Here is a 144179-nt window from a genome sequence, read left to right as displayed (position 1 = left end):
GTCTTTCATCTTTAAATTGGAGAAAGATTTTTGAAAAGTAGATACCAGAATGAGGCATCTTTATAAACATGCCGGCTAGCTGTCAGGCAGACATGTATGGGATGTATGTATGGGATTCAGGAGCTGAGGAGTTGACTCCCATAAAACTGTGCTCATGTGACCCTTAGAATGTTTTCCCACACTTGTAGACATGCTCCAGTTTGGGGTCTTTGGCTCTTTTTTTTTCCTGTTTGTTTGTTTTGTCCTATTCTGGTCTTCATTGTTATTGTTATTGTCTGTATGTTTCTTAATGAGAGAGAGAGGAGATTTGAGTGGGTGAGGAGGATCTGGGAGGAGTTGGGGAAGAAAAAAAACAGGATCAGAACATATTGCTTGAAAAAAATCTATTATCAATTTAAAAAGAAGGGGGGGACTTCCATACAAGTATAAGCACGCTGTATTTTTTTAAAATATACTAAAACATCTAAGACGTGAGTCTTCTAGGTAACTGGGATTGCAGGTTTGTACCACCGATCCTTGCTTATTTTTGTTGTTTGCTTGTTTTGTTTTGTGTATACAGGGTCTTGTTAGGCAGCCTGAGCTTGCCTGTAACTCACCATCTCTTGCCTTAACCTCCGAGGTGTGGGAGTGTAACATTGTCTCACCCAGTTGTCTAACTCTTGCAGACTGTCCTGACTCTCCTCCTTCATCTAGACGCACCAGGAAAGACAATTGGTGGATTAATAGAATGACTTAAACATTTTTGTTTTCAAGAAATAGGAATTAAAGTGGTAACATGCACATGGATATAGAAAGATCATTTCATATGAATGTGTATGTACATATTTACATAAGAAGCTCCTGGTCCTTCTTACCCTAGCTGTTACTGCTCCTGTGTCTTATTCCATTAAGTGAGTAGGTCAACTGGTTCCTAGTTGCAGTGATCGCCAAACTTGTGTACTCTGGGGATCCTGAAACATTCCAAGGATCGTGTGAGTACAGTTTTAAGAGAATGGGTTTCTCAGTTCCCAAACCCCATACACATCAGCCTGCCTGTCAAGGAGCCAGTATGTATACCAAGTATCCACATCTGACATCCACTTTCTGAAAGCCCATTTCTTACCTTGTAGTAGAAGGCAAACCTCTACCCAATCAAATTTCTCACCTTATTCTTGATATAAGTCATGTAACACATAAACTTTATGAATGAATTAATTTTATCAATTTATATCACATCATATATAGTAATTATAATCCAAACCATAATTTCATAGTTGATATAATTATGAGTGGATTCTGTTGCTTTGTTAACCCCAAAATAAAACTACATCATAATTTATAATTGTAAAAATTTAATCTGCACACACACACACTCTCTCTCTCTCTCTGCAAAATAGGAGACCTCAAACCCAAACAGGTTAGAACCTGACTCACATTACCACATTGTTATAAACCAAGGGAACAGTTTGACCTTTTTCATGATTGGCTCTTGCACATTAAAACTCTTCAAGGCAAGCCAACTTGGTGGTTTATAAAGGTAAAGGGGAAATCCCATGTTAGGATGAGGTGTTTAAAACGGGCATGTTAGTTAGGTGAGCCGAAGGGGGCTTCTGACTGCTGGACCTTGGTAGTCAGCCTCAGGAAGGGGAAGTAGACAAATAGGGGAACAAACCTTAGTGGACAGCTTTATAAATATAATCTAATAGTTTTTAGCAAGGCAGAGGGGATGGGAGAGAAAGACAAGGAAAGCCAGAGAGCCATATGTTTGAGTGGGCTGGTATCCCTTCAGATAGAGATTATATTGGGGGAAAGCAGGATGACTTGAGTTTTTGGGTATGTGGCTATGAGCTGTATGGATGAACGGCCTTGGGATGTATCTTAACTGTGGCTTCCTTTTTTCCTTTCTTTGTATTTAGCCCCTCCCTCTCTCAGTGCTAAAAGAACCCAGTGTCTCAAGTGTGATAGACACCACAGAGCTGGGTCCTCTCCCAATGTTTACTTTTTACTTTTTCTTTCTTATTCAGTACTGGAAGTTGAACTAAGTGTCTTGTACTCGCTAGGTTAATGTCTACCACTGAGCTATGTCTCCAGCCCTCTTTTTCACTTTTTATTTTGTTATAGGAACTCATGAAGTTGCTCAGGCTGGTCTTGAACTTATTCCAAAGCCAAGGAAAGCCTTGGGCTTAGAATCCTTCTGTCTGAACCGCCCATGTATCTAGGATTATAGGCCTGTGCCACCAGGCCTAGATTTTTTTTTCTCTTTCTTAACAACTGAAATTAACATTTTCAGAGAATCTAGTGGTAAAAACCAGTAGTTTCTAAAACATGCTCTTAAATTGTGACAGGTCCCCAGATCTTAGCATAACTGGTGCCATGTTAGAGGCACCAAGGCACCATTCTGGCCTAAGAACCCAGTATGTAGACTTTAATACCTGCCTAAAGAAGAGCAAAGACCTAGTCCACCAAAGCCCACAGTTCTAGGACTGTCCCTAGATACTCTAACCTTGCCTTTTGACTTCTATCGTTCTGCTTCTGGCTGATCTTGCTAACTGACGTGCAGCAACACAGGATGGGTGTTTTTGTGCTTAAAAGCTCACCCCGAGGAAGGTTTGGGACTGCACTTGTGTCCCACTGCAGTCACAGGCCAGCTAATAAAGACTCTCTATTGGCTTGAACCCATGTCCAAGCGGTCTTCTCTGATGGTTGGATATACCTCACAACAATATTAGTGCCTTTCTTTGGTCTGTCCTAGCATTGCTGGTGATTTTATAGAGGGAATGATGCCTGGATAGGGCTCTGGTTAGTTTGCACTATGTAGTGGCGAACCACAGTTCCTCCACTGTGTCAGCATTTAATAAAAAGTTAGCCATCATGATACAAACACTGTCCAGTTTTATGTGTTGATTATGTACTTAGCATTGAGGGGAAATGATGATGCCCAGATTTTTGTTGGACTTGATATTAACACTGAAACATCTGTTCAGTCTTTTCTGCTCTGTCATTCATATGCAATAATGGTTGGTACTATTTAAATTTTTACTTGTACATGTATGTGTGTGTGTATGTGTGTATATATGTGCATGTGTGTATGTGTGTATGTGTATGTGCGTGTGTGTATGTGTGTATATGTGTATGTGTGTATATATGCATGTGTGTATATGTGTGTGTGTGTGTGTGTGTGTGTGTGTGTGTGTGTGTGTGTGTGTGTATGTATGTGTGTGTACATATCCTGCAGCTCACACATGAAGGTCAGATGAGAACTTTCAGGATTTGGTCCTCTCCTTCCACTATGTGGGTCCTTGGATCTAATTCAGGTTGTCCAGCTTAGGGGCAAGTATCTTTACCTGCTAAGCCATCTTGCCAACCCTGGTATCTATTTAAGGGTCCTTTCTTCAATTTCTAAAAACCCTGGAATGGTGTGCTATCTTGATCTTGAGAACCTCCTTCCTTAACTTGTTTGAGCACTGCTTAACTAGCATATGAGCTACTTTATTAGGATGAACTTGCCAAAATGTGCACTGTGCCAGGAACATGGCAGGAAGTACAGAAAGAAACTGAAAGCATTTGCCTTCACACCCAGCACAGATAGTGCTAACCTTTGACCGGTTGGGTTGGCTCAGAAAGGACTTTCTCTCCCAGTGCCTGGTGGAACTTTCTTACCCTCCTGCCCTCCAGAGCCCTCTGGGGCACACTCCCCCGACTCAGCACAGCCCCTGCTTCCAATCCCTGCAAGCTCATGTCTGGGAACAAGAACCACAAGATTTTTGGAGAGCAGGGAACAACGGGCAGGAAGAAGCGGAGTGAACTGTTCTAGGAAGCTGGAGGGAGCAGGAAGGAGAAAAGAGAGGGTCACCCTCAGCCAAGTGTTCCTCCTTGTCACCTTCTCTGTGAAAAGAGGGGACCTGGAAGAGTGGGGGTGCTAGAAAAGGAGGGGAGGGGCTTCCGTTCCCCTGCTTCCACCCCATCTTCCAGGCATGACAGCACTGTCCCAGCCCAGCTCCATGTCAGCACCAGCCTCTTCTAGGAGTGGAGAAGCCAAGAAAGCTTGCTTTCTCTGCCTTGCTGGTGAGACAAACCTGAAGTCGGGATGATGGGAAGAAGGAGGAAATGGAGAAAAGGGGGAAGGGGAAGGAAGGAGAGGAGAGAAGTGAACGGGGGGGGGGGGGCAACAAAGGAAAAGAAGGAAGAGGGAGAGGAAAGTGGAAACAGGAGGGAGGGAGGGAGGGAGGGAGGGAGGAGTAAACTGATGGAGAAGAGAGGGAAAGATGACTTCTGGTCCCCCGTGGGAGTGGAGCCTCTCTCCTCCAAACTCCGTGGAAATGCTTGGGTAACTCCACTCACATACTTGGCAGCCTGAGTCCTCCGGAGCAGGGGCCATACAGTACTGTTTAACATGCATCTTCGTGGCTGTCAGGATGACAGAAAGAAGGCCCTTCAAGCCCAAGTGACAGACACCGGATCATAGCCCTGGCCGGATGACAGCCGCAAGCTGTGTCAGAGATTACAGTTTAGCTTATAGGACAGTGCTGGCGACATAACAGGGAAGCCAGGCAGGGAGGTGGCTCCTGTGACCAGGAAACACACGCTGAGGACTGCTATTCCTTTCCCTCTCTCAGTGCTTATCATGCATAATCCTGCCCTAGTATCGCCAGATCTCTGGTTGGTTTATAATTTAAGAAAACCCAGAAACCCCTTTTTAAAGGTCTTGCAACTTCAAGTTTTTGTTTTTTGTTTTTTGTTTTTTTTTTTTATGAAAGTAAACTACGAATTTGAATTGCTTCAGAAACCGTAAAAACAAAGAGAAGCCCACACAGAAGCTTGTGGGTGATGGGCGAGCAGCAGAGGGTCCCAGAACTCTGGTAGATTGTGCCAGCATAGGCCCAAGGGGCACAAGTCAATCCGTGTGGATTGGATCCTGCCTGCCACTCTGAGGCTATAAAGGGGCAAAACTTGACTGGGAATGAAAGAGGAACAGAGAATTTTAGTGAGGACGCGACAGGCACCTTGGGCGCCTTTAAATGCAGGCGTTGGGGGGGACTGTTGCAGAGGATCTCTTTCCCCACAGCAAGGTACAGACTGGCAGGCTGGAGCCCACAGAGGGAGAATGGGACGCTGGGGGGAATGAAGGAGGCCAAGAAGACGTCATCAAATGTGTCTATGTCCTTACACTGGGCAGAGGACAAAGGGTAAGAACGCGTGGTCTTGGACATGTGGCACAAACTTGGGCTGGGGAAACAGGGATGGGTCCTGCGGTGTTTGCATGAAAATGGTCCCCATAGTCTCAGAGAGTGGTGCAATTAGGAGGTAGGTGTGGCCGTGTTGGAGAAAGTGTGTCACTGGGGGTGGGCTTTGAGGTTTCAAGCCAAGCCCAGTGTCTCTTCCGCTGCCTGCCGATCTGGATGTAGAACAAACTCTCAGCTACCTCTCCAGCATCATGTCTGCCTACATGCCGCCATACTTCCCACCATGATGCTAGTGGACTAAACCTCTGAAACTGTAAGCTGGCCCCAATTAAATGCCTTCCTTTATAAGAGTTGCCGTGGTCATGATGTCTCTTCACAGCAATAGAAAGCCTAAGACAAGGAAATGGTGCTGAACTCCAAACCAGGCAACTCTGAAAAAGGAAGGATGCTGGGGCCAGCAAGGGATAATGAGGACCAAGGGTGCAGAAAGTCAGAAAGAGAGAGGTAAAGAAAGGAACTTCTTCCCAGGGCACCTACTACAGCACACAAGGAAGGAGAGACATACTCCTTCCTTTTGAAAGGAAATCATCTATTTTCTACATGTCAACATTAATACTGTTTTTAAACTCTTAGATCAAAATGAAATACTTGAGTGAGTCAGATGTAATCCACAGGTCCATCTTTCAGTTAATTTTTTTTTATTCATTGGACATTCCTACTTAACTATGACAGAAAGACCTGATCACCGTTTTCTAATATTTTTGGGGAGTGTAGGAAGAGGCAATCAAGCCATTACTTATGAAATCATCTAATGAAATAGTTAAAATGTACAAATACAGATATCTAGGGTTTCTTGGTACCTGCCATTTATGACATTATTTGGAGGAAACACATCACAAGCTTCAATAACAACATTCAACTCCTCATTGATTGACGCACACTATCTTACCTGCTGTTTTGATAAAAGAGACTTTTCTTTGAGATATAATGAGATTTGGAGGCTTCCCAAAGACTTAGCTAGCTGACTCTCCTGATACAACCTAGATATCTAATCTCCTTTATAACTAAGATTCTTCAGCCAAGATTAGTAGCACTGTCTGTAGCCCATGTGACACTAACCCCTGAGATCATACATCACTTGAAACACAATAAAAATACCTTTCAAAGATGAATAGGCTCTTGATGAATATGTAAGCAGGGCTATTTTAGCCAAGCATAAATCTCGCTTTAAATGTGATGGTGTCTAATTTATGCATCAACTTGATTAGGCTATAGCATCAAACATTGGTTTAGATGTGGCTATGAAGGTGTTTTGATGTGGCTAACACATTCACCCAGCTTTAAGTAAAGAAGATTACCTTTCATAATGTGTGTGGGTCGCATCCAATCATTGAAGGTCTTCAGCGTGAGAAATGAGGAAAGAATTTTGCCTCAAGACTGTTAGAATTCTGCCTGAATTTCTGGTCTGCACATTTGTCTTATTTAAAAAAAAAAAAAAAAAGATAAAATGGTTAAGGAGATGAGTCAAGAGTAAGAGTACTTGCTGTGGAAGCATGAGGACCTGAATTCAAATCCTGTGTGCAGCTCTATCCCTGGTGCTGTGGGATGGAGTAGACAAGATTGGTGGGGCTTGCTGGCCACCAGCCTATCCAGGTTCAGTGAGAGACTTTCTCCAAAGAACAAGGCAGAGATGACAGAGCAGTATACCAATGTCCTCTGGTCTTGGGTACAGCGCACCCACATGGGTGCAAACAACATACACATACAACACAAACACAAACAGGATACATACATGTCTGGAGAGTACTCTTCCAGTCAGCAGGCCTTTCCCACCTAGTTCAGAGCATGGGAACATGATTAAGCCAATACTTCACATGATAGCTAATTTCATATGGCAAGGTCTAAGTCTACTATGGGTTGGATCTCACGGAACTAGGATTTGACAATGGCTAGGGACCACAGTCCTCTGAGCAAAATAGACACCATCTTCATCAGAATAGCTGAGGCTACCCCATGAGAGGCCATCAAGAGTGGGCCTGTTGACTGTTGATGCTCTCTCAGAGGACAAGTATGGGGAGCATCGCTGGATCCTCACCTAGGATTCCTCCCAACCATTAGTATCCAATTCTGCCCTAATTGCATGTGGCTTCCTGGAGATGTCTGGAGGTGCTAGCTTACATAGACTAGGGAAGGTTAACTGACAGGCTCAGTCTGTGTAGCTGTAAGAAGCCATTACCCATGCTGGTGAAGACTTTCTACCCACTCTCCCACCCTAACCTCTCACCTATAGAAAGCCCAATACTGGACTGGTTCCCCAGGGTGAACTTTGGTGGAATCATAATTTAGATTGTCACTGGGACCTTATGAAGAGGCATAGACATTGTATCCCCCACAGAGAAATTCTTGTAGTAATAACCTGTAGCTGGAGAGTTCCTAGTCCTGCCTGGCCCAGGTCAGGACAAATCTCTCTCACCCGCCAGTCCCACAGCTGCTCAGACCCAATCCAGTAAACACACAGAGACTTTTATTGCTTACAAACTGTATGGCCATGGCAGGCGTCTTGCTATTTAGTTCTTATATCTTAAATTAACCCATTTCTATAAATCTATACCTTGCCACATGGCTCGTGGCTTACATGTTGGTACTCATGGCAGTGGCTGGCAGCATCTCCTGCCCCAGCCTTCCTGTTCCCAGGATTCTCTTCTCTGCTTGTCCTGCCTATACTTCCTACCTGGCTACTGGCTAATAAGTATTTTATTTATACAGAGTGATATCCACAACAATAACCCTTTCTGTACTTCATGAAACAAACTTGGAAGCAGGCATTATGTTTATTATCATATCCATTTTTATAAAAACACATTTATAGTTCATCTATCATGTTTGTACAGCATGACGAAATTTTACAATCCAGACACATTTGTGTAATCAGCACCTGAGTCAAGAAACATGATAAACACCCTAAAAAATTATCCCCAAGTATTATGCTGTGGTAGTATACATAAATATGCATGTACATTTATGTGTATATAAGTGCAGACATGTGCTGCTTAGCAAGAAGAATGCCTAAGAACCATGTTATTATCATGACTTCATCATTGTGTGAACATCATAGATATATGTGAGCTATGATATTACTAGACAGCAACATCTTAAATATTTGCAGTTATACATGCAGTCCCTCTTGATAGAGATATCATAATGTGGCACATAATTGTATGTGTATGCTGTACAGATACATGCATGAGATATAAATATTTCCAGCATCCCAGAAGATTCTCCTAAATCTAGCTAATCCAGTGTACTGAGATTGAGTGTGCTCAGGGCAATGTGACTATAGATTTGCTACCTTTGGGGGAAGGTAACTATAATCCTGACGATTCAGCAGCAAAGGAATTGTACAACATGTGCCCTAGAATCCACAACCTTTCCCTCAACCTTTATCTTTGTAAGATTCACTATGTTGTTAACATCAAATTGCAGTTCATGAATATGAGACTTAGAGATCTTACACATAGCATTTAAATCAGTCACGTGCCAAACCCATGTCTTTTCTAGCTATACAAATTCTGAAGTGGATGTGAAAATGTTTAGGTCATACAATGGTGAAGATTAATGTTTTATCTACATGTACTAGGAAAAATAACTAGCATATTAAAAGTCCACAATAGAAGTTCCTTTATAATAACATAGTTTTATATAAAAGTAAACACACCTACCATATGATCCAGCAATGTGCTTCTAGGTAAATACTCACCACATAGCAATCATAAGCACCAGTTTTAGTAACAATTATTAAATTGTGAACATCTTAAATTTTGATCAGCCATATAATGCGTAAATAAGTTGTATAATATTAATAGAATGGACTTCTACATGCTAATAAAAAATTGCAGATTACTGCTGCCATTATCAACAGTGTGGATAAATGTCTCAGGCATTTGTGACAAGTAAATATGGTAAATACAAAGGAATACATGATACATGGTTCCATTTTTAGTAATTTTAAGAAGAGGCAAAACTAAAATGTTGGTGATAGGTATCACCATGGTGGTGGCTTGGGGGAGTGATATTTACTGGTAAAGAGCATGAGGAAACATTCTGTGGCCAGGGAAAAAGAAATTCTCCACATGAGGTTTTGCTATGTTGCCCAGGCTGACCTCAAACTCCTGGTTCTACCTCCTAAGAGCTGGGATCACATGCATGCTCCACCACACCCGGCTCAACAACATTGTTTTATGTCTTGCTATGCAGAGTGTGTGGGTGGTTGTATGCAAATGTGTGTGTGTGCACATGTTGGTGGGAGAATCTATGGAGTCTGAAACATATATTTGAGAAAAATCAATATTTAAAATAAATGTATTTCCATTCTTTTAAAATGAACCACTTTAATAAAAATCCTAAATTAAGAGTAACTATTATAGGGCTTGGGGTACAGCCTAGTGGCAGAGATCTTATAAAACATATATAAGGTCCCAGCTTCAACCCTTAGCATCCCACAAAAATATCTCATTCTAGGTTCCATGGATTGCAAAGGCCAGGGAAATGGAGCTGCCTCCCAAGAAGTATAAGATTATGATGAGCATAGCAAAAGAAAAAAATGCCTTTTAGACATATGAAAAACAGCCTAGTCAGGATCCCCACTACACCCAAAGCTGCACCTGATAACCAGAGTCCAGTGGCATCACTCAATCAAGATAACAGACACACAACTAGAACTCCACAATGCCCACTGGACAGTATGTAAGCAGAGACCAAGAGCAATGCCCTGCTTTGCACATCTGGAGAGATGCCACCTTGATCTGCCCTGCATCTTGAGACTCTCCCCCCAGATCCTGACCTTTGAGCTGGAGACAACTTTGAAAAGGAGCCGACCTTCAGCTGAGGTATGCTGCAAAGGTGAGCAGCCTCGGGGAGATAGGCTTAGAACTGTTGTTGAGAATTTAGAGTGTGAGTCTTGTATGAAGACCCTCGGTATAATAAAATATAATTTCTGTAATACCAACTACATGTACCTACTTTCTTACTCATGACAAAGATAGATGGTGATATGCTTTTGCAGTCTCTAACAACAGCTGTGCTCAGCATAAGGCAGGGGAAGAGAAGACAAACCATTCTTTCTCTAGGCATGGTCTGGGGCCAGGGGAAAGAGGAGGTAGGCTAGTCTATCTATAGGCATGATCTGGGGCCAAGCATCATGATATCATCCCTAAGTTTATTGCACCTGCCACATCTTGTGGCTCACTCCAGAATCTGCATTTTAACAAGACTCTTGGGTGGTCCCTGCACTCTGAATGAAAGACAGAGCTCTTATACAGATAGCAGTGAGACTGGAGATGGATTGTTTTCCTAGGATCCTGTAGAATCATAAGGGAAGAGAGAGCTCAGACCCCCTCAGGGAAGAACATGGGAGTCCTGGGAGAGCTCGACTGCTTCCAAGGTATCTGGCAGTGTGGCTCTCTGAGTTTTTCCTCTCGGATGGGCTCTGACCACACCAGTAAAAGAAGTGTGCCAAGGTCTTTTCACACCCTCTCTGGAACGAGGCTGCAGGGACTGAAGGGGAAAAGGAGCACCTGTATATTCCATGCTAAAAAATTCTTTAAAGAAATCTTTGTTCTTTTGGCATTTGTGATTCTATAAGTAATAAGGAAGAAACATCTCAAATTTTAAAAAATACAGAGGTGAGCCACTAATCTCTGTTCCAAGGAGACAATAATAAAGTTTATAATCCTCCTGTCTCAGCTGGAGGTGGGAAAACTACTGTATCCACCCCTTTTCTAATAGCTGCACCTCCCCTGGGGCACAAACCTGGCAGTGTCGTCCACTGTAGGCAGAGGGTGGAAGTCCATGTGACTGATGTGTGAATATTTGGTATTTAACTTGATAAGCAATTAAAAAAGAGAAGAGCCCATTAACAGTTCTTCTCTCTTTACGTCTTTCAAAATCTGTCTTATTATACTGGGAATCAACCTAGAGTCTAGCTCAAAATTTAAGAATCAAATCATATTGGATTTTGGCCAAACCTATAAAACAGGGTAGGAAGTTGTTTGAGGGAAGGGTGTCTTTTTCTAATCTTTTCTTTTCTTTTCCCATGAGTGAATGAGTCTTCATAAAAATTAAAAACTAAATAAATAGTTAATTAAAAAAAAAAAAAAACAGCCAGGCAGTGAGTGGCACCGGTCTTTAATTTAGCAGTCAGGCAAATCTCTCAGTTGGAGGCCAGCCTGATCTACATAGTGAGTTCCAGGACAGCTGGGGCTACACAGAACACTCCTGTCTTGAAAAACCAACACCAAAACAAAACCAAACTACACTCCAAGCATCCAGCCCCACTTAGAAATAACTGCCAGCTTTAGACCTCCATGCCCAGACCACCTGTCTATCTCTCCTAACACTGCCCCTTTCAGATTTGGGTTGGGGGAGCCCTAAAGACACACTAACACTGAGGGGAGAATATAAACCATCTTGGACCATCTGGGCTTTCGCCGTGTTCAAGATGTAGGAATCTGGATTAATGTTCCTCAGTGTCAACTTCTGAATTGTACTGATTAGGCCAACTTGGAATTTCCATTCCATTTGGATATCCTGACATCAGAGAAACCTGGAGTAACAGATCTGTGTAGTTATCAAGCCCCTGGCTTATGAGCTCATTGTGTCCCCACCCTTTCCACATGCTTCTGCTACCACCACCATCACCACCCCAGGTCCGTCAACACGTGCAGCCATTTCATAATGCCTCTGTGTTCAAGTGTCTGGTTCTAGAACGGATGTTAATATTCTTGCCATAACCTAACAATTCAAGGGAATTTGGGCTTTCTGGGACATTTTCCTTAATGTCATCCAAATACAAGATGTGACTGCCCTTTGTATTTAACAAGCTCTTGCTTGAATATTGTAACTCAAATTTTTTGGACCATTGTCCATTTAAATATGGAAAATGCCCCCCCACACACACTGAATATTACCATATTTTATTTCCCAGTAGGAGAAAGAACTAAAATATAAACTATGGCCCCTTAAACAATTGGGGAGATTTTTGGTTTTATTTGGGTGGGTGGGTGGGTGGGTGGTTGGGTTTTTTGAGACTGTTTGGCCCTTTAGTCCAGGCTGACCTAGGACTTCCTATCTAGCCTAGGCTTGCCTAGAACTTGCAATCCTCTTGTTACAGCCTTCAGGCTGCTGCAATGATAGGTGTATACCACTTTGCCCAGATTAATGCTATGCATTTTATGCATAATTCGTTAGCAATGGCTGAATTATTTATGTTTCAAAGTTTAGCTTGATCAAACTACAGATTATAAATGTCATCACTGCAGATGTGTAACACTACTTGCAAATATTCTAATTATACAATCTATAAACTTTGACTGATAAAGCTAAATGTATGGTTATTAAATAATCAGAATTGCAGCAACTGAAAATCATGGACCATTCATAGACACTGATGATGTACTGTTCACAAGAATTCCTTCAAAAATACATGTGGTAATTCAACCATCACCATGTACTATGTAACGCCAGCTCTACAGCATACAAGTAGAATGTTAAGAATCAACCTCAGGGCTGGAGAGATGGCTCAGAAGTTAAGGGCACTGACTGTACTTTCAGAGGTCCTGAGTTCAATTCCCAGCAACCACATGGTGGCTAGTAACCATCTGTAATGAGATCTGATGCCCTCTTCTGGCCTGCAGACAGACATGCAGACAGAACACTGTGTATATAATAAATAAATAAATCTTTTAAAAAAAAAAATCAACCTCATATGTCAGATGAACTAGGTTTTTCATCGACTGTAATTGTCTGTTGAATTTAGTTTATAAGTGAAGCCTGGCAACCCTCAGCTTTCTGGTAGGTTAGTAGGCAAGCCCTTCTTAGCCCCGTGTAAATGGAGATCGATGAAGAAATAGCTGACGTCAGTGAATAAGAGTGTTTGCAACGCAGGGATGAAGAACTGCATTCAAATATCCAGCACTAAATGTAAAAAGCTTGGGTGGCCTCACCCATCTGTAGCCCCGGCGCTATGGGGGCAGAGACAGGTGGATCGATGAGACTTTCTGGCTGCCAGTCTAGCAACAACAATAACAAATGGTGCAGGCTCAGTGAGAGACCCTGCATCCAAGGAAAGACATGAAGAGCAGTAAAGCAGGATACCAATGTTCTCTTCTGACTCCTTCAAGCACATGCACTGTAGTGCATGTGTGGCACACAAACACACACACACACACACACACACACACACACACACACACACTATATGCACACACACCCTACCATTCACATACACACTCAAAAATAATAACAAACACTGTGAGGGTTAAAATTAGGTTTTAAATTTTAATTAGTGTGCTTAAGAGATCTATAAAACAAAAATGTCTCTGGCCTTTAAGCCCCACTTGCTCAAGGACAGATAACTTCCTGGAATGCTGGGGCTTATTGTTCATGTAAGATAACAAGCCACATGGTTTCACTTTGGAAACAAGGTTGGTTGCCCCAACTGCACAGGATGTGCTGGATCTCATGTAGGTGGGAGTTATATAGGCAGAAAGTACATCAGGATGTATGCTTGCCCCCAATATGATGAGGACAGGAAGGACGTAGCCTTGTGGGTTTTGCCTTTATAAGCCTCTGACTAATGTAATTCATGGTCATTCTCTGGAAATCCCAGGTATGGACCTGGCCAGTGGTCATGATCCCAGACAGTATTTAATACAGCTTGCTTCAAATTTGGCTCAACGATTATGGTAAATGATCTTATTCTCACTCTCATTATCAACACCTTACTTCCTAAATCAGTTCTGAAATCCCAAAGAGAAAATAGCCATAGACCTCATTTTTAAAACAGGTCTAGATCAGTCAGACAAATTGCTATATTGGGCCATGTGTACCCTTCCTCCCCCTTTATTGTTCTCTCTGCCCCTCCCCCCCCCCCCAGCTCACTCTCCATTCCCATTCTGAATTCTACTTTCTGGTCCTGTCATTACCAGCCTCTCAAAATTTACCTTTATACAAATCTGCCTTCCTCGCTATTATTCTCTAAGTACATGGGAACGTTCTACCCAATAGCAAACCTCCCCAGGCAGGCCTGTGCCATGGTAGACCCCTCTGGATATAACTGCTGTCCTCTCTCTTGTAACACACTTTCTGTAAGGAGCCCTGTTACACACTACCTGAGACTAGATCACACTAGCTTCATCCATAATTTTCCACTTTCAGTACAGCCTTGCAAAGGTTCATTTGGTCTCCAAATATAAAACATAATCCAAAAGTCCAGATATGAAACTGTTTGTTGTTTCATAAAATATAGGAATTGGCTGGGCGGTGGTGGCGCACGCCTTTAATCCCAGCACTCGGGAGGCAGAGCCAGGCGGATCTCTGTGAGTTCGAGGCCAGCCTGGGCTACCAAGTGAGTTCCAGGAAAGGCACAAAGCTACACAGAGAAACCCTGTCTCGGGGAAAAAAAAAAAAAAAAAAAAAAAAAAAAGGAAAAAAAAAAATAGGAATTGTATATTACTCCTCTGTAAATAAGTACTCATTTGTCATCCAAACATTATATAATAAAAGCTGCCAAAATACTTATTTTTTAAAATCCTGTAACTCATTCCCCAATCAGATAAATATAGTTACTAACCCATATACTCCTTTATTATTTTAAGTTGTAAGTAATCAGTGTACTGATTTAGTGTTAATAGCAGCAACAAAGCTCTATTAAATTCATTCACCCATCCATCCATTCATCCATCCATCCATCCCACCCACTCTCCCATGCATCCACCTTTCTTTCCATCCACCTACCCATTCACCAGCCTATCCATCCACCCATCCATCCACCCATCCACCCATCCATCCACCCATCCACCCATCCATCCACCCATCCACCCGTCCATCCACCCATCCACCCATCCACCCATCCACCCATCCACCCATCCACCCACCCATCCACCCATCCACCCAGTCATCCACTCATCCACCCAGTCATCCATCCACCCATTCATCCATCCAACAGTTAGTTATTAAGCACCTATTAATGTGTTGTTACTATTGTAGCCATGCAGATTTGTGGTTGAGCCCAGATCTAAAGCACCTTTCCTTTATTGTGAGTGCTTTCTGAATGTTCTCTTCTCCTCTTATAGCCAATTATTAGTAAGCTCCTTTCTCTGATTAGAACATCAACAAACAAATATTGGATACACGTGCAGACTGTTTATTATTCTAATCAAATGGTGCATTTCACAAAGTTAATTTGATACCTATTTAAGATGGCACATAATTGACGCTGAATTGCCTAGCAATTAGATAAAGTTGTACCAATAAATCTGTAATCAGCCCCCACATTGTTTTCTGTGTTGTTGAGTTTTTTCAAGTTCTATCATTTCCTGCTGGTATGCTATTTTTCTCCTTTGCTTCTTATACTTCAGTTTCTTCAGAACACAAGTAAAATAAATTATGAGCCTAGATTGAGTTTTTGATGGCTTGAGTCCCATATTCCTCAGGGCCTAGATCTTTCTGGGCCTTTCCTAGTGGACCAACCCATCTTCCCTGATCATCATCTTTTCCTGGAGGCTGAACATTGAGAGACAACACAAGTCAGGAGAACCTGGCTTTGAAAAGACTATGGGTTCGGCCGGGCGGTGGTGGTGCACGCCTTTAATCCCAGCACTCAGGAGGCAGAGCCAGGCAGATCTCTGTGAGTTCAAAGCCAGCCTGGTCTACAGAGCAAGATCCAGGAAAGGCGCAAAGCTACACAGGGAAACCCTGTCTTGAAAAACCAAACCAAAACAAAACCAAAACAAACAAACAAAAACAAAAACAAACAAACAAACAAATAAAAACTATGGGTTCATCATATGCTGGAGAGTCAATGGACAGTGAACACCATAGGTGATGGCAATGTAGAGCTGAGAGTGAGCTCTGGGCTTCCTGCATTTGCAATTTGAGAGTCTTAGAGAAAAAAAAACAAATTGAGCATATATACACATGTGTACATCATATACATGTATGATAAAGAAAGAGGGAGGTTTCCCAGTCACATATAGGGAAACCAACAACTTTTAAAATATTCTAATTCCTGAACTGTGTTAGTTATTTGTGGCACTCTGAACCCGCGAGGAACACGTCCCGAACACGACAAATCCACAGAAGAGCTGTTTATTAATATAGGATAGGAAGAGACGTGACAGGCCTGTGTGAAACACACACATCAGTGAGGAGAGGAGAGGAGAGGAGAGGAGAGGAAAGAGAGGAGAGAGAAGAGAGACCTGTGCAAAATGGCACCGGCTTTTTAAAGAGTGAGTCGCGCATGCGTACAGGACTGCATGTGGCTACTCCACACATGCGTGTAGATTGCATGGCCGCGCAGGTTTTATGCAACCATGTAAAGCCACGGAGTCCTAGCCATGCAAGATGTTCTGACCTGGAAATGGCTATTTTGAACCGGAAATAACTAGGCGGTCCTCTGGGAAAGCCCAACCGTGTGGACATGTTGTGATTTTCTATCCAACTGCAGTAAATAAAATCACAAATTCACAAGGACAAAGAGAGTAGGAAAAGAGACAATAGCAGAGAAGCAGTGTGACTCAGCCTGTAGAGACTGGCAAGCAGATAGCAGAGAGGTAACAGCTGAGAAAGCTTGCCCTGCACTGTGCCTAAGAACACCAGCAGGAGTTCAGCCATCCTGATTACAGGGGCTGGGAGAGGCTCCGCAGAACATGGCTGTCCCTTTACCAGAACAAGACTATGTGATGGAAATAAGGGAGTGGTTTAGTCATCTGTCCACTGAGCTGATGACAACGTTAGACAAGGGCTTCTCTGCACTAGACACACACCACCAAGGTCTCTGAATCCCTGGAGAGGAAGTAGGTCCTCACCAGAGATTCCCAAGCATGTCAGACAATTGTGAAGGGCAGAGCTGAACACAGGAAAAGGAAGTCTGCTGACTGACTGGAGCAGGCTCCCAGTCACTTCTGTAAGTGCTTCCAGAATCTCAGAACACGAGTTAATAATGGCTGGATTCTTCCCAGGAGAAATTGAATGGCCGCAGAGTAGCATGGGCAGTGGGGGGTAGGGGTGGGGGTGCGGGGAGGTGTATAACTATAATTTTGATATTTGGGATTTCCACAATGAAAACTTACCTACGATCTGATTACCCTATGTTAAAACTCCAGGGGTTGGAGAGGTGGCTGGGTTGGTCAAGTGCTTGCCACGCAAGCGTGAGGACCGGGGTTCAAATCCCCAGCACCCATATAAAAAGTAGCGAGGGGTAGCAGTGCATGTCCTCGATGCCAGCAACTAAGGAAACCAAGACAGGTGAATCGGCAGAGCTTGCTGGCAAGCCAGGCTGGCCTAATCACTGAAGCTCCAGGGTCAACAAGAGACTCTGTCTCAAAAAAAACAAGGTGGACGGCAAGTGAGTACAACACCTGATATTGACTTCTGGCTTCCATAATCACTCACACTCGTGTGTACATGCACATCCATGTGAACGCACATAAACATATAAACATGTATGCAGATCCCCTTTCTCTCTCTCTCTTTCTCTCTCTCTCTCTTCTTTTCCCTCTCCTCCATTTTTAGGCAAAAGAGCCAGATCACCCTAAATGTTGTCGGCAGGAATTTTTTGACAAGGAAGAAAATCAGACTTAGAAATAAATAAAGCTGCCATTGCAGAAGGTGGAATGAAGGAGAAGCTGGGCTTGGTGGGGCATGCCTGTAATACTGGCACTTAGAAGGCTACAACAGAAGGGTCATTACAAGTGTGAGACCAGACTGGGGTATAGAGCGAAGCCTGTCTCAAACAAACAGCAAACAAATGAGGAACAGAAGAAAGAGGAGAAAAGGACAAAGCCAGGAGTTGATGCCATGATTTCCTTACCAAACCATCCCTAAGCCCCGCCTCCCTTCCCACATTCCATTCCGCGTGCCTCATAGCTACTCCATAGCCATTTATGAATTAGCCTCAGAAACCGCTAGACATTCTAGCCCTTTCTTTTGAAATAGTTTAAGCCTGCTGTCTTAGTCAGGGTTTCTATTGCTGCAACGAATCACCATGACTACAAAGCAAGTAGAGGACGAAAGGGTTTATTTGGCTTACCCTTCCATATTGCTATTCATCATCAAAGGAAGTCAGGACAGGAACTCAAACAGGGCAGGAACCTGGAGGCAGGAGCTGATGATGCGGAGACCATGGAGGAGTGCTGCTTACCGGCTTGCTCCCCATGGATTGCTCAGCCTGCTTTCTTCTAGAACCTAAGCCCACCGACCCATAGACGGCCCTATCCACAATGGCCTGGACCCTCCCTGCCCCATCAATCACTAATGAAGAAAACGCCTTACAGCCAGAGACATTTTCTTAATTGAGGTCCCTTCCTTCCAGATGACTCTAGTTTTATGTCAAGTTGACATAAAAGTAGCCAGGACACCTGCCCAGACTGAAAAAGAAGCTATGTTAGAACAGCTCCGAGAAGTAATTTTGTTGTTGTTGTTGTTTGGTTTGGTTTTTGTTTGTTTGGTTTGGTTTTTGTTTGTTTGTTTGTTTGTTTGTTTGTTTTTTCAAGACAGGGTTTCTCTGTGTAGCTTTGTGCCTTTCCTGGAACTCACTCTGTAGCCCAGGCTGGCCTCGAACTCACAGAGATCCGCCTGGCTCTGCCTCCCGAGTGCTGGGATTAAAGGAGTGCGCCACCAACGCCCGGCCTAAGAAGTAATTTTTTACTATTGAGCAAACCCTCAGACCCAAATGTGGGCTTCCCCACCCAGGAATGTACTATTGCCCACAAAATCGCTCCTAACCTGTAGGCTGAGCAGCCATGAGGAACCAGTGCAGTGAAAGGACACTTCAAGGGATCCAGGAAATTGTGTGGATGCTGCGTTTTCTATGTACTGAAGACATACATGCCTTTTATGCATAACACTCTTCTATCTTTAAAACAGAAATTCTGTCTTTGTGACTAATAAGTTGTAAACTCATTTGAAATCTCTGCTGAAGCTAGGTGTTGAAATTTTATATTCTATATATTTATAGTATTTATAGTGTCTTAATCATAGATACAGAAAATATAGCAGACATTTGGGAGCAATTTTTTTTTTTTTTTTTTTTTTTTTTGCTTAACAGGCATGACCATATCCTCTAAATTAGAAATTACTGTCATAAATCAGACGCTATAAGGAAAGGCTTGTTGGAATGCAGTCTCTCTGCCTGCCAAATCTACAGGCTTTTAAAGTGTCTTGACACTCAGACCCTGTGCAGAAACTCTAGCCCTCTGGTAACTCTAGCCACACTCTGTACTATGCCTACCCCGCCGCCACTCTGCACTACACGCCTCACCACATCTACGGTCATAACTATTAGAACGGGGGTAGCCAGCTGGCCCAATCAGTCTCTGGCTGGCCCTGACCCACGAGGTGGCTTGGCACAAAAAGGCATGGACAAATGGGCCTGTTGGGCTTCCGTTCAGCATCTGTTTTGGTTTGTTATTAATTAACAGATGATAACAGCGTACATTTATAGGGTACACTGTGATATTTTAATACGTGCTCTGTGTAATTACCAAATCAAGATGATGAGTACTTTAACCACTTTTCATTTCTTGGTGGGTGAGAACATTTAAAGAAAAAGAAATCCTCTCTTCTCATTGTTCTCTAGTACTTGAAATGATACAGTTCCAAGTAGTCACCCACCTTGTAGCAGAAACACTAGAAATGGCATTTACCATCTAATGGCAACATTGTATCTGTTGGCCAGCCCTTCTCTCAGGCATTTGAACTCAGCTGTAGAGATGTACATTTTATGAGACAGCCGTCCACAAGGACACCCGGAAATCAAGATAAAGTAGAAGCTGGGTTAAAGAAAAGATGAGACAGCAGAAAGCTGAGACAGCCTGGATCTATGAAAATGGCAGGGTGGTGTCAACATGGCGGCCCCAGTGAGTGAACGGAGACTTGGACCCCCATGGAAGTGCTTGGGTCACATCTAGACCGACAGGTCAAATCTCCGGGGTTTTCGGGTGCTGAAAAGCTATAAGTCATTCAGCTCCCCCTGGAAGGGAGTCCTCATCTCCAGCTGCTCCACCATGGCTCTCTTAGGGATTTCATGAAGTCTACTGTATTCCCAAATGTCCCGTGTCCACCCTAAGACTTAGCCATTTTCCATAGCTAAGTGGATTTCTATTTCATCTAAATAAAAGTATCAAAACCAAACCAAACCAACCAACCAACCAACCAACCAACCAACAAACAAACAAACAAAACCCACGTAATTCAAAGGGGAGGTATAAGAAAAATACTTTTTAAAGGGAATTTTATTGAGGCTGCCAGAGATGAGGACTCTATGAGGTTTTCACACTGAGTCTTCTTCCAGAAAAGCAGATTTCTTTCTGATTTCTCACCATCAAAGCCTCCTGAGAAGATGGTTTTCTTTGAAGAATGATTTATTACCTTTTTTTTTCTCTTTTAAGGAAAAGGAAACCCCAAGATTTTTTGCCTATGTATAAATTAAAGAGGGAACATTTCTTTTAGCTTTTTCCAGACACAGAGGACAATGATGGACACAATAACTCAGGCCACACAGGGAAGCCGGCTTGTTCCTGTGCCATCATCCACTCTGATAATTTGTCTGTCAGCTCTGGGACTTTCATTACGGAACAGTCTGAAGTCATGTGCGTAGCCCAGACATCAGGGAAACCTGAATGTTAGCGGTTCAATTAAATCCCTCGAATCGACTGTTTTTTTAGCTTATTTTAAAATTATGACTCCAGAGCACCAAGGGGTTGGTTGGATCTTCTATGATGGGAACAAAAAGACTGAAATGCCACTGTGGCTGCCGGCTCCGCCCACCTCAGCTTCCCAACACAGCGGTGGTGCAGTTTACCGCCAGCTCTGGGTCTGGAGCCATGTGTACTATCAACTATCAGAAGCAGTTCTATCAAAGCAGTGCATAGCCCAGAAACTTTTATTTATTAATTTTTTTTAAGTAGCAAAGGTTAAATCCACCATGCAGCAGAGTAAAGTGTCGCTTATAGATTCCTCATTCCCGCCACACTGCAGGTCAGACGCACACGCCAGGAACCCGCCATAGTAGCTCAAACCGGCAGGCTGTTGCTACCTTGAGAAAGACAACTAGGAAGCTGTTTTTAGCTCCGTTTTAGAATCTTTTTTCTCAGGTTTTAGGTGGAAATTCTTGCCAACACGTTGGACGCCATTTGTAGTTAGAGTTTTCCAGCCTGGCCCAGTCAGGACAAATCTCTCTTACCCGCCAGTCCCATAATCGCTCAGACCCAACCAAGAAAGCACACAGAAACTTATATTGCTTATAAACTGTATGGCCGTGGCAGGCTGCTTGTTATCTACTTCTTCTATCTTAAATTAACCCATTTCTGTTAGTCTATACTTTGCCACATGGCTTGTGGCTTACCAATGTCTTTACATGTTGCTTCTCATGGCGGCGGCTGGTGGTGTCTTCCTCCAACCTTCTACTTCCCAGCATTCTCTTCTCTCTTGTCCCGCCTATACTTCCTGCCTGGCCACTGGCCAATCAGAACTTTATTGACACAGAGCGATATCCACAGCAGCATGTGCCGAAGTCACACGTGTCCTTTGTCACCATTTGCTTAACAGACAGCTAAGATTAGATTGCCATATAATTTTAATACATGAGGAGAGGCTGTCCTAGAACTTGAGAAAGTTACTGGATAATTAGTAGTGCTTATCAAGTTGTTTCCTACAGTTCTTTATGATCCATTGGTAAGACCTAAACCTAGAACTGTTATATCCTAAGAATTTACAATAATATTCCAGGCTTCCTTTGCAGTGAAAATCTTGAGACTGACCCTTTTTCCAAGTTCCTTGATTCCTGTGCCTTTCTGTAGAATGACACCACCACACCTAAAATCTTTTGGCATTGGTTAGTTTTGCCAACTTAACAGAAACTAGAGTCACCTGAGAAGAGGGGCCTCCATCTGATGAATTACACCATCAGATTGACCAAGTGCACGGTAGGCTTATCTATGGGGCATTTTCTTGATCAGCAATTGACGTAGGAAGGCCTAGTCCACTGTGGGTGGTGCCACCCTGGGCAGGTGCACCCTGGGCAGGTGCTCCTGGGTTATATAGCAAAGCAAGTTGAGCACATCACTAAGACAATGAACTGGAACCCAGTTTGTGGCCAAGAGATTTGACTAAAAATAAGTGCAATAAACAATTAATGAACGATCCAAATAAGATCCATATATAAAGTTGTTACAAAAGAAATGACCACTTGGACTCTAAAGGGAAATATAGAAAACTGCATTGTGGGTATCCGTGTGGATAAGAATACTAGTCAGCCAACTTTCTTAAAACAGCAGCCATGACAAGTCTGAGTTACAATCCTGACACAGCAGGAAACCACTTTAGAGTTTCATTTTTCTTATAAACATGCTTAGAAGCCATCTCTCCTTTGCCTTCTGCTAATCACTCCTCCCATTGGATTTCTAAGTTATTCTTCTTTGCTGGTCCACCTCCTTCTTCTTCACCCATCATGAACTTAACCACCTGGACCAGGGCACCTCCTGTCACCACTGTGTCACAAAAACATCTCATTCGCCATGAGAAACCTGTGTTCCAACCTGTGTACTCATTCGAGACAGAGTCGCCTCACGTTCCCCAGGCTGACCTCGAGTTTCTGATCCTCTTAGCTCAACTCTTGAGTTGTTGACCTTTGCAGGCGCGTGCCACCACGACTGGTTTCTGGTTGATTCCTGTCTCTCCGGCTTCTGAGCTCCCAAGGAGACTGTCTGTTCTGAACCATCTCCTCCTAACATGTCCTTCCTGGCCAACCTCATGGCTTCCCTTTCATATGATCCTGCCTTGCTAGTCCACGCCCCGGCCTATGCTATAGCCATCAGCCTTCTACATCCCATCTTCCTCCCGCTAAAGAACCAGTTCCTACCACTTCTCAATGTACACACCGCCTCCTCTGTGATGTGCACTCTGGACACTGTGGCCTTCACTGGTTTTACCCTGCTTGGTGGTCTCCATCATCTTCAGCTGAGTCTTCTTCCAGAAAAGCAGATTTCTTTCTGATGCAATCACAGATGGCCTCCTATTGTTTGAATCTAACCACAAGGTTAAAAAGGTTAGGGTTTTTGTTTTTTTTTTTTTTGCCATATCCCCTAACTCAGAGCTAAGTTTACATCTACATCAATCAATAATTCTTATTTGATTAATTTCGTGGTTTTGAAGATTTATTTTTTCTAAATTAAGATACAAAAACTTCAATTGCAAGAGGCACATTCATACTTAAATGACAAAACACAGCCATCAGGCAATTTAAAGGCAGTAACATGTTTTTATTACGTAAACATAACATTCCTCATGGCAACTGATCTTCAGTTTGCTTCTTGCTTTCACAGAATGTCAAGTGCCTGTAGAAATTATCTAAGAATGATTTAAGAAAACAAAAACTCCCCTCACACCTCCAAAAATGTTTCGATGCCTACATTTCCCAACCACATTCTTAAGAAAAAATAATAGGTTTTGTTTACTTTACAGAGTAATGTTTTCTTTCAAGGTATAAAAACAGGACTTCTCAATGAGTCCCCTCTGTTTCCAAAGTTCTACAAAAATACGTAAGGAAGCTTATGTTTGTCTTTTGACTTGATTATTCCAGTTTACCAGAGATACAGAGATATGCAAACCGCGTCAATCTTGCAGCAACACAATGTCAACATCGTCGTGAACACCCTGCAGCAGCAGTTCCCCTGTGTATGTGACAATCTTCCTTCGTTTGGCAGCTTTCAGCGTTCCCACCAAGGCTTCAAAGAGGTTGGCACACCTGTCATCCTGGAAGAGGACCCCAAACTTCACGCTCAACTTCCCATCAGCATCTAATTGCAGAAACACAACGTGAGTAAATGCGGCTCGCCTCCGTGGACGGCAACCTTGGAACATCTTGGGGAAACCTCTCACCAGAGGGTAACAGCGATTAAAACATTAGACCACACCTCTTCCTACACTCAAGGAGCAGAATAAACATGGTACGCTTTGCAGACAGAGACCAAAAGGGACAGAAAGCAGCGTTTATGAAGGTGAATGTGGTCAGTCATGGAAATGCATGCACACCTTTAATCTCAGCACTCAGGAGGCAGAAGCAGGCAGAAGCAAGCAGAAGTCTGTGAGTTCAAAACCAAGCTGGTCTACACAGCAAGTTTCAAGCCAGCCAGGGCTACATTGTGAGACCCTGTCTCAAAGTTAAGAAAAAAAAAAATAAAGATATAAAAAAAATTAATGTGCTATATGGTAGGAAGGCTGTAGCTAAATTTTTCTCAGTTTTGATATCAAAATTGTTATTTGGGACTAGAGAGATGGCTCAGCAGTGAACAACACTGGCTGTTCTTCCCGAGGGCCCAGGGTTCATTTCCCAGCACCCACATGGCAACTGCTAACTATTTGTAACTCCAGTTCCAGGGGATGCAATGCCCTCTCCTGACCTCCATGGGCACCAGGCTCACATGTGGTACACAAACATATTCGAGGGCAAAACACCCACAAAAATTTACAAATTTTATTTAAAAATGAAATTTTAAAAAATAAATCCTTTTAAAAACAAATAAAAATAAAATTATGTTAGCTGCCAGATTGTAAGTGGAAGGGAAAGAGCATGTTCAGTGGTCATGATACACAGAAGAATATGCCCTGTTTTAATGTGTTCTGTGGCTGAGCATCCACTGCTTGCCTGCTCTTCTATTAATTCACTTCATGTTTGGCTCTAGTCCTAATGAACTGTCTGCTTTTGGCCAAGGTGCCATGAGAGATCTGGCTTTTGTAACTGTACTCATACTGAGTTATCAGCCCAGCATCCCAGACCCTCTTCTCTACCTTTATTTAAGAACAGAGTCAACTGTAGCCTTCCCTGAGACCTCCTTCACAATTCTCAATTGCATTGGTTATCTCTTCTTACCAAGCTGTCAAAGCACACACCATGAACTTTAGTAACAATAGCCAATGTCTATCGCTATGTTCCTGGAACTGTTAAATGAACTTTATAGTCATTAAAATGCACTCAATCCTCATTTCCTATAAGAAAAGACACCATTGGCTTCAAGAAGCACCATTGTTTTATATCTAGTTAAACTGCCAGGTTACATAAAGCAAAGCAATATTAAGATACATTCTAAGCCAGGCAGTGGTAGTGTACACCTTTAATCCCAGCACTCAAGAGACAGAGGCAGGTGAATCTCTGTAAGTTGGAGGACAGCCAAGGCTGTTACACAGAGAAACCCTGTCTCAAAAAAAAAACCAAAACAACAACAGAAAGATATATTCTATTTTAGAGACTTTAAAATACAAAGTGTCTGAATTATTGAAACATTATTATTCAACAAATAAGGAAATGAAGACACAGAAATATGTGACAGAGTGCACAAGATCACCCAGCAAGTATGAGAGGAACAGCAGTCAGTCCTAGAGTCTGGCAGGAGTTCATATTCTGGTTTGACATTCTTTTAAAAAACTTTTAGACAAGGTCTCAATGGTCCAGGATGGCCTTGACCTACCAAGAGCTGGGATCACAGGCAAGTATCATCACAGTTAGCTAAGCCCATACTGTTAACCTCTTCCAAGTGTACTTCCAGTCCGCTCATCTCCAGATGCTCAAAGACCTTCAGGACTCAAATAGAATTCGTTTTCAATTCTATATCCTCTATACTTGTGCCCCAAGAAGGTAATCACGAATCCTTGTTGGATGAAAGACTTTCGATCCCCAAGTAATCATATTCTCCACTTCATCTTTTCTAACTGGATGAAAAAGGATACTTTAAAGATTCGGACTTTCAAAGAGACAGATAAGATTTCCTTCATCAATTTCTAGTAGGAGCTCATACATCATATGCAGATTAGTCAAAATCACTCCAGGCTCAACTGAAAAAAGCCATAACATGTCAGAAGATGACATAGTACCATACAGTCATTTTTTGCCAACAATAAAGTCAAGGTGTTCTGGTAAGGCTGTGAATTTTAAAGTACTTTCATGCATATTCATGTTATGATAATTAGCTTGTCTTCTAATTTGTAAAGCTGCTCATTTTGAAATGGAACTTCAGATCTCGCCCCAGAAGAACACAGACATTCTTTTCAGGAGTGCAAAGGTTGGAATTTTAAAGCTAGCTGAACCTTACCAGTGAACACCAGGTTGACATGAACAGGAACAGTCTACAAATTCCTGGAAATATGATCTTAACGATCCAAACATACTAATTCCAAGTATTGTAATCCTACTGGAGCTGGAGCGACCCAGGAGACATGGGAAAGGAACACAAGGAGGGTGGGATTGGTGGAAATCAGACCTCCCCAGACTTGCATCAAGTGGGTGTAGTGAAGGGGTAAGAGCAACGTGGAGTTAGGAAAGACTTGTTTGACTGGAGACCTAAGGTGAATAAGCTACACTCTCCAGTGTCTTCTCAGTGTTCTACACAAACATAATTCATTCCCATTCCAAGTTCACCTCGTGTGTCCCCTCCTCAACTAACCTGCCTACACGTCTACATGTCCAAGTCCCACCTATTCAAGGCTTGACTAAGTAAGTGTTCTCACTCTACAGTTACTAATGATCTATTGCACTGGAACCACACTGAAGTGAATGTCAGCACTTCACAGTCTAGAGAGCCTTTTTTCCCTGATAATTGTCTCATCAGTTTTTAGCTATTTTCCTTTTCCTTTTTCTTTTTTGGTTTTTGAGATGGGGTTTTTCTGTGTAGTTTTGGCTCCTTTCCTAGAACTCACCCTGGAGCCCAAGCTGGCCTCGAACTCACCGAGATCTGCCTGCCTCTGCCTCCCTCATGCAAGGCGTGCGCTGCCGCTGCCATGCCTCCACCGCCCAGGAGCTATTTTTATCAATTAAGGGATAAGATGCTTGAAAAAATGAAACATGCCTATGTCACTTGCACTTATACCGGGCTTGGTACATCCGGGAGAGCAATATCAGCCAGTGACAAGATGATGAATCACATGTGGCTGTAACCTCCACAATACTTCCATACATCTCTACTTGACATTTCAGTTACAGTGTCAAAATAAAATGACTAGAGTAGACTCAAGGAGGAGGAAGCTGTGTGGTTGATATATTGTGCACCCCAAAAACGTATCTGGTCAAAGAACAGAACAGCCACTATATTAAACATAGGTTTAGACAGTGGTAGCACACACCTTTAATCCTAGCATTCCGGAGGCAGACATCTGTATGGATCTCTGTTAGTTCAAAGCCACACTGGAAACAGCCAGGCATGGTGACACACACCTTTAATCCCAGGAAGTGATGGCAGGAAGCAGAAAGGTATATAAGGCATGAGGACCAGGAACTAGAGCCTTTTTTAAGTTTTTAGCTTTCAGCAGCAGCTCAGCTGAGATCCATTCAGATGAAGACACAGAGGCTTCAGTTTGAGGAAACAGGATGGGCTGAGGAGTTGGCAAGGTGAGGTTAGCTGTGGCTTGTGCTGCTTTTCTGATCTTTCAACGTTCACCCCAATACCTGGCTCTGGGTTTGTTTGTTTTGGGTTTGTTTTTTTGTTGTTGTTGTTGTTGTTTTGTTTTGTTTTCAAGACAGGGTTTCTCTGTGTAGCTTTGCGCCTTTCCTGGAACTCACTTGGTAGGTCAGGCTGGCCTCAAACTCACAGAGATCCATCTTGCTCTGCCTCCCGAGTGCTGGGATTAGAGGCGAGTGCCATCACCGCCCAGCTTCTTTATTATTATTATTATTATTATTATTTGTTTATTTGTTTATTTGTTTATTTATTTATTTGAGCTGAGGATCGAACCTAGGGACTTGCGCTTGGCTCTATCACTGAGCTAAATCCCCAACATGACTGGGTTTGTTTTTATTAATAAGACCTTTTAAGATTTGAGCAACAAAGCTAGGACTGGCTCAGTAGTGGAGCACCTGCTCAGCATGTCTGAGAGCATGAATTCTATATGGAGGAAGCAGGGAGAATAACGCCACCCAAAGATAACCCGTGGTCTACTCTGTAGAACCTGTGAATTCCTTCCCTTACAAGGCAGAAGGAATTTTTCAAATGTGGTTAAATAAGGGCTCTAAAAGGGGGCATTGTTCTGGATTATCTGGATCCAATTCATGGAATCCTAAGAGTTCTTAAGAATGGAAGAGGGGGGGCAGAGTCATGAGGCATGAGGGCACCCAACTCCCCACACTGTTGCTGGTTTTGAGGACAGAGAAAGGGAGCCATGAGCCAAGGGATGCAGGCAGTTCCAGAAGCTAGTGAAAGTAAAGAACTGCATGCAATCTCCTCAGAACCCCCCAGAAAGGACTGAAGTCAGCCAGCACCTGGATCTGAGCCTGGAAAGACGCTCGTCAGATGCCTGAACTACACAAAACAGGAAGTGCGTCCTGCTGTTAAACATCTTGCTTTCCCATTGCTAAGTCTGTGGTAACTGGCTACAGCAGGAATAGAAAACAAGGGCAGGGGGCTGAGGAGAGAGCTGTGTGAGCACGGGGGCTTGAATTCAATGACCTGGACCCACAAGAAATGGGGGATGCACCCTGAGGAGGTAAAGACAGAGGGGTTCTGGGGCTCACTGGCCAGCCAGCTTAGTCTATTTGGTGAGCCCCTAGTCCCAATGAGAGACGTCATCTCAAAAAAACAACTTAAGAGGAGTCCCAAGGAATGACACCTGAGATTAACCTTTGACCTCTACGTGCCTGTGCACAGTCACGCACACACACACAGAAGAGGAAGAAAACTAATATACGAGACGGTAGGAATTAACAGCTTAATGGAATCCGTTTAAAGTGCGTCTATCCTAATATAATGTCCTATATTAAAGGAATTGTAGCTCATAAGCAAACGGTTCTAAGAAGAAAGCAAGCTATTATGGTATAGCTTTTCTTTTCCTTCCTTCCTTCCTTCCTTCCTTCCTTCCTTCCTTCCTTCCTTCCTTCCTTCCTTTCTTTTAGAGACAGGGTTTCCGTGTACCGGCCAAGGTGGCCTTCAACTTGTGATGATCCCGCCTCCGCCTCCCCAGTGCTGAAATTACAAGAGTGCAATGTTTGTTTATGAGATGCTCTGGAACATCAGTTTTCATTTATAGAATAATTCTACAACTTTGAATTCCACTATTTTAGTTGATGCAGAATACGTTCATTATTCCATATGCTCTCCAATCCTTGTACATCTCAGATGGAGCAAATGTACCTCATGCTACGAGTACAACCACTTCAGTACAGCTTAGGAGAAAGACACTAGTACACCAATTTTACGTGGTTGCTATCCTCACTATAGCTGCTTGGCTACTGTGGGCAAAGATACAAAAAAAGGATCTAAAAGTTGGTTTATTTTACTACTATGTTTGGAATTGTACAAATCCCAAGAACTCAGAGAAAATAAAGATAATTGTGATGGCTATTCTTGGATGTCAACTTGACGACACCTAGAATTAACTCAAATAAAACGTAAGCAGCTGGGTGCACCTGTGAGCGGCTTTCTTCTTATTTAAATCATTTGAAGTGGGAAGACCCACTTTTTTTTTTCTTTCTTTTCTTTTTTTTTCCAGAGCAGAAGACCAAACCCAGGGCCTTGCGTACTCTACCACCAAGCTAAATCCCCAGCCCCAGGGAAGACCCACTTTGAACCCAGCTCTTTTGAGGATGGGAAGATCCACCTTTAATCTAGCCCACACCTTCTGGTGGCAGCCAACACTAATATAAAGGGCATGGAAGAAGGAAGCTTGCTCTCTTTGCCTGTTTTCACTCACTGGCGAGTCCACTCCTTCACTGATATTAGAGCCCACTATTTTGGGATTCTGGCGTATTCTGAAGACCGCCTAAGACATCCATCCTCATGGACTGAACAACTACTGGATTCTTGGATCTTCCATTAGTAGACAGACATTGTTGGACTAGCTGGACCACAACCTGAAGGCATTCTAATAAAACCTTTTTCTATACATATATAGATCAGCTCTATAAGTTCTGTTCCTCTAGAGGGGCCTGACTAATACAACAATTTAGTGTAATTTCAGTCTAAATCTCTGATCACTTATAAATTTATAAAATAAAATAGAGCAGAAAACAAGAATTTTAACAGCAAAAAAAACCAAAACAAAACAAAACAAAAAAACTAAAAAACAAAAAAACAACCTAACTCGAACGCTAGACTTTAATACAAACAAAAGAAGTTTCAAGGTGATTTTTCAATTCAAAAAATAATAAAACATCTCCACTATTCTCTGCCTCAGAAACCCAGCACCCCAACAAACACCCCTTGAAGACTAAGAGCATTAGCACCTCAGGCTGTGGGCAGAGTGTGTCACTGTGTCCTAAGTCCTGCTCAGCTTTGCCAGAATGCCTTGAGATAGACTGAAGAAATACTCCCGAATTAGGATACTTACTTTTAGAGCCCAGACGCTGAATTTCCTCCACTAGGAGGTTAACCTCATGATCCACATTCATGGCTGGCTGAAAGAGAAAGGAAGTTTACGTTACAGCCATTTCTTTCTTTTTTTTTTAAATCCCCTGAGACAGGGTTTCTCTGTGGAGCTTTGGAGCCTGTCCTGGAGCTCACTCTGTAGACCAGGCTAGCCTCGAACTCACAGAGATCCCCCTGGCTCTGCCTGGAGAGTGCTGGGATTAAAGGCGTGCGCCACCACTGCCGGGCCGTTACAGCCATTTCTATACTCCATCAGGCACTCAGCAATCCAAGGGCCCTTTCTCTTTTTCATGCAGCAGTGGTCAATATTATTGACCACGCCCCTTTTCTACTTGTATGAGGTGTAACGCACTAAAATAGCTCTGCTTTCCCTCTACCTGTAAAACTTGCCTCTCCGTTGCCCCACTCCTGGGACTGTGGGCTACTAGGGAGAAGATGGCCTCTCCTCACCACAGTATTACTCCTTGCACATCTTGTCACGGAGTGCTGCTAAGCACCCAGACTGCAAGAGGTCACAGTATCCACGCTCAAGGCAGAGAAAGGCCCCCAATGAATAGCAATGTGGCACGCACTCTCTGGGTGCTGGGTGAAAGGCATTATTGGCAGGCCCCTCCTTGGAGAGGACGGGGGAAGGTGGACCAAGTGGACACATGGGAAGGAGCACGCTATACAAAGGTAATTGGAAATGGAAAATTATGGAGACAAGGAGAAAACACAAGACACAGCTGAGGCAGGCCCTGAATTAGGGGATGTTGTGTGGAGACCCACAGAGGTTTCCTAGAGAGATCTGAGATTGCTTTACCCAGCAGGGCTGCATAGGGGAATGATTGGACCACGGGTGGGGGGACCAGGTGTTTGGAAGGGTCTGTACTTGGCTGTATGGTATGATTTGATCTAGCGAGGGGGAAGTATTTTTGCCCCCGCCCCTTGGCATTGTTACAAAAAACCCTTTTGAGCCTGGTGGTGGTGGCGAATTCCTTTAATCCCAGCATTCGGGAGGCAGAACCAGCCGGATCTCTGTGAGTTTAAGGCCTTCCTGATCTACAGAGTGAGATCCAGGAAAGGCACAAAGGCACAGAGAAACCCTGTCTCGAAAAACCAAAAAAGAAAAAAAAAAAAAAAAAGAAAGAAAAAAAGAAAAAAAAAAAAAGGAAAAAAATCCCTTTTGAAGAGACAGAAGGGGCAGGTGGATTTTGATCCAAGTCCTCCCTAAACTTTCCTGTGTTTCTGTCTGTCTCCTCTCTCTTTCTATTTAAAAGTTTCTTATTCTTCCCATCTCTTCATAAGAACCCTTTGGAAAGTGGGAGCTGGCCTCCCACAATGGAGATGCCAAGATAAACTACATGCTCCCTGCTCTTCAGGAGTCTGGGGTCTAGAGGTGATACAGACCCATCCCAAGGCCACATGGATACCTTCAGGTCAGTGCAGTGATAACTTCCGGTTCACATACAGGAACATCACACCTTTCTCTGGATTCTGCCCGTGAAAACTGCCTGCATTGCACCACGCGTAGTGAAGCACATTCATTTCCCATTGCGAAGAGTCCATGTTAATGAGAGCTGAGCCTGCTAAGTCCTGCTAAGTCCTGCTGTGCTTGCTAAGTCTTCCACAGACTGGATTCTGGCCTCTGTTCCAGCCTCCTCCGCTGTCCACTCGAGCGCTGAGCTGCAGCTCCGGGAGTCTTTCCATTCCTCAAATACCCCTGTCAAGGCTGCCAACCTCCTCTGTCTTCTTACTTCTTCAGGCTATTCCCTTTCCTAGGCTCATGAATCAGTCCCAGCTTGAACGGAACATCCACCAGAAAGCATTCCCTCAGCTGAGGACAGCGCCCCTACTGGGTGTTCCGCAGCGCTGCATGCCTCTTTTCTTTCACTTGGTTGGAAAGACTGGCTTCTGAGCTTTCCTCCGCTAGAAGGTAAATTCCTCTCCACAGAGATCTGACTTAAAAATTCCTTGTTACCATGCCTGGCACCAAGAGGAGAGGTTAAACAAACCCTGTTTCATGAAACTAACAAGAACAAGCAAAGGGATGCCGGGATAGAACTCCACCTACGGAGACCAGCATGAGCAACTGGGCAGGAGGGGTGTCGATTCAATCTGCTTTCACAAGAGAAGTTCTCCAGGCTGAGTAAGGAGCTAAAGGGTGGAGCTGTGTGTGTTACTGTTTTCATTAAAGTGAAGGCTTCAAAGAAACAACTTCATCCAGATGGATTATTACTAATCCCTGGGAGCTTCTAAAATAAGAGTGTCATCTACAACTGGATACCACCACCTGCTTAAATGACACTGGTTGGGGACACCAGATTTCCAACCAGCTAACAATCACACATGCCACGACCATCTGCTGTTATTTGCATGAACACTGGAATTGAAGGGGCTGATCGCAGTAAAATGCAAACTCTTCAATTAAATGCAACTCTCTAAAACTTACTATCAATAATTATACTGTCCATACCTGGCGGTGGTGGCGGCGCACGCCTTTCATCCCAGCACTCAGGAGGCAGAGGCAGGTGGATCTTGGTGAGTTCGAGGCCAGCCTGGTCTACAAAGTGAGTGCCAGGACAGCCAGGGCTACACAGAGAGACCCTGTCTCAAAAGACCCCCATACAAAAATAAAAAAAATATCTTATATTGTGCAACTGTATTGGGGGCTTTTGTGTTGGTGAAAACATAATTATGTAATTCAAGGCACAATTTAAAAATGATACTAAGAAGCTAAAAAAAAAAAAAACCCAAAGGACATAGCATAATGGTGGCAGTGAACCTCTGTCAGTGGTGGTCAGTGGATGTTTTGTGGGGCCAGTACTGTTTCCCCACTCTGGCACAAGCGGTCCAAGTTTTGTTTGGGGACAATACTTCCCCCATTACTCTCTAGTCATGTATGTGGACACAGCTTTATCCTCGGCTCCACAAGGGACCCAGAGTCAGTGGGATTGGTTAGAGGCATCAGGTCTCTCATCTGAGTTAATTCATATAATTCTTTTATTTTAAGCTTAAAAAAACATTTATTTGTTTGGGGGAGCACACGTATGTGGAGGTCTGAGGACAAATACTCTCACTCAAAACAGTCAAGTCCAACCTCAAGATCTTGCCAGACTATTAGTAAATAATTTCCACTGGCTCTAAGATGTGGGTTTACAACCCTGGTGTAAATGGTTACCCTATGGGAAGACCCAGCTAGGAAATCCAGCAGAAGGAAAATCTAGGCGTAAAAATGACTCAGCCTGTCCCTGAGATCATGGATGTTTTGGTTATATGAACCAATGGCATTTACCCTGTTTATAAACGTGTGACAGTCTGTATGAATGTCTATTACTTGCATGCTAAAGAACATCAGAACATCGATCCAAAATGTTAGCTGAACTGTTATTTAAGAACACACACACACACACACACACACACACACACACACACACACGTAACATCCTTGTAATGTACTTACATACTCACTCTTGTTTGGTATTGTTCTACTGGTTAGGATGAACAGATGCAACAGAAAAGCAGATTTGGAGGCTGGGGGAACGGCTCAGTTCATAAAATACTTACTTTGCAAGCATGAGGTTCCTGGGTTTGAGCCCCAGAACCTCCATAAAAACGTTGGGCATGGTAGCACCTATGACTGTAATCCCAGAGCTGGGGAGACAGGGACAGGATCTAGGTGGGGCAACCCTGCTCCGTGGCCAACCAGTCTAGCTTAAGGGTGGGCTCCAGGCCAATGAGAGATCCTGTGTCAAAGGAGTTAGGTGGCTGGCATTCTTGAGGATGACACCTGAGGTTGTCCTCAGGCCTCCACATGCAAACACGTGTACACACACACACACACACACACACACACACACACACACACACGTGCATCTGTACACACACATTCAAGATGCACCTGCATGCAGAAGCATGCCCACACATGTAGGCAGGGGTGGGGGTGGGGGGATGACACAAGACAAGATTTGGGAGCCATATAAAAATCCTCTACAAAACTGCCCTGTTTCAGGAAGTAAGGATTTGTGAGAATGAAAAGCGAGAGAGAGAGAGAGAGAGAGAGAGGGAGAGAGAGAGAGAGAGAGAGAGGGAGGGAACTTGGACTGAAGGGAGAACGATTAGAGACTTCTGAGTCTGCTGTCTGTACATTTCCCTCTTCGGCACCATTCTGTCCCACTCTACTTCTGACACCAGGCAGATTTATATCTCATCTAACAACGAGAAACAAAGAGGAAGGCCCTCGGTCATGTGCCGCCTCCATTAAAATGGGCGCTCATCCAGTTTTAAAGCAGGCAGGCAGAGGGCATTTCTTTATAATTAATTACACACCAGGCTCCTTATCTGAGTTCATTCATGTCATTCTCTTATTTAAAAAAAAACAAAACAATAGCTTCATGTCATTCTCTTATTTTTTTAAAAACAATAGCTTCATGCCATTCTCTTATTTTTAAAAAAAATAGCTTTTTTGCATTTATTTATTTTGGAGGGTGTGACTGTGGTGATGAGACACAACTTGTGAGTTTCCCAAGTGGATCCCAGGGATCAAAATCTGGTCCTCAGGCCTGGCAGCAAGTGTCTGTATGCACTGATCCATTCATTCGGCTACCCTAATTCATGAAATTCTAAGAACCCTACAGAGCACTTATTACTTATGCCGTTTTATTGAGTATGTATGAGACAAGCTCACAATGGTTAATGCCACCAAGCGCGGTTCCTAACACATCCGTTTACCACGTCTTCTTCTGCTGCTATTATGCAAATGAATCTAATGTAATAGTGTATTCTTATGTAATATCATACGCTGAGTACTTATTAAGGCAGATCGTTTACAAAGCAAGACAAGGCTCCTATGCATAGGGAAATAATAGGTTTACTACTGTTAACACGCACACAACTTGCCATGTTTTAGTCATTTATTACGGGAGGGGACAAAGAAGAAAACCCTCACATTACACAATCTTCGGGAGTCCCACGGCAGTCTAAAAGCGGGACAGAAACCTTCGACTGGAGCGAGCCAGATCAAGAACAATGAGAGGTCACAAGCAGAGCAAGCCTAGGAAAAAGCGCCTGTCTGTGAGAGGCCAGAAGAATGGCAGCGGCAGATGTTAGCCGGGCCGCCTAACTGTCACAGACTCTAATTAGGCTGTCTGAGTGGGGCTCACAAAGAGTAAGGCTGTGGCAAACGCTGGGAAGCTCCATCAATCCACATTTGGAAAGGTAGGTCGGGAGCGTCCTCTAGTTATGTTTTAAAACTCCAAAGGTCAAGGAAATAAAGCCTACTGGAGTCGCCTCCCCCGGGAACCCGCAGCCAACTTCACAGTCTCTGGGCGCTCTTGCAGACTCACTTCTAGCGCTAACAGCTGGCGCGGGTCAAAGGCTGACCCGGTGCCTTTTCTCCTCAATCGCTAGATCGAGCACACTCCATATTTGGTCATCCCTCCTACAAGTTTGAGGTCTTGCCAAATAAGGGTCCCCAAATCCTGGGGCCTACGGGTACCCACTCGCTCACCCCTTAACTGGTGGCACAGGGCTGCGGAGCCCAGGACCCCAGGAAGGGCTTTGTCTCCGCCACTCACTCGCCCTTGGTTCCCCACGGCCAGAGCACCCGAGGGCACTGCCCGGGGACCTCCTCGAGTCCCGCATCCCCTCACTCACCCGCCCTCCGCACTGCAGAGGGCACTGTCCTGATGCGACTTCACTCCTCCGGGATCCTCCCCCCGACCCTCTTCCTGCCCAGCCCTTCCTCACCCAGCTCTGCAGAACCGCACCACACACCGACGCCAAGTGCAAAACCCACACACACATTGCACCGCTGCAAACCTCAGTTGGAGCTGCAGCTCCTTTCCCGGTCCGCCCCGCCCGGCAAAACGTCACGTGAGCCCAGTGCGGAAGTGTGCCGGCCAAGTGGGGTGCCCGCGAATGGGGTACGGGGAGGGGTGGGGGGCGCATGCCCACGGCCCCTCCAGCCACACCTCAGCACCTCGGGGTCACCGCCCTGCACCCGGGGCTCGACCCCCGGAAACCTCGGGTCCAGCTTTTCCTCCCCGGACTCGCTCACCTCTCCGATTGCTCCCTTCTTTCACGGAAGAGCTGATACCGCGTGGGTCTGGACTGGGTTCTCTGCTTCCGCGCCCCGGGGAGGAACAGGCTGAAGAAGGAAGTGGCCCCGGCGAAGAGAAAGGCTGTGGTGGAAGAGGGAGGGGAGAAGGAGAGGCGTGGGGGGCAAGTGAGACTAAGTGCTGTCTGGAAAGGGGCCGCCCACTCGCCCGGGACACGCCTAGGAGGAGGCAACCAGAGCAGACGCCGGAGCTGGAGGCAGGCTTCTAGGAATGCGGACCCAAAGTGCCATCACCTCTCTCCATCCCACTCAGTCAGGACGGGCATCAGACACTGGGCATTGATTTCCTGCCGGGGTATCTTAGCCCACAAGAGAGAAAGCGCCCCACCGTGCTGAATGCTGAGGTCTCCTACGGAAAAACCGTGACTCACATGGGTTTTGTATGCCAGGAAACAAAACAAAACAAAAAGACAATACTGTCTGAATTGGACAAACCTGGTTCTTGATCTTGGGTCAGAGCAGATTTGTTTCTCTCCATTGTTTCCTGCATTTAACTTCATATTTCAAAGTATTCAAACCCTCTTTATTTCCATCGTATGTGTGTAATATATTTGCCCTACCCAGAGTTTTCAAAAATAAAGAAAGTCAACCCAAATTACTTTTACAGTAGTTTCAATTGTAACTACGAGGGAAAGTTCTCTCCCCAACCCTAATTAATTGTCCAGGTCAACAGCGTTTTTTAGTTGCCTACGCCTTTGATCCCAGCACTCCACAGAGGCAGGCTGATCTCTGCGGCCAGCCTGATGGACACAGTGAGTTTCAGGACAGCCAGAGCTATGTAGAGAGAATCTGTGTCAAAAAGCCAAGTCTTCGCCAACCCACACACGGGCTCTTGAAGAACAAGGATCTACCAGGTCTCATCAAGCAGTAAGATTAGCAGTTATCCTCTGGTGAAAGGTTACTCTTTAGGAGCAACCACACTCTCCCTTGGAAATTTAAAGTGGTAACCCTGGAGAATGAGCCATCTGGGCTGAGGCCATCAAGTCCAGGCAGAGGCCCAAAATGGATTTTCATTAAGCAAGAAACTTGATCATGCTGGCGTGTGTGTGTGTGTGTGTGTGTGTGTGTGTGTGTGTGTGTGTGTGTGTGTTTAGAAGGTGGATGGAGGGGTGGAGGGGTTGGGGAAGTGCCAAGTCTGTGAGAAGCTGAGACTTTGATAGTAGGAAAGTCCCAAAGACATGCTTGCTTTCAGGCTGTGTGGGAGTTGTGAGCTGTGGCCTAGTTGTTCTACAAGGTCACGGTCTGTCAGGTGAGTGTGGACCTGAATGGGTCGCTGTTCTTTGTAACTGTCCAGCAAGCCTGCGAATTCTTCCGTTTTTTCATGTCAGACGAAGATTAAGGTAACGCCAAGATTCCTTGGCCTGTTTTTGGCCTCTCAGACAGAAGCTGAAAATTTTGTCATTTCTGTCTTTCAAAGTATACATATTGCAAAAGCAAAATTGTTAAAGAAAAATGCCATTTTTATCAATTCCTCAAGCAAGGCTACACTGCAAGGCCGCCTACACTGTAGAACCACTTCTGTCCTGATGAAGCAATTTCCCCAAACTCTGTGAGCAAGGGGAAAAAGTAAAATAGCTTATTTTAACTAAGTTAGTAAAAATTGTTCCTTTAATACGTAATTTACTCTCAGCCTGGCCTGGTGGTGTGCATGTGAGCCCAGACTTGGGCAGGTAAAGTCAGGAGGATCAGGAATCCAAGGTCAACCTCAAACACAAAACAATGGAAGACCAGTCAGGGCTATGTGATACCTTACTCAAAATAATAATGATAATAATAATGATGATAATAATAATAATAATAATAATAATAATTTACTCTTCTAAAACTATGCCATTTGTACATACGCTCCAGTGAGTCTATAGAAGTAAACTTCATATAAACCTACTGAGTATAGAAATTGTAATTCAAAACAGGATTTTGTGGTTTTTGTTTTGTTTTAGATAAGATCTCACCATGTAGGCCCGGCTGGCCTGGCACTTGCCATGTTGACCAGGCTAGCCTTGAACTCATAGATCCATCTGCTTCTGCCTTCAGAGTGCTGGGGTTAAAGAGGTATGCCACTATCCCCAGCTTAAGAGAGGAGTCTGATGAAAGAAATCATGAAAAAGTTTTTTTACATTCAAATCATATACTTTCAGATTTCATTCAAACTTTTATTGTTTTCTTGTAGAAATAGTGTCATGTACAATGTAAACAATAGGGAACTACAACCTGAAAGACAAATAATGAAGCTTTAGCAAATAGTTCAGCAGTGTTTATTAATTATCAAGGACAGCTGGCAATAGTGTGCCAATCTGGAAAGTTACAAAGTGATATGATGTTGACTTAAAAAAATAAAAGCAATTGTACAGTAATAATGTTCATATAAAATACTAAGATAGCTTTATCTGTTTACTTAATTGCAGAGTACAGACAAACACTATCCAATATTGAAATAGAATTGTGATCTATATATTAACATTTTTATTATATTTATATCTATAAATTTATATTTTTCTATAGCCAAATTGAAAAACAAACATGTAAACTTAACTTTAATAATTGGCTTATTTAACTCAGTTTTATGCAAACTACTGTCCATTTGGCCTGTAATGGATAGTTTCATAGATTTTTTTTTCAGTGTGTAAAATAATGAGTTTAATTTTGCCACTTTCATACATGTGTATTTGTAGTGGATAGCCATCCCAGCATTGGCCTGGAAGTTCCAACCCCCATTGAGGCTTCAGTAATGATCACGCCCACAAGGCGGGGCAGAGGAGGGAGCAGAAGACCGAGGATCAAGAGGTCGCTCTCTTGGTTCCGGGACGCTGGACGCGGGAGGTAGACTGAGCAGAGTTCTCCAGAGAACACCGCCGGACTGAGTTATACCTTTGCCAGACCCTGCAACCTACCCCTTCATTTGTAAGTTAGCCCACAAAATAAACCTCCCTTTTAACTACGTGGAGTGGCCTTAATAATTTCACCAATATGTATTATTGTACTTCGCTCATAATTACTACTACCCTCTTCTTCTATTGGTCCCTTTACACTTCCCAAATAGGTCTTCTGCTTGCACATGCACACACACTTATAGACTCCACATGTGAACGAAAACTGTGGCATCTGTCTTTCTGTCGCCCATTATCCTCCCTAATTCTTTTTCATCTGCCTTTGGACTGCTACTTCTTCTAGCATAGGCCTCTTCTCCTTTCTTGTTGCCCTGGCTAGCTTTACATCAACTTGGTACAAGCTAGAGTCATCTGAGAGGAGGGAACCTAAATTAAGAAAAACATTTCCATTAGAGCTGCCTGGAGGCACGTCTGCAGGGCATTTTCTTAACTAGCAATTGCTTGGGGGAGGGCCCAGCTCATGGTGGGTAGGTGGTCCTGGGTTCTACAAGAAAGCAGGCTGAGCAAGCCTTGAGGAGCAAGTCAGTAAGCAGCTCCCCTCCATTGCCTCTGCATCAGTCCTGTACCCAGGCTCCCGCCCTGCTTGAATTCCTCCTATCTTGATTTCCTGTGAAGGAGAACTGTGATGTGGAAGTGTAAGCAGAATAAATCCTTTTCTCTCCAACTTGCTTTTTGGTTATCATGTTTCACTGCAGTAGTACAAACCCGGAGCTAAGACACATGCCATGTATGTTTTTTGTCTAGATTTTTGCATATGAGAAAAGGTGTGATCATTTTCTTTCAGAGCCTGCCTTATTTTGCTAAACACAATGGTCTCCAGCCCAGGCTATGTCTCTGCAGATAATGTGATTGCATTCTTCATTACAGACCCTAGTCTGTTCCATATTTCCTTTATCCATTCATCTGTTGAGGATCGTCTAAACTGACTCTAAAGCTTGGCTGTTGTCAATGGGTGCAGTAAATGTGAATGGGCGAGTGTCTCTGTGGAATGATGACTTCGATTCCTTTAGGTAGATCCTCAGGAGTGGTGTTGCTGGCTCATACTGTAGTTCTGTTTTTAAGCTTTTTGAATAGCCACCACACTATACTTACACAACAGCTGCGTTAGTTCACATTCTCACCAGGAGTGTGTGAGCCTTCCTCCCTCCCTGAGTCCTCCCCAGTCTTTGCAGTCAGAGGTTTCCTCCCAGATAACCTCTTGAACTGAGAAAAAAAAGCTCCATGTAGTTTTGGTTTGCATTTCCCTGTAGAGAAAGACTTGGAGTCTTTTTTTTTTTTTTTCTTCCATGTGTATTTCTGGTTGTTTTCCTTTGTTCTGGAAGCTTTTAGTTCAGTTACTTTGCCCATTGATGATTGGGTGTTTGGGGGTTGGGGTGTTTACTTTTGGGAGTTCTTTGTATGTTTTTAGGTCTTAATGCACAGTCAGATATATCTCTGGGAAGATGTGACTTCTCTTCTTGGGCTGGCTCTTTTCTCTGCTGTTTTCCTTGGCTGGGCAGAAGTTTTCTGCTTCCATGCCATCCTGTTTGTCAATTCTTCTTGGTTCCTGAGCTGTTGGAGTCCTTCTCAGAAAGCCCTTGCCAGTGTTCATAACCTGAAAGGTTCCTGCCTGTTGTCCCCCCTCTAGCAGTAGAGAGTTTGGGGTCTTACAGTTAAGGTCTTTGATCCATTTTGAGTTGATTTAAAAAAAATAATTTAGTTTAACTTTATGTGCATTGGTATGAAGGTGTCAGATCCCCAGGAACTCGAGTTACAGACAGTTGTAAGCTGCCATGTGGGGAGGGGCTGGGAATTGATCCTGGGTCCTCTGAAAGAGCAGCCTGTTCTCTTACCTGCTGAGCCCCTTGAGTTGATTTTAAGCAGGTTAAGAAGCACGGGTCTAATTTTACCTTTCTGCATGCAGGAATGTCGTTTTTCCAGCACCATTTGTTAAAGAGTCTTTGTTTTCTCCAGTGTGTGTAAACAGAAGTTTTCCTGTGTCCCACAGCTGCTCTCAGTTAATCACTCAGAGGCTTAATATAAATTATAAATGCTCGGCCAATAGCTCAGGCTTGTTACTAGCTAACTCTTGCACTTAAGTTAACCCATGTTTCTATTTATGCTTTGCCATGTGGCTCATGACTTGTTACCACATTTTCTACATGTTCTACTTGCTCAGCAGCTGGTTGGAATCTCTCTTGACTCTGCTTTTCCCATCATCCTTAGTTTGGTCACCCTGCCTATACTTCCTGCCAAGCTACTGGCCAATCAGCGTTTTATTAAACCAATTCAAGTGACAAATCTTTATAGTGTACAAGAGGATTATTCCACAGCAAGCATGTGTTTTTAATACTTTTTTACTTTGCGAATTTACTTATGGGTCTTCTATTCTACTCCATTGATCTATATGTCTGCTTTGTGCCTGTGTCATGCTGGGCTGTTTGATTATCTTCTGTTTTACTATGACATGATTCTCTAGTATAATTTGAAATCATGTACCTAGGGCTGCGGCTGCAGGAATATATCATAAGAACTCAGCTGGTTATGGCAAAGTCACTACCTGGCAGGATCAAGGAATTCCTCCAGAGGAAGCCAAATTCCAAGGAGCTTTTGGTGTTACTTGTCTTGTTATATATCAGCTGTCTTCTGTTATGAAAATCATGTGTGCCTTCATTGATTTTTCCCTAAGAAGGGCTAACAGTGTGGACTGATCACTCTCTGGACATACACATTCAAGGTATTTGGAGAACAGCCTAAGGAAAAGCTTCCTCTGGAATCAGATATCTCCCTTAGCCACTTTCAAGGACTAACAGTAATAACAGTCCACAAGCAAGTCTCCTGATTTAAGGTAAATTCCACAAGGAGACACCACGTAGATCAGATGGACGTTAAGTAATAGCTTTACAAAATTTAGCTCGGACCCTCCTTTCTTACAGCCTTACTAACTTTACAGGCTCTAACTCCTTACCTAACCTCTTCTAGGAATATTTAGATAACCTTCTGTGCTAACAGCTATGCTCAGCCCAAACCCCAGTTCAGGCCTCCCTGTAATTATCATCATTGGCAGCATCTGGCCAGGTCCATCCCCAGATGGAGGAAAGTACTTATCAGAGATACCTCTGTACTCTCTAAGAACAGACTTAAGCATCCAAACTACCTGTTTGAGAAGGCCTGGTGGATGTGCCAATTAAGCTTAACTTCCTCTTTTCCCAAATCTTTTCTCTAGTTCCAGATCTCCCTTTGACTATCACCAGAGGCATCTAGCTGTACACAGGTTGCCTATCAACCGAACACACTTTCCCCCACCCTGCAGAAAAACGGCAGATAGCTTGGACAGATAAGAGCCACAGGAAAAAAGAAGGCAATTTTATTTTCTCCCATTGACCTAGCAACTTATAGAGTCTCAACATTTTCTACCAATCACGTTTAAGACTATAGTGGAGCACATAAGATCCCTCTTCTTAGCTATTACCAGAATTTATTCTTTAGTTAATTCATTTCCCCATTAATCACTTCCCTTTGGGGTTGCAAATGATAATTAACAATTACTGCCCCTCCATGTGATTCTTATCACTCCTCTGTTTGACCCTGGAAGCCTAGCTTTGCACCACCAAAGGATTACTGCTTGTTAGTGTATATATACCAGGACTCCCAGGGCACAGGGAGATGGAGAAGAGAAAAGAGAATGGAAGAATTAGATGGGTAAGAACTTGAGAGGAGCAAACTGAGATGGGGAAGAACCAGGCTGAAGTGCTAGAAGAGAGTACTAGAGGAACGAGATGGGAGAGGAGGAAGAGCCAGAGGAGAGAGAAGGAGATGGGAGAGGAGATGATATGGGAAAGAACAAGATGGATGAGAACGTAGAAGGGGCAGAACTAAGATGAAGGAATTAAGATAGAACCTAGAGGGGACAGTAGATAAATAGAGAGAGAAATCAGGAAAGAAAGGAGCTAGGCATGAGAGCAGAATAGAAGCTGTGTAGAGAGAGAACTATCACAGAATAATAAAGTGTATGAACTAAGGAGTTTCATGTACATAGGTTCATTTCTTTTCATCAAAGATTAATTACCAGCTGGTTGTAGATTCTTCCCAGACCCTGGGAGGGGACTATCGAGGGGCTGGGCACCCATAGTCCCCCATAACCCGGAGTATTGCTCTTACTACTTAGGAATTCTTTGGCTATTCAGTCTTTGTGCTTCCATATAAATTTTAGGGCTGTTTTTTCTCTATAGTTTTAAGATGAATCTGTCGAGGGCCATGGGAGTATAACTGGTGTAAGTGCTAACTGGTGTTCATATGTCAACCTACCAAATGAATGGCTCTTTCACGGGAAGCTCCACTTGGCAAGGCCATGGGGTTACTGACTATAAACGACCAGTTGCTCCTTGTCTGTGTTTCTTTCACATGCCACTTCATTTCTTCCCTAAGAACTGCATTCCTTCCTTAAGAATAGCTAGGATATCTCCCCATTTACCATGCATTACCATGTAATGTATACATGTAATCTCATGACTACATCTCATTCTTATGGGCACCCATAATTGCAGATGGTCAAGAATGGTTTCTTATTTAACTGTACAATTTTTATGAATAGAAACATACCAAAATAAACTTCATAACTAGGTCTATTGTTCCGTGTGGACTGTAGACACTTAGAGGTCTTGCTCTCCATCCTTAGCCACTGACAAGGTTAATTGGCCAAAGGAAGTGTCCTCATGGAACTTTCACAGAGTGGAATTGCATGTGCCTGGACTTGTTGGATTAAAACCCTTCAGAAGAATTATAGTGAACCAGGTGCAGGTGTCTGGCCTTGGTATTTCTTAGTCCTTTTAGAGATCAACAGCACCTGTGCTGCCCTAAGCTGCCTCTGCCAGCACCTCCACACTCTGATTCAAACAACAATTGACACTTTGTATTTATTTCTACACACTTTTCTTTAATGCAAGATTTTAGGCTCAGTAGACTAACTATTATAGGTCCTGAGATTCAGGTGAAAAAGGCTGTTAACTTGACTAACCACATCCAGATATTATTAATCACATAAAATAGTACGTATATTAGTTGCCTTTTCCTTAAATCTCTCATTGGTTTAGTTTCTTCCTTTGCATCCTTGTAGCTGTTCCTTTAAGAGATGAGCCAGAATTTGTTACAACCTACAGCTGGTGTCAATCACCAATTAAGCTGACCAAGTCTTTGCCAAGTGTGACTCTTATCAGAATGCTTGTCCCTGAGAGTTTACTTTGTAGTTTTTACTAACAAGTTTCTAATGAGTGTTTATAGATAGACAGACAGACAGACAGACAGACAGATAGATATGCTTAGGAATTTGTAATGAGTAATAGAATAGAGGTGTAGTAGAAGAAAGATGTAGAATAAAGATGTAGAAAAGAACAAAGATGGAAGAAACAAAGAGCACAACAATAAAGAGCACATAGAATGAAGAGCACTTGCCTGTGTGTATGGAATTATTATAGAAATCTTTCACTTTTCCCTCGCTTCTGAGAAGCATTTCTCTTATGGAACCCTGGGTAACTCCACCCCTACAGAATCTCATTTTGATAAAGATTGCATTGAGTCTGCAAACTGATTTTGGTAATCAGCCACTGGATTGTCTAGTTGTTTGTCAGGTTAGCACAACTTACAGTCATTTGGGAAGAGGGACTCTCACCCAGTATGGTAGTGCAAGCCTGTAACCCTAGCTCATAGGAATTTGAGTCAGGAGGATTAGATGTTCAAGGTCATCCTCAGTTACATAGGGTTTGGAAATCAGCCTGAGTCACATGAAATTCTGTCTCAAAGACACACACACACACACACACACACACACACACACACACACACTCACTCACACATATTGCAGAAGGCTTGGAGTGTATCAAGGTGGCATACATAAGCCATGGATTCAAACACTACCACCAAGACCAAAACCCAACTATAAGACATCCTCATGTCTGGCAGTAGGATTACTTCAATAAATAACTAACAGGTATTTGTGGGGTTGTAGGGAAGTTGGACATTTATACATTACTGATAAGAGATCTGCAATATAAAAAAGTACAGCTTTTGTGAGAAATAAGTAGTTTAGTAAACATACATTTTTTACACTATATTCCTGTATATCTGAGAGTATTAAAAGCATATACATACACAAAAACTGGTACACAAATATTTGTAACAGCATTACTCATAATAGTCAAAAGTTGGGAACAACGCAGCTGGTGAGTAGATAACCAAAGCATGGTATAACCGATGCAGTAGACTTTGTTCATATGTAGAAGAAATGAGTACTGATTAATGCTACAGGTACCAACTGATGCAGTAGACTTTGTTCATATGTAAAAGAAATGAGTACTGATTCATGCTACAGTGCGGAAGAATCTAATAATATGCTAAGTGTGTGTGGGGGAGCTAGGAACCAATGGCTACACTCTATACACTTCTATTTGTATAAACTGTCCAGAAGGGCAAGCCCACAGGAAAAACAGGTAGGCTTGCTGTTGTTAGCAGATAGGGAACTGAGGAGTGATAGCTAGGATGCACGGGGCTCCTATCTGTGATGGTTAAAGATGTCCTGCCGATGGAGCTGTGGGACAAAGACCAACCTCCGTGCTTTAGGATGTCATTACTCTACCTTCCGGAATACCTTGCCTTCACTGGCCCTTTCCTGAGGCCTTAAACAAAGGAAACTCATAGCTGCAGACATCAGCCTCCTGAGCCCTCCCCAGCTTGACAAACGTATGCTGGTTAGTTTGTTGTTGTTATTTTTCAACTTGACACAAACTAGAGTCATCTGGGAAGTGGGAATCTCCATTGAGAAAACGCCTTCATCAGATTGGACTTTGGGCAAGACCATGGGGGCATTTTCTTGATTAATGATTGGTGAAAGAGAGCCTAGTCCACTGTGGGTTGCTTTACTCCTGGGCAGGTAGTCCCAGATGGTGTCAGAAAGTGGGCTGAACAAGCCAGTGAGCAGTATTTGTCCACAGCCTCTGCTTCAGTTCCTGCCTCCAGGTTCCTTCCTGGAGTTCTGGTCCTGACTTCCCATCATAACAGACTGAAAGTGTGAGGTGGAGTAAACCCTTCCCCCTCTCCAGTTGCTTTTTGGTCGTGGTGTTCATCACAGCAAGGGAAAGCACAATAGGAGAGCATGGGAATCTTGTGTCAGCAATACACAATTTCAGGTCTAGAAAAAGATTGAATCCGAGTTCTATTGAGTTTGAGACACTCTGTGCCTTCTTGCACTACACTCCCATGCTATCATGCTGGAAGCACAGTTTTTATCAAGTGAAACCCCCACTCAAAGTCTTCAGCATCTCATCTCTATTAAAGAAGGTGCAGAGTCCCCACAGCTTCCACAGCTCGGCCCCCACTCCTGTCCAGACCCTACATCCTCCAGTGCCATCTGTGAGAGCCTCAGATCTGTCCCGTTGATTAGCATAGTCTGTCCTTGAATCTGGCCCAGGCTCTTGAGACCTCTCACATGTGGGGTATGGAGATAACATTTGTTTGGATTATTTTTTTAAAGGTCAGTCTTATCAAAACCACCAGTGTTTCACGGAGCCCATGGAAGTATCTGATGGGTCAGTGGACAACAGGCATGGAAAACACCACCCACCCAATCTAACCTAGTTAGTGGGCTCCAGGCCAGTGAGAACCTTGTCTCAAAAAGGGTGGATAGTATCTGAGTAATGACACAGAGGTTGTCTTTTGGTTTCTACATGCACAGTCACACATACATACATGTATACAATATGAGCACACACACACACACACACACACACACACACACACACACACACACACAAATAAATAAATAAATAGAGGACAATAGCAATTTACATTAGAACAGAACAAACATAAAGTAATAAGAAATGCCCTCTTCCAATGTGCCTTCAACTGCTCTCTTAACTCACTTACTAACCCCCTTCCCTGTCCCTCCAGTGAGGTCTCCTGCTCCCCTCTCCCTGGCATCAGCCCCATACCTCCCTATCTGCCTATTTTCAGGGACTGCCAGTTCCCTCCTCTGTGGTACAGACTAGCTTAGCTTCCTAGTCCGAAATCCAAACATCACTAATATGCTCTGCGGAGAAGGGGAACCTAAAGCCAGCCGGTGGTGGTGGTGGTGGCACGCCCCTCCAGCACCCAGGAGGCAGAGGCAGGGGGGTCTCTGAGTTAGAGGCCATCCTGGGATACAGAATGAGTTCCAGGACACAGAGAAATCCTATCCTGAAAAGCAACAAGAAAAGGCAGGGGACAGGGACCTGGTTGAACTTTAAACATTCCTTTTCTTCCTTTTTCCTTGCCTCTCTCCACCATGGACACAATTAGTCACGTAGGCTTTATGGCAGCTTGTCTTCTCAGGGATATGAACCACGATGATACTCTTGAGGACAGACGTCCATACCATCTGTTCGTGTTTTTGTTCTTTGAGACACAGTCTCTGCCATAGTCTGTGCCAACCGTGAATTCAGGATCCTTCTACCTCTGCTGTCTGAGTAATTGGGTTCTCAGCATCTGTCACCATGCCTGGCCCACTTGTTGTTTTAAAAAACACATTAACTAGATTTGTGTGAGAAATTGTATCATGGCGATGTCTCCTTAGTAGATTATAAAGGTTTGCAAGTAGACAGTATCTGAATATTCTTTGCAAAGTTTGGCACCATGCCTGCCAGGGAATGAGCGCTCAATAATAGCTTAGTTAAACGGATCAAAGATTGGCTATCTAACCTCTTGAACTACCTCCTCCAGGCTACTTAAAATGAAAAGTTAGATGCATAATAATCATTTTATACAGAATATATTTCTAAATTTTCACTAAAATTTAAACAAGTTTCCTTTTTAAAAAATCTTTTAAATTACATGTATTTGTGTGTTTTTCGTGCATACACATGAGCCTATGCCACAGCCCACATGAGAAGATCACAGGGTAGTTTGCAGAAGTTGGCCCTCTCCTTCCATTAAGTGGGTCCCCGGGGGATTGGCAGCAAATGATTGACCTGCTAAGTCATCTGGACCTTGGTAAAATTTAAATAGGCTTTTAGGAAGAGACAATATTTAAATTTTTGGTATACAAGGGGCATAGTGGCACATACCTTTAAACCCAGCACTCGGGAGACAGAGGCAGGTGAGTTCCAATACAGCCAGAACTTCATATTAAGACCCTGTCCAAAAAAAGAAAAAATAGCATGTGTGATGGCTATTCTTAGTTGTCAGCCTGACTACATCTGGAATTGACTAAAACCCAGGGGGCTGGGTTTTTTTTGTTTGTTGTTGTTGTTTTTTTCTTAATTAAATAATTTGAAGTGGGAAAACCCACTTTTAATCCAGATCTCTTGAGGTGGGAAGATCCACCTTTAATCTGGGCCACACCTTCTGCTGGCAGCCTGTCTAAAGGACACTGAAGGAAGCTTTAGTTCTTTGCCGGCTTGCTTTTGTTTTTAAGTCCATTCCTTTGCTGGCATTAGAGCCTCCTTCTCTGGGATTCTGCTGTATACTGAAGACCAGCTGAGACATCCAACCTTGTGCACTGAGCTTGGACCTTCCATTGGTAGACAGTCATTGTTGGACTAGCTAACCACAGCCTGTAAGTCATTCTAATAAGTCTCCATATAAATCACATATACACATATATGAATGAATGAATATTTAAGCTCTGTTCATCTAAAACTATAGTTCTCAATCTTCCTCATGCTGTGACCCTTAATAAAGTTCCTCATGTTGTGGTGACTCCCCACCATAAAATTATTTTCCTTGCTACTTTATAACTGTAATGTTGTTACTGTTATGAATCATAATGTACATATCTAATATGTAGGATATCTGATACCCAACCTCTGTGAAAGGGTCATTCGACCCCCAAAGAGGTCCATGATTCACAGGTTGAGAACCGCTGCTCTAAAAAACCCTAATACAGTACGCACCGAGCATTTATAATTCTTCATAATACTGACCATGGTATTTAACTTCCACTGCCTTTTTATTGTAAGATTAACATCTAATATCATTGCCCTTGCTGCCTCTACAATATAATTAATTGAAATAATCTGCTTAAATATGTAAAAAATTAATTGAATGTATTTTAAGGGGCTAAAGTGGCAAGCACTTACAGTGATGAAAATTTCATTGCTATATTAATTTACGGTGTGACATGAATGTTAAGTAATAATTGTATGTGAAATTCTTCAAGAGATTTGCCATTGAACTCTCAGTTATTACTAAGTATTCATAAAACATACGTATCAACTTCTTCACTTCTCCTGAGAGAACCTTTAGAGAAAAGAAACAGCAAAAATACAGCTTGATATTTTTTTTTCTTAATATAGATTTTTAAAGGTCTATCCATGGCAGTGAACACAGTCTTTAAAGCTATTTTCTCCCCTATGATTAAAGACTGAAAACACAAAAATATGTGAGGAAGTCCAAGGCCAGGATGGCCTACACAGACAGTTCAATTCTCAGATAAACAGCCCGGACATATTTTTCTCTCTTAGCCTTAGCAGTGTTGATTAAAATTGTTCAAGTCATAAGAATTCCAGACTGTTTTTTCCAGAGCCTCTTCCCTGATTTTATTATTTGGTTGGTTGGTTTAGTATGGTTTTTTAAGACAGGGTTTCTTTGTGTGTGTAGCCTTAGCTGTCCTAGAGCTAGCTCTGTAGACCAGGCTGGCCTCAAACTCACAGAGATCTGACTGCCTCTGCCTCTTGAGGGCTGGGATTAATGGCTTGTGCCACCACTGCCTGGCTGTCCATTTCTGATTTTCAGAGAAGGTCTCACTCAGTTCAGGTTGTCCCAAAACTTTGCTATATGGCCCAGAATGGTTTAGAATCCCCAGTTCTCTTGCCCCAGCCTCCACTGACCTGTGCTTACATAAGATCCATTCACTGGTTTCTTAAGAACATGGTTTTGGCCTGGCAGTGATGGTGGTGGTGGCACATGCCTTTAATCCCAGCACTTGGGATCTCTGTGAGTTTGAGGTCAGCCTGGTCTACAGAGTGAGTTCCAGAACAGCCAAGGCTGTTACAGAGAAACCCTGTCTCGAAAACAAACAAACAAACAAACAAAACAAAAGAACATGGTTTTGTTGCCAAACTTTCCCTAAAATAGTTCTCTCTGTTCCTTGTGGTTCTGAAGTCAGTTGTATTTGATGCATTTAAACACTGGAACTTCTCAAGTGGTGCTGGAGATTGTTTCTAGGGTCCTTGCAAACACGAAGCAAGCACTTTACACTGAGCTATATTTCTGCAGCCTTTTGCAATTTTTGTATTGAGAGAGATCACTCAGTTTCCTAGACGGGTCTTGAACTCACCATGTAGCTCAGGCTAGCCTCCAACTCTCCATCCTCCTGCTTCAACCTTCTGAATAGCTAGGATTATAAGCATGTACTACCACACCTAACTTCACTGAAATATTTAGAGTTTTAAAATACAACTATCCTTGTGCACCGATTGATGTTTTTAAAAGGCAAACATCCTGATCTTTCTAGATAGGTTTCTCTTTTGAGAAGTTAGGTGGCTTCAGGTTCCTCCTTTAGCTACGATTCTGAGTCATGTTAACCAACCATATAGAAAATTGTCTCTAAAACTTCGGTATCAGTATATAGTCCAAAGTACAACTGTAAACTCGGCAAGAAGCTGGAGCATACCTGTCATCCTAACATTTGAGTTGAGTCAGGAGGATCAGAAGTTCAAGGTCAGCCTGGTTTTCAGCCACCCTGGGCCACAAAAGATCCTGTCAGGAAAAGTTTTAAAAAAAAAAATCAATGAAAGAAAAAAAGAAATTCAACTATAAGAAAAAATTGATGGGCTGTCCATGCAAGCACATCTGTAATTTACAGACAGCGCCACCGCTGCATGTGTAAAATCAGGCTGGCTTCACAGAAGTGGATTTCATAATCACAGAGCTCAAGACAAAACGATGTACAATTTTCCTTGCCCTGATCTAGCTGCTGGCACATAAATAAGACTCAAAACTTATGCCAGAGAAGAAAGAAGATGAATAGGCTGTTAGAATAAGGCCAAGATTTAATGCTACTACTTGGTTATTTCAAATAATTGTATTTATCAGTCATAATCATAGCCATAAAACGAGTACTTACGGAACAGATATTTACTGGTTCCCTGCTACGAACTTCGTAGGCTACCTTTCCTTCCAGTAGGGTTTATAGTCTGGACTACCGAGTTGTTCCCTCTGCTGGGGAACTAGCTACCAAGTAGAGCTGGACCTTAGAAGATCCATATCATAGTGTCAGCTGTCACTTTGACCTAACAAAAGAAGAAAGCTCAACTGAGGAACTGCCTCCATCAGCCTGGCCTTTCGGCACCCTTGTGGAGACACATTCTTGATGGTCAGTTGATGAAGGAGGGCCTAGTCCACTGTGCGTGATGCCACTACTGGACCAGTGGGCCAGGCTGAGGAAGAACCATAGCCAAGCAAGTCAGTAAGTAGCATTCCTCCACGGTCTCCGCTTCAGTTCCTACCTTGAGTTTCTGCCTTGGCTTTGCTTGATGACGGACTGTAACCTGTAAGCGAAAATAAACCCCTTTTCCCCAAGTTGTTTTGGTCAGAGTCTTATCACACTGAGAGCAGAGAGCAAACGAGGACAGTCTCTGGGATGGTTTGAAGAAGGCGTTCCTCCTAATCATGGAGGATGTGACTACTTGGTTGCAAGTTGGTAGCGCCATTGGGGAGACTTAGGAGGTGTGGCCTTGCTGGAGGAAGTGTGTCACTGGAGGGTGGGCTTTGGGGTTTCAAAAGCCATGCGCTGCTTCCTATGTGCACTCTGCTTGCTCTCGGCTGCTGCTCCAGTCCCCTGCCATGCGCTACCTGTGCTCTGCCGCCGCCGAGGGCTTAGCACTCTGGAACTGTAAGCCCAGAGTCAACTCCTCCTTCTGTAAATTGCGTTGGTCATGGTTATTTTATCACAACAATAGAAAGGAAATTAATACGGCCCTTTTCAATCTTTTTTTTTTTTTTTTTTTTAAGATTTATTTATTTATTGTGTATACAGAAGAGGGCGCCAGACCTCATTGCATATAGCTGTGAGCCACCATGTGGTTGCTGGGAATTGAACTCAAGACCTCTGGAAGAGCAGTCAGTGCTCTTAACCTCTGAGCCATCTCTCCAGCCCCCTTTTCAATCTTTTAAGATGGTTTTCAGAAGCCTTGTGTAACTATTGTTCTGTCTCCAAAAGCAGCAGGCCTCTGATAGCCAGCTAAATCTAGGCTTAGTCTTCAAATCACTTCAGGACAGTTTAATGGTTAATTTTTATTTTATTTATTTATTTATTTATTTATTTATTTATTTATTTATTTATTTGTTTTGTTTTTCAAGACAGGGTTTCCCTGTGTAGCTTTGCGCCTTTCCTGGAACTCACTTGGCAGCCCAGGGTGGCCTCGAACTCACAGAGATCTGTCTGCCTCTGCCTCCCGAGTGCTGGGATTAAAGGCGTGCGCCAATTGACACAATCTAGAGTTGCCTGAGAAGAAGAGAATAGCGATGATGGACTATAGGTCAGCTCAGGATGAGGTTGGTTGGCGGGCATGTGTGTCTGTGGGTGATTGTTTTAATTATATTGATTGATGTGGGAAGACCCATTTTAAAAGTGGGAGGCACCATTCCCTAGGCAGGAAGCCCAGGGCTGTATGAAGATGGGGACAGCTACCTGAGTGTTGGCAAGCCATACCATGCTTCAGTCTCTCTTTGCTCTTGACTGTGGTGGCTAGCTACTTCAAGGTCATGCCTGATTGATCCACAGTGATGGCCTGAGACATGGAATTGTAATCCAAATAAACCCTTTTCCCAAGATGTTTTCGTCCGAGTGGTTTATCATAGCAACAGACATCTAAGACTGGCAGAGAGGACTTTCACACAAGTACGTAAGCAGCCATCACTGTGGAAGACTGGGAAGAAGGAAGATATTATACTAAGAGTACTGCATGCTGGGATCCAAAGCACCCACACACATTTCCACAGGCAGACCTGGAATTCTGCCGCATCAGGAAGGCCATTCTGTTATGACATAGGCATCAATATTATCCTGCGATGGTTGCTATTTTCAGTCAGCTTTTGGGTAATCATCAACATATACATGAGTATATTACTTAAACATTTATGATTAATGACATTTAGCTAATTACATTTTTATTGACAGCATTGCTATATATTTGTATCTGTTTGATTTGGGGCCCATCATTTTCTTGCAGGCCATTCAAAATGACATAAAACAAAACACTTCAAATTTGCTGAACAGCAGTGTTTAACTCATTATATGCTTCCCCAGGGAAGCTATATTCCAATGGGATACTGTACTACTGACGTAGCATTTACCATTCTAAGTATAATAACTCACAGCGCCAGTTTACGCTTACTAGAGGATTGTTTTAAGATAAGGAAATTATGCATGCCTGTTCCTGCTATAAAGTAAATTAAATCCTTCAAGTGTGAAGGCTAGTGTAGGGATAGTGTATTGTTGTTTGGTTGTTTTGTTTTGTTTCATTTTATTTTATTCTTTCCAAAATTTTGCTTACAAGGAGTTCTTTTTTAACTGGAAAAATGGGTCCAGTGAAGTTGACGCCCTTACCCAACACTGGTGGAAGCATTAAATATCATTACTGTGTCCCCCAAAGGCAGTGAATAGAATCCTGGTTTTACCCCTTAGTGTGTATTCTTGGGCTTAATATCTCCAAGACTCGGATGCCTCATACATAAAGGAAGAATAATACCACCTTCCATACAGACTAATTGTAAGGCTTAAATGCACCTAGCCTTTCAAAGCAATATTCAGTGGACAGTAACCATTATTATTCTGCACTCTGTGGCTAAATGATGGAGCTGTGTGTCCAGGCCTTGGGAGTCATTTCATCTAGCCAGGCCCGAACTTTTGAGATCAGTGATAGTATGGATGTGTTGCAACCTATGTCTAAGATAACATAGTAGGTGTTATGTCTCTTGTGATGGCTTGTATCTTGTAGGAATCAAGGAGGAGATATATGCTGTCCCAGGAACTTCTGATTTTGCTACATCATAATTAATATGTAAGTTGATTTTTGTATGGGCCTATACAGAAATGTTCTCTGGGTTTTCTACTAGCTGACATCCCAGGACCTGCAAAAGGGAGACTTTGCTAATCCATGTTAGGTGCTTAAGACAACAGGTAAGGAAGGGTGTGCTGTGGATATCGCTCTGTATAAATAAAATGCTGTTTGGCCAGTGGCCAGACAGGAAATATAGGCGGGACAAGAGAGAAGAGAATTCTGGGAAGTAAAGGCTGGGGCGGAGAGATACTGCCAGCCGCCGCCATGACAAGAAAGAGATAAGGTAATGGTAAGCCACAAGCCACGTGGCAAAGTATAGATTAATAGAAATGGGCTAAATATAAGAGTAAGAGCTAGACAATGGTAGGCCTGAACAGAATGGCCAAGCAGTTTAAATAATATAAATGTCTGTATGTTTATTTTACAAGTGGGTTGTTGGACTAACAGGGCTTGGCAGGGGCTGGAGAGAAGCTCTCCAACTACAAGGGTGTGTCCTACACCCACACTTCTGAACTCTCACTGTTCCCTGCCACAGCGCCTACTCAGAGACTGTTCACTACCTTCAGAGGAGAGCACACCAACGTACTTATTCTCTGAAATTTCCAGGAAACTAATATCGTTCAGTAAACTAATCTGCATGGTGACTTAAAGGGACTTGACAAGTAGACTCCACACTAGACTGAACTGGTTAGTAGGCAGTTAAAAAAAAGGTCTGATCCAGCTGGGGGCTCCACAGCCTTTGGTTCATAATTCATGTGTTTCCATTAGTTTGGCTATTTGTCCCTGTGCTTTTCCAATCTTCGTCTCAACAATTCACACTCTTACAGTCCCTCCTCTTTCTCGACAATTGGGGCCTGGCTGAGGATCTAGTGAGACAATTGAATAGCTTGAACTGTTTGGGAGGCACCCAGGCAGTGGGACCCGGACCTGTCCTTAGTGCATGAGCTGGCTGTTTGGAACCTGGGGCTTATGCCGGGACACTTTGCTCAGCCTGGAAGGAGGGGACTGGACCTGCCTTGACTGAATCCACCAGGTTTAAATGAATCCCCAGGGGAGTCTTGGCCCTGGAGGAGATGGGAATGGGGGGGAGGGGCTGGGGGAAAGGTGGGAGGTGGGGGAGGGGGAGGACAGGGGAACCCATGGCTGATGTGTAAAATTAAAACACAAATATAATACCCCCCCCCAAATGTCTGAAGACATAGACTTTGTATTGAAACTCAGAGACCAAGTCCGACTCTCCCTCTTCCCTTTGGTGAAGGAAGGGAGAAGGTAGCTTAATCAGAGTGCTACCCACGGGGCAGGAGTTAGGCTGGACCCTCACATAGAGCAGGAGATCCTGCAGCTGCAGGCGCAGGAGGGCAAATTCCAAGAAGAAGCAGAATACACGCAGAATGAAACTCGGTAGAAGAGTGGAGCCTAGGGGAGCCAGCAATGGCATTTCTGAAGGTTTCAAGAATATCATGTACTGTCTTGTTACGATACGGCTCTGGAGAGGCCTTGGCGGGTTTGGACCAAGGTGCCCCGCAGCAGGTGAGGCATGCCATGCAGATGCCCAGCAGCGGTGTGGCTCAGTGGAAAGTCACTTATATCATGCAGACACGCATCTACGAGGAAAGTTTTATTAGGAAGAGAGAGACAGAGACAGAGACAGAGGTGAGGTGTGTGCAGCAGAGAGAAGAGAGAAGGAAAGAGGAAGAGGAAGAAGGAGGTGGGGACAGTTTTTTCCTCTGAAAAGGGGCTTTATGTCAGGATGCAGTGGCGGGCCAGAATGCCAACGTGTCTTGCTGTGGGAACTAAAGAGGTGTTGATGGCTTCAGATGCGTGGCAAGCACAGATGAAAAGATTCGGGGAAAGGCCGGTAATAGGGAGGCCAGCTGTTATCTCAGCCCAGACAGGTTTGAAGCTAACATCTTTGGTTCATCTCGTTACAAATGTCTGCCCTCTTCTCCCCTGCTGAGAGCTGTGAGCCCTTTCTCTTGGGTGTGTGGACGTTCTAGATCACTGAAGTTTGTGGGAAGTGCATACCTGGGTAATCCGATGGGGAGTTAGTTATGGTATAAATGACTTCGGAGGACAAATGCTCTTACTTGGCATCAATGTCACGATAAATAAAACAGTGGCCCCTCCCATTAAGAGTGATACGTGATTTTCCTCTAATTAAATCTAGGCTGGTCTTTATGACTCACCTAATGGCTGGAATGTGACAAGATGGATGCCGGAGCCTGCCCGGATCTCTTAGAAACTTGTTCTTCAGATAACTTTCTCTTTAAACCCCACCGACTAAGCTCTAAGAAGCCCAAGCACTTGGACAGGGATGAGGCACTCCAGGTGAGCTCCTGGATCCCAGCCAGCAGCAACTGCTGCCACTTGCGGGAGCCAGCCATCCTGAATGTTCCCCCATGTGAGCCTTGGGGTAACCACACAAAGGAGACACTGCAACGGATAACTGCAGAGACAAGCTCTTCTCAAGCCTCTGGCCCAAAGGATCATGGTTTAGGCTGTGGAATTTGGAGGTATTTGCCATACAGCAATAGCTAACCAGATCCCCTGCTTTGATGACGCTCTTAACTGGAAGAAATCACCTTCCTAAGTTCCTACACAGGCCAATAAAATTAACAATGGTAAGGCTGGCAGATCAAAAAGGCTGCTCAGTACAGACTTCATTTGGAGGTCAGTCTGCTAGTCCTTTGTTGATACCAGCCAGCATGATGTTCCCAAAAGCCAGATTGGACCAGCCAACTCTGGGCTACTTCACCATAAGCTTGGGAAACAGGTTACACCAGCCACTGTGCCCTGGAGCCAGAGGCAGCGCAAGAACTCTTCTTGCCTGTGGATCTGAGGCCCCTTTCCTCCATGCCTTGGAAATCCCATGAACTCATTTCTGCCCACTATTCCCCCCATGTTCCCAGGAAGAACAAGGAAGATAAGAAGAGATATGAAGGGCTGAGACTCTAATGCAAGAAACTGAATGACTTTAATAATTACACTTTAGCAGAAAGCTCTTGAGACGTGGCTGAGATAAAGAAGTTCAGCTCCCATGCTACAGCTGAGAAAATAATAGTCACCAGAGGAAAAACGTAAAGCTACACATGGTATTAAAATATCTGATTGGGGGGTTGGGGATTTAGTTCAGTGGTAGAGCGCTTGTCTAGCAAGCACAAGGCCCCGGGTTCGATCCTCAGCTCTGGGGGAAAAAGAAATAATCTGATTGGGGGCTGGCAAGATGACTCAGTGGATGGAAGTACTTGCGTCCAAACCTGATGTTGAGTTTAATCTTTGAAGCCACATAGTACAAGGACAGAACCAACTCTAATTCCAAACACATGCTGTGGCTGCATCTACCTATATACCTCTCTTCCTCCCCCCGAAACATGCAATATCAAAAATAAAACGTAAATACATAGATAGTATAGAATAAAACATTGGATTCCACTATATTATGCAAATATATCAAAACAACAAGAACAATAATAATATTAAAATAGGAGATTTTAATTACTAAATGCTTCCTGGCTAGAACTCTAGTGGACAGTTCCCAATTTACTAGATATGGTCCAATTTTATTTAATCAATGGGTTTACAGAAAAGCGATAACTTAGTGGCATGGAAGAAATAGATATTATAGGTGATGATGACATACTGTAAACAATTATTTGTGTTTTAATAATGGATCTCCTCCCGGGTTGTTTGAATTATTTGAACAAAAGGCAAGTATGATAAAGCTGCCATATAAACACCATTTATATAACAACCTGTGATATATATCAGCTCTAATTCTTTTTTTTTTTTTTTTTTTTTTTTTTTGGTTTTTCGAGACAGGGTTTCTCTGTGTAGCTTTGTGCCTTTCCTGGAACTCGCTTTGGAGACCAGGCTGGCCTCGAACTCACAGAGATCCGCCTGCCTCTGCTTCCCGAGTGCTGGGATTAAAGGCGTGTGCCACCACCGCCGCCAGGCAGCTTTAATTCTTAGACCAAATGCAGTATCCCATTTTATGGTAGAAGATAGTGAGGCTGAGAGAGGTTAAAATTACACTGGACTACTTGGTTAATAACTCCCAGAACTGAGCTTCAAATCCAGATGGGGTTGACTTCCTGGTAAGACTGTTGTGTTTTTGTTTTTGACTCCCTGCCTTCTATTACTAGAGATACAAAGATGTATGCTCCTTTTAACTCCCATGTATTTCGTCCTTAAACTTGCACAGAAACAAACCCTGAGCACCCACGGAAAAGGCAATATTGACAGGAGTAAAGCCTGCCGTAGGATTAAACCGAAAACAAGCTCCATGAAAAACCCCTCAAGTACCAAAAAGGTACTTTTTCCTCTGTAGAACAAAGAAAAGAAATGACCTTTTCTCCATGCCAAAACTTCAAACTCCTCACAAAAGAAACTGAAAAACTCCCTTGTGTAGAATAGGCAAGCAATAGATGTGTGTCAGTTTGTCTTTTAAGGATTAAAAAAATGGTTAATCTCACAAGAGTTCTGTTTCCACAGAGTTGATTTATTTTTCTGTGCTAATAACTGCGTGGAGGTTTCTGTGCCTTTGTTCTTGATGAACCCAATGTAAATACGAGATCCTAAATTTACCTGATAGTTTTAATCTCACAGACTTACAGCTGCAATAGCCAAAGTATAATAATTTCATGATTATTCCTAGTTAAGTAAATAAACTGAAAATAAATCCAATTGGCAGTATAAGGGCACCTCATATTTTCTGGTGGATACAGGGTGGTTTTTTGTTGTTGTTGTTGTTGTTATTCTAATTATATCATTTTTATGGATGGCCTAAAAAGAAGGAAATAAAGGACTCATATTAAGTTTAAAAATAGTTGATCAACTCTAGATTTTAAGTGTAAAGTCTAAGACACACTACAAAACCCACATAGTGGAAAGGGAACTGACTCTTACACATTGTCCTTTGACCTCCACATGCGCTATTGGATAGCAGTTTCTTCTGAGGCAGAAACCTTGCGTCTAAAAAGCAAACAAACAAAATAACAACAAAAGAAACCTTCCATCTTGAGGGATGTCAAGACTGTGTGTGTGTGTGTGTGTGTGTGTGTGTGTGTGTGTAAAATAGGATTTTTTTTTTTTTTTTTTTTTTTTTTGGTTTATTTGAGGCAGGGTTTCTCTGTGTAGTTTTGGTGCCTGTCCTGGATCTCGCTCTGTACACCAGGCTGGCCTCGAACTCACAGAGATCCACCTGGCTCTGCCTCCCAAGGAGGTAAGATAGGATATTCTAAACAGGAGCTCCTTAACACACAGGATGTTTACAGAGAAACTTGCTAAGCTGGTGGAGTAAGCAACTCCTGGCTTCAGGAAGTCCCTGAAACTGACCAGATTCTCTAGGGCAGTGGTTCTCAACCTTCCTAATGCTGTGACCCTTTAAGGTAGTTCCTCATGCTGTGGTGACCTCTAACCATAAAATTATTTTTGTTGCAACTTCATAACTGTAATGTTGCTACCGTTGTGAATCATAATGTAAATATCCATGTTTTCTGATGGTCTTTGGTGACCCCTGTGAAAGGGTTGTTTGACCTGTGAAGGGATTGCAATCTGTAGGTTGAGAACTCCTCCTCTAGGCCCTTCTCTCCCCAAGCATGGATAAAGCAGTAAAGACAGCTGAGAGATACTCTCAGATAAGATGAACTACCTAGAAGCAGCAGAAACGAGCCAGGCTGCTTGAAAACGGGCTCAGGCCAACAGAGCTGTCCAGCCAAAGGACAGTCTCCAACCAATGGAGCTCCCTGCAAGTTGTGCAGTGTGTCCAGGTTTCCATCGCTGAGTCATTTCTGTTCCCGTAAGGAACCCTCACCGGTCAAACTCAGCGGATCACCTAGTTGCATTGGGGTAGTCCTGTTACCTCATTCGGCCATCATTTCCCTGTCTAGGGTGAGAAGATGTTGTTCGTTTCTTCCCAGGAACAGTGTCACACAACATGCACTGTGATATGACCCCCTCTCCCAATAAATGTGATTTTAAAAATAATAAATGGCTATGGTACAAAGAGAACAGTAGTGGGGAAAGAGTAACTTCTTTCCTCCTGGTGCTGAAGCGCTATCATGTTCATGCAGTTACCTGAAGGTCATGGAGCAGAAGGCCTTTGATTGGTGGAGCATCAACTGATATCATGAGTTTTGTCCAAACAGCTATTGGTCTTGCTGGGGCCTGTCCCTATCTGCTTATGCTCTTATCTCTCCATCATGGGGCTGGTCCCACCAACCTGTTGTCTACACCATCTGGTGTGCATGTGAAGGGACTGGCATGCCGCAGTGACTTTAGCTCAGTGTCTGCTGTTGACGTTGCCTATTTACTTGCTACCTGCCTGTCCTGTTTACCCTTCTGGACATGTCATCCACTCGTCTACTCACTGTCCTGACCTGATCCTGCCCTTTCACCTGAGCAGCTGGACTCTACAGCTTTGCTCTCAGACCCGTAACCCAGCATTAAGTCTGACTCAGCAGCAGCCAGCAGCTTCTCCAGCAGAGCCAGATTAATTAAATTGTTTATGTAAGATTCAGCTCTGCCATGCTGTCATAATGATTACAGTAATGTGTCTAAGTGGTTGGTAGCAGGAATTCAACTTGTAAAAGCAGAAGTGTTAGGTAACGTAGGGCAGGTTCCTAGGAAACAAATCCTGAAACGGCCGTCTTGGATATGGAAGTTCCCAGATCGTCAGGAACAGCAGCCATAGGAAAGTCAAGAAAGAGCAGAACTGAACGAGGGGAGAGCTGCGATGTGGAAGCTGAAGATGTCTCTACCAATCCTGAGATCTCTGGAGTCGAGATGGCACTTAGAAATTCCTAAATGTGATGGTCCCGGTGGCGCATCCCTTCAATCTCAGCACCTGTGAGGCAGAGGCAGGCAGATCTCTGACTATGAGGTGAGCCTTGTCTACAGAACAAGTTCTAGTTCAACCATCGCTACCTAGTGACACCCTGCATCAATCAATATCAATTATTCCAATCAACCGATCGATCAATACCAACATCCCATGAAAATTCAGGGACTGTTAAGCTCCTGAATCCTCTGAGTGGTTATTGAAAGTCAGCTGTCCTCTGGTTTGTGACTTGAGTGAGGCAACTTCCTTCTGCCAAGGGCAATTTCTGGAGAATTCCTGGACAATTCAACCCTGAGCTGAGCCTTGTCCTCCCAGAAGCTGAAGGCATGGGGGTGTCTGCTGCCCCATCACTGCCAGGAGTCAGGTCATAAGAGAACCATGTCCCAGCAGTCACAACACACTCGCTTATGTCAATCAGAGTCACTTGTTCCATACATTTATTTGCTATGAGGACAACTCCTTGGGGTCCATTAATCTTTCTTTTTTTTTTTCCTTCTTTATCACTAGTTTTCAGTTCCCCAATCCTCCTCCTCCTCCTCTTCCTTCTTCTTGTCATACTGTCTCCTTACACAGTCCTAGGCCCCCCTTAAACAAGTCAATCCTTCTACTTCATCTCTCAAACGCTGGGATGACGGCCATGTGCCACAATGCCTGGCTAGCAATACCCATCCCAATCTCCTCCTCTCTTGCCTCCATCCAGTGCTGAGGATGAAACATGGGGCTTCATGCACAGCGGGTGAGTGCTCCCCGCACTGAGCTACACTCTCCTATGATTCCGGTTGGCTTCATTTCCTGGAAAACTTGACAAAAGGAAAGGTAGTGAACGTTTACTGCCAACATCACAGCTTATCTCAAGGCCATTTCTGTCACTCACTGTCTCGTATCCAGGCACCTTGCATCTGGCTTTAGACTGCCCATGTCCTCAACCCACACCTCTGTGCTCCAGGATGCTAACATCTCAGGGCAGCCCAGAAACTCATCTCCCAGCGACCTGTTGCCACCCTCTCCTACCAGATCAGAGTAGTTACGTCTGTCGCTTTAGCATCACCACGGAACATGGGCTGAGCTTGGCAGCTCATGCCTCTCGTCCCTATACTAGGCAGGGGGAGGAAGGAAGAGCATGAACTGCATACCAGCAAGAACCTCTTTCAACAGAGACAAAATTATGGAACAGGGGTATTAAAGAAAATATTACCCAGTGATGCTTGTTGGGGGTCAGTAAGGTAGACTTTGTTCAGGACTATCCTGATGGCCACAGGAGATTTGTACAAAGGGATTTTACAGAGGAAGAGAGAGATAGCATCAACTCCCACCTAGATCATGGGCAAGTGAGAACTGATATGAGTCAGGTAGGGTTAGTAGATGGGAGAATTACTTAGAAAGCATTCAGCTTAGTGGGGCTCTTATGGCTAGATCAACCCACCAGGATTCTTGTTGAAAACACTGGGTAGCGATTAGACATCACCTAAAAGATAGTGGAAGAAAAAGAACTACATCAGAGATGCAAGGTCCCCAGATGTTGGAGGCAAGCGGGTTCTTGCTAATTTGACTTAGCAGAGCTCTTTGCAAACACTGGATTTTCTAGGGAATGTATTAGGAGACAGATCAAGTTTGACCAAGCGAAAAGTTGTTATCAGGGCACTCAAAGACGCCCCAATAGATCGCTTGGTGATGAACCCATTGCTTCCTGCTCAGCTGTGAAAAGTAAGTGCTATTTCCTCCTGGTGAGTAAGTTCAGTTCCCCTTCAGGATGTTGATTCTTTTGTTCTCCTGTCAGCAAAAGGAACCCTAAGTAACTGCACAGCATTTATAGCTGGAAATGCAGCGGGGCTAATAATACACTCCCCTTTCAAATAACCTCCCTTTGCTGTAACTGGGGGCGAGAAGTGGGAGGCTGGGATGAAAAGTGAGGACCAATCTTCCATTCAGAGCTGCTTCTTCTTCTCATAGGGTAGGTTTTACAGCTGTGTGGGTGGGTGGGGTGGAGTGGGGAAGTCATGGTAACATATCTGGTCATTCATTTAGTATACCCCTAAGTTCTGCGACATGGAGACATAGTAGATACATGTCTGTCCCTTCCAAGGCCATCTTATTACTTTCAAGTCAACAGCTTCTGGAGGTGTGGCTTGGGAGGGGTCCAGTAAGACAAGTCTTTTGTTCTGCAGTGAGGTTATTCAAGGTTGGAAACTACTAGCCCTCAGGCTACTAGCCCTCAGATAGTGATGCTGCTGAGGCTCTGTGGGCAAGAAAGCAAATGCCGACCCATTAACAGGTTTGATTTTAGTAAGATGAATCACTTTCGTTTTCCCAGCGCCTGACAGATACTCAATCAGCAGGAGCTCACCCCAAGTCTCTGTGGCTGTCAGGTTAGCGATTTGAACTTGTTAAATGGAAACACAAGGTATGGGCCTATTACAGTCACAACGGCCACATGGTTCCTTAAGGCAGTGTACCACACCCTGGTTGCTGGTTGGAATGCTGTCTCGTATCAGCTGACTGGGTCACTTTGTTTATTTGATCATCTGGTGCCTAACACACAGTGGGTGTTTCCTGGTAAGTATTCGCACATAATAATCCTTCCCATAGGCTTCATCATGTGCTTTCCACAGCCCCCCTCTTCCCAATCTTTTCAACTGTCTCCTTCCAAGGCCCCAGCCTCCCCACCAGAGCGACATCATTGCCCATGGGTTTAATGTTTATTATCAACTTGAATCTACTTCTCTCACACAAAGCAAAAGACCAGGTACATGAACCTGAACTCTCTCCAATAGAGCTCCAGTCATCAAATGCCCTTAAGGCTGCCCTTGATTGGGGCTTAACTCAAAATTTATTCTTTTTTCGATTTGAATGTAGTATGTTTCCCCCACAGGGCACTGTTTGGGGGGGAGGGTCATGAAATCTCTAGGTAGGAAGTGGGTTAGAGAGGCAGGCCTTGAGGGCGATAGCTAGCCTCACTTACAGTAGAAGCATCTCTGCTGAGGTCAGCTGCTGAGGTATGAGTAAGCCACGCTGTACGCTTCCCACTGCTGGAGCTGCCCACCACATGCACACCTTCCCTACCAGATGGACCATATGTATCACCTGAATGGTGCCCGAATCAACCATTATTCTCTCAAGGCCGTGCCTGTCGGGGCTTTGGTCACAGGGCTGTGAAAGTGATGAATACAATTCTGTTCTGCAAAGGCTATTTACTCCTAAATGAGTAAAAAGACAGGCCATGAGATGTCAGGCCTGGTAGCCCTCCATCTGGAACAACCCTAGCACTTGGGGGCAGAGGCAGGAGGAGCAGGAAGGTCATCTTCAACTGTAGGAGACCCTGCTGTTTCAAAACACACACACACACACACACACACACACACACACACACACACACACACACACGGGGTTGGGAGGAGGAAAGAAAACAATTCATGGACTGTAACTTGTGAATTGTGTGCTTGATGATGAACTTACATCAAGAATAAAAGATTTTCAAAAATTAACAATAAGAAATAGTTCAAGGGCCTGGAGTGCACATACCCTTGCCCAGGCCCCGCTGGCATGGTAACACAGGCCTTTAACCCCAGCACTCAGGTGGCAGAGGAAGGCAGATCATGGAGCTGGAGGCCAGCCTGGTCTACACAGTGAGTTCCAGGACAGCCAGGACTACACAGAGAAACCCTGTCTCAAAAAACAAAAACAAAAACAAAAACAAAAAGCAAAAAGCAAACAAAAAGAGTGTGTACTACTCTTGCAGAGGACCAGAGTTCAGATCCCAGTACTTACACCTGGCAGCTTGTAACTTCGTGTAGCTACAGCTTAGTGGATCGGATCAGACTCCCTCCTCTGGCCTCCATATAGGCACCTGCACTCAGTTGCACACACATAAACGTAAATAAATAAAAACAGTTCAACAAACAAATGGAAACTTTTTAAACATTGGCTTTCACCAAAGCCAAAATAAATACCCTCGTGGTAAGCAAATATGTGAAAATTTGCCTAGCATCCTTAGACAAGTACAGGTTTGAATCACAGTGAGACACCACTATTCACCCATTAGACCAGCTTTAGAATTAGTCACAAGTCACAAAATACTGTAATTTTATATGCATTTTTTTAGTGGGAATACAAAATAATATTACTGTTTCTGAACACCATTGGGAAATTCTTTGTAAATGTACACAACCCTACTCAGATATTTCATTGAAAAAGAATACCAAAAAAAAAAAATTAGAGATTTCCAGTTTAAAAAGAGGCCAAACATTTTCTAGCAGTAACCAACTGTTTGATCTTACTCCAAAACCAGCATTTTAAAATCTGTTTGGACATAATATAGACCATCTGTTTAAAATAGCTTTCTGATGATGTCACTAAAAAATTGATACCCCTAGAAATGCATGGGAAAGAAGTTGGACTGGACTTCAAAGGGCTCACATGATAAATTGTATCAATTGTACTTCTTTCTCTTCATACCTTGAAATACCAATTAAGTGAAGGATACAGAGAAAAGACCCCCACCCCAGTACCGAAACTTCTAAGCCTTCCATCAACCAGCCCACTGGGGATTCATGGAGGGGGACAGGGGAGAAGCAGGTTTTCCCGATGATGATTTCCTCATCCTCCTGTGGACGCCTTCTCACTCTATCACAGTGGACCTTGTAGTTGGTTGGGTTTTTTTGTTTTGTTTTGTTTTGTTTTTGTTCTTGCTTTGGGGGGCCCGCCACCCAGCTCCCAAATAAATACAGGGAGACTTATTCTTACTTACGAATGCCCGGCCTTAGCTCGGCTTGTTTCTAGCCAGTTTTTCTAACTTAAATTATCTAACTTAAATTGGGCCAAAGGCCGCAGTTGTTGGCAATTAACTACATTTTGCCTTTGGGCTTTTTGCCTTTCTTTATTCTAGATATCTCTTTCCTTCTTACTCCATGGTTGTGTGTGGCTGGGTGGCTGACCTCTGGTGTCCTCCTCTTCCTTTTCTCCCTCCTCCCTCTTCTTCTCTCAAGCCTCGATTTCTCCTATATATTCTCTCTGCCTGCCAGCCCCACCTATTTCTCTCTCCTGCCTTGCTATTGGCTGTTGAGCTTTTTATTAGACCAATCAGGTACTTTAGACAGGCACAGTAACACAGCTTCACAGAGTTAAACAAATACAATATAAAAGAATACAATACATCTTTGCATCATTAAACAGATACTCCACAACATAAACGAATGTAGCATATCTTCAACTAACATTCCACAACAGTACCTTACAGATCAGTGTTATCCAGTGTACTCTACCTGCATCCTAGAGATGGGTCTTCAGGCCAAAGGCCACAGTTGTTGGCAAGTGAAGCTCATGGTATTGGGGACTGTTTTTACTTTTAGATTTATTTTTAAATTACATGTACGTGTGTATATGTCTGTGTGGAAACATGCATATGAGTGTAGGTTTCTGTGGAGGCCAGAGGTGCTGGGAATGGAACCCGGGTCCTCTGCAAGTGCGGCAAATGCTCTTCTTAATGGCCGAGCCATCTCTCCAGCTCTTCAAAGTACAACTTTGAATATACCAACTATGTTGGACCTTACAGACTCTGAAGACTGCAAGCAACAGGCTTAGTTGAGGCATGGCAGGGGAGGGTAAAAAGACAGATTAGGACATTTCAGAACCTAGCACTTAGACATGAAGCAATCTTGCAATTACTTTGGCTTGTAAGCCAGGCACGGAGCTGGAGGTTAAGTTAAACCACAGAGCTAGTGGCTTAGGGGACTTATGAATGGGTACCGATGTTAGAGTTGAGTGGGTTTCCAATCCTAGATCCAGACGTCTAGTATCAATGCAACTTAGAAGTTATTAAAACCATTTTTTTGGTCTCAATTTCCTAATTTTTTTTGAACGAGAAAAATACTTTTAATGCTTTATTTCATAGGGTTGTTGTCATTAATGTGGTCATTAGTATAAACTTTTAGAAAAACACCTGGCCACAACAATACTCAGTAATTATCAACTATTAATACATACAGAGATTCACCCTTAAATGCCAAGTAGAAAATGCAATAAAGAAAAGAATTCAGATAAGAGAAGCAAGCACAGTAGAATGTCAGGTGTTGGAGGAACAGTTCTCTGAGAGGGTGACATTGGAACACGAGAATAAACCACAGAGATGTCTGTGGGAAGAGTTTAGACAGGAAGAAAGGTCCAGGGCAAGAAAGCTGCTGGGCCTTGGGTAGTTGATAGGGAAAAAGAGGCCAGTGACAAGGAATCAGTCCCTACCTCACTGAACCTATAGTTTAAAATTATACAATAAAGTCTACAATTGTGAATACAGTAGCATTATGTGAAGTATAGAGTAATATGAAAATATCAACATAAAGTGGCATCTATGAAGACTGAACAGCAAGCCTGGCAGCAGTGGCCCACGCCTTTAACCCCAGCACTCGGGAGGCAGAGCCAGGCGGATCTCTGTGAGTTCGAGGCCAACCTGGTCTACAGAGCGAGTTCCAGGACAGGCTCCAAAGCTATGCAGAGAAACTCTATCTTGAAACAAAAACAAAAACAAAAACAAAAAACAAAAAACCAAACAGAAGACTGTCAACAGCTTCATGGGAATTCATTTAGACTTTGCTTTCAAACGAGGCTTGGCAGGTTTTGGTGCCACAGAGTTCTCCCTTCTGTTTTCTGGGCTGTTGAGTTTGTGCGAGACAGGGTCTCACGTGTACTAGGCTCACTTTTAAGTTCTCCACGCAGCTGATGATGACGTTGAACTTGTGATCTCTCCCTCCCAAATGCTGTGGTTACAGGCAAGCACCACCACACATGGTGTATGCAGTGCTGGGAATAGAATTCAGGGCTTCGCGCATGCTGCGTGCTCTAACAAATGAGTTCCATCTCCAGCCCAACACATCCTTTGAAGGTTATAAACATGTCCTCTTAATGGGCTATTTGTTGGACCAGCACTCCGGAGGAACAATATGTGTAACAGAGAACAGAAACCAAACCTGAGAAGTCCTCCGTGTAATCTTCCTTGGCCCCAGTTTCTGAAATACTTCATATTTAATCCTGACCAGATAGACGGCTGGCTGGTGGTGGGATAGAATCCCACCAGAGAAGCAAAAGCAGGCGGTGGGGGTGGGGTGGGGTGAATCAAGAGTTCAAGTCCAGCCTGACTTCACAGAATTTCCGAAAGAAAATAGTTTTAAACGATGACAGACTCGGAGAGAGTTTATGCACCCCTTTCTGAGACAGGTGCAGATAGAGACAAATGCAACTCCCATCATTTTCACAGAGGAAGGAATTTTGAGTGACAGGAGGCCCTGGGGTCGGCTGAAGGCCTACACAGGTGTACACAGCAGTCGATGGCATACATCGACAGTATTCGGCTCCTGGTGACCAACACTTGGACCGTTTTTTTTGTTTTTTTTTTTTTTTTTTGTTTTTGTTGTTGTTGTTGTTTGTTTTTTTCTTCCTATTTTGCAAACTTAGGTTTTACAGAAGACACAGTTTGGGGCTAGAGCGGGAGTCAGTCCAGCCGCCAGGTGTAAGCGGTCCACACCTAGACCCGCTGGCCAGAAAAGCGATGCATGCCTCCCTCTTCTCCAGCAAGGTTGCAAACGGGTAGGAAACGCTCGGGCTGCCAGAAGCGGCCCCCCAGGAGCCCCGCAGCCGCCCGCACGGCTGGAATCCTCCCAGCAGGGAGCCCAAGCGGGTCCCCAGGTGCCCCTCTGGCGAACGGGGTCCTCGGCGCGCCCGCGCCGCGGGGCTCCGGCCAGCAGGGGGCGCTGCGGCCCGCTCTCCCGGGAGCGGCCGAGCCAGCCCGGTGGGTGTTTCTCTCTCTCTCCTCTCTCCCTCTCTCTCTCTCTCTCTGTGCTCTCCCTCTCGCGCTCTCTCCTCCCGGCCTCACATCCGGGTCTGGAGCGCGGCCGCCGCTGTCAGTGCCGGGCCCGGGGCGCAGTCAATGGCGGCCGAGGGAGGCGGAGCGGCGGCCACGCGCAGCCCGGAGCTCCCGAAACTTTAGACTTCCGAAGCCCCACAACTTCGCTGCAGGGCTGGGTGGGTGGAGGAAAAAAAAAAGAAGAAGAAGAAGGGGGGCGTGGGCGGAAGGGGAAGCCGAGGCGGGAAGCCCGAGGGACGCGGCCGAGCCCCGCGGCCGCCGCCGCCGCCGCCGCCTCCTTTCCCCACGCCGAGCCTGCGGCCGAGCACCGCCGCCGAGCACAGCCGCCCGCCGGCCCCCGGGCTGGGCCGGGCCGGGCCCCGCGAGCCCGAGGCTCCGCGAGGAGGCCGTGCGGCGCCGCGCCGCGCGCCCCAAGTCGTCGTTCCCCCCTCCGCTCCACCCTTTCCCCCGCCGGGCGCCCCGGGGTTGCGGGGCCGGCGCCCGGGTTAGTGCATGCGGGGCGGGGCGGCCGCCGGGCCGAGGCGAAGATGGAAGGCTTGACGCTGAGCGACGCGGAGCAGAAATACTACTCGGATCTCTTCTCCTACTGCGACATCGAGAGCAGCAAGAAGGTGGTGGTCAACGGGAGGGTGCTCGAGCTGTTCCGGGCCGCGCAGCTGCCCAACGACGTGGTCCTCCAGGTACCTACCGCGGCGTCCTCCACCACCCAACCGCCCCTAGCCCTCCCGGGTGGCGCGGGAGCGGGCGATGGTTCCAGAAGGGCAGGTTTGCACCACCCTCCCGCCCCGGGAGGCTCGCCCGCTGCGGGCCGAGGCCGCAGGTGCGGGTGCGAGCCGGGAGCGCGGGGACTCCTGGAGGGGGAGGACGGTCTCTCTCGGTCGGGGTGGGGGTGGGGGTGTGGGGGGGTGTCTGCGGGAGCCTGAGCCTGCATCCCTCGGGTCAGCCCGTGCACGGGAAGAGCAAGTTCCCAGCAAGGCTCTCGGGTTGTAAATGTGCATTGTGGCTCCTAGCTCCTCCTGGTTATGTGTATTCCCATATGCACACAGCTTTTCGGATCCTGCACAATAGTAAAGTTAGGAGTCTAGGCAGGCAAGATGCCGTTGGGATTCTTGAGTGAGCCGAATAGACCCGATGAAGTGAGTTATTATTTTTTTTATTTTTATTTTTAATTTTTTAAGACATAAAGGTATCCAAGAAGCAGGTTGATTTTTGTTTTTGTTTTTGTTTTTTGTTTTGTTTATTTTTAAGGAAGCCGTGTTCTTAGGGAGACTTAAGAAATTTTGAACTTCTGGCTAATACTTGGCGTGTAGACGTGAAAAGAACTTGTGGTTCGTAGGACCGGTGACCGATGTCCGGTGGGCAGTATCTGCCAGTGGGCATTCGGTTATAGTTGGTGGATCTTGTGGGTTTGGGTTGGGATATGTTGAGCAGCTGGAATTGAAATGTGTAGTTCTACCCCGCAGCAGCAGCAAGCACGGTGCATGTAACCTTCTATGTCGTCTGGTTTTATAGGAGGCTTCATCGAAGTTCCTGTCTAATATTTGTGATGAGCGTTAGCGCTGCTGTTAATGATTCAGAACTGTTGGTAGTAAGAGCCTGTCTAAACTGCATATCAGGAACCGTTTTAAGTTTTCACCTAATGTTGATCCAGGCCAGTTATCCGAATCTCCAAACACATGGGTGTAAGGTAGTGGAAGCAGAATATTGGACCAGAGCTCTTATTTTAATGTTTGGAGACAGCTTCTTGCCCTATAGCTCAGGCTTGCCTTGAACTCAGGACCTGGCTGCTCCCTTGGCTGCTTAAGTGCTGGGATTGATTACCGGTGTAGGCTGGGCTTTGACTGTAGTCTGTTAAATCGAAGTGTGACCCTTGTCAGCCTTGAGTTCTTGGAGGCCTGTTGTAGAGTGAAAGTCAATTTTCTTCTAACAAAAATCCTGTGCTATATAGAAATGTCTACACACACCGGATCTGGGAGTTGTGCCTACTGTGTTAGGGACCGAGTTCTCTTCTTTGCTTTTGTTTCCCACTGTTATAACCTGGGGGTGGGGGGTGGCGGGGAAAGATAGCAGAGAAGGATGAGTGGGTCTCAGATCCACACTGCTGGAAAGAGCCACATGGTGACGATTTTAGGCTTTAGCAGCTAGGTAGATTCTATTGTGTATTCATTGTTTTTGTTTTGATGGCCCTTTCACAATGTGGAAACCAGCTTTCTCTCAGGATCACACGAAACAGAGCTTGTATTGCTTATGGGTTAGTGGTGGGATTGTGGGGCTAGTGTCTGATGGGTATGGTACAGAACTTACAAGATTTGATCAAAATGTGCTCATGAATGATTCTACTCCTTTTGTGGAAATAAAACACACCTGTAAGGGCTTAAGATGAAGGAGGAACTGCCTAAACTCTATTTTGGGTTATGTCTTTGGGGTATAGGGTTGAGCATGCAGTTGCCAGAAACTGAGTTTTTGTCATTTTATTGGTGCACAAGGCTTTAGGATGTTTAAATGGACTGTTTAGGGCATACAAGTTAGCATTCATTAACCTCCAGCTGAGATATGTTCAGTTAACTCCAACTTGTTTTTTATGTTTTATTCAGTTGTATTAGTATTTGAAAATAAATTTCTATTGTCTTCATGCATAGACAGCTTAAATAGCTTGACTATTTGGGATTCAGTTACAAGCTGGAAACCATTGGAATCCCCTGAAGCAAGACTTTTACAGTAGTATATTCAGGTTGAGTACCCCTGTTCAGAACATCTGTAATACTCCTAGATTCAAAATTTTGAGGGCCAAAATAACACGAGTTTGAAATTTACACACCATGACACTTTTCTGTGCAGAATTATCATTTTTCAAATTTACTGTCAAACTGTGTGAAAATGGTGTACATGAGACATAAATGAGCTCTCTTTAAACTTGGGTCCCACCCCAAAGATATTGTGTACACAAACATTCCAAAACCTGAAAAGAAAAAAAAAAAAGAAAGAAACTAAAAACACTTTAGTCTCAAGCATCACTGATAAGGGATACCCAACCTGAACTGAATAGCAATCTGGAATACTTAAATTTTGGCCTACGACCTAGAAATGTGAGACGGAGGGGGAATTGGGGCTGATTCTGTCTCTGAAAGGAGTTTTGAGATTTTCTGAAAACAGCCCTCCATTGCTTTCTAGTGAGGATAATTTGGGACAGCTTGCATAGAGTGAGAGTTCTGTACCCTTTGCTGAGCAGGGTACAATCAGAAGACGCACAGGTGCTCTGGAGGCCTTCATAAATCACAGGACCGTTCATGTGTAAGGAAAGGGATACCTGGGAGAGGTGCATTGTGTTCCGCACAAAGGAGATTTAGACATCACACAATTCAGTGGACTTTTAGTTGGGGCGGGGAGGGGAAATGGGCTTCCAAGGAAGGGAAAGAACATGACCAAAGGTGGACCACAGTGGAGCCTTTTCAAGGACTAGGAGGTAGTAGGATTTTACCTAAGCTAAAGTGTGTTTGGAGATAAACAGTTAGAAAGAGGTCATAACTGAGGACCGAAGGCAGGAGATTGCACACATATTTCAGTAGGCAGTGGAGAGGCCCTGGAGATGATTGGCTTTGAATAGTAGCAGTATTAGAGGGTAGCGAAGGAGGCGTCTGCAGAGACATGTGCCGTGGGTGCTGGGTAGTAGACATCCAAACAGGCGACAGCAGTAGAATGGAAACCAGGGTGGGGTGGATTTCTGCGGGCAGCAGTGGGTAGGGAGCCTTACTGTGCTGTGCAGAGTGCCTTGTGGGATAATACTTAATTGAGTCCAGATTATCAAGGCTGGGTGGGGAGCTTTGAACTAGGTGTGAAGGGGATTTGAAATAAATGATTACTGAAAGCACTGTTCTCTCTAGGAGGCACTTGCCAGCAGAGGAAAGCAACTGAAGGCTGATTATCTTCGGGGCTGATTTTGTATCAAATAGGAAATGGTGAGGAACTGGGCCAGGAGCACTCAAAGCATGGGGTCAGGAGGCTGGTGACATGGTTCCATGGGTAATGGCATTCACTGCCAAACTTCATGACCTGCATTTGATCCCCAGGACCCACATGGTGGAAAGGGAAAAAAAACTGACTCCCATAAGTTGTCCTCTAACTTCCCAAGATGAGTTATGGTATAAGCCTCACACTCCCCATAAAATATTTCAAAGTAATAAAATGTTTAAAAACAACAAAACAAAAAAACCATGGAATGAGAGGGGCCAGTGTATGTGGGAGTGGTTTTTATTCTCCCAGGCTGTCTGTCAGCGTCTAAAACGGGGGAGGGCACGGTTTGACCGACATGTAGTGGGTAGAGGCTGGAGATACTATTTAATAGCGCAGAGTTCATGGGACAACCTGTGTAGCAAGAATTATCCTGCGCGAAAGTCAGTGTTGCGGAGATTTGAGACCTGACCTGGACTCTGGCAGTGGGCAGGAAGTAAGGCTGGAGTTGTAGGCGTTCTGAATACTTGGTAAGTATTATTATTAATAATTTGGCATAATTCAGATGGGAGAGAAGGTGGCAAGGACTCCTCACTTTTGGACATCACTCTAATTAGAAAAGGCAGGAGGAGGGCCTCGTGTCGTAAAGAGGAGTGGAAAGGGGGACTGCTGTGTGATTGGCAGGCCTTTGGGGATTAGATTAGAAACGTATTTATGATGTGTGTTGGTTCTGCTCACATGTTGGAGGCCTCTTCCTCACCCATGTTGAGGGCAGGGAGCAGACCTTGATTGGTCCAGTGTTTTCAACATTTGTTAATAAAATCACGAGAGAGGGCTGAGTCATCTGGAGAAATGAGGGTAGAGAATAATGAACAGAGGGCCTAGAGCTGAAGGAGGCAGGAGCTGGCATTTATTGAGTGCCCAGTGGGCTCCTTTTACCAGGCAAGTCATTTTCATGCACGAACTCATTTGGTCCTTGCAACAGCCCTGTGAAGTGGGTATCACTGTTTTTAACTAGGGACTTGATAGGAAGAGAAGTTCAATGATTGTTTACAGATAGTCAGTGTCCTTCCCTCCCCTTGTCCCTTGCCACCTTGGAGCTGCGGCTTCACTGTCTATGTGATTATGGGACCAGGTAGGGAATGCAGTAAAATCAGGCAGACTTCGATTTGTGTAGACTTCTTAATACAGAGTAGGGATTTCAGACTGCCTTTGAGTTGTATGTAGACCTTTTCTCTTTCATAGTCAAGAGTTTAATTTATAATTATGTCTTAAAACAGTCACTTCAGAGAGAGGTGGATTCTTGTGGTTGCTTTCTGGGTACAGACAGACAACAGTTTGATATTATTACACTGTCAGACAGATTAAGGTATATAATTACACTTGTTAGTATTTGCTTCTTTTAAAAAATATTTATTTATTTCTATGTACACGAGTGTTTGCCAGCATGTATGTCTGCACCATGAGCAGGCTTCATGCCCATGGCGGTGAGAAGAGGGTGTCAGGTTCCGTGGAACTGTGCTCAGAGACTTCTGTGAGCCGCCCTTCGGATGCTGCGAATTGTTCCCAGGTCCTCTGGAGGAATGACCCGTGCTCGGATGCTGCGAATTGTTCCCAGGTCCTCTGGAGGAATGACCCGTGCTCGTAACCACCCAGTGATCTCTCCAGCACCCATGCTTTTGTTTCTTGAGACTGAGGCTCTCTGTGTAGCTGAGGCTGGCCTGGAATAGCAGAGTAAAACCTAGTTAGGGCTTTGGGGTTTGTGGTTGAAGACTGTGTCAGCAGACCAAGAGGAGCTATTGGTTTGTGACATTTTGTCCCAGAGCAGGAATCGGAGATCTGACGTACAGGATTTAATCATCAATTTTGCTGTCTGCTGAAGATTTTCCCTGTTACAGCTTTTAACTTTTCAAGAAGCGACTTATTTTTCAAAGAATAGGAAAAGTATATAACTTTACCACATTAATCAGTATGTCTTCTTAGCTTTCACTTTAAAAAAAAAAGTTCTTTTTCTGGGAATTGTCAAAACTTACACAGACTTTGAATGTGGTGTGATCGCATGATAAAACCTTGAGTACTGACTGTCCTTTTATTGACGTTTGCCAGCAGTGTGCCCTTTTAATGAAGCTGAAACGCTTTACATCAGTTGTGTTGAGCAATAGCTTGGTAGAGTATTTGAATAAGATAATAAATGTAATGGGAGAAAAGCAGCAACCGTGAAATGTAAACCAGTTTTTCTCTTGTTAACGTTGAGTTAGTTACAACATCTGTTCACTAGTGAAAACGTCTGAGTGCACTGGATATTAGAAACGTAGTAAAACTTGAGTTTGTCACTCTCGAGTTGTGGGTTTTGTTTTTGTTTTGTTTTGTTTTGTTTTCATTTCTAAATCACTAAACTATTTGTAAAGAATAGAAATACACACTTGTATTAATTAAACATTTTTCCATGCATTGCTTAGGAAAGACGTCACAGCTGGCATCTTTCTACAGGGCCATGCTTACTTTTGGAGTTCACACCGTGCTCAGTGGAGCCTTCCCTCCCGTCATGCCCAGATTGTTGGTGTGAGCATTGTGACCGTAGACGAGGACGCGAGGCCTTGGTGTGCGGAGCGCTGCGCGGGCCTGCCGCAGCCAGTGGTGTGACACCTTGACTGCCACTTCCCCGGGTCGTCACACATGAAGTGGCTGGGTTGGGTCTTCTGGATTTCGGACTCACATGACTGTCTTTGTGCGTGGTGGCTGCTCTGTCCAGCTACACCCTTGAGAAAATGGTTCGTGGACTGCTTCACCGTTCCAACACTCAGTTGGTTTGTTTATATTCTGTGAGGGATATAAAGAGGAAGACCTAAGCCTGGAATGCTGTGTTGACTAATAAAAGAAGCAGCTGAGGTGAAGATTGTATTGGTTCTTCAAGGTGTCTGACCAGTGGGAGTTTAAAAAGACATGAAGCCTGGCTTCTAGCCTTTATCCTTTCTGATGTTACATTTTCTGAAGCCTTTTCCCTGTGTGGAGCCTTGAATGAGAATGAACCCCTCAGGCTCCTGTGTCTGAATGCTTAATTCCTAATTGGTGGAACTGTTTGGGAAGGATTAGGAGGTGGGCATTTTTGGAGGGAGAGGTGTCACTGGAGATGACCTTTGGGATTTCAAAAGACTCACCCTATTCCCAGTGTGCTCTCTCTGCCTCCTACTTGTAGATCAAGATGTGAGCTCTCAGCTGCTCCTGCTGCCAAGCCCTTGCTCTGCTGTCATGGACTCTAACCTGCTGTGGGATGGTCTTTCTGTATGCTGTGAATATGTGTTGTTATGGTTGGTAAATAAAGAAGCTTCTCTGGCCTATGGTGAGTCAGGTTATAGCCAGGCATGAAATCCAAGAGAGAGAGACAGGAAGAAGAAAGGCAGAGGTGGGAGAGAAGCATGCCAGCTGCCCAAGGAGCAGCAAGATGCCAGCAGATTGGTAGCAAAACATAGATTAATAGAAATGTGTCAAGCTGGGTGGTGGTGGCGCACGCCTTTAATCCCAGCACTTGGGAGGCAGAGGCAGGCGGATCTTTGTGAGTTCGAGGCCAGCCTGGTCTACAGAGCGAGATCCAGAGAAACCCTGTCTCAAAAAACCAAAAAAAGGAAAAAAAAATGTGTTAAGTTATAAGAGCTAGCTAACAAGAAGCCTGACCCATAGGCCATACAGTTTGTAAATAATATAAGTCTCGGTGTGTTTACTTGGGACCAAGTGGCTGCAGGAGGTGGGTGGAAGAGATTCATCCTAACTGCCAGGCCGGGCAGGACCAGAGAAACTTCCGGCTACACTAACCCTCTGAAACTGTTACCCCTATTAAATGCTTTCTTTTGTAAGTGACTTTGATCATGGTGCCTTACCACAGCAGTGGCAACGTAACCAAGACACTGTGGTAGATAGATATTCTTTCAGTTCCTCCCTGTTTATCTCTACAGAAGAAATTTGTCTGATGGAAGCTAATTACCTATTGTATTTCATTTTTGTTGTGGTGGTTTTGGTTTTTTGTTTTTTTCTTTTCTCTTTTCAAGACAAGGTTTCTCTGTGTAGCCCCGACTGTCCTGGAACTCATTCTGTAGACCAGGCTGGCCTCAAACTCAGAGATCCGCCTGCCTCTGCCTCCCAAGTGCTGGGATTAAAAGTGTGTGCTACCACACCTAGCCCATGTTTCTTTAAGATTGGTAAAGGACAAAGTCAGATTTTGCTAGTATGTGTTTTTCTTTTGAGTTGTTGAGTCCTTTGAGATTCTGGTGAACACACTGGACATCTGCTCAGAAAACATAGTTATGCAACATTTTGCATTTAACTTGCTGTTGCCCCCTGTTCCAGCCTAGTAAGACTCATGTTAGCAGGGTAGCCCTAGAGTAACCAAGTCTTATGGTGGACTAGATGGACTTGTGGAATGCTGAGGGGCGTCTTTCTCAGTCAGTTTTATATACTGACTAACTACTCCTTGTGGTCACTGTCTACCTCCGGGACTCTGTCGTGGTGAAAGATGAGCTCTTGTCTCTGCCATTGTGCATTGTGTCTGTGGGATGTTGAAAGGACTGTGTGTAATACTGGAGGACCTCTGGTAAGGAGGCAGTGAGGCAGAAAGAAAGCAAAGACAGCTCAGGTATGGGTGGACAGTGCTGGGGATGGGGTGTGTGAGGCAGCGTAGCAAGAGAACTGTGAAGAGATAATGTGTGTAAGTTGTGACGCCGGGCATTAGTAGATGAAAGAGGAGAAAGGAAGGGACCACTGACTATGGGCAGCTGGGACCTTAATAGGAATCTATATTTTTGTATTTTTTTAAGACCACTCATAACTGGGAAGGTGAGCAGGTTGGCCAGTGGGTAGGAAATAGTCCATGTGGGAAACAGCAGTGGCTTAGATTAGAGAGGCAGCCAGCTAGAGAGGCGTGGACTTGAGATTGTTTAGTTAAAGTAGGAAGCCACGGTAATGCATATGGGGCTTGAGAGAGGAGAGAGTTTAGGGCTATAGTTGGGGTTGTCAGCATGGGGTGGTGGGGGAGGAGTGGGTCTAGGGTGCTGTTTTGGTTAAGGAGTACTATGAAATGAAACATTCTCCTTTGTTCATGTTAAATGTATGGAAGCCTGTGTGTCACTTAGGAACTTTTCATGGAAGATCTACAAATCTTAAGATATTTATCTCTGAGAGGATGGCACATTGAAAAGTAATTAATGAAATTATTGAAGAAAAGAGTATAAAGAAGAAAAACTGCCTAACACTTGAGTCTGAAGGAGCAATGAGCATTTCTTGAGATGGGAAGTAGAGGGTCTTAGGGTGGAGGCCAGCATGGTTGAAGGGAGATGGAGAATATGTAAGCGTATCATGCTGGGGATGCCAAAATGCATATCAAGTGTTCAAGCAGGTGAGAGCCGACTGCGTTGAGATTCATTTGCCTGAGAGGCTGAGAAATGTGAGCAGAGATGAAGCTGTTGGATTGATTGAGAAACCTACATGTCATTGCTCACTCTTACAGCCTTGTTTCATTGACTACTTGCAGTAGATGCCAGGTTTGAATGACCTAAGGAATAAATGGTAGCCAGAGGCCTAGAGATGGACTAAAGTAATTTGCCCATGCGAGTGAAGAGACTGTAAAAGACACCTTTACTGACTGAGGCCCAATTTTCTTTGTCAGGACTGCTGACAATGGTCGGGATCCTGACCACACAGTCTTCTGGAAAGGGGTCATTGCTTCTGTTTGAACACAGGGAGGCAAGTAGGAAGATAGTAGATTAGTGGAGAATGTTCCAGCCCAGTGGCTTCTGCTTTCTCTTGTAATCTGAGGCAAGATTACCAGTGTAGTGACAGGAAGTCAGCATACAATAGTAGGAAACATTCGCAGTAGCATCCAAAAGATCTAAAGTTTTAGGATTAGACTTAATAAATGAAGCACTCACATTTTTACACCGAATCTCAAGATTTAAATAAACAGAACATGTATCTAGGTCAGAAGGCCGATTTTTTTTTTTTTTAAACTTTCTCTTTTATTTATTCTGTGTGTCTTTCACATCATGCATCTCCATCCTATTCATTTTCCTTACCCTTGTATCCACTTTCTGCCCTTGCAACCTCCCTTCTAAGATAAAATAAATAAAATTTAAGAGATGGAAGGAAAAGAAGAGAAAAATCAATCTCATCATGGAAGCTGTAGTGTGACACAGTGAGTCATGCAGTTAAATAAACCCTTTCATCCATTTATCTTTACTTGCAAGTGTAAGTCTGGGGTCTAGGCATCACAATTATTACACTCCAATAGTGAGTGACGGTTACTTCTTTTTGCCTATGAGTTAAGCAAAAAGTAGATGTGGATGTAGAAATATTAGTAGCCTTGAAAGGGAAATTATTGCCTAGAAACTAAGAGCATAGGTGAGGTTTTTTATGTTGAATTTGTAACTTTGGGGTCACAGGCTTGATGTTTTGAGTGCATGTTGCTGTGTTACATTATTAGTAGTTGATCTAGGGTGAGTTTCTTCTAGGATATACATTATATCCCAGAGAAAAACATTTAAACACCTTTGTAACTTTCCATTTCAGCAAGCATTGAGTTTAGTCAAAATAGCATACACTTTGGAATGTGACAGCCTCAGATTTGAATCTCTGCTCGGTGCTTATTAACTTCTCACCCTGATCTGATAACTTAACCCGCTGAGGCTGTTCCCTGTTAATCCCAGTTCAGAAGGATTGGTACTGAACGCTAGCGGGAATGTGTGTAAGCGGTGAGCATGGGACCTGGTTCTTAGAATGTGATTGGAGAAGTCTTCTTTGCTCTGCTCTGTAAGAAAACTTGGAATTTGCAAGATCTTGGCTTTAATAATAGAAAAAATGGTTCATTGCTCCTCAAACTGGCATCACACCTTTTGTTGCTTGTGTTTTGTGTGAACATCGTGCTGCTCCTTCTCTTGGGTCCTGACAGTAATCCTTTTATTTTCCTTCCTTACTCTGCACTTAGGTTGAGGGTTTATTTTTCCAAAATTGCACCCGGATAAAGACCAATCAATTCTGAGGTGATGATCCCACTGAGCTGGCAGGACAGTGATGCTGCTACAAACTGAAGTGACATGGAGGAGCTGTGCTTGTTTGTTTGGGGTTTTTTGTTTGTTTTTTAGATGTGCTGAATTTTAGACATAGAGAGTGACATAGACATGTCATCTAGGCAGCAAGGTTAGGTGGACATTTGAAAGCATGGCAGTGGTAGCTGGGTAACTTAGAATGTGCAAGGTGGGCAGTAAGTAGTTCCTGAGGAGTACAGACTTACGTTAGAGATGTCTGTTAGGTTTCAGACTCAGGACAAACGACTAACCAAGGTGTCCAGGTCCACTTTGATATGTTAATGGACACCTCGGTTAGCCTTTGACCTGGGTTTGAGACCTAACAATGTTCTGTGTTTGATCATCAGTTCAGGTAGTGTATCTGCTGGGGCATACTAGGTGCTCAATAATGCTTGTTGAGTTAATGAATGGTGCAGTTATAGGATTTTTTTCCCCCTGAATGGTTTTATGTTATAGCATGAAGCTCTATGTGTACCAGGCTGGCTTTGAACTTGTGGTGATCATCATAGCTATCTCCCAAGTGCTGGGATTAGGGTGATGATTGCAGAATAGGAATGCTGTAGTCTTCTCTGGAGAGGTGGAGCAGCAGTAAGGGTAACGAACCCCTGAGCAATTTGCCCACAGACTTGCAGGCTCTACCAGTACTTAGGATCACCAGAAGCATACGTTTTCTTAGAAACTGAATGGGGCTAGCAGGATCTGGTGACTGACTCTCAGGGTTAGATGGTGCTGTGTTGTGAGCACACAGAACTGCAGAAGTATGTTGATGCCAGATGACGGGCCTGGCTACTCTAGCTTCAAGGAGCACTCTTCAGCTGAGTGCAGCTACTGTGTGTTCAGGGGCTTAGGGGTCACTCGCAAATAGCTACAATATATGACTAATGCTCATTTTCTCACTTCCTGTGTTTGCCATCAACCACGCATTTCTAATACTCATCTGGATCCCCAAATTAAAATTTTTGACATTTACAAAGTGTGCTGATGGTGTCATTGGTAATTGGTAGCACCTTCCAATGTGCTGTTGGGAATCCTGTGAGAATCTAAGTTATACAGGCCCTTTCTGCCTTGACTTGTCTGGGCATGTCTTGGGAACACTTATAGATAAATCTTAAAATAGTTCCTTTTGCTGTGTTTATTTAGATCCTACTTATTATTGTCAGTAATTTGCTATATATATTAATATTTTACTACATAAAGGGACATTTTAAAATGAAGGCACTTTAACATTCTAATAGACTTTTGAAGTCTATAATTTTATCAGCGGAAGCAAAGTTAATCAAATCTACTCAGTAAGTATAAAGTATATACTTTTAAAACTCTCTGTTATTTTGTGTGTATGTGAGTTTCTATGCATCATGCCAAGGGCGTATAGAGGTTAGAGAATAACTGTTGGGTGGGCTGCTGGCCTTCCAGCAGGGTGAGGTAGGCTATCTTTTGTTTCTGCAGCTGTGCTGTGGTACTTGGGATTGGTTGGGAGCTGCTGCTGCTGCCCTGAGCCATCTCAGTGGTCACACCCCTCACCCCTGACCCTCAAATGCTAAACATACCTTCTACCATTGAGCTATACACAATCTATACACGTAGCACTAACCTTCCGACCTTTAAATTTTTTTCCTTTACATTTGTGTGTGTGTGTGTGTGTGTGTGTGTGTGTGTGTGTGTATGTGTGTGTGCAAGCAGGACAAGTGTTTGTGTAAGCATATGTGAAGAGTGTGTGTGTGTGTGTGTGTGTGTGTGTGTGTGTATACACACAAGCAGGACAAGTGTTTGTATATGCATATGTGTGGAGGTTAGAGAAAATCTTGTGGTAGTCTGTTTCCTTCAACCATGTGGGTCCTGTAGATTGAGCTCAGACTATCGGGTTTGAAGGCAAATGCATTTACCTGCTGAGCCATCTTGCTGGCCTCTGAAGTTTTTGAGGGAATGCATGCTTAGCTTCACAGAGGTCTGAAACTTGGCAGAGCTTTCTATAACATGATTCTTATATCCTTAGTATATAGATGCCAGTTTATGCCATAAGTATGAATAAAGTCATCAGAGTGCATTTGTTAGTGAAAGAAAGTAGAGGAGAAGGGACCTGAGGCAGCTAGCTCACTGTCTGAGGCATCTCAAGGAACCAGGAGAAACTAGAACTCAGTATCAGTGCCTTAGAGGTAGAAGAATGAGCCACTTTGTATGTTGCTCCTTTAAAAATGTTTTCTAATTTGAATTTGGACTGGTTCCTATTGGCACTTTTTTTTAAAACATTTTGTCATTATTTACTATATTCTTGAGGCTTTAGAATACATTTTTTAATGATTAAATTATTTTAAGATATTATAAACCAACTCACTTTTTTTTATAGTCATTTAATTTCCTTTCCCTATAAGTATTTATCTATAACAATCAAGGTACAGAGTGCTGTATTATATGAAGTTAGATATTCAAGATAACAACTTATATAAAATACGTGTTTATGTTGGTTTGTTTGCTTATTTTATGACGTCTACTTGTTGAACTTTGCAGTGATCTCTCAGCTAGAGAAGTCTCCTTTACTTATCTACCAGCGTCCTTTATATTTGCAGTCCTATGCTTTCAGTGTCTTCGTTCCTTCTCAGTGTGTGGTTAGGTCCTAGCTAAACTCTACCACCCTAAAACTTCCAAATGACAGTGAGTGATTGCCTGTTGAACTGTCTGGAACCTCTGAGCAGGTTGTTCAGTTCCTTCAACTAGACCCAATATACTTACTCTAGAAGCTGTTAAGATGCCTTGAGCCAGGCATTGTGAACATACTGAATACATTACAGCAAGGTATTGTTACCTCAAGATGGTTCGTGTGGTTTTCTTTTGTTTGTTTGTTTTTGGTATCATGGCTAGGCTGGAGATGTAGTTCAGTGATAGACTGATGTTCAGAGCCCCGAGTTCATCCCTGGCAGGAGCTAGGGTTAGAGAGAGGGAGATGTCATGGACCACTAAAGTGATTAAGCGTAGGTGAGTATTTCTGGGTAGATGTGTAGTCAAAATCAGGAATAGGTTAGTGGCTTTTCATTTAATTACTTCTGTTAGCACGTGATCAGAATTCTCCTACATGGTGAGAGCAGTCTTTGAAGTGGTACTGTGGAAGTGCAGTAGGTCAGGCTCAGCGCACAAACTCAGGGCTAAAGCATGCCACTTCAAGCCTGTTCGCCCACTTAAAAATGTGTCTGACAGCCCACCCCCACATGTGCAGCTCAGTCCTGATGTGTCTCCTAACATGGATTGTGTTCCACCTCAGCAAGTCTGTTGTTTCTCACACAGCTTGCTTTTTATCAGTTGCTTTTCATCAGGCTGTTCTCCTCATCTGTAACACCTTCTTTCCACTTCCAGGGTGTTCCTCATCCTTTTTATGGATTGTCTTCTCTTTGGTAAGCTTTGGAGATCCTTCGCTCCCTCCTATGCATGATGTTTTGTGTATTTGCGTCTTAGTTAGGGTTTCTATTGCTTTGATGAAGCACGGTGATCCAACTTGGGGAGGAAAGGGTTTATTTCACTCACAGTTCCATGGAACAGTTTATCGTCAAAAGCAGTGAGGGCAGGAACTCAGGCAGCACTGAACCTGGAGGCAGGAGCTGGTGTAGAGGCCATGGGCAGGGTGGCGTGGGGGTGGAGCGAGGGGCCTGGGGCACTGCTGCTTACTGCCATGTTCCACTTGACTTGAGAAGCCTGCTTTCTTCTGTAGTCCAGGACCATCAGCCCAGGGATGGCACCACCTAATAGGCTGGGCCCTCCCCCATCAATCACTAATTAGGAAAATGCCCTACAGGCTTGCCTGCAGCCCGATCTTCTGTAGGCCTTGTCTTAACTCAGGCTCCCTCCTCTCAGATGGCTCTAGCTTGGGACAGGTTGACTTCAAAGTAGCCAGTACAGTTTGGTACCATTTGGAGTCTGTCTATTGCTTGCTGCATCTCCAGTGTACTCAGAGCGAATGCTGTTGGAAGCTTGCTTGTTGTGGGTAAAATTCAGACTTCTTTCTTGCCTCCCTCCCTCCCTCTTTCATACTTTCCCCTTCCCTGTTCACTCATCTATCCTTCCTTCCTTCCTCACCCCTCCTTCCTCCTTCCTCCTGCTTTAGCCTTTTAAATGCTAGGATTACAGACTCGCACACATCTAAAATTCAGATTTCGTTTCTTTCATGATCTCATGGTAGCAGAAATGCATGGTAGATGTTTAGAAAACACAGAGAACTTTAGGGCTAGTCAGTTGCTTAGGCCTGCTTGCAGTCCACTCATAGACGTGACTAGGATGGGGGAGTAAGGCAGGCCTCTTCGGGCAGGGAAGTAGGGAGTGTGGGTGGTGAAGTTGCACTTGGCTGGCCTGCTGCCTAGCCATGTGGGTGCTTCTTCCCCACCCCAATCAACATTCTGGGCATGAGGAGAGAAGGCAGCGGGAACAGGAACAAACGGCCTGAATCTGAGCCCTGACTTTGCTGATGCGATGCCAGTTCACCAGTTCCTCCTTCTCCCTTTGAGGACTTCCTTTGAAGGGTAACAGCGGACTGAGAAACTTGAAGAAAAATACCACTAGGAACTTCCTGCAATTACAAGAATGAGCTGTGGCAGGATCTGGGAATCTAAGTGTTGCGATGTGTCCGTTTGTTCATAAAACACAATATAAAGCACACCGTGGAGCGTTTCTGAGTACCTGGGTACTAGCAGAGCCTCAAATGAACTTAGGGCCGAGGGGGCCTTTGCACAATGTCACCTCAAGAGAGCACAGGCCATTACCACCTGGGCCATGTCAGAGTCGTCCTCTATAGCTGCAGGGCCAGAAGCTGAAGTTGTTATTAAGGCTTTGCGTAGAAGAGCCTGCCTCCAGAGAGTTAGAGGGGTGGCCCAAGGAAGGGAGTTTATGGTTAGGGTTTCTGTTTACTGCCCACGGTTTTGAACCGCTAGAGCAGACATCTTTTACTTCCTTGATCCCATTTCCCTCTAAGATTAATTCTGGAGGGAATCCAAACCTCGTGTTTCTCACTTGGACCTAACAAATGGCGAAACCGTGTTGTCATAGTCCCCAGTGGTGTTGTATGGTGGTTATTTTCCATCGTGTCCCTTTTTGCTTCCGATGCAGTTCTCTTGATTTTGTACATCGTTTGTTCTTGGTCTCTTCTCTTTTACTGTTAAACAACAAATGACTGCCGTTTCTCCTTGCCCACCATGCACCCTGTCTGTTCCCCATAAGCACGAGTCTGACCTCTGCATTTCTTTTAGAAGATGTAGTATTGTCTGTACCTATGTGAGTATGTCATTGTGGGCAAAGATGCCTGCATAGGCCAGAGGTGTTGAGTCCCTGTGTCTGGAGTTACAGAGTTGTGAGCTGCTGGAGGTGGGCGCTAAGAACTGAACTCAGGTCCAGGTCTTCAAGAGTAGTGCATGCGTTTAATTGTTGAACATGGAGCTATCCAGTGTAGCCAGAAGGTTTCTGTCCTGCCCGGCCCCGTAGTCCCACAGACACTTATAAAACAATCACTCAGAGGCTTATATTAATTACAAACTGTATGGCCTATGGCTTCAGCTTCTTGCTAGCTAGCTCTTTCATCTTAAATTAGCCCATTCCTATTCATCTGTATGTTGCTATGTGGCCTTGGTGTTACCAATCTGCTGGTATTTTTGCTCCTTTGGGAGTGGCTGGTCTCGGGGTGTGTCTCTGTGTGTGTGTGCGTGTGTGTGTGTGTGTGTGTGTCTGTCTGTCTGTCTCTCTCTCTCTTTCTCTCTCTCTCTCTCTTGACTCCACCCTTCCTCTTTCCCACCTGGCTGTAAGCTTTCTTGCCATAGGCCAAAACATCTTTATTTATTATCCAATGGAAGCCACACATATTCACAGCATACAGAAAGACATCTCATAGCACTTCCCCCTTTCGGTCTAATCAAAAAGGAAAGTCTTAACTTTAACATAGTAAAATTTTATATAAGAAAACAGTTATCAAGCAAGAATTACAGTTATAATATCTAGTCTATTTATATTTGGCAAAATTAAGGAAAATATTCTATCTGTCCTGTTTTTATGAGTCTAAAGTTTCATATCTAATATACTTTTTATCGTGACTAAGGAAGGTTCACAGGGAATGTTAAATAGCCCCAGGAAACTGTTGGAAATAATTCATGCACAATTTCTACAATCTATAATTTACCATTATATGGATGATATCTTATTAGCTGATCCTAAATCAGATACTTTAGAAAGCATATTTGAAGAAGTAAAGAAAGTTTCGCCTCACTGGGGATTACAAGTTATTACCAAAACAAAAAAAAAGAAAAAAAGAAAAAAGAGAAAAAAGAAAGAAAGGAAGAAAGAAAGAAAAAATAATACAAAGAGGAGATTCTATTAATTACTTACGATATAAGATAGATCTAAAAAAAATTAGATCCCAAAAGGTACAACTCAGGAGAGATCGATTGTAGACCCTTAGTGATTTTCAAAGATTGTTAGGAAGCATTTCCAATTTACAGACCATCATTGGAATACCTGAAGATGGACTAGTACATTTAGCCAATACCCTACAAGGGGACAAGGACTTAAACAGTCCAAGAGAATTATCAGCTGAAACTGAGAAGGAATTGGCTCTGGTAGAGAAGAAAATGTGAGAGGTACAGGTGAATCATGTGAATCCAGAACTTCACTGCATTTTGGTCATATTACCCTTCAGACACTCCCCCACGTTGGGTGCCAGGTAAAGTGAGAAATCCATGGAGTCTGCTTAAAGGTCAAAGGGATTTATTAAGAAAGGAAAACTTGGGTTGGGGATTTAGCTCAGTGGTAGACCACTTGCCTAGCAACCACAAGGTCCTGGGTTCGATCCTCACCTAAAAAGAAAGGAAGGAAGGAAGGAAGGAAAGAAGGAAGGAAGGAAAGAAGGAAGGAAAGAAGGAAGGAAAGAAAGGAAGGAAGAAAGAAAGAAAAAGAAAGAAAAAGAAAGAAAAACTCACAAGACAGAACAGAGGAATTGTCACAGGGTCCTGAAAAGGTGAGGCACGGTCCAATTCTGTTCTTCCACCTGAGACTATCCCAGCCTCCGAGTCCCAAGAAGGAGCGAAGAGAGCATCTCAGGTCTTAAGGGTAGCCCTGAGCCACGCCCCAGGGGCAGCTACTTCAATGTCATAGGTAGGTGGACAGTTCGTTAACCTGCTACATCTCTGGGACAGTGTTTCAAGGTCATAGACAGAACATACTCTGGTTTGTTTTTTTTTTTTAAGACAAGGCTTCTCTGTATAGCCCTGGCTGTTTGGCTGTTCTGGAACTCTGTAGACCAGTCTGCCCTTCATCAAACTGAGAGATCATTCTGCCTCTGCTTCCCAAGTGCTGGAATTAAAGGCACATGCCACCATACCTAGCTTAAAGATATGCTTTTCTTTTCTTTTCTTTTCTTTTCTTTTCTTTTCTTTTCTTTTCTTTTTCTTTTCTTCTTTTCCTTTCCTTTCCTTTCCTTTCCTTTCTTTTCTTTTCCTTTCCTTTCCCTTCCTTCCTTCCTTCCTTCCTTCCTTCCTTCCTTCCTTCCTTCCTTCCTTCCTTCCTTCCTGTCTGTCTGTCTTTCTTTTGGTTTTTGAGACAGGGTTTCTCTGTGTAGTTTTGGTGCCTGTCCTGGACCTAGCTCTGTAGATCAAGCTGGCCTCGAACTCACAGAGATCCCCTGGCTCTGCCTTCCAAATGCTGGGATTAAAGGCATGTGCCACCACTGCCTGGCTCGAATAGAAAATTTCTTAATAAAAAATGAAAAGAAATCAGTCAGAGACACACCAGAAAGGTATTTCGTTGTTTCTCAACTTATACAAGATATTCTTAAAGTTCCCTTTCATCCCACTTCAGCAAACCCAAAGACCTTTCCTTAGTTCTTTCTTTGTCTTGCCCCACCCCCTTGCAGCTGACATTGAATGACATCTTGGTGGACAGTATGTCTTTCATCCTGGTGCTAAAGGACTCTGTTTAGTGTCCTCATTGTCTCTTTCTCATAGGTAGCTTTGATTTCATCCTTCTGTTCTGACTACACGGTCCTTGAGAACCCTTTGAAGGGTCTCAGGTCATCACTGCTTTCTTGCCATTGGTGCCCCAGCTCTGACCACCTCACTGTTACGCTGCTGGCTGCTGCCGTGGCCTCCTGAGTCTCAAGGGACTCTTCTGCAATGCTAAAGAGTGAGAGAGTGGATGAGAAGTTACAGGCTGCTCTTCCTACTGACCCAGAAGATAGACCTGGCAGTTAGCACTCTCCTGGCTTGCTCTAGTTTTCCTGCCTTGCCACCACTGCAGTCCTTGCCCTGGTCTGTTGGCATTCTCCATTCTGGCTGCTTTCGGTGTTTCAGCTCACCAAAACCTGACCTTTTTTGAAGGTCCAGATGAGATTGCTTTAAAATCATTTTCCCAATATTGTATCCCTCTATTTAATTCTTAAAATAGCAAGTACTTACTGTGGGGCAGATGTTGAGCTGACTGACATAGCTGTAACTTTAAATTTAGAAGTAGGTATTTCCACTTTTCTGCTGAGAAACCTGAATTCCCGAGAGGCTCCATGTTCACCATGAACTGGGATGGAATCCAGCTCCCCTGGTGACAGTAGCTACACTCGGAACTGTAGACTCTATGATGCATAAAATTACAGCCCTATGCCGTGGCATATCTTGAGGTTTGTGTATTGTTTGCAGTAGGTAAGACGTTCTTTGAACTTTCTGTCTGACCCCCAATACCCAGTATGCTTTGAATATTTATGTGAGTTCTAAAGAGATGATTCTGTTGACGTGTTCCAGTGGTGCCACTGACTGTGGAATAACTGGGTTATCTCTGTGTTAGGACAGTCTCTAAGATGTTGGGAATACAGTGCTTTAGACCTGGCTGTGTACTGGAGCCAGAAGGGAGGTAGCAGAAGCAGCTGGGGTTTTGTTTCCCAAGTGTGGGATGTGTACCCAGAGAGATCAGAAAGCTTTGCTTCTTGTTTCTCACATCGCAGTATGAGAGGACTGTCTGCTTGGTGTTAGCAAACAGGCACCTTCCAGATGCTGGTCACCTTAATGAAGACCAGGAGAGTCTTGATAAGCTACAGGCACCGGTAGCAGACAATGGCATTGGCTGAAGTTAAATGTCATCTTTGTTTCATTGACTTTGTTGTTTTCATTTTCTGTTCATTTCCATTGAGACTTGTATTGTGACACCAAGTTCCTTTCTTGATTTGAAGAGCGTAGATGTTAAGTGCACGGCAGAGCTGTGGAAGGAGACCTCAGAGGAAACACTGGTGTGCGCTGCAGTGCCATGCTTTGGGCCATGCAGAGAAGACCGCGTGCCTTGTGCCCTTTGCTGATCTCCACTCTGGGATTATACCAGCGCTTTCTCTGCGTTGTTCTGATTTTTCGAATCATTTTAAGGATTGCCTTAATAAGCACTCCACTCAGCAAGTGACAGAATCTTTTCACCATCACATCATCATATTTTGTTATTTGTTCCTTTTTCATTCATTTGGATACAACATTTTTCTAGAATATTAAAGTTGCAGTTTAATCTAGGACTCATTAAACAAGCATCGAAGTGCTTTCTTTTGAGCGACAGCTTTCTCATCTGTATGCTTGGAGTAATACGGCACCTGCCTTAGAAGATTTGTTTTCAAATTCTTATCTTTTTTTTTTAAGGACAACTGGTGTATTTTATTCTGTGAGTTAATTATATTTCTAATGGGTAAGTTATGAAACAAGTGTGCTAAGCCAATTCCCCCGATTCCCCCAGTATAACAAAATTGATCTTCTCCAGTATGGTGGAAGATTGATCCTAGTACAGAATAAAAAGTTAGAAAATGGGAAATTTTTCAATAATATATTCAATGCAAAAAAAAATGATAAGGCAGTTGGAAAATACAGGTATTTACACTCAAGTTTCACAAAAGGTGTTGTTCCTTTGGTGCCCCATGTTCAGGACGGGGCTTAGAAAATGACTTAATTATTTTAACGTAAATCCTCACAGTGCATGTAGCTTTTCATTCCATTTACATCTTACTCTTAGGCAGAAGCAGTAAGATGAAATGTTTTCAGAGGGTGGTTTTTGATGTAATCGTAGATTTTGTGTAAAATTTGCATGCAGAAAGGATTTCTTCTAGATCAGATCTTAGTAATGAAGCTGATGGACTTCCATCTGAGTTCTGCTCCTGTATATCCATGAACAAATTACAGAGCCTTAGTTGTTCTCTAGTGAACATACTGCCTAGATAGAGAGAGGCAGAGAAGTTTGGATAGTCAGTATGTCACAGAGCCTGAAACAGTACACATCCTCTAGCATGGGTAGTGGTAGTTATTCTTAGGGTCACCGACATTCATACCCTACTGGATCTAGCCTGTAGCTACAGGTTGTTAGCGTGGTATCCTAATACTCACGTTGAGTAGCTTGTCCTTGCAGGCAAGGACATTTTCCAAGTCTGTGTTCTGCTGGCCACTGGTGATGAATAGAGACCAGACATACCACTGGGGCCGCCGACTTCTGATTGACCTGATTCTGCTTGTTTACTCGCTAGTGCCATTCTCTTCTGTGTGCTTGTGAAAAATAGTGGGCTCCTGCTTCTACCCAGGAGGAACGGTAGTGACGTGCCGCGAAAACTGTGCACGCTCGAGTTCCACTTCTTCCATTGCCTGGTCTCCTTAAGTTCTCTGGGCTTCTGTTTTCTCTCTGTGGAATAGCCACAAGAGTCCTCGTCTTGCGGGCTGTTGCCAAGATCAAATGAACCAGAAAGTGTTGAAATGTTTTACTCTGAACTATTATTTTTAAAGATTTTGGTCAAGAAATTCTGTGGTTCTCTGTAGGTAGGCTTCCATGTAAATCAGGTTTGAAAACTACTAAATCTTCCTGAAAAATACTGCTTTTTAACTAAAACATTAGTAATTTTGGCTTTTTGTATTGCAGTATGCTCTGTTGGTTCAGTGGCTGATTGTCTTTGGAGGTTTGGAAGGGCAGATGTAGATCTGGTATGTGTAGACAGCCTTGGCTTCTATCTCTTGTCCCCGGTATAATTGAACGCAGTGACCCCTTTTTCACTCCCATAAATGTGTAAGTTTGATCACCCTAAGTCTAGGTTACTACTGGATTTGTTTTTCTGTACTGTTTTCATGAACCATAGCTGTAGCAGGAATTCTAGTTGGTCTTAATAATAAAAACCGGGAGTCAGAAGTAGGGTAAGTGCCGAAAGATCAGAGAAGTAAAGGAGCCAGCCAAAGTCACCTCTTACCTACACGACTTCTCAGACCAAACAGGGGCTGAGCGCCTGTCCCGTCCCCTTCTGTTTTCTGTCTCCCCTCTGCCCGCCTTAACTCCTCTCTCCAGTCATATCACTTCCTGTTTCCTCCCCTCTAGCGCTGGGATTAAAGGGGTGTGCCACCACTGCCTGACTGGTACGGTTAGCTAGTGGCTAGCTCTGCACTCTGATCTCCAGGTAAGCTTTACTTGTTAAAGCCCAAACAAAGTATCACCACATATAGCATAGGCAAATACTGTTTCAGGCTCAAGTTTTAAGGGTTTATAGTAATTTCCTAATTTTGTGTGTGTGTTTTTTTTCCTTCCTGTTAGCATGTCTTACTTTTTATGTTTAATTTAGAATATGAGACTTGGATTGAACTGCTATAAACTTGAAAGGTAATCTCAATTTTTCACTTTATAGTCCGTATGTCTGAGGCTACCCCGGGTGTTTTTATTTGTTTAGATAACTTTGAGATATGATATTAACTGTAACAAATAAACTACTTATCGGTCTGTATGTACTACTCTTAGCGGGATGGACTGCTCATGACTTAGGACTTATTGCCAAAAGCAAGTAGAATTCATAGCTAAAAGAAATCAGGTGCCACTGAAGGGAGCCGTCACTGTCGTTAATATCGACGCTGTCCATGAACTTCAATGTTTAATAGGTTGCCTTAGTCCTGGTTCCTGTTGACTGACTCATCCATACATTCTTTATGGTTCTTTTCCTTAACGGAGTGAATAAACCTGCCTTCCAGTAGTGGACTGCTTCCAGGTCCATAGCAGTACTGAGTTCTTCTGGGGAGTTTCTATAATAACACTAATAGGGAATAAAGAATATAATGTATCTAAACACTCTCAGATGAAAAGTTACAGACAATACCATGGTTTTTAATATAATTTAATTTTAATTATTATTATTATTATTATTATTATTTTTCGAGACAGGGTTTCTCTGTGTAGCTTTGCGCCTTTCCTGGAACTCGCTTTGTAGAACAGGCTGGCCTCGAACTCACAGAGATCCACCTGGCTCTGCCTCCCAATAATTTAATTTTTAAAATAACAATTACATTGTTTACTCTGTCCTACTTCCACCAATCCCTCCCAGCCCTCCCCACCCCCGTCCCCTCTAATTCTTAGCCTCTTTTTCATTAACTAACACTTGTGGCTTCTGTTGGCAGTGAGAGGTAAATGCCATCTCATTTCTGCACAGTTGCTTGTAGGAAAAGAAGTCAACACTCACTTGGTACTTCTAGTGTCGTTCATCTCAGTTGTTTCTTATCTTCAAGTTGATGAGTGACTATGTATTTGTCATGTCTATGTCAATTCATAATGGCTGTGTATTGAGTAATGGCTAGATTGATCTAGTTAATATATATGTACTTATTTGTGTGTGTTTTCTCATTTGTGTATTTTAACTGTCTGACATATAGCAAGAAATGATGTGTTCCTATCAAGCTTTAGTAATTTCCCCGACAAATTTTTACACTTTTTTGTTTGTTTGTTTTTAGGTGGTCTATAAAATAATAGGTATCCTCTATCAACATCACAATGTATGGGGTGTTTTTTTTCCCCTGAGGATATACCTAGGGATACATGGAGGGGTGTGGATGAAAAGTTAAATGAAGTTGTAGAGAGAAGGTGGAGGGCAAGAAAGCATGCAGGAGGATGTCTACTTGGGTCCATCCGTATGAAGAGACACTGACAGCAGGAGAAATGGCCTGGGATCACAGATCACGTGAACTGTGTCAGTGAAGCAGTAAGTCAGTCAGGGTTGGATAAGAGACACAGTGACAGTGAGATGAACTGCTTGCTCTAGTGCAGTGTGCAAGTGTCTCACAAGGGTTGGCCCAGTCGCGTTTGCCAGACCAGATTGCAGGGACATTTGGCGGTGAAGTTGGTCGCCGGGATAGTGAGAGTTGCTTAGGAGTGCAAGCATGCTCAAGAGGCCAGTACATGGTGTGGGCTCTGTGTCTATTTGCTGGACTGTGCTAAGTTTAAAGGGCCTTTGGTTTGGTTTGGTTTGGTTTGTTTTTAAACACTGTTCTTTATTGATTCTTTGGGAATTTCGCATCACGAACCCCAATCTCACTCATTTCCCAGTCCCACCATGTCTGCCCCTCACCCTTGTAGCATCCCCCAAAATAAAATTTAAGAAATATTAATTCACCCTTGTAGCATCCCCCAAAATAAAATTTAAGAAATATTAATTAAAAACAAAATAAAAAGCCCACTCCCCTCCTCCCCCTTTCCTGCCTCCTCAGCACCTCCTCCTTGTCTTAGTGGCCCTGGGAGGGGTGTCACCCAGTGTTCACCCTGTGTCCACTCAGCTTTACTTGCAGATGTTCACTGGAGTTGGTCTGGTTCAAGGCCTCTGGCTGGAGTTGTGTTGTTTTTTTAAATTCTAGCTTTAGTTATGTGTGTGGATGTCTGAGTGTATGTCACACGTGTGTAGGCAGGTGTCTGCTCCCATGGAGCTGGAGTTAGAGGTGCTGGGAGCTAAACTCCAGTCCTCTGCGAGAGCAGCCCGTGTTCTTCTGATCTGTCTCTGGGGCCTGTGCTAGTTAAAATGGGTTAATATTTGGATGGGTGTGTCTTTAAAGCTAAGCATGCTGATACAGTAGGCAAAGGAAGGCACTTGAGAATGAGTGGGGGTTGGCGTGTTCCCCTTTCCACTTCGACCTTCGTTCGTTTTTCCTTGTCTTGGTCCCTCTGCAGAAATGTCCTGCAGTGCTGGAGATCATACATGGAAGTGTCACAGCCTGGCGTGGTGGAGCATGCTTTAGAGACAGCATGCAGGAGGTGGAGACAGGCAGCATTCTGTGAGTTTGAAGCCAGCCTCATATATCACTTGGTATCCAAACCATTTTATACAGAGCAAACAGTGCTTGTTTTCATAAAGTGTTTAACTTTTTTGTTTTGTTTGTTTGTTTTTGTTTTTTGTTTTGAGCTGAAGATCGAACCCAGGGCCTTGTGCTTGCTAGGCAAGCGCTCTACCACTGAGCTAAATCCCCAACCCAGATTTTTGGTTTTTTTGAGGCAGGGTTTCTCTGTGTAGCTTTGGAGCCTATCCTTGAAATCACTCTGTAGCCCAGGCTGGCCTCGAACTCGCAGAGATCCGCCTGCCTCTGCTTCCGAGTGCTGGGATTAAAGGCGTGTGCCACCACACCTGGCAAATTGCTTAACTTTTAATGAATTTGACTTGTAACATGGGTATGGGCCACAGAGAGCGGCTCCGTTCAACACATATAACCATGTGCGTAGAAAGTGCCAGGGCTTGCTTTGCACTCCAGTGGGACTGCCCAGTGTCTGCGCCAGAGGAGTAGACTGCGGGAGACCAGCGGGAAGTAAGGGGGCGGGGGTGAGGGAGTTCATATAATTGTGTAGCTAACTCAGCTAATTCAGATGGGAGAGGTTGGAACTCTAATAGAAAGAATAAAAATTGTAGACTATGTGGTCGTAGTGTTGGATGGGCAGACCGTGTTACAGGATGTTGGATAGTCTCTGTTAGTCTGATGTCGCTTGAGGGTCTTCCTTTGAGAAATGCCCGTCAAGGTCTTTTGCCAACTTTCAGCTAAAAGATGGAGGTTTGCCCGTGAAGGTTTTAGGACTCTTCATGCATTGTAGATGTTACAGACTGGTTCCCATTCTGAGTCGGCTCTTCACTCTTGACTCCTCCATTGTTGTGCAGAAGCTCCTTAGCTTAACGTGGGCTCCTGTCAATTTATGCTTTTGTTCCCTCTGTTGTGGGTGCCTTCAAAATACTTGCCCCTTCCAGCGTCCTAAAGTCTTTTCACATTGATCATTTCTGTTCTTACATTTAAGTCATTTGGGGTAGATTCTTTGTAAGTGAGCATCATAAGGGTCTAGTGTTTCTGCGTGTGGTGGCAAGGGTTTGGAGAGAAGGGAGCTTTCCTGCTCTTGTTGCACACATAAGGTAGTCTGTGATGGGGAACAGGACAGCTGGGTATGCTCGCACAAGCCTGCCATCCCAGCAGTCAGGCTGAGTCATCGCTGCAAGTGGGAGGCCAGCCTGGGTTGCACAGTGAGGTGAAAGTCATTTGGGATATATAGCAAAACCCCATCTCAAAGAGGGGAGAGGAGGGCTGGGGAATAGTGTTTGCTGTGCAGTTGTAAGGCCCTAGGCTTGATCTTAGGGGAAAATCTGGGTGTGGTGGCAGGCACTTAGAACCCCAGTGCTGGGGGGATGGAGACGAACCCCTGGGCTCACAGGACTGGTCAGCCTAATCCACCTGGTTAGCTGTAGGCTGGAAGAGTTCCTGTCTTGAGTGAGGAATGACTCCTGAGGTTGACCTTTGCTGCTCCACTCCCCCGGTCCCCCATACACACAAGATCAATCCCACACATAGACAGCAATCCCACTACTGGATATATATCCAGAAAAAAATGTAGTATTTCAGAGAGACCTCTGCACCCTCATGCTTATTACAACATTGTACCCATAAGTTTTCTCAGGTCCCGCCCAGCCCTGAGGTCCCTCAGCCATTTATAAAATAATCATTCAGAGGCTTACTATTAATTATCAACTGTACAGCCTATGGCATGCTTCTTGCTAGCTAGATCTTACAGTTTAACTTGGCCCATAACTATTGATCTGTATATCGCCATGCGTTCTGTAGCTTTACCTGCATCCCATTACATGTTGCTCCTGGGATAGCAGTCTGGCGACTCCCTCACTCTGCCTTTCTCTTTCCTGTCTCTGTCCTTGGATTTCCCTGAGCTTCCTTGCCATAGGCCAAAGTAGCTTATTTATTAACCAATGGGAACAACATATATTTACAACGTACAGAAATATATCCCCCAGCACAACACTATTCTTAATATCTAGGAAGTGGAAACAACTGAAGCATCCCTCAGCTAATAATGGATTTAAAAAGTGGCGCATATATGCAATAGAATGCTCTTAAACCATGTAAAAGAATGCTGTCCTTTCATTTGTGACAACGTGCGTGGAAATAAAAATCATTACACTAAGAAAGTAAGTACTCCATGATTTTACTCACATGCCAGATCTAAAAAATTGATTGTACAGGAGTTAGCAGAGATTTGGAGAATGTAAAGGTGGACAGGGAAAGGCTATTGATCAATGGGCTTTAAGTTAGAAAGGAGAAGTTCTGGTGTGCTATTATTGCACAGTAGAGTAAACCATAGTGAACTTCAATGTACTACATTTTCCAAAAAGAAGAAATGTGTTTGGAACGTTTTCATCACAAAGAAATGACAAGCATTTGAGGAGATTATATAGTGCTTATATTTGTCAAAATGCCCTGTTACACCATTACCATATACACTTTCTGTTCGTGTGGGGTTTTTTTGTTTGTTTTGTATCAGCTACAAATAAGCCAGTGGTTCCCTTAATCGAATCACTCAGGAAGCTAAGACCAGATAATAGTGAATTTAAGGCCAGCCTGGCTACAGAGCAAGACCTTGTTTCAGAAGTACAGTAAGATAAGCTTAATCTTTAAAAGTCACAGGAAAGAGAAGAATCGTGATGGTGGGTAATGACGGAAAGACAAACTTTAATAAGCAAATCCGGATTAGACTATGGTCTTGTGAGAGAAAAAAGTGAAATTAGAGAGGTGGGAATCATTGATCGAGGTAAGATTGGGAAGGAGAATGGGGCTATAGTATGGGAGTCTTGAACCCTAGACTTCGAAGTTTGTCCTTCAAGATATAAAATTATTTGGAGCTGTACTTCAGGCCTATTAATTGGCAGTCTGTGCAGGAGAGGAGAGAGGCTACTGTGGAGCTGATCTCTACTCATCATTCACTCTATGAGCTCACAAATACAGATTGACCTTGTTGGGAATTGTGGGTGCTGGGACTGTAAGTGGCCTTGCCTGTTCTCGGGACTCTCATTCTTTGGACGGTAAGTTAGCAAGCAGTAGGGCAGCGCCTGAGGTCATGGTGCCAAGACTCGTATGACAGGAACTAGTGGAGGTCTGAGGGAGCTCATTTGCCGGATGTAGCAAGAACAAAGTCTCTGGTGTGGGGGCAGTCTTGACTCTCTGAAGAACAGTCACACTGGTACACCCGTAGATGTGGACCTCAGAAACTGCTGCCCTGATTACTGGTCCATCATCTCAGGATTGAGTCATCGTGCCAGATAAGATCTTATTGTAAGACTAATACATGATCACTCACTGATGGCATCAGATGACAAGATCTTAGGTAAAGTGATTCATCAGTGGCTGATTTTTTTTTTTTTTTTTGAGACTCTAGATTATCAGGCAGCTGAAATTCCCTAGGACAATTCTGTAAGTTCAATAAATAATTATCATGTATATATGATTATCTTATTATATATGGACATGTAATATTTATTTTTAATTATGTGTGTGCATGTGTACCTGTATGCTCACATGAGTGCAGAAAACCACAGAAGACAAAGGAGTTGTATCTCCCTGCAGCTGGAGTTACAGGCAGCTGTGAGCTGCCCAACTGTGGTGATATATTATGTACCTTAATAAACTTGCCTGAGGATCAGAGGACAGAGCCAGCCACTAGATCAGACACAGAGCCAGGCAGTGGTGGCACACACCTTTAGTCTCAGCAGTTGAGATCTCAAGCCTTTGCTTGGGAAGCACACACACCTTTAATCCCAGGAAGTGATGGCAGGGCAGAGAAAGGTCTATACGGCGTGAGGAAACAGGAACTCACTCTCTTTAGGCTGGGGATTTTGTAGAGGTAAGAACAAGTGGCTGGCTGTTCTGCTTCTCTGATCTTTCAGCTTTCACCCCAATGTCTGGTTCTGGGTTTTCTATTAAAAGACCATCTAAGATTGGAACACCACCCAGCAGTGGTGGTGACAATTGAATTTGGGGCCTCAGGTCCTCTGCAAAAGCAGCACATGTGTTAAGCCATCTCTCCAGCCTAAAACATTTATTTTTATTATTTTTTTATTTCTATGTTTGTCTATATTTGTATATACTACTTGTTTGTAGATACCTGTAGAGGCCAAAAGGGGATGCCAGATGCCCTGGAGCTGGAATTAAGAGCAGTAATATAACACTAGACTTGGGTGCTGGAAACAGAATTCAGGTCCTCTAGATGAGTAGGGTACACTTAACCGCTGAGCAATAATCTCTACAACTCCCAGATACACCTTAAAACAAAACAACAGCAAACCCACAGAGATGACATTACAGAGTAAAAATGCTTGTGCAGGAGTTGTTCTCTAAATACCTGGACTCAGCATTCCTTACTCTCCTCCTTTGCTGACTCCACTGGTGTCTTACCTGTGTTCTCAGGACGTTCTCGAAGAGAGGGAGTTCACGGTGTTGGCACCAGACGTTAGCTCTGTGTTCTGGGTAGACCTTGAAACCACCGTCCTCCCCCCAACCCTCTAGTTCTGGGGTTAGAGAGTTCCAGGATATTATACTATTACCCCGACCCACCTCACTTTCCAGCCGGATAATGACTAGAGAGGGAAGACCTGCTTCTGTTATCTTTTGTTTTGAGGCAGTTTCTTAAGTAGCTATGTAGCCAAAAATCCTCCTGCCACTGCCTCCCAAGTAGTGGGATTATGAACCTGCATGAAACACTAGATTTGTATAATGATGGAGATTAACACAGAGCTTCGTGTCTGCTAAGCAAGCATTCTGCCGACTGAGCTACATCTCTAGCCCTCTACTAGGTTTTATGTTAAAATTGTTCATAGTTTTATTTTGGAGAGAGATTAACAGTTTCCCAGGTGATCCTATCTCAGGATGATGGAGAGTTTCCTTGTATTCCTTCCTCATTCTGGTTTTTGAGTCTTGATCCTCAGTAATTCAGCTCACAGATCGAAACCCATCCAGGGAATTGGGCATCTGTTTTCTCTTGGTCCTTTCTTACCTCAAATAGGAAATACTTTCCAGCCACTGTTTCTGTTCCTGACATTCTCTGCTGTCTTCTGTTCTGAGGATAGGAATAGAGTTTTCCTGTGCAGGCTTGAGAATGGGGTGGAGAAGAAAGGTAAATCTGATTTGTGCTTTACCCTTGGGGAGCCTCTGGCCTTAGGCAAGTTGGTCAGTCTGATGCTCTTCCTTCTCTTTGTAGTTATCATGAGTTCCACTCTGGCATATTTGTTAATTTACTTTGTTATGGGTGATTTTCCTGCTTGTATATCTGTGTCACAAGCATGAGATCTTCTGGAATTGGAGTTCCAGGCGTTAGTTGTAAGCCACTGTGCGAGTTCTGGGAGTTGAACCTGGGACCACTGGAAGAGCAACCAGTGCTCTTCACTGCTAAGCCATCTCAACAGACCCACTGCTACATCATTGTTAAGGATTGGATAGAAACTCTAGACTGTTGAGCTCCAGCCTAGCGTTGTGTGTGCCCAAGGCATGGTGGTTCCTCCCATCCTTGTGTTTGTATACACAGGCATCAAAACACTGCTCGAATGCTTTGCTCGGGGAACAGTTGGAATTATTATTGAAGAGCTGTTCTTATTTTGTGCAATTTTAAAACTAAATCTCATGGCATACAAGGTACAGGATTACAACTGAAGACTGCTGATAAAGAAAAAAAAAATGCAGACTTGGCACCAGGGGAGAAGTCTCTAGTGCATACAGAGAACAGAGCAACCAAACTCTGACAGTGGTGTTCCATTATGTGAGAGAAAAATATGCCACTTTTTCTTAAAGGCCTGTAATATGTGATTATTATGTCACAGTGAACTCAGTTCTGTTGCCTAAGCCACAATCTCATAATACTTAAAAGATAATGGAAGATTTTTCAAAAGTCCAACTGGGCATATAGCTTGGTGATAAAGTATGTGCTTAACATGCACAAAGCTCTGAGTTCATTTCCTAAACACACATGATAAACATGTTTGTTATAGTGAGCAAGCCCTTGAGCTCTCAGGAAAATGCAGTTTTCAAGAACAAGTGTCTGAAGTACCTGCTATAAAGTCCACAGTGGCTAGGGTGGTAAAGGGGAAGTGATGACGTTTGAGGACCGTCTCATTGAATGTCCGCTGCAGCCAGATGAGGGAGTATATTATCTTCCTTAGTTACATTTGCACACACTGATGCACAGTACTGCCACATGACTGGCTGAGTGCTGTGTGAGTGTTGAAAGTAACATTCTGTGTCCACTCATCTTACAGATCTTCATTTGCCTTTTGCAACCCCAACACTATTGACTTTTGGGTGAACAAGAGGGAACAGAGCATTTATGAGAGAAGTCAATTCAGACTGTCTTAGGAGTGATGCTTCATTTTTCTTTTACACTTACTTGGTATTCATGTGTGCACACATATAAGACCACAGCATGTAGAGAGCAGCGGATAACTTGTGGGAGGGAGTCCTTGGGATCCAACACAGGTCATCAGGCTCGGCACCAAGTGCCTTTACTGGTTGGTCGGTGTTACTGGCCCTTTTTGGAAGCCAGCACTGACTTCTCTCCCTTCTCAGACCACACAGTCAGTATTCTGTTCTGCTTAGGAGGAGGGACATTATAGTCAATCAAACCTTAGTCCTGGTATTCAACTGTTAGGAGTGTGTGTTTAATTTTACGTTTCATGTATTTGTGTATGTGTATGGGTGTGCATGTGCTCTAGCATGTGTGTGAAGGTCAGTGGACAGCTTGCAGAAGTTAGTTCTCTGTTTCCAGCCCTGTCTTTACCCACTGAGCTGTCTTGCTAGCCTGCTCTCAGCTGGCTTTTCCCTTTGATTCAGTCTGGGACCCAGTTTACAGAGTGGTACTGCCTACATCTATGATGGTCTTTCCACTTCAAAGACAGACCCAGAGGCTTGTCTCCTCAGTGATCCTAGACCTCATTTAGTTGACAGTCAGCATTAACCTTCACAGAAACCTGTGTGTTGATGTAAAAGCCCTTGGAGTTAAGCAAGATAAAGCCGCACACTGTGACCGTGTATGTATGTAAAACATGTTATTTATATGTGTATGTTATGTACATATAATAAAACTGGAAGAATATATGACAGAAATGGTCAGTTCTGATGAGGATTGTAGAAACTTTGAATTTCTTAGTTTTTATTTATTTCCCTATGATCATGTAAATTTTATAGTGTTAAAAAAAAAGCTTAAAGGTTTAGCTATCAGTGGTATACCATTGTTTTTGCAGTGAAAAGCAAGTCACTCAATCCTCCTAAAACAAGGGGAGTTTGATATCTACTGGAAGGGATCTGGGATGTGTATCCTCAGAGAAGGGATCTGGGATGTGTATCCTAAGAGGGTTCCAAGTGTTCCTTGTGGTCAGGCACCTAACCACTGCAGGGGGAGTGAGCTGCCCACAAAGTTGTATAATTAGTATTTGGATAAAATTACCCTAGATAAGAGATTATAAGAATGAGACTATCTTGAATAATGTTGAATTACTAAATTGCAAAAATTGGAAGCCGTAAATGATTCTTCCTGGGATACCTGACCCTGATCAGTTTGAAATTCTGCAGTGTAAAGAGTAAGGGTTGCTATTTTAGTTATAAAGGAAGAATATACCTGTTCAAAACCAAACATTGCATTGTTTTAAGTTTAAGATTGTGATTATAATTTTGTAAGTATTATTTGGAAAAGGTAATATTTCACAATAAAGGAAATTTATTCCAAAATCAAAGTATAGTTCCATATTAGGAAGTCTGATAATTTATAATAGACTAGAGAAGAAACATAATCTTTTAGTTTTCTGCCCAAAATACATATGGTAAGATTATTTTTTATAATTTTTAAAATAAGAACCCCCCCAAAAAAAAGGACCTCCTAATAGTGAAACTAGTTCAGTAGCATGGCCTGCTGCGGCGGGCGTCGGCCGGAAGCTCCGGAGAGACCGCCAGCCGCCATGGCGCTGTCAAGTTTGGAACACGGCTACAGAAGTCGGTTGCCTTTCTGAGTAAAGTCTCAAGTGAATCTGACAAATTACAGATCATTTAGGAAAATAAATGTCGCTTGCCCTGTTATATAGTTGTCTTCTCAAGCTAAAGTAACTAGAAGAGTGTGATACAGACTGCACAAGGAGTTTTCTAAAATACATGCACTTGGCCTTCAAGTTACTGCAGAAATGCTGGTTTTTCTAATAAATAGGTGATTTTTTTCTTTTTCTTTTAGGAGGATTGAGTGACTTGCTTTTCATTGCAAAAACAAATTCTAGTTTAGTCAGACTTAAATTTTCAGTATGGCAACCCCAAAAGCTAGAAAGCAGAAGAAATGATAAACTGTATAAAAATGGTAACATTCTGTGACAGGGGAGCTCTTCTTAAAAACTGGAAAAGTGCGATTGTGATCCATAGTGAGTGGCTCTTGCATGAGTCTTCAGCTTCATCCACTGATGCCCCATCTCCTCTCCCAACCACACCCTCCTCTCCTCTTTAATTGGCCTTTCATTGGTCTCTGTTGGAATCTCAGCAGTTTTTATGAGACTTAATTGGTACTAAGTAAATATCATTGAATGAGTTAATTCCACACTGTTTGGAGGTCAATAACTGTAATATAAAACTTGCTGGGGTTGGGGATTTAGCTCAGTGGTAGAGCTCTTGCCTAGCAAGCGCAAGGCCCTGGGTTCAGTCCTCAGCTCTGGCAAAAAAATAAAATAAAAACAAAACAAAACAAAACTTGCTGAAGTAATAATGAAGACTGCTCTGTTAGAAACTAGGAAAGGAGAAGTTAGGAAGTTCAAGGTAGCTAACAGGTGTAATCTTCAGTAAGTAGAAATTAAAACAGAAATGGGATTTGGGGCCTTTTAAAAAGAAATGTTTGTATTGAGAATTTCATATTTTGGTCTTTTGCTCCAAACACCTCTCTTTAATTTCTTCCAAATCCATACCTACCTCCTTGCCCCTCCCTCAATTAATAAGCCATCAAATACAATTTGTATTTCCATTTAATTTTGAATGTGGGCCATCCAGTGGTGCATGGTCAACCTAATAAGAACCCTTAAACTCGAGTCTCCCGATTCCGAAGCCATCAGCTGTCCATAGTTCCTCAGTTAGGAATGGGGCTCCTGCTCATGAGCCTTTCTTACTCCATGTTCGAATGTTGACTGCATTGATCTTGTCCGGTCAGCCACAGCTGCTGTGCTTTGCTGAGGGACGTGGTCCTGGGATGTCTAGACAACTGTTTGGCCCAGTCCTCTCTGCCCTCTGGCTAATACTGCCCCTCTTCTGTCATGGTGCCTGACCTTGGAGAGGGGCTTTGATATAGATGTCCTATTTATATCTGGGCACCCCACTTATTCTCTACCTCTACACTCTGACCAGTTGTGAGTGTCACTGCACAAAGAAACTCTGAGGTCTGAGAGCTGCATTAATCTACAGGTATAAAGGTAGGAATTTTTAATACTATGAATATTTAACAAAATAATAATAGATTCATTCCTAGGGCCTGTGAGCTCCCAACCATGGGTCCTTGCCCAGATTTATAGAATTAGACATGTGTTTTCTCCTGTGGAGTGGGCCTTAAATCCAATCAGAAAGTGATTGGTTACCCTCCTAATATAACATTCACGACACTGTTATAGCTGTGGTCATTTCTTGCCACTATGGTCATTACTACAACTCACAAGGTTCACACCTGATGAGTTTCCCCACCACCACCATCCTGCGTAGTGTCTTCCAGTACCTTGAGAGCTAGCCAGTAAGAAGGAAGCTTCCTGTCAGTACTGACTTGACCTCTGTGTGTCCTGTGACCAGTATATTGGGGGTCTTCAGCAATAGGGCTTATCATCAAGGTCTAGGGCAACCAGGAGCAATAACCTGTATTGTTTTGGGGGTGGGGAGGCTGGTCACTGGACACCTCTTACTACCAGCTACTGGAGAGGTAATCAGCAGCACATGGCACTGAGCTTTTTGTTTGTTGACCTATGGCTTCTAGAATAAATATAATCCCCTTGGTAGGGGTACTTCAGTTAAACTCTTTCATATTGAATATATAATTCTATTATGTATATAAATATATAATATATTATATATGATAAAAAGGGGTTTCTGTGGGCTTTTGCAGCTCTTCCTAGCATTAGTTGGCCTCCCTCTTAGGCCCTTCCTGCCCTCCCCTGCCGCCCTTTCCCACATGACCCTCCCCATCACGCCTCCTTGCCTGGCCCAGTCCTTGTGTTCTGCTGTCCTCCTCCATTAAGATCCTGGCTTCCTTGAACTCTCTTCTGATTTCTAACAGCACTTGGCATCTTCCTCTGAAAGTCAACACACAACTGTGATCTCTTTTAGGTCTTTCTTTTATCTGACATTAGCTGGAATGTTTTAGATGATTTGCTTCATTAACAGAACTATCTAAGATGGGTAATGATTCCCAGAGAACCTTAGGTGCTCAGAAAAGGGGGTGATTAGGACAAAATTACACTAAAAATGTGGCTTTCCTTTGTTAATTCTGCAGTTTCCCCTCATAGTTTTCCAGTGGGTTCTCTCACCTGCTACTCTAAATTCCTTGCCATTTACATTTCCGCAGGAGCGCATGCCCCTTAGTAGCAGGACTAAGGGTTTTTTCCAGTGTTAAAGACTCAACAAACGTAACTCTTTTTTTTTTTTTTTCCATTTTATGGAAACAAATAGTTATTGCTATATTACTTACCCATTAATAGTTCGTTGTTTTGTTTTTGGGTCTTTCAAGACAGGGTTTCTCTGTGTAACAACAGCCTTGGCATCCTGGAACTCACTCTGTAGACCAGACTGCATTAATAGTTCTTTTTTTGCCGTTCTGTAAACACTTTCTTCAGACTAATAGCACAACATTTTAACTATATCTTACCTCCCTTCATTTGAATGTTTCAAGTATCAGAAAATTGTTAAACAAAGGAATTTGTACTTGGTGCTTATTTTAAGATGAGTTCATTTTGTCTAGACCCACTTCATCTTCTTGAGCTATGATTTCATCTCATAATGTGAAATCTCCTTACCTGTAGTTGTAGTCTAGAGACAGTTGAATAACTACAGTGATGAATTCAGATCCTTGAGCACATTCATGCTGTAAAGAACAGTAGTAAGACCCTATTAAATACAGCTGGGAAAGCCAGAAGAAGGAAAATAACTCAATCTCAACTAACAGACTGGTTGACAGGCTTGGGGTCATTTTTAGATTCGTTCCTATGTAGTTAGATTGTGTGGCAGGACTTTCCCCTACGTGGTAGCCTTAGCATTGTCTCTCACTTAGGTCCTTTCTGACTACAGCATTAAGTGATCACATGCTAGTCTATTTCATATTACTTATGATAAGAGTGTAGCTGGTGTGCTGTTTCATTAAACACAATTCTGAAGGATAAACAGTTATATTCCTTTGGTACTTTGAGACAGAAACTCATGTAGCCTAGACTGACCTGAACTCACTAACAGCTGAGTAGGATCTTCAACTCTTGATTCTCTTGCCCACACCCAGCTTGAAAAATAATAATTATGATAAAATTATGCACAGCTTTTGATCTTATATAAAATCAATGCCTATTGTTTTTAAGTATGAACGTGAAACTTGAAGAAACTGGTTGTTACTTAAAATAGTAAGGAAATATTTCAGACTATTAGAAGCAAGTTGGATGGTTATTTACTGTTACCTTAAATCTTAATGTTATTACTGTACTCTCTTGCAGATAATGGAGCTTTGTGGTGCAACAAGACTTGGTTATTTTGGAAGAAGTCAGTTCTACATTGCTTTGAAACTTGTAGCTGTTGCCCAGTCTGGGTTCCCATTAAGAGTGGAAAGTATAAACACAGGTAAGTGTGGTGTTGCTTCTGCTCTTTGGAGAGCCCACCACCCAGTCCCCAAATAAGTCATACATGGAGGCTTATTCTTAATTATAAATGCCTAGCCTTAGCGTGGCTTATTTCTAGCCAGCTTTCATTAACTTAAAATTAGCCCATCTACCTTTTGCCTCTGGCCTTTTCCCATTCTCTTACTTCTGCAAATCTTACTCTTACTCCATGGCTGACTGTGTAGCTGGGTGGCTGGCCCCTGGTGTCCTTCTCCTTCTCTGGCTATTTCTTTCTCTTCCAGATTTCTCCTTCTGTATATTCTCTCTGCCTGCCAACCTTGCCTATTTCTCTGTCCTGCCTCACTACTGGCCATTCAGCCCTTTTTAGACCATCAGGTGTTTTAGACAGGCACAGTAACACAGCTTCACAGAGTTAAACAAATGCAGCAGAAGCAAAAGTAACACACCTTAAAATAATATTCTACAACAAGTAAATGTGAAATTCATGAGTAACCAAAATGAAAATATTCTAATTACAAGTGAAGCCAAAGTCAGTGTACTTTTGAGTCTTCCTATTATAATGGCCCTTGTGACCTTGAAGTGTCATGACCTAGTTGTCACTTGTTGATATGTGAGAATATTAGAAAAACATGGCTGTCTTATATCTGCTACACTGAAGAATATGATTCACCTCCCAACGTATGCCATGCTTTTTAAATTTTAGTTTTAGTTTTATTTATTTTATGTGTTTGCATGTTTGGCCTGCATGTATGCCGTGTACCATGTGCATGCCTGGTGCCCGTGGAGGTCTAAAGAGGGTGTTGGATCCTGTGGAACTGGAGTTAAGGACAGTTGTGAGCCACCATGTGAATGCTAGGAATCGAACCAGGGTCCTCTGCAAGAGCAGCAAGTGCTCTTAACTGCTGAGCAGTCTTCCAGCCTCCTCCATCTTCCAGCCCCCTGTGCAGTATGTATTTGTGACAGTGGTAAAGTGGATCTTTTTCAGAGTTCATTAAAACTTGCCTAGAAAGAATTTAGGTAAATACTTTAATAAAAGTAAATGATAAGTAGTGACCTTTCTATATAGCTTCCTTATTTTATTCTTTTCTACTTTGGTTTTTAGTATGTGTGCATGGGGGCTGTTTTCTCAGTGGGATATAACCCTAGTCCTCATTTTATTTTGAGACAGGGTCTTACTAAGTTTCCCAGGCTGGCCTTGAACTTACTCTGTAGCTTAGGTTGGCCTTGAGTTTTCCACTCTCCTGTCTCAATGTCCCAAGTAGCTGGAATTATAGGACTGAGCCACTCAGACCAGCTTCATTTTTGTCTTATATTTGCTGGTATTTTGTTTGGGAAGAGCCTCCATTCTGACTTAGAACAAGCTCTCGTTAGAGTTGGCAAAATGGCTTACTCGCCAGTAAAGGTGTTGACAGCCTGTTTCAACCATTGGGCCACATGGTAGAAGAAAAGAATAGACTTCCATGAAGTGTTCTTTGACCTCCACGTGTGTGTCATGTGCTCATGTGTCTGTCATCACATGAGCGAGCGCTCATGCATACACAGAGTGAGTAAGGAAGAAAGGCGAGAGTGAATGTGAAAAATAAACAGCCATTTCTAGTTAATAGAATATTAAAGTCTTAGCAAACGGAAACTTCATTTGCCCACCTTATGTCTGCCTCAGATAATTCATTTTTTTCTGTTACTAGAGGCTTGTTGATATAAAAGAAAATACACATTCTATAACGAGAGATACCTAAGTGTAGTTTTATACTTTTCATGGAGAAAGGGGGAATGAGAAAGTACGAATTTCTGCAGTATTCAGATATTTCAGTCAGTCGTCCTATGTAGCCTGGGCTGGCCTCAAACGTGCACCTACTGGGGTTACAGGCGCATCCCGACAGGCCTGAGATGAAATGGATAGTGTGTGAAGTATTAGCTTAGCTTCCTAGCACCTGGAAGTTTTCATTATCGTCCAGCCTCTGGCTTGTCACCCCCTCTTCTTGTATTGAAAGCTTAAATTCTTCTCAGAGAATTTTGGATTCTTCGTATACGTACTAGATACACTTAGCAGTTTTATTCAGGGTCTGTAGAGAAGCAAAGAGCCTTGCCAAGCTTGAGGGACACGTATCTTTAATCCTAGTACTCAAGAGGCAGAGGCAGACAGATTTCTGAGATTTCAAAGCCAGCCTGGTCTACATAGCAAGTTCCAGGCCAACCAGGACTACATAGTAAGACCCCGTCTCAATGAAATAAAATAGAGATAAAGCTAACTGTGTTGGCCAAAAGCACACTTTACTCTGAAAATGGTTCTGTAGTTGTATTTTCTGAAGTGTGAGTTATGGTTAGCCTGAAACAAGCTGTCGGTTTTTATCTTCCATTCAGAATTGGAGAGACCAGGTGGGTTAAAGGCGGTGGTGGCACACTAGGGAGGCCGAGGCAGACAGCAGACAGGTCTCTGAGTTCAAGGCTAGCCTGGTCTGCAGAGTAAGTTCCAGGACAGCCAGGGCTACACAGAGAAAACCTGTCTCAAGAAACAAACAGATTGATGGAGAACATTGGTAATAGGAGAGGACTAAGCCAGACTGAAATGTTAGAATGTCGTGCACTCAGCTGGGCGTGTTGAACACACGAGGAATTTCCTTCTAAATTAAGCTAGTCTCAAACTTAGAGGTATAGCTTCTCCTTCAGTTAGGGCTCTAATATCTTACTTAAAACACCTTGTACAAGAAGAAGCAGCCTAGGCTGTGGTTCTGGATGATCCTGAGTTCAGACCCTGTTACTACTCAGCAATCTCAGAAACTCAGGTTCTTTGTAAGTTGAACTTTGCATGACCAATGCAGTTATTACACACACACACACACACACACACACACACACACACACACACACACAGAGAGAGAGAGAGAGAGAGAGAGAGAGAGAGAGAGAGAGAGAGAGAGAAAGTAACATAGCTCTTGCTTGCCACCCATCAAAAAACATTTTTGTTTTATCATGTCTTTCTAGGTAAGAGTCTTCCTAAAATGTTCCCAGAAAGATAATGGTCTAAATTTAATAGTGATAGGGAATATTTAATTCACCTCTTATTTCATCTTTTCATATGTGTGTCCTTTTTATTTTAAAGTAATGCAGGTTCAGCATATCTAATTGGAAAAATCTAAAATTCAAAATATCTTGAACACCAACAATACTCTCAAAAGGTTTATTCCATCTCAGATTGGGGTTTTTGTGAGATACCAGCCCATAAAAACCATGCAAATACTACAGAATTTCCAAAAACTTTGGAATTTGAACACTTTTGTTCCCAAGCATTTCAAGTAAGACATACTGAACACGTAATCATTTTTGTGGTTAACAGTAAAGGATCTTCCTCTTCCACGATTTGTTGCTTCAAAGAATGAACAAGAATCTCGCCATGCAGCCTCATACTCTTCAGATTCTGAAAACCAGGGCTCTTACTCCGGTGTGATTCCCCCTCCTCCTGGCAGGGGGCAAGTTAAGAAGGGCCCTGGAAGCCATGATGCAGTTCAGCCTCGTCCATCTGCAGATCAGCAGGTATCCACATACATGTGAATGTCATCAGCCAATGTCCTGGGAGAGGTTTACTTATAAACACTTTGTTGGTATTTGATAATTAAAATGTCACCTCAGAATGAAAATTTTTAAAGAACATTTTTCCGTAGGAACCTGCATCTCCAGTAGTTTCACCCCAGCAGTCCCCACCAACTTCTCCACACTCATGGAGGAAACATAATCGCCATCCCAGTGGGGGAAACAGTGAGAGACCCCTTGCAGGACCGGGGCCGTTCTGGTCGCCTTTTGGTGATGCACAATCAGGTATTTAAAGATTCTTTAGAAATACTGTGTTTTTGGTATGTACTCACTCGTAAGTGGATACTAGATTTAAAGCAAAGGACAATCAGACTGCAACCCACAGAACCAGGGAGGCTATATAGCAGTGGGGACCCTAGGATGACTGTGGCTTATAATAAGTTTTGGTTTTACTCAATTACTGGGCAAGCCTCAGTGAAACATTTCACTATTAGGATAAGAATGTATACTGTATCGAGCTGATAATAGAAAAATAAGTAAATAATTTAAAATGGGGGGGAAAAGGAAATTTTTAAAAAAGGGAGACCATCCGAGTTCAGCTTCTACTGTATCAGTTTCCTAGCACTGTGCTTTGGAGCCTCTCAGTGTCCAGGTGTGTGAAATCTGTATGGTGACAACTCAGCCAGAACGCTCTCCTGGAGGTTGAGATAGGGTTTGAGAAGCTTGGGCACAGTGTCTGATGTGAATGAAGCTGTACTGTAAATAGTAGTGCTGTTAGTAACAATGTGCCCAGCATGTAGAAATAAAGAGGTTCCTAAAGCTAAAAAAAAAAAAAAAGAAAGAAAAGAAATAACTGTGTTGTAAATTAAAAGAAATTAGTAACATTCCTCTAAGTATTATCCCCAAATCCTTTTTTTCTTATAAATTAAGTTAACTAAAAGCAGACTCAATTATGAAGTTTGTAGGTAGATTCATAGCTTTGGAAAGTAGCAGTTACATCTGTGATGCTTGGACAAGAGTTTATAGGTGCCAGGTAGCCTGAGGGTGCAGTGAATAATTATTTCCTACAATGTTGACTGTATAGAGATTTTAATATTGACAAGGAGAAACAGAATGACCAAAAAGCTTTCAACAAAACCCTTTGAATTGAGCAGAAAGGATTCCATTTCTTTACAGTGATTTAGAGAGACAGGGAAACTATCACAGGGTCTACATGATAGTTCATTGTGATCTCAGTCAGACCTGGTAACAACTCCTTGTCTCCTCCACGAGTCAGCGTGCTCATCCGGTCTCCTTTCAGGCTCTTCTGCTGGAGATGCCGTGTGGTCTGGGCATTCCCCTCCTCCACCTCAAGAAAACTGGGTCAGTTTTGCAGATACTCCACCAACCAGTACTCTTTTAACCATGCATCCTGCTTCTGTCCAGGTGTGACATTTTATTGGAATTGCATTTTTATTTGCTTCATTCTAAGAATCACTGCCATCATTGTTTTTATACTTTGCTATTGCAGGTTTTACAAATGCAAGTTCACTCTTACTTAAAAAAAAAAAAAAAAAAAAAAAAAAAAAAAACTCTGCTCTGTGCTGTTTCTTCAAGTCTGTTACCCCCAGAATGTTTCACTAAGTTTTGGCTGATTTTATTTGTTTCTAATTCCATAGTGATTTTTTTAAAAGATTTCTACATCTGGGAATATATTCGCTTGGCTTTCTTAGCACATTTTTCATAACTTTCTGTTGCTTACATAACTGCTATCATTCTACATGTTTATATACTCACTGTGCAAAAACATATCCAATAATCTGAGCATAACAATATGTGGTTTGCTGATGACTTCTTACCTTTTAAATAGCCTCAAAAAAGTAAATTTGAGTTTCACCGAAAAGTAACCTAGCAATCTTGGTCCCTGTAAGCATTAGATAGATACTGTACTGAGGAAACAATGTTTCATTGCAGGACCAGACAACAGTACGAACTGTAGCCTCAGCTACAACTGCCAGTGAGATTCGTAGGCAATCCAGTAGTTATGATGACCCTTGGAAAATAACAGATGAACAAAGACAGTATTATGTAAATCAGTTTAAAACCATTCAGCCTGATCTAAACGGATTTATTCCAGGTGAGTCGTTGAAAACAGAAGTTCTTCTAGATGGGCTGGGACAAAGTCTCCATTGCATTATCTCACAGACATTGTTTGTTGATCCTGGATTTCAATTATTGCTCACATTACTTGTCTAAAAGGACTTTATACTCTCTGGGAAACAAAAACATGACATTTTTCACATTATAGTGTCCCCTTTTCCCAGTCTGCGACTGTTACCTTCGTCTGTTCTTGGATCTGTAGTCAGAATAACATTAAGTAAAACTGTTTTAATATTTCAGGATCTGCAGCTAAAGAATTTTTTACAAAATCAAAACTTCCTATTCTTGAACTTTCTCATATTTGGTAAGTGTGGTCTATTGTTAGTTGGTCATGTGGGTTGTTTCCAGAGAATTTCTAGCACCTTAAAAACTAGGACTAGACTTGAGCGCCTTGGGTACTGGTGCAGAAAGAACTCAGTTTGACTGAGGACAGTGAGCCTCTCTTTCTAGGAAAGAAAGAAAGAAGACTAGTTAGAGAAGTTCTTGTGGGCTGAAACCAGAGCTGTGCTGACTTCCTCTGGTGCTGTCATTCTGGGTGCAGAAAAAGCTGTTAGCGTACCTGTTGATTTCTCCTGCTTTCATCCAGTTTGTATCTAGCCAAAAACGTAAGAACAGTGCTTAGCTCTCATGTTAAACATAGACTAAGACTCTGAAGATAGCTTCCACATAATTGGAAGTAGTCCTTGGAACACAAGTTAGAACCTCAAATTACATTTAAAAATTGAACGATCAGATGACCTTTATTTCTACTTTATATCATTATTTGTATCTATATCATTTATATTTCCCTAAGGCCAGGCACAGCGATACAGGCTTTGTAGTCACAGCTTTCAGGAGGCAGGGATGGGAGGATTAGGAGTTTAAGGTCAGCCTCAGCACATGCACATGGATTCGGTGTAGGGCAAAGACAGCAGGGTAGAGGCCATGTGTTTCTATTAAACTTTAACCAGTCTATTTCCTTAAAGTGTGAAACTGTTGAGCTTTGAGAATAAAAACAGAATTTTAAATAATTTCCAGGAGTTTATTTTATATACCTTACTTGAACTAAACTCTATTATTAAAATTCATTTGGTGACTTTAATTTTGGAGACTTTTTCCTATTTTACTCTGAGAATGTCAATCAAATTCAAATGTCAATCACTTGAATCTGTGGAACATTTGTGATATATTTGTTTTGTTACACCTCTTTGCACATATGGGATATTTTTTAACTTCCTTGTGAGAAACTTTTGTCTACTTTTTTATAAATGAGGGAGTCCAAAGCAAAGTGTGGTAATGGGCTTGTCTTCCAGGGAACTCTCAGACTTCGATAAAGATGGCGCATTGACACTGGATGAGTTTTGTGCTGCTTTTCATCTGGTGGTTGCTAGGAAGAATGGCTATGACTTACCAGAAAAACTCCCTGAAAGCCTGATGCCCAAACTGATAGATTTGGAAGATTCAGCAGGTAAGACGAGCAGCCACAGAGAGCAGGCGTCTACTTAGTCAGTGGTTCTCCACCTTCCTAATGCTGAGATCCTTCAATAACTACAGTTCTTCATGTTGTGGTGACCCCCATCCATAAAAGTATTGTTCATTGCTACTTCATAACTGTAATTTTGCTACTGTTAGGAATTGTAGTGTAAATATTTTGGAGATATGAGTTCTGTCAGAGGGGTCATAATCCACAGTTTGAGAACCACTGGCTTAGATGAACCTTGTACTTCATTTTGAAAAGGAAATTAAGATAGATGTTACAGTGAAGTTTAATAGTATAAATGTTTTTATCAAGAGCACATATTTGACTAAGCATAGTGATACACAACTTTAATCCCAGCAAAGGCAGACAGATCTTTGAGTTTGAGGCCAGCCTGGTCAAGTTCCTTATCAAGGTCCAGGCTGGTCAGAGTTTCATAGTGAGGCCCTGTTTCCAAAAAAAAGTAAATAAAAGTGCTAAAAATGGATAGAGCTAATTTGAATTAGTAGGTATTCAGCTTTAGTAGAGGTCCAGAAGGCTGGGTGTGGTTTGTCACACTTGGAATCTCAGCACCAGGGAGACTGAGACAGGAAGATTTCTGCAAGTTCCCAGCAAGCTCATGCTACAGGATTAGAGCCCATCTCAAGGTAAAACTGAGAAAAGCAAACAGAAGGGCTTTCTTTTCACCCATGGGAAGGGAGACGTGAAAAGAATTTCACAGCGATGCCCACTGTTTCACTGTTCCTAACTGCATGGTGCACTGTCTAGACGTGTTGGGAGTGTATCATGAGCCTTTCTAGTCAATGTTTTAGGCTTTCAAAATAATAAGCATACCGGGTTTTTTTGAAGACTAAAGAAATCTGGAAATTTTGAATTTGATCTTAGACTAAAACTATTGTGTATAATAATATATATGTAATCATTAACAAATAACATAAAAAGCAGATGCCTATTTATTGGTATCTTTCTTCAAAAGTAGAGACTACAGCTGTTGACTGGTTTTCTTCAGTTCTGAGAGTGAAAGGCAGTGGACGGTCACTTTCCCAGTGACCCTAATCACAAAGCTGCTCGTTGTCTTCAGTGCTCTTGTCCAAGCTTTTTTCAGGCGTGGAGATGACCTAGGAACATCCATGGTCTGCCTTTCTTACCAGTTACCTAAACAGTAGGAAGTTACACAGAAGCCGTCACACACAGTCGCTTTCTTTCCTCTAGACAGCTGTTGCCTTGGGTAGTTCGAGCCCAGTCTTTTCTGATTCCTTAAGAATTTGGGGATTTTTTTTTTCTTTTTACCTGAAGAATGCTGTGGGTCTTTTGATTGGTATTACATTGAATCTGTCCATTGTGTTTGGTAGGATGGTCATCCTGCACTGTTAGTTCCAACAACCCATGAGTATGAGCGGTCTTTCCCTTTCCCAGTGTCTGTCTTAGTCTCTTTCTTCAGGAAGTTTTTATTGTACAGAGCTTTCCTTTCCTTGGTTAGCTTGATTCCGAGATACTTTAGTGTCTTGGATGCTATTGTAAATGGGTGTGTGTCCATGATCTCTTTCTCAAGAGCGTCTTTTGTTCTTGTATAGAAAGACCACTGGTTTTTCTAAGTTGATTTTTGTACCCTGCTGTTTTGCTGAACAGTTTTCGAATGCCATTTTGGGATCTCTTATGTATGATCTATCATCTGCAGATGAGGATCGTTTGAGGAGTTCTTTTCCTGTTTGCATCCCTTTACTTCTTCTCTTGCCCTATGGCTTCAGCTAGTGCTTCCAGAACGATGTAGAAAAGGAGAGGGGGTAGTGGATGATCCTTTCTTATTGCTCAGTAGGATTGCTTCAGTTTTTCTCCATTTAAGATAATGTTGGCTGCGGAGTTCTCATGTGTAGTCTGTATTAGGTGCTTCCTCCCCTAGAACTTCTATCATGAGAACATGTTGGATTTTGTCAGAGGCCTTTTCTGCATCTATTGATGACCATGTGATTTTTGTCTAAGTCATTTATATGATTTTCTGTATTTATTGACTTTCATATATATGTTGGACCAACCCTGCGTTTCCACTATAAATCCAGCTTGATCATGGTAGTCAGTCCAGAGACTGGCTTTGGTAAGATAGTTGCAATTTCACATGCATTTTTAGGGTTATTTGACACATCGATTCTCAGACTGTTTGGCTAGAAGCTTCTTGTTGGTTATACGTCAGTGCCTTAGCGAGTCACCATTGAATATGCTAAGGCAGTGTTCACAGTCTTGAAATGACTACATTTCAGAGCAAGTGGAGTTCACCTGCTCCCTTGAGCAGCTCAGCAGCAGCATTTGCTTGAAATGCCAGCAGAGGGAAAGCAGTGACCCTTCTGTCTCCTCCTCCTCCTCCATTATTATTGCCTCATGCAGTAGAACTGAGTGTGGGTTTCTCTGTTGGTCTCAGGTATGGCATAAAGTTCCTGGACTCTAACTAGGACTTCCTATGTGAGTATTTTTTTAAAGCAAAGAAGAGAAGATAGCAAACATTTTATAAGTAGTTCACTAAAAATCCATGTAAATTAGACTTGAGATTATGTTGACCAAATTAAGCATTGTTATTGATTTCTTTTGTATTCTTCCAAATTTTTCAGTATAATGGTATACTGACCAAGAGATCAGTTTGTACACAAATCCAATCGTACTATATATCCCTAGTTTTTCTCTTGTAACAACAGACAGATACCTTGGCACTTCCTGAGATACAGAGCTAGCTAGAAGATTCTTTTTCATAAAATATACTCCATAATATGGATGTGCCTTTAACCAGTTTCCTATTGATGAATCTTTAAATTTCTTTTCTGTTTGCCTTAAAACAGCATTGCAGTGAACATGCTTAGACATTTAGCTTTGTTTGAAAGATCATTACTGAAGTCCCCCCAGTTGTTTCCAATACAACAGCTGTGATACAGACAGGGGCAGAGCAGATCCTTCAGGAGGGAGGCAGGTTGACAGTGTTCAGTCTCCTGCTAGAACACTGTGAGAGGTAAGAGGTAAATTCTCCCGTTGGTTATTTGTGGATAGACAGGCGCTCTGCACAGAGTATTTCCAGGGAGTGGAGTTGAGGAGGTGCTGTTGATTTTCAGCACCTCAGACACTTACAGTTTCCAGAACAAGAGCAATTTGCTCTCCTCCTATGGCCATTTGTTGTTCTGTGGATAAAGTGGCAGAGAACAAGGGGACAGTGTTGCCAGTCTATCCTAGAATAGCAACTTTTCTACTTACTGATCTTAACCTTCGAATAGTCTCAAAAACTATGGACTCCAAGAGCCTTTATGCATGTGAATTAAGTAGTTATTTAATAATTTATTTTCCCTTGTTCCTTCCCCAGTACCCATGTTTTAAAAATACTTGTGTAGCTGGGCAGCAGTGGCCCATGCCTTTAATCCCAGCACTCGGGAGGCAGAGGCAGGTGGATCTCTGTGAGTTCGAGGCCAGCCTGGTCTCAGAGCGAGCTCCAGAATAGGCTCCAAAGCTACACAGAGAAACTCTGAACCCCCCCCCCACAAAAAAAATACTTGTGTCTTCGTTTAAAAATAGCACCAATAAACTCTTTACATGTTAGCATAAATATTTTTATGAAAAAATTCTCTAAAATATGTTTATGAAAAAGGTACCATTGTTTTCCCTTTTTCAAATCTCTGTAATAACTACCAGTAGGCATCAGCCAGCTTGTCAGATTGCTTTCTTCATTCAATCTGTTGGGCTTGTTATTTATTCAAGGTCAATTAGGAGTCCAGAAGGCTAAACTCCACAAACCAAGTTCAGTTTGCTGACTGACTCTGAATACATAGTCCACAAACAAAGAATGCTGTGGTGTGTGGGGGGGGGGTGTGGGGGGTGTGTGGGGGTGTGGGGGTGGGTGTGTGTGTGTGTGTGGTTTCAAACTGGGGATCAAGCCTGGTGCTGTACACACACTAGCAAGTGTTCTTCCACTGAGGACATCCTTAGCCTACGGTAGTTTGTGGTTTGGTTGGGTTGGGTTGGGTGTTTGAAGACAGAGTCATCCATATTCCAAGCTAGGCTCTAACTAGCTGTGTAGATAGAGAAGATTAATTGTAAACTTCTGATCTTCCTGCCTCTACCTCTTGACTGAGATTGTTGGTCTATGCAGTGCTGAGATCTGAGCCTGGAACTTCTCGCAAGGACTCTACAAACGGTCATGGCCCCAGCCTCCACAGTTTTTATCATGAGAAAATCAGAAGAAGAGGAATATTTTATTGCACAGGAAAATTCAATGAAATTCAATTTTAATGGTCATCAATAAAACTGAATTAGGTCATAAGCTAGCCTCATTTTCTTAGAACTTGCCTGTGGTAGCCACTGTAGCATAGTGTCAGGGTCAAGTAGCTGTGGTGACGGTCTACAGAGTTGCAGATGTTTACTGGCTGCCATATTGGGACAAATAAACTTTGACAACTCAGGAAGCACACGGAGCAAATCTAGTCTTACATAGCAGATGGAAAGACTGCCCCATAGTGTTTTCAGGTTTTGTGGAAAGTCTTTGGTACCGTATTAAAACCCAGCTGTAGTTGCTTGAAAGTTAGTTGCAGTGTGAAAGGTGAAGTTATACATTTTTGTTTGTTTTGCATCATAGCATTACAGATCATTTGTCTGTCTTGTATTTGAATAAACCTTTTATGTATACATGATTTTGTATACAATATAATGGTTACTTGTAACAGTCTACTTCATTGAGTCAGGCAGATCTTTCAGATGTTGGGATATTCACTATGTCAGAAAACATATTAATATCACAACTTTTTTTAGATTTATTTATTTTATGTATATGAGCACTCTATCTGCATTTATGCCTTTATGGTAGACAAGGGCATCAGATCCCACTATAGATGTTGTGAGCCACCATGTGGGTGCTTGGACTTGAACTCAGGACCTCTGGAAGAGCAGCCAGTAAGTACTCTTAACCACTGAACCATCTCTCCAGTCCCACACCTTCTTGTTTGAGAAGTTGGTAAGTGCTAAGAAGTCCTAAAGCTTATAGACACATGTACATAGTTCTCAGAATTGTAGTGTTTCCATGGAAGTTGATTTGAAAACCATATCTGCTTAATGAGGGCTAAAGAATTATGTGTTAGCACTTTGTTCCAAAAAAAGAAAGAATGGCAGTGTTCTGTGAAAAAGCCATGCATTCATCTGTCAGCCGGTCCATGGTGCCCTGCTCAGGCAGCGCCCTTGGATGTGCAGTAGACATACTTTGTATGTGTATCCGCACTTTGCCACGCTGGTGTGGCAGGGAGTGGTTTCCTGGAACTCACTCACGTCATTCTCCGCTGTTGGCATTTTCAGTGCCTGGTTACACATGCACTGCTCGTTTGTTCACGTTAAGATTCACGCGTGCAGGAGTGAAGACGACAGTGATTTAGTAACCACGCTTTGTGTCTTGCTTTGGGCTGGGGAGGTCTTCCCTGTTGTTGCTTTGGCTCTGGTGGGGCCGATGGCTCTGGTGGGGCCGATGTCAACACAAGGAAGATTAATGTCATTACACAAGGAATTTTGAGTTTTAGACCCCTGAAGCACTCTTGAAGTCACCCAAGAAGGAGCCTGCGGCCCATAGCCTTCTAGGAAAAGAAATGCTGAAATCATTATTTGGGTAGTTAGCTTTCTCATTTTCGGCTTCAGGGCCAGATCCACTGTAGCTTTGTTCTGGGTTGGATGAGTCCTCAGAACTGATCACAGGTAGTAAGTGCCCTAGAGTGAGAGCGGGGTGCCCATGGGCGTGAATTTATGGGAACATGACATCCAAAGAAGAGAGACCTGGAAAGTCATGCCTGAGATGATGTTGAGTATTGATAGAGTCTGGCTCTAAATTGGTTCATTTAGAAATTAACCTTCATGTAGTCGGTGCTATTTTTTAATTCATTTTCCCCCTTTATTATAAGGTCCTTTTTAAAATTTTTTGAGAATTTCAGGCATGTATATTACATGTCTTAATCGAATCCACCCCCATTTCCTCCCCACCAGTTCTACCCTACTGCTCCCTCCCAGTTTCAGGTCTTCTTTTTCTAGATCCACTGAGTCCACTCAGTGCTGCTTGTGTGTGCGTGCATGCAGGGCCTTCTGCTGGAGCATGGGCATCTCTCAGGGGCTGCTTCCCTGAAGAAAACTCACCCTTCCTTTCCCAGCAGCCATTGGTTGCCAATAGCTTCTCAGGAGAGTCTCCTAACGACACTTGATAATTGTCCAGCTGGACCACTGCTTTTGGTTACTGTATGGTCAGCATCTCCTTCCCTAGGCTACTTTCTCCTTATTGTCATGAGGTAGGGTGGAGGAATCCATTGTGTGTTTGCACAGAAACAACCCAAAACTGCCTGACAAGGCCTTGCCTGCTACTCCTTACAGTTTTTGTGCTGGTTCACAGGAACTTGACGTCAGATGTCTTACGGAGGAGCAGTGTCTGATGCTCTTCCACTTCTCTTGGTTCTGGACCACCCTGACACTACTCTTAGGAGGATGTAGGACTGAGAAAGTAAAAACAGCAATGTGATCTTAACGATGTAAAGTCAGTGTGCTCGGCTGTGAACTAGAACCTGAGGGCAGTGTACGATAGGGAGAATCTCGGGGTGAGTGAATGGGATGTGGAGAGCCCCTAACAAAGCGGAGGAAGGGGAACTTTGAACTGTTAACCCTCACTGATTAACTGTGATTCTGAGAAAGTGGAAGCAAACACCACAAAAAGCAACTTCAGCAAATATCTATTTGCATCTAGCATTCGATGCTGTGTTGGGCACAGAGGCTGGAAGGCTCTGACTGGAGTAGAAAGTTGAGGACTGTACCTTGCTAGGTTTTATTATATCACTGTCTGTTTAGAAATCCAGATGCCGGGAGCAATGAAAGAGGTATCTTGGTAGAGGGGTCATTATGGGCTAGGGAGAAACCTGGTGCTGGAAAATCCCAGGAATCCACAGGATGACCCCACCTGAGACTCTTAGCAATAGTGGAGAGGGTGCCGGAACTGGCCTTCTCCTGGAACCAAATTGGTGACTACCCTGTCATCTTTAGAACTTCATCCAGTAACTGATGGAAGCAGATGCAGAGATCCACAGCCAAGCACTGGGCCGAGCTCCAGGAGTCCAGTTGAAGAGAGGGAGGAGAGATTGTATGGCAAGGGGGTGGGGGGAATCAAGCTCATGACGGGGAAACCCATAGAGACAGCTGACCCAAGCTGGTGGGAGCTCACCGACTCTAGACTGACAGCTAGGGAACTTGCGTGGAACCGAACTAGGCCCTCTGCATGTGGGTGACAGTTGTATAGCTTGCTCTATTTGTAGGATCCCTAGCAGTGGGACCAGGATCTGTCCCTGGTGTGAGCTGGCTTTTTGGAATCTATTCTCTATGGTGGAATACCTTGTTCAGCCTTGATGGGGGGGGGGGGGGCTTGGTCCTGTCTCAACTTGATATGCTGTGCTTTGTTGACTCCCTTGGGAGGCCTTCCCTTTCTGAGGAGTGCATGGGGGGAGGGTAGAGGAGATGGAGGGAGAGGAAGGGGGAGAAACTGTGGTTGGTATGTAAATAAATTTTTAAAAATTAATAATTAAAAAAAAAAGCCCTTGCTGCTCTTAGAGAGGACCTCAGTTCAGTTCCCAGCACCCATGTTAGCTGGCTCACAAACACCTAGAACTCCGACTTCTAGAAATCTGACGCCCTCTTCTGACCTCCATGGGCACTGCACTCGTGTGCAGACCCAAACAAAGATACATAAAAATAATTAGAAACTAAAAAGAAACAAGAAAGAAATCCAGATGCCAACATTTGTTAATAAGTGTCTTTCATGTTGATGGAAAAATTCAAGAGCAGTTTTCTTCACTTCTCCCATGGTCAAATGAATCATTTTTCATTATGCAGTTCTGCTGATAGGGGATGTATTCAAAGCTCTGTAAAACTTGGAAAATTGAGATTTAGTTGTCATTGAAATTCCTTCTGTTTTAAGTGTAATTTTAGAGATACTTTAAGACTTAAATGAAATTTACACTAGAATATCTCAACATGCTTAAAGACCATTTTGAAATCCTAGCATAGTTCTTAACTCACTTCAGTCTAGAAACAGCAGTATACATAATGAAATGAGAAAAGCTTAGGTTTCGCAGGCCCAGCTGTAGCTCAGTGGTAGGATGAGTATGTATTTAGTGTACACACAGCCCTAGATTTGAGCCTGGGCAGGAAAAAAAAATCCTAAAATACATTTCATCTGGACTTGCAGACTTTCGAGGTATAGTTCTATGGTAAGAGGAAGGTTTGTAGAGAAAATGTTAGTGAATCGGCATTTTTAAAAATAATTCCAAGGGAAAGTGGAAGAATTGTGTTTGCTAGAAATCATTTTTGTTGGGAAAAATTGACTTAAAGTTTATTTATTATGGGCCATCACAAGCCTTGAGTGCAGACACACAGGGCAGTGCCCCACTGGGGATTAGGGCGCCTTCAGCACCCTGACTGAGGAGTGCTGCAGGGGTACACTGTGGGAAGCTGACAGGAATCCATCCCTGCTGTCAGAGAAGAATCCACAGCCTTCCTGCACTGTCAGCTGTCTAGTTGTTCTTTCTGCTTATTTCTAACTTGACTTTCTTTGCATGAAAAGTGAGGAAGCTATGACATCACATAGACTATAAATAATGTAAGTGTTGTCCGTTAAAGTATCTATCTACTTTGGGAAAGGAAACTCAGAGTATAAATTACCACTTACACAAAATTATCTGTTAGCTATACATAAGTAAGTAAATCATCCAAACTACAATATGTTGTTGATGGGATTTCTGTGTCTGAATTGCAGATGTGGGAGACCAGCCGGGTGAGGTAGGTTATTCAGGCTCTCCTGCAGAAGCACCTCCAAGCAAGTCACCATCGATGCCGTCCCTGAACCAGACCTGGCCTGAGCTCAACCAGAGCAGTGAGGTTAGCAAAGCCTCCCTTTCTCGATGCAAATTAGCTCGTTTATGGGAAGACGTTTCAAACGGGTGTTTCAGCACAGGGGTTCCTCCAGTATGGACACACAGCACACAATCGAGAGGGCCTAGGACAGTGGCAGGAATAGTAATGATCGTGTGGCTTGTGAGGTTTAGTGTTCTGTGTACACTATCATGTGGTTCCCACCATCCATCCCCTCTACAGCTTTGTGAATTAGGTGGGGCAAATGTATAAACGAAAGTCAAAGAGGGAGCGACTTAACCAGATCTCATGTCCAGGGAGATTCAAGAGCAATATGTGGACTCGAGTCCTTTGCTCCTTCATCAGTTCCTGTGTCCACTGCACAGTATATATACTTCACAGTAGTATAAGCAGGGTGTGCAAGGATACATTTGCAATCTTGGCATTAAAGTAATGGAAGAGACAAGTCACTAGGGTAGCTTTCTGCGTGGAAGAAGTATCTTCTGCAACCCCAACTAGTTTTAATTAGTTTTATTTAAATACAAAATGGAGGCAAGGTGTGGTGGCACATACCTTTAATCCCTGCACTTGAGAGACAGAGGCAGGAGGGTCTGTGTGAGTTCGAGGTCAGCCTGGTCTATGGTCTACATAGTGCATTCCAGGAGAGTCAGAGCTATGTAGAGAGACCCTGCCTCAAAAATAAATAAGTAAATAATGCAAAACGAAGTAATTTTACCATATTAATTATGCCAATGGTATACAAAACAGAATAGGGACAAATGTGCTACTTGGACTTATGCTGTACAAACCATAAGAGAGCACTCTTACCATCCAGTGGGAGGTCCTGAGCACCGCATTCTCATACCCTGTGAGGTCCCTCTATAAAACTCTTGTGCTCTGGTGAATCCATTATTAGCCTTTCAAGCAGTTTTCTTCGTTAACTGAGTTTCATATCTTTAAAAATGAATTCTTTGACTTCCAGGGGAAAGTAAGCCTTTGTGCTTTCTTGTCTTTTAAAGCCAGAAAAGGATTTTGTTAAAGTCATGCTAGTTGTTGGGGCTGCTGGAAAATGGAGGCCTGGCAGTTCCTAGGACTCACTGCTGCCAGTGGCTCCACCATCCCACCCCTACCTTCTGTAGGATGTAGCCCATTTAGCTACATATTTGTGGGGAGAGGGGGAGGGAGGAAGCCGTGAAGAGTTTGCTACTAGAGGTGGCTTACGGAGATGGTGTTAGAGCCTTCAAGCTGCACTTACATTTTCTTGTCAGTTTTTAAAAAGCAATATTAAGTTAACAGGGTGCTGTCAGCCCATTGTTGACAGTTTATACAGAAAAGCAACGCTGCTCAAGCGTTGGGCTCCAGAGTCCATTCTACAAGAAATCAGATGTGATCTTGAGAGATGGGCAGAAAAGTACTCTTTAGTTCTGATTCCAGGTACATATTTTATCCCTCTCAAAAGACCTACCAGGTTTTATTTTATACTTCTTAGTAATGAGATCATAAATGACATAAGTTTTGTTATGCATAAGAAGAACAGAAAGCTAATGAGACAATGATTTTAAAATGTTTTCTTAATAGCTATTAAAATATCTAATTGGAATTAAGTTTATATTTTATATTTAATAAAAATAAATTTTATCTCCCACAAACACTTAATATTCTTTCAGTGTTTATTTGGCACTAATGGATACAGATTAGGTGCCATAGGAGAAAACACTACCAATAATCCCTAACTTTTTAAAGCACTTTTGACATGTCAGTCTATTCAAAGGCTCTTCACCTAATTTGACTTCATAGTTCCTCATGACACTCCAGTGACGTGGGTATTAATGGGTTCATGTTCAAGGTGGTGTAACTGAAACACACAGAGGTTTTGGAACTCAGCCAAGTGCACACAGCACAACTAGTGTGCCAGCAGTCGGGTGCCAGAGCCTGTTGCTGGTAAGGGACATACTTATAAAGATGGTACAGACTGCCTTCCAGGGAGCTTAGTTCTGCATGCAAGCTGTTTTCTATGAGGTAGACAGTTCACTTCCTTCTAAATCCTTGCAACAGTAATTATTGAAGAAGAAATTAATTACATTACCAAATTTGGTAAATCAGTTCCTTACGTGAAGCCCATGATAAAAGTGAGCTGTTGTGAGCTTTATTCACAACTTTAAATCAACATTATTTTTCATGTTAAAGTAACCTGTAGGAAATGATGTTAAATGCTTCTAGTAGCCATTTTTGTAGGTAATTTTCAGCAATATTCCCACTTGCTAAAACCTAATTTTTATGTCTACTCAAATTGAATATCACTATTTTAAATAGAAAGTTGAACTTTGAAGCATAAAAGTATATACTCTTACAAACTGAATTATAAAGGATTTTGGTCAATGAGGTAGTTGTGTCTGTGTGTAAGCATTCATGTGTATATATTGTATATGTGTAAGTAGATGTTTCCCTCTTCAGAGGACTACTCATCATTTTAAGAATCAGATTCAAACGATAGTTTTAATACAATCTTGATGTAAACATTCTGTGCTGTTATTAAGATCACAAATGGAATTTACTGTAATTAATGTTGACTTATCATTCCACCTATTTTAAGAGGTATGATATTTCTTTGTGTACCTCTTTTAGAACAGTAGTTTTTCCCGTGCATCTCCTGTATATAACACATACTCAGATGCTTGATTTGCTCTCATGGCCGCATTCTGATTTTCCTAGCATGGGGAGGGTGCCTGATTGGCAGTTCTGTCTTGTGATCTGGCATGGCCCTGTTCGTGGTGCTGATTGCAGAGGTTGACTTGCTACAAATTGACAAATAAGCTCAAATGTTAGTAATTGCAGAATCCCTTGCATTTTTATCTCAGCGATATTTTATTAAATATCTATGCATATGTATAGAATACGTGCATGTACATAATGGAATCATCTTTCAGGGGTCGCACTGGCAAGTTGCAATGAATGCTCCATTTTATCTGAACCTGAGCTCCTCGGCTTCTTTAAATCAGTGTTTTAACTGGAGTTTGAACAGAATTTGAAGTTAACGTTGTTCTAGTCAAGACACCCCTGTGCATTTCTAGTTGGTTGCCATTTTCATCACTGTACTCCGTTTTCTTGATGGTGTTTTGAGTGTTAATTCTGTAAAAGTTTGATCTCATCTGTAGAGATTGCATTAAATTTTTACCGCACATTTGGTTATGAAGGTATTCATTCACCTTACATTAATCAGATGGCCACGCATAGAGAAGTCTGAAGTGGTTATGGGAATTAGAAACTACAGAGTTGATGACGGGGGGCGCGGCTTGCAGTGCGGCCTCTGAACGACTTTGCTGAGTCTTCTCCAGTGATCTTCTGCGCATCTCCCCATGCTGACTTCTCTCTCCTCTGTCTGTTCAGCAGTGGGAGACATTTAGTGAACGCTCTTCAAGCTCACAAACTCTGACCCAATTTGATTCTAACATTGCACCAGCTGATCCTGTAAGTCAATCACTTAGCTTGCTTGTTTGAAATTAATTTTATTAACCCAGTTTCCATCATTATGGTTTTTAACTGATATGCATGATTCAGTGTAGTGCTTAGAGGGAAATTTGGCAGGCCTTTTGATTTTTGTGTGCTCGATAGCAGAAGAACATTTTTGCCATTCCTTGTAGTTTGTAGTTATTTTGGTGAAAGAAAACTTTATGTTTAAAATCTGGTGCGTGTGTCTGTAAGGAGTATTTTGTGACAGTTGATTTGGTTAGCCATGTTACCATCTGCTAAGTGTATGTTCTATTAAACATATACTGCTTGTTTCAGAGTAGCAACTTTATGTAAATATTTTATGTGTATGCTTTTACATCATGTAACATGTATTCTATGTGTAAGTATTTATGCAGTGTCATTTTTAAATATCCCAGTAACACACCTTTTATTTCATTGCTGTGTTGAGTTCTGGTAAAGAGAGCTAAGTTCAGCACAGCAGGAGCAAACTGGTAGAGCTCACCCCTGTGCACCAGAGCCTCTGTCTTGTCTTCTGTGGTTTCTGTGTTGCTTTTTAAGAAATGCTACAAAGTTCATATCCTGATTTGAAAATAAATTCTACCCCTATAGAATAGAATACCCCACCTGTCCCTCAAATGCCTGAAATCTTTTAAACTATAGCTAGAGGTCATTCTTCTCACCACGCATTCCTTTATGTGGTCTTTCTCTTGTTTCTTTTAAAGAGGACACACAAGCTAATAAGCATACTGCATAAAAAGACAAAGTAGCTAGGAAGGAAGGCGAGTGTAAACATAGAAGGGTGCAGAGAAAGTGACACAGGGCATTCATGTCTGTGCCCCACTCCACCCAGTATTGAGGTTTGAACCAAGAGCCTTGTTCATTCCCAAACTCTAAGCACTGAGCTCTCTCCAGAGCACAGGCGCATTCTTTTTAGATGCTTTTGATCAAAGACACCCAGCGTATCTTCATCTTAAAGGGTCTTGATATTTAATGTGGTTTGGGAGCAAGTGGCATCTAAAGAAATACTGCTGCAGGAGGAAGTTAGTGAAGCTTCAGTGTGTTTTACAGTTTTATAGAGGATGCTTTTACAGCTACTAAATTCAATTCGAACATAATGTATAGATGTTTTAAAAATGTTACGGCTATAATTTATTATGTCCAAGGCTGCTAGTATATGGATGACTCAGGCATTTGCTTCTTTTTTGACTATGTTTAGAACCTCTTGTCTCTGAAAATACTGACATTGTGATACTTGTTGGAAGCCACGGTTCTGGACTCTTGGGATGTGAGAAGCTCTGCAGCAGGAGTCTGCCTCCTTAAGTTTCTTATAGCCTTAAGCTTTATTTTCATTGCGTCTGTCCCCCTAGTCATTGTGTAGTTAACCAATGGAGATGTTTTGTGAATTAGCACTAAAAGAAACTTGGTTTATTTCTAACACTTAAAAGGCAGAGGAAATAATTACTAATACTATAAACACTCTTTCAGACCAGGTGGGAACATCATTTGGGGGTTTTGCTTATTTCTTTGTTTGTTTTTGGTTTTGTTTTGAGACATGGTCTTGTGTGGCCCACGCTAACCCTGAACTCTACTACCGATTGGCGGGAAATAAAGAAAAAAATATTTGATGTTCTTCTCATATCTTAGAAATAAAGTACAGATTTGTGAGTGCCAACTATGGTGTTAAAAACTCTATAGCTCAGCAGGGCATGGTGACAAATGCCTGTAATTCTAGTATTTGGGAGGGAGAGACCAATGATCCTAGGCTACATAGAGAGACTCTGTCTTAAAAAACCAAGAAAAAAATCCCAAACTTTCCATCACTGTCTGTAACGTGACACAAGACTTTGAGAAAATAAGACATGATTTATTGAGATTTTAAACTTGAATTTAGACTTCTGAATTTGGTCATACAGGTCATACTATTAAATACTTATACTCAGCTGCCTATGCCTGGGGGTGGGTAGAAAATTTAAATCTTTGTTTTCTAACCCAGTCTCATCTCATTTCAGAGTCTCTGTTTGGAAAACACTCTATTTTCACTTAATTGTGTCCTCTCATATTAGTGTCTTACACTTCCTTTAATACCTGAGTGCTGCCGGTCTGCAGGCTACAGCCTGTAGCCACACTCAGAAATGACCCTTTGCAGGCTTGTATAAACAAGGATTGCAGTTAAGTGAGTCAGGACATGGTCAGCAGAATCACCATGGGGGATGGGAGCAAAAGCAAACAAATTCACAGTCCTGTTCTAGTATGAACTCAACATTTTCATTGAGTGGAGTGGTTGTAAAGGTCTGTGAAAGCTCAGCCTGGTCCACTGACGCTTGACACCTGTCACACAGGTCACCCTGTACACACTGCAGTAGCAGCTTCACACTTCCAGTGTGAACTGAAGTGCTGATGAGCTCATTTCCATAAACTCATTTCTCTTCTTGAGTGACTTGTCATAGTTAGTCGCTTCCAGTAGGAGTGAATGGGGTCAACACACCAAGGAAGTTCTAGACTGATGACAAGTGTAATGTACTTGTCTGTGTCCTGATGAGGGCTGTAGAGCTGAGCAGTTGAGCATGTAAAAAGGGTGAGCTTGATCCACCTGTAAGGCCAACCAACTCAGCTGATTTGATAGCACCCCATCTGTGATATTCTACAGAAATAAAAGATGCCAGAGGAAAGATTTCAGTCTTCAACAACCCAATTTAGTTGTTATTAATTGATGATCATGACAATGCTAATTGTGATAATTATCATGGTATACAGCTGGGCAGAACTATAGGTAGAAAAAGGGTGTTTGGGGAAGGGTTGGACAAAAGAAGGTCCATTATTTGTATTTATTTGTATGATGAATCTTTTTTTTTTTTTAAGCCCAGAACCCTTTTGTTAGCATTTAAGAGGAAAACAATAGAGTAGACAAGTTGTAACTCAGTGGTTCTCAACCTTCCTAATGCTGTGACCTTTTAATACAGTTTCTCGTGTTGTGGTGACCCCCAGCCATAAAATTATTTTCATTGCTACTTCATGACTATAATTTGGTACGGTTATGAATCGTAATATAAATACTTGATATGCAGGAGATCTCGTATATGACCCCTGTAAAAGAGCCTTTAAACCTCCAAAGGGGTCACAGCCCACAGGTTGAGAACCACTGCTGTGATTGTTGGCAGCTGTCAGGAAGAGGGAGATGGAGAAGAGAGAGGAAAGCTATGCCTTTAAGTTAGGGTCTAGAAAGCTGGCAGGTTCTGCAGTGGAGGCTGGGAAGCAGCTGCGTGACAGACAGGAGGGGAGCAGAGTTCAGAGGATCAGGGATGCCCAGGCTTTGGCCAGTAGCTGAGAGAGAAAGACAGGAAAAGGAGAAGTTAAGGAAAGTGGGCAGGCTGCGTGCCAGAGGCTCCATAAGTGTTTCCCTGTGTGTCCTGATTGGAAGTGGAAGTCGGCAAAAGTAGACAAAGGCCTTCCGGAGCAGAGAATCTCGTGAGCAAGATAAGTTCTGCATAGCGATAGCATATGGCACACATATGTGTTGAGGGAGGCTGGGGTTAAAGACTAGTTGAATCCAGATGGAGACATCTCAGCAGGCCAGACTGAGGAGATCAGCCTCACTTGGTTGTCAGCTAGGAGCTAGCACCAAGTGCCAGGATGAGATAGGCAAGGAAGGGACTGGGGACTAAGACTGGGCGAACAGTGTGAAGAAGTGATGGATCAGGAGACGCTGAGCGCTGAGCACTGGGATGGACAGAAGGCAGGGTTGGACTAGACAGGAAGGGTGATAGATAGGATGGCAGGTGCAGGAGGGCCAGCTAAAGAAGCCTGCCCTGACCCTGGAGCCAGAGCCAGTAGAAGAAACAGTTTAGTCCTGAACCCAGAGCCAAAGAAATACCCTGACTCTGAAATCAGTGTCAAAGAAACACACTTTGTCCCTAGAATTAGAGCCAGTTAAAGAAATATGCCCTGGCCTTAGAATTAAAGCCAAAAAGCTTTAAAACAAAACAAAACAAAAAGGCCAGTGAAAGAAGCATAGTTTGGCTCTGAAATCAGAGTCATCTCTGCCCCTGACCAATGAAACTAACCAATCCCTGAGCAGAAACCTTTCTCCTGGAGAAACTCCACCCCTAAGAAATACTGTATAAACCACCCTGCCTATTCAGTTGTGGGCTGTTCTTTGCCCCGCCCTGGCAGAGGCAGCCACTCTCCTGGACTCCTCCTTCCCAAATACATCTCTTCTTCAAGAGTCTTGGTGAAGATCTTCATTCACCGGCACAGAGAGAAGAACCGTGCTAAGACATCCCTAGGGTTCCTGGCCCTTAGAGGGTGAGACCCTGTGTCCCCTGCTGGACAGAAAGTTTCTGCAGCAGGCATGTAGAAGATATTGAGAGATGAGCTTAATTATGACAGTATAAACAAGTTCTGAATTATGTTAATTAGGCACCCAAATACATGATACAGATGTGCAATTGGAAATGCCTTTTGAGCAATTTGAATGGATAGAAGAAAGTAGGCAGAGCCTGCTTGCTACTGGTTTTTTGATAGTGGTGTGATGAGTTTTATAGGGTTTATATGTTTTTTGATTTGGAGACAGTAGATAAGAGCAGAGAGAAAGTATGACTTGCTATAGACATTCATGGTTCTTCATTAGCATATTAAAGTGAAAGCTTTATAATGCATTATTCTGAGGCTAGGCCTGGCTGTCCATATTAGGCTCATCAGTATTTTGTTCTTCTATGGGCAGCAGAAGCCAATGGACTACAAGCTTTCAGTTCATCAGCAGCCCGTAGTTGTCCAAGGACAGTGTGCAATTGAAAGCTGATGGGTTGGTACAGACTTAGCATGCCTTTTGGAAAATTAAGGCTTAGATTTTTTTATTGCATATTTTGTGTATACATAAAAATATGTAATAAAATTAGCTGGGCAAGGTGGTTCACACCTTTAATCCTAGCACTTGGGAGTTAAAGGCCAGTCAGAGCTATGTGATGAGACTGTGGTTTGCTTTTTGTTCTGTTTTGTTTTTTTTTTAAAGGCAATGAAATTATATTCACTTGAAAGATACAAGTTTAATGTTTCTCCTCATAACTTAAGAATATATGAAGGGTGCTAGAACAAGGCTCAGTAGTTAAGAGTTCATTCTGCTCTTGCAAAGGGTCGGAACTCAGTTCCCAGCATCCAAGTTAAGCACTCTGAGGGATCTGATGCCTGTGGCCTCAGTGGGCACCTGTATCTACAGACCCATACCCACCGGATATATACGGACGGGTCTTACTTTCTGTTGCTGTGACAGAGCACCATGAGCAGACAACTGATACAAGAGACTTTAATCAGGCTGACAGTTACAGAGGGTAAAGTCCATGGTGGAGCAAAGGCATGGCTCTAAGTGTTCAAACATAGGAGCCCACAGGCGCTGTTCCTCAGACCACCACAATACACAAAGAAAAAGAAAAAAAAATCTTTAAAAAATGAAGCAAAAACTACAAAACTAAAGTTAAAATGGAAAAATCACTTTAGAGAGGAATAAATGAACCCAAGTTTAATAATTAAAAGATCAAGGATTAGAACCATACAGTTAAAAATCTCATTCAGTGAATGTATTGAAAATCTTATGTCCAAGTCAATAGTGTAGAAGGGACATATTTTCAAACCTTGGAGACAAATCATGTGTAAATGTCTAAATTTGGAACAGGGGAATATATATTTTGTAAAAGCATCACATGCACAAACCATTTTAGTGGTCAATTAGACTGAGAACAAGATACAAAGAATACTAAGTATATTAATCACGCACTGGAAAAAATGACATAAAGTGTATGTTTAAAAGCTGTATCATTTAGAAATAAACCAATATAAAAGATATGTACACACAGAGACTATAAGGAAGAAGTACAAACATTCTCAAATCATCAAAGAATACAACTCCAGTGAGAAGCCACCAACACCCACCAGGTTAGCAAAATGAAAATTCTAGCAATATAAAAATTTTTAAACTAAGATGTTATTAATAAAGCCACATTTTTTTTCCCCAGAGCTGAAGACCGAAGCCAGGGCCTTGGGCTTTCTAGGCAAGCGCTCTACCACTGAGCTAAATCCCAAACCCCAAGCCACATTTTTTTAATCATAATATGGCAGTGTCTTAAATGTATTATTTTAAATATTTTTTGAGAATGTTAGAGAAATCAAAATTTTCACCTGTGTATAATATTGATATTTTAACTATAATTTTAGAGATACAGGGAAAAAGAGGTTCAGATTTATTGGTTATTTACATGAATTCTGGTTAGATTCTTACTGGAATAGGAACAGGAAATTACTCTAAATGATTTTGTTCGTGTAGTAGCTATGACAAATTTGTTGTAAGTTTAAACAAAATTGTTTAAGTTTAGGCAGAGTAAGCCAGCGGCCTGTAAAATAAAAGGTGCATGCTGGTGTGTCCTTTTTCCCTCATGGGCTTACTGTTAATCGGTTTTATCACCCGAACAGTGTCCAGTGTAAACCGAAGGTCAGTGTCCCTTGCTGTTACACTCCACTGCATTACTAGACCCTCACTTGAGAGGAGCTTAGGTCACAGGGAGCATGGTAAGCACAGAGCACCCACGCCCTCCCTGCCCTGACTTCAGCTGCTCCGAAGCCAGGTGTTTGATCGGGTTCTGTCGTTCCCCAGAGGGTCTCAGCCACAGAGCTGGCCCCCTTCCTAGGGCTCCTCTCTGCCTTCCTTCTGGTTCTGAGACGTCTCCTTGTTGTCCGCTCATCCTCTCTTCTTGGCCTTTACTCTTCCTTCCAGAAGTCACTACCGTCAACTACTGTACTCCTCAGAAATCACCTCCCCGGAAGCTTAGACTCATCAATTGCTGGCATGTTAGTGGGGGTGTCTTTTTGTCCCTCTACAGTAGTGTATTCCTTCATGGATAGGAAGCATTTATTATACCTACAGTTGCAGTAGGACAGACCTCTAGTTATTTTTGTTTTATAGGTTAAAAAAAAAGCAAAATTTTCTTAAGCACTTTAGCAAAAACAATTTTCAGTCTGTCACTGAGCTTTTGAGTTCTCATGAAATATTTAATTTACCTCAAAGGTTAACATTTATATAATCTCATAAGATCATTGCAGTTTGTTTTCATATATTGCTTTGAACTATGTTTTTAATAAGCAAATTTCATGAAATTCTTTAATCATTCAATTTAAAATTACATTATGAAATCAAATTATTCAGCATGTAAACTTGATGTTTTTTTAAATGGAGCTTTTAATTTTTAAAGATGTCATGTTTGCATTACTGTGAATGAGGAAAACTTGTGCAGGAGCTTTCTGTGTTGTTAGTCTTGAGGATCCCACAATTCCTAATGGAAATTCCATATTTACTTGGCTTGTCTCTAGGACACTGCTATTGTCCATCCGGTCCCTATTCGCATGACTCCGAGCAAAATCCACATGCAGGAGATGGAGCTGAAGAGGGCCAGCAGTGGTAAGGAAGACGTCCTCAGGCCGTGGAGCTCAGCTTGCTGCTGGGATGCAGGAGGAATTCTTTTTTGATGGGTCGGGTTTGTTTCATGAATGACCTTTTTGGGTTTGGGGTGTTTGTTTGTTTGTTTGTTTGTTTGTTTGTTTGAGGCAAGGTCTCATGTCATAGCCTTGGGTATCTTGGAACTCTTTCTGTAGACCAGGCTGTCCCTGAATCTGCCTCTAGAGTGCTGGGAGTAAAGACACACTCCACCACACTGACTAGTAATTCTTTATTTTCCTTTTAACCTAGTACTTTTCTGCAATTGTGTGTGCCCCCAGAGCTGCATCTTTAAACAAATTGCAGTTTTTAAAAGGAAATTGTTTACCGTATAAAGCTTTAAAATGAGGGTGTTTAGAGGGAAATTTTACAAAATAAACAAGATCATTTGAAAATGAGACATTTCTGATATTCTGGAGTCTGGAGGTTTTTTGGTTGTTGGTTAGATTTATTTTATTTTATATGTATGAGTATTTTCCCTGTGTGTATGTGTATGCAACACTTGAGTGCCTGGTACCTGAAGAGGTCAGAAGAGGCCCCTGGATGCCCTGGCATGGAGTTAGAGATGGTGGTAAGCCACCGTCTGGGTTCTCACTCTGTAGCACCCTCAGGCCAGCTTAGTGAATTCCCGGAAAACTGACTGACTGTGTAGTCACCATGGACAACATTTATAGCCCAGACCTTGGTGGTTTGTTGCCTGTGCTGGAAGGACAAGTTAACCAAGTGAAAATGCAGATAATAAATTACCTTCTATTGTGGAGCATAACCAAATTTCCCATGAACAAATTTCCAGTCGGTTTTATTAAAAAGATCGCGTTGTCTTAAGACACTTTTTGCAGTACTTAAATGAAGTCTTATATTGTAATGTGATCTCTTACTATTTTTATCAATACAAATGTCTGTCTCTTGTATTGTTGCCTCTTTTAATTATCTACTAGATCACACTAATCCCACAAGTCCATTACTTGTGAAACCATCTGACCTTTCTGAAGAAAATAAAATCAACTCATCAGTGAAATTTCCTTCTGGAAATACTGTAGGTAAGTGAAAGATAGCATCATGGCTCACGTTTGAGTTTATTAAGTAAATTTAGAGTCTGGGGAATTGAGATATTTATTAACACTGTGTTTGCTGCATAAAATGGGGGACAGTATCTCTTGAACACACCTGACACCTTGTGTGTGAACACATGACCCCTGTCCTTGTCACCTGCTTCAGGGCAGACTGCTGTTTGCCCTTGTTTGTGGCATTGGCCCTTCCCCAGGTGGTCCTTTGTTTCTCATTCATGCGGCCATGGTAATTGGATGCTGTGTGCCAGGTTCCAATCTAGGGAGTGGGCTTTAGCAGTAAACAGAATAGATCCGGTCTTCATCTGTGTTAAGATTATAAGGGAGATTGGGGTGGGGCAACTGTTAAGTGACAAGAAAGCTAAGTGCATGGATAGAACCCAAAAGCTGGGAAGGAGAACGGGAGTGCCATTTAAATGAGAACAGAGAAGGCTTTATTAGAAGATAACACTTGACTTAGAATTTGAAGGACAGCTGGGACTTATGGGAACGGTGACTGAAACACGGGCATCAGCCAGTGTGCAGCCCTCAGGTGGTGCCCTGGAGTAGAATCGGTGTGCTCAGCAGAGGTCACCAGGGAGACAAGAGCAGAAGCAATGGGAACTGGTTCCCCCTTACCGAATGGTATGAAAAGTCACAGAGGATTGTCCGTGGAGTAGTGCCTGGAGACCTGCCCTTCCTCTTTAAGACTCACCCTGTCTGGTGTAGTTTCAGACCCAAAGTAGGCAAGTGCTGAGGTAGGAGACAGTTAGGATGATCCAGGCACAAGAGGACGGTGGCCGGGCTAGAATGGGAGAAGGGCAGGTAGTGAGAAGCGGCCAGATTAGGACTGTACTGTGTAACCGCCTTAGGAAGACTAGAAGCCTTGCTGACCTGTAGCGTAGGGGGAAGGAGTCAAGGGTGGCCTCTGCAGCCGAGTTTGGAAAACAGGCAGGCTCCAGGAGCAAAGAGAGAGCCTCTTCTCTGGGCACAGTGCCACCTTGCCCAGGTAAAAGGGGCTTTCTTTTCTTACAGTATTTCTAATGTTTATTTGAAAGTAGCTATTTATTACTACACTACAGTTCATACTTACTATGAAAATAAGAAAATGACCATTCATACTCTCAGTGTCCGTGGTTAACCATTTTATTATTTACTTTAAATCATGTTTTGTGAATCTATAATACAGAGTAACCAACAGTCATTTCAAAATCCCAAATAGGAAATGCTTCAGAGTCCTAAACCTTTTGAGTAGCAAAATGCCATCACCTGAACTCTTGACAGATGGCAGGAAAAACAAAGGCACACTATGAATCTGGCTGTGCATGTGATAGTAGATATGGGACATGAATGGGTATGTGTTTAGACTTGGCTCTGTTCTCCATGTATCTCGTGTCTATGCAAATGCTTTAAATCTGGAAAAAGAGAAAATGGAATCCAAAAGCATTTTGGGCCCAAAGCATTTCATATAAGGGATATTCAACCATATAGTTATGTTTTTGTATGAGAAATAATTGTTTTATATATACATATGTGTGCATATATATGATTTTTCTGATTTATTTTGAATATTTGTTTCATTAGATATTTGATCTAGATTGTAAATTGTTCTGTTCACCATATTCCCATGCATGGTGTATTTGATTTTCCAGTTGGTAACACTAGAATGAACTGTTAACCTCTTTAGCAGTCTTTGAATGTCTAATTTTGAAGCAATGGAACAATCTATTACTTACATTTGTGGCAGAGAGTGAAAAGCAAAGAAATGAGTATTATTCACTAGGATGTATTTATTTACCAGCAGATGGATACAGTAGTTCAGACTCTTTCCCTTCTGACCCGGAGCAGATTGGGAGCAATGTAACTCGTCAAAGGTCTGTGTTTACATCAAACTGTGTTGCGATCTCCCCATGTACTTTAATATTTAATGTTGCTTAGGGAAATCTGTTAAAATACCTATTAGTTTATGTAAAAGACAAATATTTCGGTTCTACTTGTTAAAAACAAAAGGGAAGACTTATTGTTAGTATTGTTTTGTTTTTATGTGTTTTATGAACAGTCTAAAAAGAGCTGATAATTTCATCATGAACCTTTGTGACAGCAGAGCAGTGAGAGTCTAAGTGATAAGATTCAACTCTGGGGCAAGTACCCCAGGTCACTGTTTTAAACACCCAGAAGCATGTCCAAAGGGGAGCTGCCTGCTCACTCTGCAGCCTTACAGGTCCAACAGTCCATGGGATAAGCAAAGGGTGATGGTGGAGGTTTGTCTGCATGGACCTGATACCCGCTCAAACATACAGGATAGAAATATCCTTCACTTCTCATACTCTTGCATATGTTGAAAATCCCTTTGCAACATGTCTGTTGGAGAGAGATGAGCGCGCGCGCGCGCGCGCACACACACACACACACACACACACACACCCCTTCCAAGGAAATTATTAGAAAGTCAGAAGCCCTCTTGTTTTCCTTCTTTGATGTGTGTTCTGTGTTTCTTAGAGTTCTCAGCTGTTTTGGAGTTTGTTCTTTTTATCCCTGTATGTGAAGATCTGTTTGTCAGAGCCATAGAGAGCCTTTTCAGAATAAAAGACTTTGGTCCCAAAGAGCAGAATCTTTAGAGCTAGTTGAGTTTGGGAAGAGTGACCTCTAAAGTGGGGTGTCTTCAGTGACACGGCTTGAGCACCTCACAGTGTAGCCAGACTCTGTCCCAGTTTCTCACATTCGAGCTGTTGGAAAGTAACCGTGTAGAGGTTCTCTCTTCTGAAAATGGCGGTCCAGGCTAGTGCTGCCTTCGATTGAACGCGAAGCATCACAAGAGATTTGTGGTCTGTCCTGATGAATCATGTTGAGAGTAACTTGAGTTTTTAACAGGTTTGTTATGACGTCATTAAAAGTTATTTGGCACATTAAGTAACCTTTGTCTCAGACACAGTGTAGACAGTGCTGCTCTTGTTAGCTGTGAAACCTTCATGGGAAAGTGTCATTCTAATGGGTCTTCGGCTGTTCAGCCGTGTTGGAAAGAATCAAGCTCCAGTATTGACATAACCAGTTGATGGGTGACTTTTGCAGGTCTCATTCAGGAACGTCACCTGATAACACTGCGCCACCACCTCCCCCTCCAAGGCCACAGCCCTCTCATTCTAGGTCATCATCTCTAGACATGAATCGGACCTTTGCAGTTACCACAGGTAGGGAGGGGCTAGGGAATCGTAATAGGCATTAATTATACTAATATATATTGTTTTAAAGTCAGTCCAAGATACAGCTTCTTTTTGTTTCTCTTAATATGTCTTATTTTTTACATTAAAGAAAATGTGAATTAAAGACGTCAAATGATCCCAGTATTTAGGAGGCAGAGGCAGGTGAATATTGAGTTCAAGGACAGCCTGGTCTGCAGAGCTAATTCCAGGACAGCCAGAGCTACACTGAGAAACTATCTCAAAGATAGATGGATGGATGGATGGATGGATGGAAGGAAGGAAGGATGGATGGAAGGAAGGAAGGAAGGAAGGAAGGAAGGAAGGAGAGAAAGAGGAAGAAAGAAAGAAAGACAGGCAGACATCAAATGAAAAATACTTTTTTTTAAGTGGGGAGACTGTTGTTTTCCTAATGACTGAGGTGTGTTTGAGTACAAAAATAATGATGGAGCTTGAGAGCCACCACAGGAAATTTGGAAAGATGTGCTTGCATCGATGTTGGGAGAGTTGTAGGGACAGCAGAGAACCATGACTCCAGGATTTTAATGTTTCTACAACGGCAGTATTGCAACTACATCGATTGTTTTAATCAGTGTGATAATGAGGGAAATGTAAGGAATCAACAGACTGTTGGACCTTTGAGCCAAGGAAACTGGGAATACTGACAGTTGTCTACACAGAGGTGATAGTTTTAGTTAAAAGAGTCTTGAGGACTTTCATCTGGTAGCAAACAGAAGAGTTAGAGAGAACCAAGAACAGGTCACTGTTGAGGAAATAGGCGGGAGTTTGTCAGCACCCCCTCGTGCCGTGGAGGGATGAGAAAGGAGCTCTGGAGAGAGACCATGACATTGGACCACTAGGTCACATGCAGAGCTTTTGCTTTGAGTTTAAGGTAGTCTCACGTAGCCCGAGCTGCCTCCAACTCACTATGTAGCCAGTGTTGACTTTGAACTAGCTTCTCATCCCCTTGACTCTATCTACTTCCCACATTCTGGAATTACAGGTATGAGATACCGTTTCACCAGGTCAACCTGAGCCTCAAGCAGGCTAGGCAACTGCTCTATCACTGAACTATAGCCTCAGCCCTGGGAAAGTTACCAAGTTCTCTTAGAAATGTTTTATCGTGTGGTCACATTCACCTGCTTTTTCTCAGTGAAGGAATTACAGAATCACTAAGGAGATTTGCATATTCACACAGGACAGCAACAGGCTGCAGTTGTTGCCCACCCTCCTGCAGTGCCTCCAAGACCTCAGCCCTCCCAGGTAATTCTCCTCCTATGCGCTTGTTAGGAATGGCAGTATTGCCATCCTCAGGGTCAGTTTGTTAGCTGAAACAGTTCCTTCTGTTTGTAATTATCTGTAAGGTCAGCACTTAGGTCAGGGACTTAAGTATTCTTGGGAGCTAAAGATTCCAATAAGAATTTGGGTTACTAAGAAACAGATAATGCTGTCTTAAAGGGTTTAACGGAAGAACAGTAGGTTAAGAGAGCGAAATACCTGAAGATGTCCTGGGTGCAGCATTGTCTCAGACAGAATCCACAGTGTCTCCCTGGACATTTGCACCCCTTCTAAGTCAGAATCAAAGTGCTACAGTAGTCACATTAATAAAATAGTTGGGGACAGCCTTGGTGACTGGTAAAGTTAAAGAGCATATTGAGAAGATACAAGTGAAATGAAGGAAGGAAGACCCGGAAGATAGAGACACTTGTTTCAGAAAGGGCATTGCAAAGAGAAAGAATGGCATCCCAGAGGCATATAGACACACCTATATATTTATACACATACATACATACATACATATGCACATATATATATATATATATATATATAGTATATAAAGTGTGTGTGTGTGTGTGTGTGTGTGTGTGTGTGTGTGTGTGTGTGTGTGTAGGAGCCTGGCATCTTACTGAGAGAAAGCCAAGTTCAGTACAGACTGACAGACTGTGTGCATATGTATCTGAGATGGTCACTGAAAGTGTGACAATGTGAAGACCACCATGCTGTGGCGCTGGTGATGCTAATAAAATTCACTTTCCTGTGTTCTAAACCACTGTACAGGCACCTGGTCCCTCAGCGCATCGCCCAGTGGATGCCGATGGACTAATAACTCACACTAGTACCTCACCTCAGCAGATACCAGAACAACCAAATTTTGCAGATTTCAGCCAATTTGAAGTATTTGCTGCATCAAATGTAACTGAAGAACAAGACAACGAAGCCGAGAAACACCCTGAGGTCTTGCCAGTGAGTTTGCTGGGGTTCAGCTCATTTGTGACAGTCTCTTCAAAAGCCATATGCTGTAAAGAGGACTCTTGAGAGAGCAGATTCAATTAGCAAAGGCCCAAGTGAGTGAAAGGTCTGCTGCTGCCTCTTGAGGAGGATATATATTCCCTCCATCCATGCTTCTCAGCTACTTTATTGGCCTCAAATGTCTGATGGTTGCAATATGATATTTAGTAATTCAGGGACAGGGGTAGGTGTGGTGTGAAACACACATGCACCTGCTCCTGCTTAATGCTGCTCTGGGAATTAATGCTAAGCATCTGGTTGTATGAATTGATGAAGACTTCCATAGGATAAGAAGCTATGTTTACCACCGCTACACACTTCAACAACAGACACACTCTCAAAAACACCACCATGCCAAAACTTAGTCTTCATAGACTGTTCTAGGAGACTATAGTTTTAGTGGTCAGGAATCTGGTGGCATTGTCTGTTTGAATCTCTGGCTTAAGTCATTGAGAATAAATAGAGTGAGAAGGAGAAAGTACTACTGACATCTCCATTCCGATTGCTCCAACCTTTGGACCTCTAACTGCTGCAACCACCCATGTTAGTCTGACTGGCATAACCTAAAGATTTCATGGGTCTGAACCACAAGGAAGCTCTTACTGGCAACCCCCTTAGCTACTTGACCCATTAGGGAAGTGGACTGTGGCCAGGAAGGTGGTGGTGGACATGGGGGCAGAGGTAGACGTGCCCAGGGGACTGTCGTGTCGTTCATGTGTTGGGATGGATGTGTCATCCCCCAGTCTCAAGAGCCTCGCAGCAGCAAGCATGGTCCGTGCCATGGCTTTCTCTCTACTCTCCAGTCTTATTTTCCAATTCCAGCACTAGACAAAGTCGTCTGGCTGAGTTTCCTTGGCGTGTCTCATCCTCACCTCAGACCTCCTGTCAGTATGAACAGCTCCCAACATCTTACTTTGTTGCCTGTTCTGTCTTTGCTACATATGATTATATAGTAATGAGATCATGTGTTCACCTCTAGGCTGAAAAAGCTTCTGACCCCGCAAGCTCTCTTCGGGTCGCCCAAACAGACGGTAAAATTGAAGACAAGACAGCTGCTAGTGTTCCTGCCAGTGTGGTATGAAAAGTCTTTATAATGTGGGCGGTTTCGTGTGTATAGGGCCTGCCAAGATGCTTGTTAAGGAGTAAAGTCAGCTAGGCAGATGATGCGCATCTCCAGTCCAGCAGCAGGAGGCTGAGGCAAGAGGGTCACGAGCTCTGGCCTGGGCTGTATGGTGATAAGCATGTTCCTGTTTTTCCTTAACTGTTGCCACAGATACATAAATTGTTTTAAAATGAGACAAGTACCCTCCTTTTTAACAGCAGGTGGCTTTAAAAAGGCAATTGGTGTTAGCAAATGCTAATTAAGCATGAGTGTCGCTAAGAGTGCTCATTTCTCTTGTCGGTTAGAGCAAAGGCACAGCACCTCTGGCTCCACCGCCTAAGCCTGTTCGAAGAAGATTGAAGTCGGAAGATGAGTTACGGCCAGATGTGGACGAGCACACCCAGAAGACAGGCGTCTTAGCTGCTGTCCTTGCCTCACAGCCTTCCATTCCCAGGTAATCCAAGCTCTTCCTCAGTGCATTTCATCACTAACACAAAGCAAGTTCAAAACACCAGACAGAAAGAAGTTCTTAGAGAAAGAAATGGCTGCGGGTAAAAGTGCTTGCCACCTGGCAACCCGAGTTCAAACCCAGGACCCTCCTGGTGGAAGGAGAGAACCAGCTTCCACAAGTTGTCCTCTGACCTCCACACAGTCTGCCGTGCATATGGCGGTCAGAGGACATCTTTGGGGAGTTGGATCTCCTTCATATGGGTTCCATGGAATAAACTGGGATCATCATGCCTGCATGGCATGTGCCCTTACCACCTGGACACAAAGAAACAAAGGCACATGGCAGGGAAAGTATGGCTCACAAAGCCAAAAAGGTTTATTGCCTGGCTGTTTATAGAAGGAGTGTGTCTATAATGGGCGGTGGTGGCACACGCCTTTAATCCCTTTAATCCCAGCACTCTCCAGGCAGAGACAGGGGGATCTCTATGATTTCAAGGCTAGCCTGGTCTACAGAGTGAGTTCCGAGACAGGCTCCAAAGCTACACAGAGAAACCCTGTCTCAAAAAAGAAAAAGTCTACAAGTGCTTGGTCCAGACTGTTTCACTCCATGAACTCAACAGAAAAATCAAGTAACAGCTGTGGTCTTGGGCTTCTGTAGCATACGTACTCTGTTAGTGGAACAGCAAGTGAGTGAGCCCTGCTAAGAAGGGAGAAGTTGTCCTTCTCTGCTTGGAAGTCAGTGGGAGGAGAGGGTTAAAGACGGGAAAGAAATGAAGGTGTCCTTGCCCTGTGTCTTCTAGGTCTGTGGGGAAAGATAAAAAGGCTATCCAGGCATCGATTAGACGCAATAAAGAAACCAACACAGTTCTGGCCAGATTGAACAGTGAATTGCAACAGCAACTAAAGGTGAGGTCCTCTGAATGCAACACATCTCAGTTTGGGGGGAATTGCAACTGATCCAATAGCTCTAGTGAGTCTCTGAAACTTTCTTGAAGAAGAAGAAGAAACGTGTGTAGCTAAAATGTGTAAGCCGTTGACTGTTAATACTAAAAGGAACTTCCTAATACAGTTCTGGTGCACATCATCTTATCCTGCATATGTAAGACATCACTGTTCCTATAACATTGTTAACTTCCATGAAGGAACGTCGAAAAGAAAAGTGGACTTGTGTCTCTGTGAGTACATATACAGCTCTATGCTCCATGTAATACGTAGGCAGTTGGGCTGTTACTGGTTTATCCTGTGATCAGAGACAACTCAGTCTAATGAAGACACCATGGGAAAGTTGAAATCATCCTGCCTGTGAAAAAGGAACCTTACATTGAAGTAACGTTTCCTGGGCCAGTGAGGTGGTTCAGAGCAAAAACCTGGTCACCTGGGTTCTCCTACTGTAACCATGCGGAGGAGAACTGACTCCCGTACATGGTTCTCCAACCTACACACACACACAACAACAATGCTTAAGATTATGAACGAAAAATAAACTTTTCTTCGTAAAACTGAACTTCACAATGAGATCTAGGATCAGATACTGTCATCAGAGGAGAGTTCATGCAAACACATTCACATACAATTAAGGTTTTATTCAAAATGTGTGCAGTCATACCTGCAAAATCACTAGCTTTTCTAACAATTAACCTACAAGCATCTTATTGCCTGGGTCTGTCATCAGAAATGGCTTTGAATTAGTAGGGTCATGTTTTCCTATTGTGAATGTACAGATTGCCTTCTAAAGTGAATTAGATTTAAATAGGAATCCCTCTCCCCCTCTCTCTCCCTCTCTCTCCCGAGCTGTGTTTGAAGCAGGGCTAGGGTCAGACTCTGTCTGCTTCACCATGACTTGGACTTTGCATCTTTTTCAGGATGTTCTTGAGGAGCGAATTTCCCTGGAAGTTCAACTGGAACAGCTCCGACCGTTCTCTCACCTATAAGCCAATGCCGTTAACTGTGAACATGCCCATTTTTAAGCAGTTTGGGGTTCAGAGCCTATTTGGAAGCCCAAACATTCAGCTCACTGCTTAATTGAACATTAAATTTTATGATTCTGTTTTGCCCTATATGTTCACCATTGTATTTAAGTATCTTTTATTTTTTAATTTCAACAATAAAAGGGTCAGGAGGACTTTTTCTGGAGGATGAATTGTGTTTGTTGGCATGCCTCACATTTCCTATGCCATAACATCAGATAGCAGTAATACTGGCCCCTCATACTGTGTGACCACACCATACCGTGATTGGATTTTCAGAGTGGGCTTCTCATCAAACACAAACTCAAATCTTTGCAAAAGGAAAATGATAACAGACTGTCGACGTCTCTCTCTGCAGAATCTGCTCTATAAAGGGCTTAAGATGAGCTCCCTACTCGGTGTTTGAGTTGAGCCCGGTGTGTTTCTCAGAAACTACTTCCCTTTTCTTCCTCGGGCCTTCGTCAGATTCTTCAGGAGCCATGGAGTACTAGAAGCCTGTTTCATGTGCCAGCTCAGCGTCAGGGTTGATGTTGTTCTTGACTGGTTTCACCCATGACTTACTCTATGAGTGGGTGTTTATGTGAGGGCGCATTTCAACAGGAGTGGTGTAAGCTTACTAACTATGAAGTCGGGTCTTCTTCCTGGTCCCTCAAAGTGAAGGGAAGGGATGAAGCCACTACATGAAGAGCGGGGAAGCCATTTGAAAACATCACTGCTCTTTGCATGACCGAGGTGCTAACGCTAACCAAAGTAACACATGGGCCAGGATCCTGCTTCAGTTGGTGAATGCTTGTATTGCAAGGAAGAGGACCTAAGTTTAATTCACAGAACCCAGTTGTTTGAATTTTTTAAAGCCAGACATGATGGTGTGCTTGTAATACCAGCTAGACAGACAGGTCCCTTGGGTTCTGGGGCCAGTGAAAGACCCAATCTTTAAAAAAAAAAAAAAAAAAATGTAGAAAGTGCCTGAAGAATGGCACCCAAAGATGTCCTCTGATCCGTCATAACAGAATCTCAAGC

General features: G+C 43.1%; 2 protein-coding genes across 9 annotated transcripts; one reads left to right on the top strand and one right to left on the bottom strand.

Annotated features, from left to right (window-relative positions):
* Positions 1 to 23455: 23455 nt before the first annotated feature.
* On the bottom strand, positions 23456 to 36850 carry Abracl (ABRA C-terminal like). Of its 3 annotated transcripts, none has more exons than XM_036169376.1 (3): positions 36603 to 36850; positions 30528 to 30594; positions 23456 to 24016 (listed from the first exon to the last, which is right to left on the bottom strand). In XM_036169376.1, exons 2-3 carry the CDS (start codon positions 30586 to 30588, stop codon positions 23832 to 23834), a joined length of 246 nt encoding a protein of 81 aa, XP_036025269.1. In that variant the 5' UTR covers positions 30589 to 30594; positions 36603 to 36850; the 3' UTR covers positions 23456 to 23831. The 3 variants fall into 3 exon arrangements, with proteins under 3 accessions (XP_036025269.1, XP_036025267.1, XP_036025268.1); XM_036169374.1 differs by lacking the exon at positions 36603 to 36850 and adding an exon at positions 36365 to 36441; XM_036169375.1 differs by lacking the exon at positions 36603 to 36850 and adding an exon at positions 36293 to 36358.
* A 32350-nt stretch (positions 36851 to 69200) lies between these two features.
* Reps1 (RALBP1 associated Eps domain containing 1) lies at positions 69201 to 143326 on the top strand. 6 transcript variants are annotated; one of them, XM_036168657.1, is made up of 20 exons: positions 69201 to 69928; positions 106029 to 106152; positions 109486 to 109682; positions 109811 to 109964; positions 110980 to 111104; positions 111633 to 111795; positions 112059 to 112122; positions 113111 to 113265; positions 122066 to 122187; positions 125548 to 125628; positions 132985 to 133072; positions 134047 to 134148; positions 135959 to 136028; positions 137224 to 137342; positions 138550 to 138614; positions 139410 to 139595; positions 140620 to 140715; positions 141048 to 141196; positions 141993 to 142098; positions 143055 to 143326. In XM_036168657.1, the coding sequence occupies exons 1-20, from the start codon at positions 69776 to 69778 to the stop codon at positions 143121 to 143123; spliced, it is 2388 nt and encodes a 795-aa protein (XP_036024550.1). In that variant the 5' UTR covers positions 69201 to 69775; the 3' UTR covers positions 143124 to 143326. The 6 variants fall into 6 exon arrangements, with proteins under 6 accessions (XP_036024550.1, XP_036024553.1, XP_036024551.1 ...); XM_036168658.1 differs by having other exon boundaries at positions 69202 to 69928; positions 110980 to 111041; positions 135956 to 136028; XM_036168656.1 differs by having other exon boundaries at positions 69202 to 69928; positions 125551 to 125628; positions 135956 to 136028.
* The last annotated feature ends 853 nt before the right edge of the window (positions 143327 to 144179 follow it).

This window comes from Onychomys torridus, chromosome 19 (assembly GCF_903995425.1).
Source record: "Onychomys torridus chromosome 19, mOncTor1.1, whole genome shotgun sequence".
Taxonomy (NCBI): Eukaryota; Metazoa; Chordata; class Mammalia; order Rodentia; family Cricetidae; genus Onychomys; species Onychomys torridus.
Note: the sequence above shows the minus strand (reverse complement) of the source record. Positions and strands in the feature narration are given on the sequence as shown.

Coding starts and splice junctions, on each gene's coding strand:
- Abracl (XM_036169375.1), bottom strand. CDS start 36,349: ATGTGTGTGTGGGTTTTGCACTTGGCGTCGGTGTGTGGTGCGGTTCTG. Junction 30,595..36,292: donor GTGCGGTTCTGCAGAGCTGG/GTGAGGAAGGGC, acceptor TTTCTCTTTCAG/CCAGCCATGAATGTGGATCA. Junction 24,017..30,527: donor TCAGCGTCTGGGCTCTAAAA/GTAAGTATCCTA, acceptor TTCTGCAATTAG/ATGCTGATGGGAAGTTGAGC.
- Reps1 (XM_036168655.1), top strand. CDS start 69,776: ATGGAAGGCTTGACGCTGAGCGACGCGGAGCAGAAATACTACTCGGAT. Junction 112,123..113,110: donor CTTGAACTTTCTCATATTTG/GTAAGTGTGGTC, acceptor CTTGTCTTCCAG/GGAACTCTCAGACTTCGATA. Junction 139,596..140,619: donor AACACCCTGAGGTCTTGCCA/GTGAGTTTGCTG, acceptor GTTCACCTCTAG/GCTGAAAAAGCTTCTGACCC.